The sequence below is a fragment of the Arachis ipaensis genome, chromosome B3, assembly GCF_059453495.1.
Source record: "Arachis ipaensis isolate K30076 ecotype BB chromosome B3, ASM5945349v1, whole genome shotgun sequence".
Lineage (NCBI taxonomy): Eukaryota > Viridiplantae > Streptophyta > Magnoliopsida > Fabales > Fabaceae > Arachis > Arachis ipaensis.
In genome coordinates, this window is record NC_142438.1 from 139,221,991 (window position 1) to 139,343,886 (window position 121,896).

The 121,896-nt window shown below is 34.4% G+C and overlaps 13 protein-coding genes across 13 annotated transcripts; 8 read left to right on the forward strand and 5 right to left on the reverse strand.

Moving 5' to 3' along the window:
* Positions 1 to 20,983: 20,983 nt before the first annotated feature.
* Positions 20,984 to 21,666, reverse strand: LOC148572601 (uncharacterized). Its single transcript, XM_088508372.1, has 3 exons — positions 21,475 to 21,666; positions 21,272 to 21,373; positions 20,984 to 21,139 (listed from the first exon to the last, which is right to left on the reverse strand). Exons 1-3 carry the CDS (start codon positions 21,664 to 21,666, stop codon positions 20,984 to 20,986), a joined length of 450 nt encoding a protein of 149 aa, XP_088364498.1.
* Positions 21,667 to 21,759: 93 nt separating this feature from the next.
* On the reverse strand, positions 21,760 to 23,812 carry LOC110269835 (replication protein A 70 kDa DNA-binding subunit A-like). The gene is made up of 8 exons (XM_088507641.1): positions 23,578 to 23,812; positions 23,351 to 23,447; positions 23,116 to 23,237; positions 22,931 to 23,015; positions 22,708 to 22,840; positions 22,311 to 22,465; positions 22,074 to 22,203; positions 21,760 to 21,954 (listed from the first exon to the last, which is right to left on the reverse strand). Exons 1-8 carry the CDS (start codon positions 23,810 to 23,812, stop codon positions 21,760 to 21,762), a joined length of 1,152 nt encoding a protein of 383 aa, XP_088363767.1.
* A 3,100-nt stretch (positions 23,813 to 26,912) lies between these two features.
* AMY3 (alpha-amylase-like 3) lies at positions 26,913 to 34,991 on the forward strand. The gene is made up of 13 exons (XM_016335488.3): positions 26,913 to 27,342; positions 27,836 to 27,966; positions 28,112 to 28,166; positions 28,291 to 28,413; positions 28,546 to 28,666; positions 29,232 to 29,587; positions 30,013 to 30,698; positions 31,001 to 31,190; positions 32,409 to 32,515; positions 32,762 to 33,011; positions 33,378 to 33,500; positions 33,850 to 34,017; positions 34,418 to 34,991. The coding sequence occupies exons 1-13, from the start codon at positions 27,049 to 27,051 to the stop codon at positions 34,574 to 34,576; spliced, it is 2,763 nt and encodes a 920-aa protein (XP_016190974.2). The 5' UTR covers positions 26,913 to 27,048; the 3' UTR covers positions 34,577 to 34,991.
* Positions 34,992 to 35,332: 341 nt separating this feature from the next.
* LOC107631903 (thiol-disulfide oxidoreductase LTO1-like) lies at positions 35,333 to 37,067 on the forward strand. The gene is made up of 2 exons (XM_016335487.3): positions 35,333 to 36,090; positions 36,326 to 37,067. Exons 1-2 carry the CDS (start codon positions 35,469 to 35,471, stop codon positions 36,577 to 36,579), a joined length of 876 nt encoding a protein of 291 aa, XP_016190973.1. The 5' UTR covers positions 35,333 to 35,468; the 3' UTR covers positions 36,580 to 37,067.
* Positions 37,068 to 37,755: 688 nt separating this feature from the next.
* Positions 37,756 to 39,488, forward strand: LOC107633970 (pectate lyase-like). The gene is made up of 2 exons (XM_021120101.2): positions 37,756 to 38,079; positions 38,220 to 39,488. Exons 1-2 carry the CDS (start codon positions 37,853 to 37,855, stop codon positions 39,343 to 39,345), a joined length of 1,353 nt encoding a protein of 450 aa, XP_020975760.2. The 5' UTR covers positions 37,756 to 37,852; the 3' UTR covers positions 39,346 to 39,488.
* A 12,781-nt stretch (positions 39,489 to 52,269) lies between these two features.
* Positions 52,270 to 54,132, forward strand: LOC107633969 (pectate lyase-like). Its single transcript, XM_021119703.2, has 3 exons — positions 52,270 to 52,645; positions 52,743 to 53,646; positions 53,715 to 54,132. Exons 1-3 carry the CDS (start codon positions 52,425 to 52,427, stop codon positions 53,937 to 53,939), a joined length of 1,350 nt encoding a protein of 449 aa, XP_020975362.2. The 5' UTR covers positions 52,270 to 52,424; the 3' UTR covers positions 53,940 to 54,132.
* A 1,618-nt stretch (positions 54,133 to 55,750) lies between these two features.
* On the forward strand, positions 55,751 to 58,148 carry LOC107631901 (uncharacterized). Its single transcript, XM_016335485.3, has 8 exons — positions 55,751 to 56,111; positions 56,408 to 56,490; positions 56,642 to 56,650; positions 56,753 to 56,841; positions 56,936 to 57,009; positions 57,105 to 57,155; positions 57,247 to 57,323; positions 57,503 to 58,148. The coding sequence occupies exons 1-8, from the start codon at positions 55,858 to 55,860 to the stop codon at positions 58,123 to 58,125; spliced, it is 1,260 nt and encodes a 419-aa protein (XP_016190971.1). The 5' UTR covers positions 55,751 to 55,857; the 3' UTR covers positions 58,126 to 58,148.
* Positions 58,149 to 58,726: 578 nt separating this feature from the next.
* Positions 58,727 to 62,379, reverse strand: LOC107631900 (zinc knuckle (CCHC-type) family protein). Its single transcript, XM_016335483.3, has 8 exons — positions 62,026 to 62,379; positions 61,888 to 61,943; positions 61,322 to 61,484; positions 60,938 to 61,026; positions 60,543 to 60,675; positions 59,922 to 60,014; positions 59,533 to 59,635; positions 58,727 to 59,443 (listed from the first exon to the last, which is right to left on the reverse strand). Exons 1-8 carry the CDS (start codon positions 62,230 to 62,232, stop codon positions 59,079 to 59,081), a joined length of 1,209 nt encoding a protein of 402 aa, XP_016190969.1. The 5' UTR covers positions 62,233 to 62,379; the 3' UTR covers positions 58,727 to 59,078.
* Positions 62,380 to 67,935: 5,556 nt separating this feature from the next.
* Positions 67,936 to 69,233, forward strand: LOC107634791 (SPX domain-containing protein 1-like). The gene is made up of 3 exons (XM_016338212.3): positions 67,936 to 68,206; positions 68,289 to 68,421; positions 68,656 to 69,233. The coding sequence occupies exons 1-3, from the start codon at positions 67,970 to 67,972 to the stop codon at positions 69,039 to 69,041; spliced, it is 756 nt and encodes a 251-aa protein (XP_016193698.1). The 5' UTR covers positions 67,936 to 67,969; the 3' UTR covers positions 69,042 to 69,233.
* Positions 69,234 to 69,878: 645 nt separating this feature from the next.
* LOC107631899 (single-stranded DNA-binding protein WHY1, chloroplastic) lies at positions 69,879 to 72,424 on the forward strand. Its single transcript, XM_016335482.3, has 7 exons — positions 69,879 to 70,213; positions 70,329 to 70,429; positions 70,516 to 70,608; positions 70,758 to 70,852; positions 71,025 to 71,098; positions 71,367 to 71,455; positions 72,033 to 72,424. The coding sequence occupies exons 1-7, from the start codon at positions 69,994 to 69,996 to the stop codon at positions 72,153 to 72,155; spliced, it is 795 nt and encodes a 264-aa protein (XP_016190968.1). The 5' UTR covers positions 69,879 to 69,993; the 3' UTR covers positions 72,156 to 72,424.
* Positions 72,425 to 84,455: 12,031 nt separating this feature from the next.
* On the forward strand, positions 84,456 to 92,607 carry LOC107633968 (uncharacterized). Its single transcript, XM_016337555.3, has 5 exons — positions 84,456 to 84,471; positions 89,686 to 89,736; positions 90,719 to 90,957; positions 91,260 to 91,373; positions 91,915 to 92,607. Exons 1-5 carry the CDS (start codon positions 84,456 to 84,458, stop codon positions 92,605 to 92,607), a joined length of 1,113 nt encoding a protein of 370 aa, XP_016193041.2.
* Positions 92,608 to 99,243: 6,636 nt separating this feature from the next.
* LOC148572602 (uncharacterized) lies at positions 99,244 to 100,761 on the reverse strand. The gene has a single exon (XM_088507642.1). The coding sequence runs from the start codon at positions 100,759 to 100,761 to the stop codon at positions 99,244 to 99,246; it is 1,518 nt and encodes a 505-aa protein (XP_088363768.1).
* A 19,174-nt stretch (positions 100,762 to 119,935) lies between these two features.
* LOC148572603 (uncharacterized) lies at positions 119,936 to 121,540 on the reverse strand. The gene is made up of 3 exons (XM_088507643.1): positions 120,791 to 121,540; positions 120,087 to 120,232; positions 119,936 to 119,990 (listed from the first exon to the last, which is right to left on the reverse strand). Exons 1-3 carry the CDS (start codon positions 121,538 to 121,540, stop codon positions 119,936 to 119,938), a joined length of 951 nt encoding a protein of 316 aa, XP_088363769.1.
* Positions 121,541 to 121,896: the final 356 nt, after the last annotated feature.

Consider the following 121,896-nt stretch of genomic DNA (forward strand, 5'->3'; position numbering starts at 1 on the left):
TGGTGTTGCAGAGCGAAGGAACCGAACTCTTAAGGACATGGTGAGAAGTATGATTAGTCATTCTTCCTTGCCTAAGTTACTCTGGGGAGAACCCTTAAAGACCGCAGTGTACATCCTTAATAGGGTGCCAAACAATGAAGTTAACAAAATCCCATATAAAATTTGGACTGGAAAAAGGCTCAATATAAAGCATTTGCATATTTGGGGATGTCTAGTTGAGGCGCGACCTTATAGGCCGCATGAAAAAAAATTGGATTCAAGGACAATTAGTTGCTACTTTGTTGGTTACGCTGAGCATTCACGGGGGTACAGGTTTTACAATCCTGCATCAAGGTCTATTTTTGAAATGGGAAATGTGAGATTTCTTGAGGATGTTGAGTTTGGGGGGAAGGAAATATTAGGAATGTAGCTTTTGATGAGGATTCTATAACTGACAATGATCAGGTCTTTGTTCCTATTATTGTTCAAGATACAATTATAGTACAAGAGTACAATGAGAATCCTACTGTAGATCCAGTTGCAGTACAAGAGAACAATGATAATATTGTTGTTGCTCAAGATGCTACTACAGTACAGGAAAATAATGAGAATCCTCCTCAATCGAACCCATACAGCAAGCTCAACAACCTCAAGAAGTGTCATTAAGGAGATCCAACAGAGAAAGGAGAAAATCCATCTATGGTCTCAAACAAGCTTCCCGTCAATGGTATCACAAGTTTAATCAAGTCATTATCTCATATAGTTTTGAGGTAAATATTATAGATGAGTGTGTATACCGCAAGTTCAGTGGGAGTAAATACATCTTTTTGGTCTTATATGTTGATGACATTCTACTTGCCAGTAACGATATACGCTTGTCGCATGAAACTAAGAAATTTCTATCGAACAAATTCGAAATGAAAGATCTTGGTGATGCCTCCTTTGTATTAGGAATCGAGATACTAAGAGTTCGTTCTCAAGGTATTCTTGGATGATCACAAAAGAACTATATCGAAAAGATTTTAAGTAGATATGACATGGAAAGATGTAGACCAATGGACACACTCGTAACTAAAAGAGACAAGTTCAGTCTCAAGCAATGCCCTAAAAATGATCTTGAGAGGACAACAATGCATGATAAACCTTATGCATCAGCACTAGGGAGCTTGATGTATGCTCAAGTCTACACACGTCCCGATATATCATTTATAGTGGGAGTGTTGGGTAGATACTTGAGCAATCCAAGCATGAATCATTGGATAGCTGTTAAACGCGTAATGCATTATTTAAAGAGAACAAAGGATTACATGCTTACTTATCGGAGATCAGAAAATTTGGAGATCATTAGGTACTCTGATTCCGATTTCATGGCATATTGTTGCGAACTTTGTCACTGAGCTTCATATAATAGATGATATTGAAAGGTTATTAAAGATATTTTGTGACAATAAGTCAGCAATACTATACTCCAATAACAATAAGAGCTTGACAAAGTCAAAGCATATAGACATCAAGCTCTTAGTTGTCAAGGAGAAAATTCAAGAAAAACATATTTCCATAGAACATATAGGAACAGAGTATATGCTAGCAGACCCATTAACCAAGGGATTGATTCCTAAAGTCTTTCATGAGTACACTGCTTGGATGGGTGTCAATATTTGTGATGCCTTTGTTTAGTGGGAGGTTATTCTATATGTCCTATGACAGATATTGAGTTATTTTTTCTGCAGAATTAAGTTGATGGTTTATTTCATGTTATATGAAATGTTTATTTTTACAATATTTGTATTGTGTTTGATCTCAATAAAGTTTTAAAGTTGGATCAGCTGGAAATAGACATGCATGAGATCACTTGGCATGTAATTTCTATATTACTCATCCAAATTTAATCTATGTCGTTAAGTATATTAGGATGGTGATTGTCATGGTTTAGTCACGATATTTAATGTGATAAAAGCTGCGGTAGTTCCATATCTAATGTATGAGACGGACCAGATTGTTAAAGTAATGAGAGAAATAACATTCAGATGCGCGCATAAAGTTTATAAGATGTGATTATGTCAAGAAAGAATATATGTATAGCCCAAGTGGGAGATTGTTAGAAAATTATTTTAATTTCCTAATTTATTTGTGGGCAATACATATATTAATTATATTCACAAATTATGCTATTTCAAATTAAATGACTTATATAATGATGATCTCATTTATTGTTATAAATGCTAAATTGAATAAGTCATTATTACTTTTGATTTGGAATTAAATGAGAATAAAACCAGATATTATCTTTTGTTCCTTAGATAATTATCTTTTGGATTTTAGATATATTATATTTTGGACTTTAGATACTATTTTATCTGAGTTTTAGGGTTTAATGAGTGTCATGCTCAAATATAAATAGGCCTTCAAGGTTTCGGTCCCCAATATACCAAAGCTGTCTTTGTTGCTATTTTCCCATCAAAAGAGTTGCAGTTCAGCCGCCTAGGAATACAGAAGGCTTTGGTTGAGGAAGATAAAAAAAAACCACAAGATTCAAATTCTTCCATTAATTTCTAATTCTTATGAGTAAAGATACATTTCCGCTTTATGTTATATTTTTGGTGATTGGATGATTTGGGTTAATAAAATTATTTATTCCAACGTGTAAAAAAAATCACAAACAATTATATATTATAACTTCAACAAAAATATCTGATTTTTAAATTTGTTTTTCTTTTACAGAAAATTTGATTTAAGAACTCAATTAAATAAAAAAAATATTTACTCAAATTGATCTCCAAATAATTTTTAAACCAATATTAATTTCCAACAAATTTTAATAATTTTGTGAATTTCCAACAACTATTAATGTCTGTTAAATTGGTCCTCTTATCAACTCGGACTCGTCAAATTATAAGAATGATGAACTATATGGTACATAAACTAGTTGAGTAAAACGTTAATTGACATATGGAATTGATCGGGGACAAATTAATTTCTGTTTTACAAAACACAAAAATATAATATTTTTAAGAATAAATTTGATTGATAATATAATTCATTACAAACCAATATGTCTAATTATATTTATTTTCTGTTTTATTCTACATAATTGATGAGTATAATTGTGTCTTGTTCTTGGATATAGTATGAATTATTGTTTGAAACTCATTAACTATTTTTTGTACTCATTCTTCTTACTCCTAATTTTGTATTCCTAATTTTGTACTCATAGAAATATTTACAGCCACTGCAATCTTAGTAAAATTCTGTTAATCCGATTGCAAGATCGCTGAGCGGAAGTCCACCAGTTGCATATCTTTTTGTATTCAATTCTTATTAAAACTCTGTGTGACAGTATCCTTTCTCCCCTCCACTTGTACAATCTCGTTAAGTCTTCCATGGAGACTAATGTAACCCTGCAATGTAACTCAATTCCTTCCGCACAGCAAATTTCTCTTCTCTTATATGAACCCCATACACCAAAGAAAGCATAATTGAAATTATTTTTAATAATACCCCTTCAACACACAACCAAAAGCTCCCCTTGATGACAGTCAGTGGCGGAGCTTAGTTCAGACAAGGGGTGGCCATGGCCCCCCAAACTTTTTATAAAAAATTTAGTAGTACTTTTTTAAAAGATAAAAAATAGTTCAATTGACGTAAATATTTTACTGTGACTTAAAGTATCTAATAAGTTCAATAAACAACACTCTCTCTATCATTAAGTTCAAATATAAAAAATTAGATATTTTTTATTTATTTAATTTAACATTATTTTATATTTTACTATTTATTTAATTTAATTTTTTATATGATAAAAAATAATAGAATATTCAATAAGTATTAATATTATTGTATTTGTATAAATTGATAAAAAAATTCAATAAATATTATAAATTTTAATATTTGTCCTTCTAACTTCTTCTTTACATATTTTACAGAATATATATTCAAATATTTATATAAAATAATAATAAAAAATCAAAGAATTGATACATTTTTTAAGAGGATGGCTAATATTTAAGAAGGAGAACATATAACTTTTACAATATCAACACCTGTAGATAGTTCTTCTACTTTAATGAATTACGAAGAAAGTGAGATATAACCTTCAAAAATTCAAAAAGTTACATATGACTTTAACCTTAACTTTTTGGAAGGAGATCTTGAAATATTTGTTTAAAATTTGACAATATCACCCAAACCAGAGAGATGAGATTAGAGGAGCTTATCTTAAATAGGGTCCATATCAAAAATATTTTGACAATTATTTTCTATTTGCCCCCCCCCCAAAATTTTGTTTCAAGTTCCGCCACTGATGACAGTGACTCATTTTAAACATTATTTCATCCCAAATTAACAGTAAATCACTTGAAGCACCCTCCGACTCAACATATTCTCATCTCGCAGCATCATTCTCCCAAATTCTTATTACATCAAACTTCGTTACTACCTGCCACTTAGTCTCAAACAAGCCTAACATATTCAATTTAAATTTTTTCTTGAGGTTTTTGACCATGCTCAATTTTTCATCACCCCTCAATCCCCTAACATTTCAAGAACAAAATTATTTTAATAAATTATTACACATCTTTTTTTTGGGGCCTGCAGCGTCTTACTTTTTCTTTCTGTTTTATCTATCTTCTTTTTTGAGCAATTTTTTTCATTTTGTACTTGGAGAATAGCCATAATATCATCTTCTTCATTGTATAAAATTGCACCTAATTCCAACGCAAGGTCCCAAATTTTTCTATTTTCAAGCATTGCTCCTCCAAAATACTATCTCTGCTCCCTTACTTCCTTCATTCTTATCCGAACCCTCTTCCTAGCTACTTCTTCATTGTGTTCCGATAGCTCCCCTTGTCCCTTTGTCAATGTTGTTCCTTTTGTGCCAGAATCCATGCCACTATCATTCATAATGTCATCCCTGTCATCCGTTCTTTCAATCTTTCATCAACATCTTTCGCACCATCATCATCAACATACACACCCAACTCAACCCACCAGTCCCTCTATTCAATGTCACCGTTGGGAGAGTAGCGGCTTGGTTCTCTGTCACCAACTCTCCCTCGATCTCACGACCCAACATAGGTGGCTTCAGGGTTGCGCATCTCCCTTGCCGCGTTGAGCCTCCTCTACCGTGGCCTGCCTTTAGCTTCCCTCCTTCAACACCGATTCGGTCTCCCTCAGTCATCTCCACGCCGGTCTCCAGTGCAAGTTTCACAGATGCAGCTTCCTGCACACTTGCCGTAAACTCTTCCCTAGCGTTCCCATCCCTATCGTGGAAACCGTGCTCCACTTCCATCAAGCCTAACCCGGATTCTAGACCCAACCCAACATCATTGAACCAGTTGATTGAGGAAACCAGACCCAAGGATCCTTTCCTATCTTTTTTGAACATCCTTAACTTGTTGGACTTAGCACCAAGCCTACAAAAAACCTTATTTTTCTTATTTCTTTTGTCCCTCCTTTCCAGCCCATTAAAATTACCTTCATAAACCCATGTAACTTTTTTCAAAATCAGCTTCATAATTAATATAATCACATCCCATACAATCCGCTCTCCCTTCAATTATTTCATAAATTGGTTGATACGTTGCCGTTTTTACCTCATTGTGTTTTGAATGATCATTAATCCACTCATTCAAAATAATTTCAGGAATTACCAACATGCCCTTATCTTTTCCATCTTCCCTCAACTCTCCCATCACCACATCGGCTGTGTAACACCCTAATTACCCTAAACCTTACCTTTAGTCGTAAAGCAAAGGTTAATCAAAGGTTACGGTAATTCTAAGGCTTATACATATTTATGTAGAAGGAAATAATATATTCTAGAAGCCCGATGAGGGATTAAGCTCAAAAACAGAATTACAAAGCGCGAAACGTTCACACGAAGCTAACGCACAAGACTGCAAGGTATAGCTGCAAGAGAATAGAACATATATAGATATAAGAATATAATAATCATAAGAAACTAGCCGCAGCCTGCGGAGTTTAAGCCGACTAGTTACAAATAGAAAAATACAGAGTTTTGGAGTTAAAACAGCTTATACAACTTATCTCTCAAGTAAGCCTCTAAGGCCATGTAATCTAAAACAAAAAGGGTGAGAGAAAGTACTGCAACAAAATAAAAGAAAAATAAAATAGGAAGAAACCATACTCTGTTCTGCCACCATGTCCGCAATTTCACCGAGGTGAATTACGACCTGCATCTGAAAAACAACAACAAAGTATGGAATGAGAACCGAAGGTTCTCAGTATGGTAACAGTGCCCAATAATGTAAGATGTAAGGTTCCGGGATGCCGAAGGCAATCCTAGAACTTCCCACCAAATAGATATTCAAGCCTTAACAAAATAAATAACTTAAACCATAAACCATAAACAGGGTTATCTGAACTTAGGGAATTTCTAACTAAACTAATCACCGCTGTCCCACAGCCTTCACCAACCTACCCTCCGTGCGATCCCCTCGCCACCGCCTACCTAACCTCCTCAGCACCAGATAATCACAAATAATGCAAGTAAAACACAGGTAGTATTCATATATAACAAGTAATTCAATAAGCAAGTAGACATATTATACAATTAGGCAAACTCAAGTAATCAAAGCAAACAAACACATAAGAGATGCATATGATGAATGCCTATCCTATTGGCTCGTGATATCACTTGTCGGTCTATAAATGCCAATCCGATACATCCTTTCAGATGTAGCTTTTCTGCCACGCCCACGGATATAGTGCCGGACATACTCGCATGCGCAACCCAAGGATATAGTGCCTGGCATACTCTTGCAGCAGAAAAGGTTATTAATCATAATTCATTCCCAGGGATATAGTACATTGCACATTATCATGCTTAACCCAAGGATATAGTGTCTGACACACTCTCAACATTCAACAAGATCATCATTCCTCTCTGAGTTCTCATCGTACTTAACCCAATGATATAGTGCCTGGCACACTCTCAACATTCAACAAGATCATCATTCCTCTCTTAGTTATCACTACACTTAACTCAAGGATATAGTGCCTGACACACTCTCAACATTCATCTGGATCATCATTCCTTTTTGAGTCTTCAACTCATCACAACCATTATCAATTCATAATTTCATTCCAAACTCATTAGTTCATCAGTTTCTCAATTCGTTGTCAGTAATCACCAAGTCCACTACTCTTCCTTCTCTCTCAACCAAACTCATCCTCAATACACCAAAAACCTAAACCTCCATTCTCTAACTTTTCAAGATAATACCCGGATAATTCCACCCAAGACCTTCTCTATATTTAACCTCCAAAACAAGCCAAAACGTCTTAAATAGGTGTCACAGAAGTTTACAAGCTTGTTGGGAAGGTGAAACATTTAAAAACAAGATTTTTGTTGGAAAACAGGGCATGTGTGTACGCACAATGGTGTGCGTGCGCACGCCCAGGAGGATTTTCAAATTGTGTGCATACGCACAGGTAGTAAAATTTCAACTCTATTCATCCACATAAGGCGTGCGAACGCCCTCAATAGAGTGCACATTCCAACGTGTGCGTGCACACAGGTTGCAAAACTTCATTGGTTGTGTGTGTGCACAGGTCGTGCTAACGCTCTCAATAGCAAGAATTCCCCTATGTGTGCGTGTACACAAGGCTGTGCATACGCACAGCTTCAAAAACTCACAGGGGTGTGCGTGCGCACACAAACCAGAAATCACAAATTCTGCAGCATGCACAGGATTCAGATTTCAACACCAAACTTTGAATGATCATAACTTTCGTTACAAAAATCCATTCTCTACAAACTTTATATCAATTTAAAGCTCTCAAAGCCATATTTAAGTTAAAATAAGTTTCATGCAATTTTAAGCTTTGAGACTCAAGTTATGATCCGTCAAAATTTTCATCAAAAATTCATTTTTACCAAAAATCTCAAAACCTCAATTTTAACCAACTTTCAATTCAAAACCAAAATAAAACCTGCTCAATCATCATAAAACACTACTACATCCAAAATCTTACCATTTCATATCATTCTCCTCAATTTCACACCTAAATTACTCAACCATTACCCATATATCACTACCAATCCATAATTTCTAATTCAATCATAAATCCACACTCATAATCATCATCAACCAACAACAACTTCAACAACCAAAACAAATCCTCATCAATTCCAATAATCTTTACCAAACAATATCTAACATTAACCAAATCCATCATAAAACTCATCAACAACAATAACCAACAATCAAAATCATCATCAACATCCATCTTCAAATCTCAACACCCACCAACACAACTCATCAATCCAAACAGCAATTTATCATCATCCTAACTTCATAATCCACGTTATTTATCAACAATCTCAACACTCACCTTCAAATTACCAACAACATCAATATTCATCATCAATCATCAACCATATCAACAAGCCCTCATCAACAACAATAAATAACACATTCATCATCAACCTCATAATCATTAAATACCAACAATCATCATCAAATTCATATATTCCTCATACCAAAACTCCATATCATCATCACCATCATACAAGTTATCCCCAAACATCAAAATCACATACAATTAAACATACACCCAAAATATTCAATCATATCTTAAGGTCAACTAGCCTAAGTGTCCAGAAACATTATATATTACATAAAGAAAACCGAAACCATACCTTGGCCGATTTCCAATATGCGCAAACACCAAAAGCATGGATCCAAAAAAGTTTTCATCAAGTTCCAAACCACCAAAGCCGAACCAAAAGCCACAACCAACTCCAAAAAGCACTAAAGCTCAAACTAATAACATATATATCACCAAAATAAAAACCGAGAAACCACAACATACAATACTACAAGGGTTTATGAGGAACTTTACCTTGTCCAAAGAGGATTGGGATAAATCCCAACAATTACCCGCTACTAGAGATCACCTAAACAAGCAAAATCACAAAATCTACTAAAAAACTCTAACCCAAAAAATGTAGAAATCTAAGGCTAGAAATTCGAGCTTAAACTTCAATTTCTTACAATATTTTCTTAAATAGAAATGAAGATCTCGACGAGAGCTTCGTGTGGCCGCAAACGACTCGTCAATCGGAGTTTCGTAGCTCAAGTTATGGCTCCCGGAAGGTGAGGATGAATAGTGACATTCCCCTCTTCTCCTCTCATCTCAAATTTGCACCCTTCTCCCTCAAGTTAGGTAAAAAATGAGTTGAATGCTCATTAATTGGCGTTATATATGTTGGGCCTTGGGTCCGATTTGGGTTCGATCCAACCCATTAGCGCTTTAGGTTCGTTTGGCCCACTTTGAGACAAAACCTTTAAGATTAGTGTCCGATTTTTAATTATAAATTATTTTTTGTCCTTTCAAAACAATAAATCAATTTTCAAAATCTTATTTTCCAAAATACGCGGTACTGGACGGACTAGAGCTGGTACTGCCAGCTTAAGCGCCAGTACGCATTTTTACAAAAACTTTTCGAAAAAGATACATTTTCCAACTCAGAAAAATTCATTGAAATCAAATTTCACCTTTATATTTTCAAATTAAAACTTATAAATTTTGAATCTATTTCGGGCACTAAAATTATTTTATTAAAACAATTTTACGTGAAAAACTCTGGTTCTTTCAGGCTGTCTGGTTGTTGAAAATCGCCAGTTTTGTAGCCCGTGCACTCCTTAAGCTCGTACCTGCACACTGCCTTTCCGCAGCTATTCTTCGTTGTTCATAGCTATAGTCACTTTTTCCATTAGCTTCTTCATAACAATTCAATCCAAAAGCCTCCCGTCCCACTTCTTTTACTAGCACATCGAATCCACTAATACCTATTGTGATATGGACCCATTCATTAATCATATCCATGATACAAGTATCAATTTGCACTCGTCCAACACTAAAAGACATGCACGATTCTGTCACTTTGTCACAACTGACTACTTCCCCCCATTGACCTCCTAACATACTAAAGGTATCTGCTGACCACACATGTAACGGAACTCCGTAGTATTTTAACCACACTTTTCGAGTTTCACGTCGCTCCGTCTCATCCCATCTCCATATACTGTAGAAGAATTGCAAGAGACTATGCATTTTAAATGTATATACTTCTTCCGCATTCAATACAGAATCAAAAATAAAAAAAATTTTATATGCTCCCAGTTCCCGTACTTGGACAACTTGAGGCAGGTTTTTTCCAATCATCTTTTTCAAGGATCTAAAATCAATTGCCTTCATCGTACCGCCGACCAGACTTCTCTATAGCCAGTCCAGATTCTCTTTCATCACCAATACTTTCACTTTAATTTCTTCGTCCACCCAATTCCATGCGGATCTGGTTCTTTTTGGTGCCTTATTAGTTTCTCTACCTACCTTTGGTTATCTCCTCCCCTGAGGCTGAGAATTCGTCTTGTTCCGACTATCACCTCCTTCCTAAGCTATCTTTCGAACTTTTGTCTCAGTTGTTCGTCTATACTTCGTTTCTCCCACTTACACAATTTTCCATCTCAATCTCATACGATTCATTTCTGCTATAACTTTCAGAGCCCCACCTTTCGTTGTGTATCGGATGAACGCAGAAATATACATATTACCACATGTTTGTTTTCGTGATACATAGTTATCGTTAATGCATCCATCCAATTAAACAGATGGAATAATTCATTCTTCGAAATATCTTCAGAAAAATTATCAACAAAGATGAAAAAAGACTCATTTTTCAACCGTTAATTGATACTCTTCTTGATTCAAAATCTTAGGATCTTTTGCATGTTTCCTAATTCTAACTCACCCTATGTTTTCCATCCTCTGTCTCATTGTTTTTGATACTTAGTCTCTGAACTGGACTTTGCTAATAACATTTTCTGTGTTGGTGTTTTTCATTTTGTCACTCTAGAAATTTGTTACTGTTATATATATATATATATATATATATATATATATATATATATATATATATATATAAAGTTTATGTTGTGTATAATCATTGTTTATGATGTGATACCAAACACTTATTTATGATGACATATATCTACTATAGTTTTAATACAAAACACATATTAATTTTAATATGGAAGTTGTGATTTATTCTTAATTTATTTTAATGCTGTCTTACTTTGATATTGTTCTTAATTTTTTTCATATGTTGAACACTCATAGTGACATTTAAGAAGTTCAATATATATTTTGCATATTAATATTTACAACATTCATTCTTATAACATAACATCATGTCAGTGCACCACCTAAATACTCAAAAATCACATAAATCTCTTATTAAGCAACTTATATCCTAGAGATAGCAACACAAATCACATGAATCACATGATAATGATGATCGTGATAATGATAACAAAGGTAGTAGTAAAGGGAAAAAAAAAAAAGGAACGTGAATGAAAATGCAAATATGTGTTTATAAATTTGATTTTATTAAACTTGATTGGAAACACAATTTGGTTATCTAGCATTTCAAAAACATATGGACAAAAACAACTGCATTTCGATCTCGAATCATTTGTTTCTTCCTCCAATTTTCAAATTCTACATCCAATACAAAAAGGGAAGCAAAAAGGAAGTTTTTAAAGTATTTGTTACGGTTTCTCGTAAAAATAGGCTAGTAAGAATCTTTAATATGAAGGCATGAAGACATTTATCTTGAATATTATTGATTTATTAATATGTGCATGTCAAGTGATCTTGCCCACTTTAAATTTTGATACAATACAATAACAAACCCCAAAAAAGGTCTATTTTGACTAAGAGACAAACAAAGAGAAGTACAAAATGAGTTAATACACTAAGAAACAACTGCATCTAGACGAGGTTGGTTCTCTTATCGCATTTAATACATTTTTATCACGTTTTAAAATAAAAAAAAATATCATTTATATTTATAAATTATTTTATTAATAATATAAATTTTTAGATATTATTTTAATAATTTATCCTTATTTTTGTTAAGACTCTTTCTTATTGGGTAAGTGGTTGGTGCGTTAAAATTTTCATTCTCACCAATTGACGAGGTTGAATGAGATCAAAATGTGAACAAGAGATGCAGAAAGTAGATATTCTCAAACTTTTTTTAATTCATGTTATAAAATATAAATTTGTAATATATATTGTTTAAACAAGATCAAGAAAATATATTATATAATAAAAATTATATTTTATAATATTAATTGACAGAGAAAGTAGATGAATTTTTTTCACAACCAACGTTTTGATTACGCACAGCTGAACATGTGTTTTCGATAAATTTATTGTGATAAGCTCGATATAAGAATATAGGATTTAGCTTTCAATATTATAATAATAGAAAAATGTTTTGAATTTTTATATATTTAATATGTCAAAAACATATAAAAAATATTTTTTTAATTATTACTTTTTTATAATAATACAATTAAACCTTTTCACAAACATTGAATAATAAATATATATGATATTGATTTTTAGTATTGATATAATATAATTGGTAAAATATAGAACAACAGTCATATATGTTTCAACTTTCAACAGAAATATGAGTTGAATATTGAAGAAACTCTGGTTGCTTTTGATTGATTTGGAAATTTTGTCAATTCCTTGGTGGATTTAGATGACGGTGTGTTTGCTATATTTGGCCGGAAAAAATAAAAAATAATTTTTATTTTACAGAAAGGGCAAGTATCACATGTTACATCTCTATATCATTAATTAAATTAAATTAACATATTTTCCTTATTTCCGTACTGTATACTATACTTTAGTTGTCAATGAGTAATAGTTTAAATGGCATAATTTCTCCATACTCAATGGATTTGAGTTTTTTATTTTTGGTAAAAAAAAAATACTATATTTTAGTTACTATAAATATACAATTCTGTTGTAAGTGCACAGAAAAATGTTAAGGAGGGGGTGTGCATGGCTGGCCTGGCCCGCTCTGAAGATCCGACCCGATCATGAATACTTTAGGGGTTAATTTGGTGTGATTTTACTGGGTTTAGGGTCGGGTAAGGGTTTTAAAAATAGATTCGGTCATTCTTTTGGGTCGGGTCCGGACCATGACTCGGTCACCCGAACTCGACTCGGTGGCCGGGTCATCATACACAATTAATATTTTGTGTTACTAGAGATGGATGATAGTTATTCTTATGTGGAATTTAAGTATTGTAAACCTTAATATTTTGTGTTATTAGTTATTATAAGACTATAAGTTAATGTTTTATATTTAAAATGCATAATATTGTGTTATTTGTATTGATTTAAATATTTGGTGTTATTAGACAATATTAGTATTGATTATGGGTATGCTTTAATTTTAGAGAAGAGTTGGTTCTTGTTATATTTTTCTAAGTGAATTTTATCATGTTAAATAATGGTTGGAGTCTTAGAAATTTGGATATTTTCACATGCTAGCTTATAAGAAGGTATCAAGGTAATGTAATGTTAATGACCCAATTTTCACCCGATTTTTACCCGGTATATAATTATGGTCCAAAAGTTTATAGGTTTCATCGGATTTAGGATCGGGTTCGGGTCTAATAACTAGGCCCGGTATATATTTCAGACCGAATTTAGGTCACATCAAACCCAATTCATTCGATCAATGCACACCCCTAATGTTAAGTACGATAATATTATAAAAATTTAAAGAAATTTAAAAAAATCATATCTATAAAAATGAAAATATTTATAATGACCACATTCATAATAATGGATACATTTCCTTGCTAAAGTAATCCGTTTTCTTTTTTTTTTTTAAAAAAAACTAAAAACAAAAAATGGTGGAAAACACAGGTGAAGTTGACTTTACGTGAAGTTAATATCTAAGAGCCTAAGAGCCGTTAGATGAAAATTTAGTCAAATCAATCAAATCATCTAACGACTTTCAAGTATCAACTTCACGTGAAGTCGATTGCATCTTAGTTTTCACCACAAAAAATATCATAAAACTTTTAAAAGGATTAAAAATAAAATATTTATGCCTGTAAAATATGAATTGTGAGATTATGGTTTCCATCAATCAATAGGTTACTTTACTAATCATGGTTGATTAGTAAATTAGTTAAATTTTTTTTGAAAAAAAAAACATCACCTTGATAGACTAAGTTTTGAATTCCAAAATATTATTTTAAATATATTAAACTTAGTTTATTCAATATTATTTTAAATATATTAAATTTAGCTACTTTATTTATAATAATAGTATTTTGTGTAAAGAAATTAAAAATAACTTTACAGTGAATTTCAATTCTAAATTAACAAAGGCTATAATTTTACTTTAGTTATTTCAATCTAAAATTTCTAGTATTATACTATCAGATAAATATTAAATTATTCAAATATTAATATTGTTGACATCTAAATGTATGTAATTTGTGAATTTATTCTTGTGCTATATTTGAATTTAGCCATTACTTTTTATCTGTATTTTTTAGCATGCCTATTGCTTAGAAAGACCCCTATTTTTTTAAGTTTTTATCTTTTTATTTTTTCTTCATCATACTTTGCTTCGTAGAGATATTGACAAACAAAAATGATTTTAAGTAATTAAAAATAAATACCCATAAACAAAATAGTTGATATTTAACCCAACTCAACAAAAAACAATTCTTAACAATTTCATTATTTTAGTAGTTTTTATATAACTTTTTTGGTAGTTGTTTTGAATAAATTATTCAAAATCAAATAAAAGATATATTAGCATGAGATTCACGAAATAACTATACTCATTAATAAGTTATTATGTACCAAAAAATTTCCTACTTTTTTAATCTCATTAATTATAATTATTGTTTCCGTAACTATTTTTTATATGTCATATTTTATCAAACTTAGCTTGGGTTGAAGTAATTTATGTCATTGGCTAACTATAGATTTTTCAGTTCAGATTTTCTTACCATTTTATTCATTTATCATAGGAACTGAAATTTAAAAAAAAAATAAATAAATAAGTAAATATAATGAGCAAATTTTAAAAAATTAATAAAAGAATACTCATAATTCACAATATCAGATAACTACAAAAAAAAAAAAGAGACTACACAAAGATAATAACAAAAAAAAAATCTTTAATCCTATATAAAAGAGACCGTTTTTTAAAAATAATATTTATTTAATTTATTTTGTGCACTGTAATAAACTAAACTATGTAAAAGAGACAATTCTTTAATTTACATATAGAGTCAATATGAAAAAATAAAATAACACAAAAAAGAAGAAAGAAAAATAAATGATATCCTAATTAAATATTTGAGAAAGAATTTGAATGATATGACAAGAATTAGAAATTGAAGGAGTGACGGTGAATAGTTGGAAATTCACGCGGAATAGGTTATATTAGGTTATAGGTTATAAGGGTTTAAAATTAAATTTTAAATAATCCTGTGTTGATCATGCGAATTTAAAATTAAATTTTAAATAAACTAAACTATGTAATAAACTATTGGGCCTAAGAAAATAAAAAAATAACATATGTAAATTAAAAAATACCTTTTGGCCTATTTAAACTAAACGCACATGATAAATTAATGGGAATGAATTTTTTTTGAGAGTCCAGGAGAATGAAAGAGTGTTGCTCTTTTCTCTTTACTCTTTAGTGGGCAAGGCAAACTAAACATTAGAAAGCAAAGAGTTTCAACAGAAGTATAAAAGAAGAATCTACACCAGATCTTCTATTCAAGATCCTTCGGAAAAACAAAGCAAGGTTTGCATCATCCATATGAAATGTTTCTATCTCTCTAATTTCTAACTGTCTCTCTTAACACAAAAAGAAACCCAAAAAAATTTTTTTTTTTAATTAATTTTCTATACTCACAATATTTTGTACTAAGAGAAAAAATCGTTGGTCTATTCTTCAGTGCTGAGAACGCAGTTAGCAACATCATAAAATTCAATGGCGACGTATGCAGACAGGAATGATGCCAACAGGTAAAAATCTGAATCCTTATCAGAGAATGGTCAAATTAGGTGAATGAACCTTGGATGGTACATATATCGTAATCAAATTTTGTGTTGCAAGATCATAACTTGGGGAGTTTAGCATCTTTAATTTGATTCTTGTTGGGTCGCTGTCTAATGTTTAGGATTATTATTGGCGTATATTATCTTTTTATTTGTTCTTTGCTCCCATAATTAATGTATATAGTGGTTGTTGTTATAGTATTAAAAAAAAAGAAAAACTATTAAGTGTCTTTGTAGTATTTTGCCTCTTAAGTTTTGCCGTATTGATTTTTTTTTTACTTTTTGAGAAATTTTAATTAGAACGGAAAGATCAATAATATAAGGCATCTAGATCTTATTAAAATGATTTTAAGTAATTAAAAATATATACCAATCAAAAGAATAGTTGATTTTAAAATGACTATTTACTTAAGTCAGCACAAGTCCATTTCTTACGCTACAAATAATCGAAGTATGACTAACTTATGATGGTGTTTTTATATGCTCTCAGGAGGTTTTTGGCAACCCAACAACACTGGATCCAAGGAAAAGAAGCAACTCTAAGGTTTCGACTATATCACGGGCAGGTAAGTAAATATATATAATATTATGTCATGTATCGTAAATAGCATGTGAGTTGCAGCATTTAATTTGAACTGTAACATGTAATATAGGGAGACAAAGCTCTACCACCATGTTTTGAAGCAATTTATGAGCATGAATTAGGGTCGTCATGCTACGCAATTGATGAGTGGGATAATTGCTTAGTGTTGGATATAGAAAGTAAAAATAAACAGAAGGTTATAACTAAGGGTTCATTCGAGCTGATTAGGAATTTTTATTTTGTCGGGAAAGGGAATACTATACAGTTTACCTATGCGGGTTTGGGGATATTTTTCATTTCACTTTTCGATGAAATGAACCAACCAATTAAAATTTTTCTTGAAAAAAACTTTTATGTGGGGGACCGATTGGACCAAAACACATTGAACAATATCAAAAGAGCATTTCATCTAGATTACAGCAGCAATAATGACTCTTCCTCACCTGATGTTATGATACTGTCCGGGTCTAAACCATCCGAGCTTCAAGACTCATCAGATGAGGATGAAGATTCAACAATGGAGGATAATAACCCTAACAATCCAATAATTATGTCTGATGAAACCAATTCAATCATTAAGTTGAGCGAAGACAGTTCCAAAAGAGAAGAAATAGCTGATCATAGGTAATGTGACACTTAATTTATGTATTTATCCATAAATTTTATTTCTAGATAACATTGAGATAAATTTTAGGATGGAGACTAACAATTTAAACTATCATCAAGCAGGTACAGTCCAGAGGTTTCCTATAGAAAGAGATTGACAAGTACGGACGTCACCGGAAGTAGATTGGTAAGTTCATTATAAATAATTCATATCAATTTTATGCAAACACATCAAATTTTGATTATCCATTTACAATACATAACCTTAATAATTTCTCCCAAAACACTAACAATGCTTCATTTTTTGCAGTACCTAGGTGCTAGTTTTGCTGCACATTTCACTCCATTTGGACATGGTTCCATTTGGCAGATCGCTGGTCCATCATTTAGCGGAGACAATAATGTCTTTTTTTTTCTATTTACTCAAAAGTCAAGGAAGAAATACAGAGTGGAGATTCGGGGTGGATTGGGCCAAATGTTGTCAAACTTATAACTTGAAGAAAAATGACACCATTATCCTGAAGATGGACTCCTTGCAAAACCGCCGAATAGATCTGACAATTCAAAGATCTTAAAGCTTGTGGGTGATTGGGATCCTAAAATTTACATTCACCATATTTTGAAGTCATGAAGTGTATTGTTAATATTATACTGTTTTCAATGTCTATGTTATTATGAAGTGACAAAGTTTGTATGTATAAGCTTCATCCAAAATTTGCTGGTCTTTCTGAGTATCGAGAACTTCATGGATTGAATGGTATAGCCAAGGTTGCGAGAACCGGACCGATCAATGAACCGGTGAGGCGACTGGTTCACTGGTTCAGTGGTTCGACCGGGGTTCAACTGGGATTCAACCGGTTTAATTAAATATTAAATAAAATTATTAAAAATTTAATATATAATTTTATATATTTAAATTCATTAAAATTCATGAATTTTTAAGTAAAAAAATTTTAATAGAATTTAAGATATAAAAAAAATTGAAGATGAAAAGTTCATTGATAATATTCAGATTGAGTTAAATTTATTGATAACTTTAAAATAACTAACTGAGGCAGAATTTCCACTCAAGCTGCAAAAAATTAAAGATCTTGCAGGCAACATTGTCAAGCCAAGGCTAATTATTCAACATCAATTCTCTTATACAATTCAATTATCCCTTTTTGGGCTGCCAATATACAATTCAATTGAATAACACATTGATGAAATTTCTTATTGTGCAACAAGCCTCTTATAACTAACTAAACCCTAACTAGATTCAACAAATTCAATGCTTTTCAACAACAAAAACTCAGAATACAGAGTTACAGACAACTCAACCTCCAAATCCAGAAACAGAAAAACTAAGTGAAACAATTCAAATTAAATTCAGACTCACATTAAGGAACAACCCAACTCAAAACACAATCCCAATTCAGAATCTAGTACAAAAAATCAACTCAGAAGCCAGAATCTTAGAAATCAAAACTAAAGAAGCAGCGGCTTACTGGAGATACGGCGAGGGAGGAATGATGGTGGTGACAGTGAGCTCAGAAGAGGATCATCAGTTTCTTTTTTTTATTTTAATTAAAGTTTCAAAACCAGATCAATTTCAGTACTGCACCATTCAAACAAAACAAATCAAATTCAAAACAACACAATTTACACAAAAATGTATACATATATATACAAAATTGAATCAGAGGAAACAGATCTAGAGAGAAAAATAGAGAAACCAAATGAAGCCATTATGGACGAGGAAGTTGAAGGTGTGGTTGTCGCAGTTGTAGGTGAACTTGTTGTTGGAGGAAAAAATATTCATCATGATCATGATACTGTTTGTATATGCATGAATATATTGATGACACAGAAGATTATGTCAACATACAGGTATATATGAGCTTCATTTGGTCATGTATATGAAAGATAAATTTTGCTGCCTAGATAATTGACACTGTTCATAATATATGTAATTTGTTCATGCAGCTTGACAGTCACAGAAATCAACTGATTCAGGTAAAATAAAAATTTCAAACTATTTCCATTCAGAAGCAACAAAAATATTCATGAAGCAGCAAACCGAAGCAGCAAACAGAACAGGCAGCATAGAAAATCAAAAACAAAAATCAAGATCAGAACATATTCAGAAGCAACAAACAGATTGAAAGGGTAATAAAAGTGTTCGAGACTCAACACGACTTGAAAAACAGATTGAACCTGAAGCATATTTAACTGGATTCATATGTTTTTTTTTTAACTCAGATGCCCTGTTATTTTTTTTTCAAACAGAACGGGCGAGGTCAGAATTCAGAAGGAAGCAAGTTCAAAATCAAGAAGACAAGAACAGAGTCTTACCGGCGAATGAGGAGGCGGGCTCGGCGAGTTCGGCGACGTTCGGCGACGAGGAGGCGGGCTCAACACGGTGGTGGTCGCGGCTGCTGTGGATTGGTTTGGGTGGCGAATGAGGAACGCTGTTGCTGTGGATGGTTATGGGTGGCGAATGAGGAGCGCTGCTGCTGTGGATGGCTGTGGGTGGCTTGGTGGTTTCTGGAATCTGGAGCTTGGTGGGCGGTGGCAATGGTGGCCTTGGTGGGTGAAGGGGGAAGAAAGGGGAGATTGTCTGATTGGGGTAATGGGGTCAGTGGCATAGTGGATTAGGGTTAGGTTAGGTTACGCGTACGCCTTTCTATTTTTTTTTTTTAAAAAGCCAAAACGACGTCGTTTGGCATCTGAATTTCCAAACCACTAAACCGCCAAAAAACCGGGACAGTTCTTCTGGTTCGCCGGTTAACCGTCGGTTCGACCGGTTTTTCTACCGGTTCTTTGCCATTCGGTTTTTGAGGTTACCCGGACCGGCTAGGTAACTGGTTTCCGGTTATTCCGGTTGAACTGGCCGGTCCGGTCCGATTTTCAGAACCATGGGTATAGCGCATGCTACTGCTGCTGATCTTTACATTATAACATGACGCAAAATTTGTTTACCTATTTACAATTTACATATTCACCATATATTGAAAAAAATGGATTCAGCAATAATTGGATAAAATATAGTGAATACACCATTCATTATATTCAAAAAAATAGTGTTTTCGTATACAGTCACAATGAAAACAGAATTATTATTATAAAATATATAGTTAAACTTACTCTACAGTAAATTAACTAATCAAAATTTTGCCACTAACGTCAAAATTGTGTATTCAGAGAAGTGGGTATTTGAGTCTCAAATTGACATGAGAGAGAGCCAATAAAATCCAAATATTTTTGAAATTACTTTATCTAATAAAAAAAATCAGTCAAATAAAAAATCATGAGTGACTTTGTGGTGTACATATATCCTTGTCATCATTTTAACGAAGAATGAACTTTTTTAATACCTAAGCTATATTAGCCATTATAGGCAAAATGCACCTAAGAAATCTATCAAAACAAAAGAAATGGCCAAAAGATCACTTCCAACCTGTTCAATACAGATATATCAAGGAAGTACAAATCAATTCAACAACACATGAATATTCAGTCATCTAAATACCATAAAGCATTCACTTGGCAAAACCACATAAGTTAAGGAATAAACTAAATTGTGGAAGGAGAGATTTTTATATCATAAAAGAGCTACTGCATTTTATTGAATTTCAAAAAAATAAGTTCAAACATAAAGAGCTAAATAGCTAATTTGCCTAGTGGCTAAGGATATTGTGTCCACACCCTAGCACTTAATCTATTACATAAGAAAGATGCCCAAAAAATAATCCAAACAACTTATACAAAATATGACAACACACACATATTCTCATCCACTAGAATCCAATGCATCAAATGCTATTACATGGACACAACCAACATACCTAATGCCCTAGATTAGTCCTAATCAGTAGCTCTAGTTAACTGCCATGGGCAGCCACCTCAATTAACCCCATGTTCAGAGGAGCCATCATTCCCCGAGCCACGAGACTCCTCAGCTTCATCAAATTGCAGCCTCAAGGATCTTCTCAACCTCTTCAACAAAGGCTTCACATCTTTCTCAGGATCAAGAGAGCCTCGATTAAGGCCAACCACATACTCCTAGTGTAAACAATTGCATGAAAATATAAACCTAATTAGAGGGATAATTAATAAGTTCTAGTCAAAGGAACTTGATCAGAAAATTAAGCGCATTGTCAAAAAAATAAATAAATTGGCAACACCACTCACCTCTTCACTTTCATCAACCTCATCACATGAATTTTCAGAACTATCCACTTCATTTAACTTATCCACCACAGCATCAGCAGACTTTCTTTTGAGGAGAGGATACTATTAAATGACACAACATATTAGGTTCAATTTAAACACGACTAAAAAAAGGGTGAAAAGTAATACAGAAAAAATAATAGAAGAAACTGCAAGTATGAAACCTTAGCATCTTCATCAACTCCCAAGTCAACAACACTTGATTTTGGTTCGGTACATTTAGGCGAACCAGCAAAGAGCTCAGAGCAGCTGGAAGGAGTCAATCCCAATTTCGGTGATTCAGTAACCTTAGAGGGTTCCCCAAATGATCTCTCTCCTTTTGGTACAAACTCAGCCTTGGATAATACAAAGCACATCCGATATAAGACATGAATAAAGGTGGAACAACCAAAGAATGAAAAATTTAAGAAAGAATTTATTAAAATAAAACAATAGGTGCGAATTCCGTTTTATACCTTTTCAGGACTCAAATCTGAACCAGAGAGCTCAAACATTCCAAGTATTGCAGCATCATCACAAACACGCCTCACTGGATAAGTCCATTTGAATTTCTCCATCCCAACAGGCCCACTAAGAACCTTGAACAGTATAGTTTTTCCAACAATTTCTTGGAATATAGGAGAAAATTGTGTGCCAAACACAACCTACGAACAATATAAAACAGAGACAACAGAAAAAATGAATCGGTAGAAACCGAAGGATAAGAAAACTCTTTAACAATAAAATCAGCGCATAATAAGAACATAGCATTCGAGTGACTTACGTCAACATTCTTAAGATGTTGTTTAAACACCTGGGCACAAGTCTTATTCAGTAGGTAACTTGCCTCACGATCAAAGAGGACAAAAATAGAAACACCAGTGAAATCCTCAACCAACACCTTCACTCTAAACCTGGATTTTTTTAAGATGCACATAAATACTAGCCTGAGGTTAACAACTACGCAGAAATAATTCACTATTTAACGAAGCACAGAGGAAGCATTGTAAAATATTTATACTTAGGAGTCACATTTGTAACATGGATGTTGCAAAACTGACAAAAGTAAATCCCAGATTCTGCCTGAACACCTCTGCCACACACACAAGCAGAGTACCACCAAGGACCATTCTCAACTATTTCAGCTATCTTCGCTAGTACAACAAAAGTTTCAGCCTAAAAATATAAGACCAGGTCTATAAATGTTAAGACATTATAACCAAAGATAGTTGTAATACAAACTAAAACTGAAAAACTAAAATAAATACTAACAGCGTAGTATTTTCAAGTACAAAGGAGGAAAAAAGCATTAACATGGTTACAAAAACAAAGCAGTTTTTACTAATGAATAGCAAAAGAAAATTTAACACAAATTATCAAGAGTAAACATGATTAAAAAAAATTAAACTGGTTCCAACCCGGTTGTTATCATCAAGCAACTTCACAGTACACCTAGGTGTGAGCTTCATAAAATCTTCTTCTATTCCGATATTTTTTCCAGATCCAACAAAGGCAATGGGTTGGGATGCACTAACTCCATGTGGAATAGAACTGTTAACAAATACAGCACCAACTTAAATAAGTAAACAATGACAGCAACAACAACAAAAAACACAACAGAAACTACATGTAAAAAAATACTTTTTCCTAAAAGCTGCCACCTCTGGGATGTCAAGATTAAATCCAAGCTTTGATGCAAACATAACATTCTGAAGTCCAACTTTACCTAAAAATATATATATACATTGGTTACAGGAATATAGTGGTAAAACCAAGTGAACTTGGATAACTGACACACCTGAAATGAAAATTTACATGATACGAACTTCTAAAAACCTTAACTTTGGCAAGCTGTAAAACCACAACTGGCTGTTCAGCATACCCAGAAGACAGAAATCGATTAAGTTCGTCAACATATTCACCAAATAAGGCACACCGAATCCTGTGACTGAAAACGACCAACAAAATCACCTACACTATTAGAAACTTGACTATACAAACACACCGAAAACAAAAAAGAATCTCAATAAGAGGAAGAGGTAGAAATTAAAGAACGCTAACTCATTTTCAGCAAGTTCCATCACAGCCATCTTCATCTTCTTTCTATCTTTATCATATTCTTTCTCTTCCGACACGGAGACCATCAGACCCACCACATTTCAAATAAATATTAAAAAAAAAAACTATTAGGAAATAATGACAACAAAGCAACATTCTACAAATCACAAAGAAACAAGACTGCAATCATTCCAGCAAAAAAAAAAGTATGAGCAAATAGCACAACATACCAACTAAGAAATCGGAATTCTCTTTGGTTTCCAAAAGTTGAGTGAATGGATAGATTGTAAGAGCAGATTTTGGAATAAAATCGCAGATAGCATCCCTAACAGTGGTTCTGAACTGGAAAATCAACTTAAACTGATGCCTAGTGGCCCTATAAGATCCTTGGTTTGGCACAACAGAGAAGAGCTTCATTACATATACTCGACCCTCGGAGAGAAGTTGTTTGAACCTGTAAATCATAGTCTTTCGAACAGTTGCTTGTATCTTGCACCCCTACCAATCAACATAAATTATACTAAAAATCTGATAAATGACAAATCAAATACAGAGAAAAACAAATTTAAATGAAACAAAATTTCAGATCTCGATATAAAAAAAAGCAAGGAGAAACACATCTAAATACAAAACAAAAAAACAATAAATTTTTTTTAATAGATTTAGACCACTATAACTCACAGATTCATCAACCAAAATCATCTCCATGGAATTTGGGAGAAGCTAACCAGTAAAAGTTGGAACAGTTCAAAGCCTAATCACCCTAACTTTGAGGTTCCATGCTTCCTTCTCAGGATTAATCTTATTAACCATATCTAAGGCAGTTGTCATATTAAAATGCAATTAGAGGGATGAAAGAGGGAACATATTTCAGTAAATCAAACAGCAACTAAGAAACACATACAACAGCAACATGAATGTGAGAAAAATCTGCCATGATCAATGGGTTCTGCCTTTATTTATAAACACAAATCAATTGAGTAATTCGAATTTCGAAATCGATAGAACCCTTATTTTGGGAGGGAAAAAAAGAAGCAACATAGACATTTGAAATATATTAGTGTTGATTGACTTTGGATATCAATCGAAAGATATTTGCGGGCCCCACTAAATAATCCTATATATAGGACCTAAAAGCAAACAACAATTGATACACAAATAAGGTGTATAAATGGTAAGTTATATTAACCCTAAGTTAATAGGAGAAGAGGGGATGAGATGAGAAGAGAATGAGAGAGAAAAGACAGATAACAAAGACAACATGAGGTAACACCTAGAGAAAAGCAAAAACTAAAAATAAAAAGAAAACCTATGCATAAATTTAGGAGGGGTAGACCTAGATGATGACAGCTTTTAGTATAGATATCATTATTTGATTAGGCTTCCTATATAATTATATTTCCAATGACAGATATATCATATTCCCAATAAAGTTACACACAAGATAACTATCTATCTATGTAATGAAATACCAAAAATAAAGTGGCCATCAATAAATTTAAACTTTCGATATATCCATCGTTTATATTAATTTTCATTATCTATGTGTACTTTTCTATAATTATTTGGGTCATTCTACTATACAGATTGAGGTGGTATAGAAATAGAAAATAATTTTTTTTATAATTATTTTTAATTATTTTATTATTATTCAAAGTGTAAGACCTACTTTTTTAATTTCTCTTTCATCCCATATAAAGAAAGATCTTTAAACTTATATCTTTACCATATAATTCACCTAATTATATAGTTGGTTAGTTACTGAAATTTTGTCATCAAGATTAATATATATCAAGTACCTCTTTGAAATTTTTAATGATCTCACATATGAACCTGTTCTCAACGGTTGGAGAGAATCCACACCTGTAGATTGATGGTAATCTCCTTTCGTCATATCTTGAGCCAAGTTAAAAACTAAAAAGACAACTTTAAAGATATTCCGATAATTAAATTATTTTTCTTCATTTCAACTTAACTTTTTATCTAAACGTTATTAATTAAAGTAAGTGAAAAATAAGCTCCTACGTAGTAGAGAGAACCACAAATTATATTGATATTTCTTGACAGACGATATTTTTTCCCGTGATCACTTTCCAATAATTGAATTGATATATTAACATTTGTACGAAAAATAAAACATTAAAATCAATCTACAATTAAAAATAAAGTAAAATATGTACAAAACAACATAAACATGTGCAAAACAACAAAAATCGTGGATCATATCCTTAAACCTTGCATGATCTGAGTTAAAATATATGATTAATGCTACGTTGCTTGAATTCTCGATTTGCTCAAACAAGTTGGGCAATTTTAAATAAATATATCTCTGTTTGAGATTAAGGTATGCTTTTGATGATTTCATCCATACAACAGATTAAAGATAATCCCAATTCATGATCGCTCGGAAAATTGATCAATAAGCTATCCTAAATAACAATAACTTATAAAATAATAAAAGACGACACTTTTTGACTTATAATTAGAGTATTTATTGTCGTACATGATAATTAATATTCACTAATTAGTTTGGAGTTTTAAATTTTCGTATATATTAGACAAAGATCAAATCTTAACACTTGGTTGACATTTGTATAGAAATAGAATAATAAATAACAAAAATAGAGATAGTTATATAATAGATATAAAAAATTAGGTACAATTTTTATTAATAATAATATATTATACTTAATTAAGAACAAAATATGAAAAATAAAAAGATATTTATATAGTATCATTAATACATTATTCCAATATTAATGTCAAGATCAATTTCAATCACAAAATAGTAGACCTTGCTTTAATACTAACTATTTAATCATTTCAATTTTAATAATAGTTTGGGAAAAAACAAATGAGGAAGATGCAAATAAATGGTTTAATTATTTCAAAATTTAATCCTAAAAATTTATTTAGATCTAATGATTGAATCTATATTATTTTGTTTTTTATATAAATATAACTTCTTTAGATAATTATAACAATATTTTAATATTTTGTTAATATTAAGTGCACATAATTTCTTTTAATAATGTTTTTATATTTTATAATTATATAAAATATTTTATATATTTTGTTGCGTTAATAATCAGTAATATATTATTTTTAAATTTTTTTAAAAATTATAAATCAAGAATAAAATTAGAATATATAATTATACTAGAATGTGTTTAAATATATTCACAAAGGAAAAGTATAGAGTACTAACATATTATCTGCCAACTTCTGCCAACTCTTATTTATAATTGTGTTTCATAGAAGTGTGTTCGTGGATGTGTCTAATAATTAATATATTTTAAATACATATATAAAGAGACACATCCAGAAAATATATTTATAAAGACACTTTTATTAAACATAGATATAAAAAGACATTTTTATTAGACACATCTACGAACACACTTCCATAAAACATAATTATAAATAAAAGTTGGCAGAAGTTGGCAGATATGCTGTTGGTAACGTAGCGAACCGATTCACAAAATGTATGTCGAAGAAATGTTGGATAAATATAATTGTATCTTTTATGCAATACTTAATGATGTTTTTGTGTTTTTTCAAATTTGTAGAAAAAAAAAATTTGGGTTTTCTAACTAAAAAAAATCTGTTGTCCACACTTTCAAGTTGCTGCAAACTGAGAAAACTTCCTTTTGCATCTTCTTCTCCTTCTTCTCATTAACATTCATCATTGAGCTTTCAGCATGAGCATGTCCACAACCCTCACTTTGGAACCACTCTTCGGCTTCAACACACGCAGAGGCATCCCCATTTCCATTATTCACCGCTCTTCCAAGCCCAAGACATTGTTGTTCCCTCCACCTTCTTCTCTCTCTTCTTCCACCATCATCAAGAGTTCCTCTTGGTCTTGGTCGGTATCCCACAGGCTCCACGCTCCAAAGTTTGAAGCTTTTGCCGCGAACACTGATACCCTCGAGCCCCTTCAATCATCTGATGTATTATTCAGCAAGATTTTCCCCATCAACAGAACTGAATTGGTCTCTCTCCTCTCTATTTTCCTCTTTTTTTATTTATTTTTTAATTCTCTTATATTGCTTGCTTTATGGAGCAAGTTATGGAATACCTAGAAAAAAAATTGTTTTTTATGTGGAAACTGAGAAGAAGTAAAGGGTATCGTTAGAATTTAGAGTTGTTCTGTGATTTTTTTTTTCCCCTCAAAAAAGTTGAAGGGGGGGGGGGTGAATCTTTGGATCAGCTCAATCAGCTTTTATTGCTGTTGGTTATTATTTGCTTTTCGTTTTCTTTTGGTTTCGTTTGATTTTCTGACCAATCAAACAGATTGGTAATAGTGTAGTAGTATATAATAAGTTGTATGTTGCACTTTTTCAAAAAGTAGTAAACCTAATATGAAAGACAGTATTTTTTTATTTTCCCATCTTTAATTTGTTTAATTCTTATTGTGTTGTTATACAATAAAATTTGGTCTTTGGCATTGATGAATTGTTGTCTTACTTGAAATGGAATCTACAGTTGGAGGGACAAATCTTTGTTAGATTGGATCAGGGCAAAGACTTAAGAAATTGGGAGCTAACTGTGGGTTGCAATCTACCTGGGAAATGGGTTCTTCACTGGGGAGTTTCCCGCTTAGATGATGTTGGAAGGTAACATCAATGCTAAACTAAGTGTTATTGGTTTTTCTTCAACTCTTGTTTTGTTTGAAATTCTTGATGATTGTACTTTCTTTAAGTTCTGTTGTTATTGATCCAATTAAGATAGACGATTGGATCTAAAAGATTGATTATGCAGTGAATGGGATCAGCCTCCTCGTGATATGATACCCCCAGGATCTGTTCCTATAAAGGTATACAAAGTTTTCTTGTTTTTCTCATGATTTTACAAAGTTTTCTTGTTTTTCTCATGATTTCACACATGGCACTTGATCATTATTGGGATGCAAAGTTTGACTGTAAAGTAAAAAATTTCAGGACTATGCAATTGAGACACCTTTGAAGAAATCAACGTCATCTTCTGAAGGAGATAATTTTCATGAGGTCAAGATTGATCTTACATCCAACAGTGAAATCTCCGCAATTAATTTTGTTCTCAAGGTTTGTTTTGTAGCAAGTTGTTGTTTGGGATTTAATTTATTCATGTTGGATTTGTGATTGATCTATGGGACTTGACTAAACTTTTCTTTTTGCCTCATTTTATTATGTTTTTGTGTGGTCCTGTCGACCCAGGATGAGGAAACTGGTGCTTGGTTTCAACACAAAGGAAGAGATTTCAAGGTTCCTCTAGTCAGCTACCTGAAGGAGGATGCTAATATAATTGGACCTAAAAAGGGCTTTAGTTTTTGGCCAGGTACATCAAAATTATTAAGCATTATATTTTTTTTTTCAAATTTTTATTTTATTTTATTGCTGCTTCAATATATGTATATGCTGTTTCATCTATTGCTCTGTGTTCCTTTAGTGAGTGTCAACTGTCACATAAATGATAGTACAATGATACTTTGTAGGTCATGGTTCTAATAGGTCATCTCTTGTGTATTTAAGTATTTTAAATCAAACACTTTCTCATAAGATGCTTAGATAATGATCAATAGAGTGAACAGCCATTGAATTATTGGTGCAACTAAAATACAAAGAAGAAATGTATTTTCAGTTTATATGTAAATGAGTTCTGGAGTATATCCATTTTAGTCTAGGGAAAGAATAGCAATATGGTTGATCTCTACTTTGTCAAAAGAAAGAAAACTCATTGGATCGTAATATCTCTTGGAAGTTCGAAAAGATCCTTAGTTGGGTTTTATATGTATTATTGTGGGTGCTCTTTGTTTTGTGGTTTTGACCTTTTAGCTGTTTCCACACACCATTTTTTGGTAACCTTGATCTAAAAATATGTATCATTCTTTTCTTCCTCCTAGGGGCCTTGGGGCAGATATCTAACATTCTTCTCAAGTCAGAGGCAGTGCATAGCAACGATCAAGATAACGGCAAGCAATCCAGTGAGCCAAGAAAAGGAAATAGTCAACTAGAAGGCTTCTATGTAGAGCTGCCAATTACCAAAGAAGTTACTGTCGGCAACTCTATCAGTGTCTCCGTTAAGAAATGTGCTGAGACAGCTAACAATCTTTTATATTTAGAAACAGATATACCTGGAGAGGTTCTCCTTCATTGGGGAGTTTGCAAAGATGATTTGAGAAGGTGGGAAGTTCCACCTGCTCCTCATCCAGCAGAAACAGTAGCATTTAAGAACAGAGCTTTGAGAACTAAATTACAGGTGAATGCCTTGCTGCTTGTGTATCTTTTCCTTTTTATACGTTAGCACTTGGATCTAGGTTATAAATAAGTTATACCATTAGTGGAGTTCTTGCCTTGAATTATTAGTGAAGATGTTCTGATACTAAAATACTTTTATAAGGATTTCGAACTTGATCTTCACCCCAAATCATGTTTTAATTTATATTGCACCTGAGAGTTAAGACTGCAGAATTGTTTGAATATCTTATCCAATGATTCACCTCTATACTGTCTTTTTCTCCTCTCTTCAGCTATATGTGGCTTTGTCTTTTTCTGAACTAATCTTGTTTCAATTTTATTTACTGAATAGTAAGTGCTGCCTAAATAGTAAGCGCAATGCAGTAATGTTGTTATTTGCCCTTTCTTTGTGTCGTGTTATATTTACTGGAGTATTCACTTCTGCAGTCAAGGGACAGCGGGAAGGGGAATTCAGTAGAAATTCCTGTGGGAGAAGAATTTTCAGGATTTCTTTTTGTTGTTAAGCTAGACGACAATACTTGGTTGAATGACAAGGGAAATGACTTTCATATCCCTCTGTCAAGTTCTAGTAACTCACTTACTAGCAAAAAAAAGGATCAATCAGAAGCTGTCCAGAGGGAAGTGACAAGAGTGGAAAGTCAGGAGGAACCTACCTCTACATTTACCGATGGAATAATCAGTGAAATAAGGCATTTAGTGACAGACATTTCCTCTGAGAAGACTCGAAAAACAAAATCCAAAGAAGCACAAGAAAGCATTCTTCAAGAAATTGAAAGACTTGCTGCTGAAGCTTATAGTATTTTTAGGACCAATGTTCCAACTTTCTCAGAGGAAACCATTGCGGAACCTGAGGCGGTGGCTTCTGTAGAATCAGAGACATTGGTGTCACCTGAGGCACCAAAAATATCCTCAGGGACAGGCACTGGTTATGAAATATTATGCCAAGGGTTTAACTGGGAATCTCATAAATCTGGAAGATGGTACATGGAGCTGAAAGAGAAAGCTGCAGAACTATCATCATTTGGTTTTACTGTAGTTTGGTTACCACCACCTACGGAGTCTGTGTCCCCTGAAGGATACATGCCAAAGGATTTATATAATTTAAATTCTAGGTAATTGATTAAAATCATTCTATTTGCCTAATTATTTTCATAGGTACTGATGTGGTTGTAATGTTGTATTTAAACTTTTATGATTTCTCGATAGATGACCCCTTGTTAGGAAATTGCTTATCATCGAAAGTGTGTCTTATATTCTGCACTTCAAAAGTATTATTTTATTGATTCAGTTTATTATCTGGGAATCTGGCATTATTCTTTCAATGTGCTGGAAAAAGGTTTTATAGACATGAAGCACCATTTGCACATTTTCATGGGAAGGAAATTTTGATACAAATTGTTTTTTTATTTAATAGATATGGAAACATTGATGAACTGAAGGATGTGGTGAAAAGCTTTCACAGAGCTGGAATCAAAGTACTTGGAGATGTCGTTTTGAATCATCGATGTGCCCACTTTAAGAACCAGAATGGTATTTGGAACATATTTGGAGGTCGCCTCAACTGGGACGATCGAGCAATTGTTGCTGATGATCCACATTTTCAGGTTTGTTTCTGAGAATTTAAGGCAAAAAAATTGGTCTGTTTTAATATTATTAGTAATCATCTTAAATCAAGTTGGATAGATCTTTGCCCTTGTTTATACCCAGAAGCAGCATGACTGGTTTTGTTTATGAGGTTGAAGATCAATGCCTTTCAGTTAACCCTCTCTCTCTCTCTTCCCGCAACAAAAACCTACCCAAGAAGTCAAGTTTTCTATCCTTAAGACTGAGGAAATTGATATCTGATGCCATAACATGTAACATAGTTTCATGAACAATGTATTAGGTGTTACACTTTCTGTTTCCTATGAAAGTGGTGTTCATTTGGAAACTATAGGTTGAAGAAATTTGTGTGTGTGTGCATGTCTATCAAGATAAACAGACATTTCGTTCTGTGGTAGTGTGCTTAACGTTTTTCACTGCTTTGTGTTTGAAATTGTATTTTGTTTTATGGTATCAGAGTAACTTTGTTCCAATAGCCTGAATGACAATAGTGGATAGCCATAACTATTTCAGGGTAGACAATCTTCCTAAAGAATGGTCAATACAAGTGAACTGGTTGCAGTAGAACTTAGAACTGTTTGATAGATGCAAATTTCCAGAAACTTTGTTTAAATTTTATACGTCATATTCGAGTTGTTAGCATTTTGTTGAGTGAACAGCCCAAAATGGAACACATAAGTTGTGTTGAAGTTGTTACTGACCTACTTGTTTGGTGGCCTGTTCTCAAACCAATAACATATTTCTATTTAGAATAATATCTTAATATTGGTGCTTTCGGTTTATTGAATTTTCGTACTTTATACAAGGTCATGAAATGGATTATGATGATGTAGGCAATCCAAATATTTTGAAGTGATTACTTCTGTTGACTGTTCCCTTCACCAATTACTATGTAATTGAATTCTACCCTGAATAGGAGCAAATAACATATTTGTTTATACCTATCACAATTGAACATGCTCATATGCACAATGTGAAGATGTACATCTTCGTGTACACAAAGTTTTGTGGTGTAAACAATCTAATGTGTTGATTGACTTCATGATAAACGAGACAACTTTGATTGAAACATTTGGAAGTGCCTTATAATTGGTAAAGTAGATATGATATGTGTGATTTGTTCTTTTGAAGTTCTGTCTTTCAAATACTATGATACAAAGTGCTTTATATTTCTGGGAAAATCTAAAAATACATATTGGATATCTTTTCTTGCCAAACAGGGTAGAGGCAACAAAAGTAGTGGAGATAATTTCCATGCTGCTCCGAACATTGATCATTCACAGGAATTTGTGAGAAAGGATATTAAAGAATGGTTACTTTGGTTGAGGTTAATATTACTGATCTTAATTTTCAATAGCTTATTACTAGTGCTTAGGACATAATATTGTATCAGATGATGGTATATCCAATAAGTTTGTCAGTAGTGAATAGGTTATAATAATATAATATAATAAGATCAGTGGATTTGGAAGCTTAAAATTGCATCTCTAATCTATGGTTTTCATGATTAAATACATTATTATTGTCGCCATTCCTTCTGTTGCATTGAAGAAGTACAAGAATTGTCTTTCAGGAAAGAAATTGGCTATGATGGGTGGAGGCTTGACTTTGTGAGAGGATTTTGGGGTGGTTATGTAAAGGATTACCTCGAAGCAAGTGAACCTTACTTTGCTGTTGGAGAGTACTGGGATTCCCTCAGTTATACATATGGCGAGATGGATCATAATCAAGACGCGCATAGGCAGCGGATCATTGACTGGATCAATGCTACCAATGGTACTGCGGGGGCATTCGATGTTACGACCAAAGGGATCCTTCACTCTGTAAGCACTCAATTCGATGGTTTTAAGAACGTTCAAATTCCTCGGGGGATATGCTTTGATAAGTGTTTGTTGGAAATTTTTGCAATGGATTAGTGCAAAGACAGCGTGGTAGTGTTTCTTTTTCATAATTTTTTCCATGATATTGATAATGTTTCTAGCAAAAAAATCTCAATACTCATCCTGAATAAGCTTGCTGCTCCAATGCCTGAGATTTTAACTGGTTTCATGTGGGAGAGAATAGTATCATCATTTAATTATGTTTTTTCAGGCAGCAAATATAAATCTTCAAAAAAATTTCTCTACTATTGACATAAACAGACTTACCTTAACATTTGCCGATAGTTGACTGGTTTTTGGTCCATATAGGCATTGGATAAATGTGAATATTGGCGATTGTCAGATCAGAAGGGAAAACCCCCTGGAGTTCTTGGATGGTGGCCGTCTCGTGCTGTTACTTTTATAGAAAATCATGATACTGGCTCTACCCAGGTTCGGACTTCCCTATACAAAATTATCTTGCTGCTTGAATCTGAATATCTGATTGAGCATAGTTCATTTTCCTCTGCTGTGCTTCGTCCGTTGATATGAACATTTCTGCAACTAACTAAGATTGGAGTTTATTAAATCAGGCATTTTCCTTTCAATTTCTTTGGATTCTTTATATTTATTTATATATCCACATTTAGATCTGTATACTGTAGCAGTGTGCAATTATTGACATTTGTAAGTGTTCATTGCACAAACATTTATTATGATAAAGCAAACTTTAGAGGTAACATTTATAACTGAGATTGCTAAAACTATCAAATATTGCAACACTTCATATTTTCTCTTGAAGGGTCATTGGAGATTTCCAAGCGGAAAAGAGATGCAAGGATATGCATACATCCTTACTCACCCAGGAACTCCATCGGTGTTCTTTGATCACATATTCTCTCATTACAAGACTGAAATATCCATTCTTTTGTCTGTCCGGCAACGGAACAAGCTACACTGCCGGAGTATAGTAAGTATCATACTAGTAGAGTTTAATTTCTATACACTGGTGGCGTAAAACTCTTTTACACCAGCATACAATCAAGTGTTATTACATAAAGAAAAATGAAGGTCATTACTATTATGAGTTTAATTTCGATGTGTTAATGTAAAACTCTTTTTACATTGACATCTACTCAGATGTTGTCAATTTGTCATGTAGATAAATGTAATTAAAATCACATTTTATGTACGTGGTAGGTTGACGACACCGGATTGCAATGTAAAAGAGTATTATATCATTTTGTGTTTTGACATAGAAACCAAACGCATTATTTATATTTTCATGCACAAATTAAAGGGTAATCTATGTAATATAAAAATTATGGTGTTCTTGGAGCACTCACCATTCTTTTTATTTGATGTTTAAGGTAAAAATATGCAAGGCAGAAAGGGATGTTTATGCTGCAATCATAGATGATAAAGTTGCTATGAAGATTGGACCTGGTCATTTTGAGCCACCAAGTGGATCCCAAAAATGGTCCTCAGCTCTGGAAGGAAGAGATTATAAGATTTGGGAGGCATCATAATATAGTTTGTGTCCATATCTTATTAATTAAAATTAAAACCAAATATATATTCCATTGGAAAATTCTTCCAATTGATTATGCCATCTGCCTCAATTAGGAGGCATCATTGTACCACTGTATAGATTCTTCATATATAGAACCAGCATCTTAGAGAATTTCATTTAAGTCAAATGCAGGCTTATCCAAAACAAGAAAGAAAGCCTTCAAATCAGGAGAATTTGTATCAATAATGCATTATAAATAATATATATATGGAAATAATATAAATGTAAGGGCACAAATGCATGGCATTGATAGTATTAAGTAGCTCTTGATCAGGTTCAAATGTGGCAATGTATTCAGTTAATGTGAACAAAAATGGAATATTTACATGTATGCACCCTACTTTGAAGTTGTAATTTACTCAGCATTATTACTTTTTTTTTTTTTTAACCGAATATATGGAGACTCGAACCCACAACTTCTTAATTGAGTACGGAGAGATTATGCCATTTGAGCTATTGCTTCTTGGCTACTCAGCATTATTACTTAATATTTCAGATGTTTAAACTTTAACCACGTGCCATGCTTTCTATTTTATGATGACTTTAAATAAATTTTAGAGTAAAGGACATTTTCGTTCTTGACCTTTTTTTTCGCGGACATTGTCGTCCTCAAGAATTAGAAAATACATTCATGTCCCTGACTTTTCCAAAACGCGGATAAAGTGGCCCTCCGTTAAAGTGACTCTGTTAGACTCAACGGAAAACGCTGACGTGGCTCCGTGGCGCTGACCTGGCTGTTACGAGAGAACACGTGGCATGTAGCTTTTCAAAACAGGACATATTAGTCCTTCCAACACAAAACGACGTCGTTTCACCCAAACCCCCAATCTTTCACATCTTTCACATTTATGAGCCCTAATCCTTCCATAGATCAGCCACCTCCAACCCCCACCACCTCCTGTGCCCCTGATTCCCTCTTCCACCACCACCTAAGCTGCCCCTCCTCTCCTTGCCCCATCCCCCTCCCTCTCCACCTTTGTCCTTTTCTTCTTCCTTCTTCCTTCGTCCTTTTTCCCTTCCATTCTTCCTCGGCGCCTGCCTCCATCACCGCCGCACAGCCGTGCCTCCGTCAGCCACCATCAACGCCGGCGAAGCTACTAGAAGCTTCCACCACCATGGCCACTTTCACCTTCTCCATGTCCCTATCGTCTTTTCGTTCCTTTGTGCCCATTTGGCACCACCGTGCTCCCAACCACTGGAGCTTGGGCCTCTTTGACGTCACGGAGCGTATGAGGTTGCCGCCGCCTCTCAAATGCTCCGCCGCAGAACCCGACCAGGAAACCAAGGTTCCCGCCACTTCCTCCGGCTCCGGCGAATGGACTCATAAGCTGACCGCGTGGATCGCCGGGATCGGCTTCCTTGAAACCTCGTACCTTACCTACCTGAAGCTCATCGGTTCCGAAGCATTTTGCCCTATCGGTGGTTCTCCCTGCGGCGACATACTCAACAGTGATTACGCGCTTATTTTCGGTATTTTTTTCTTTGCCTTCTTTTGAATGTGTTGCAACTATTCGATGGTGCTTGCAATTGAACTGTTCTATGATTTGATTCTGTTAGGGTTTTGGCTGATGTGTGTGTTTGCCATATTGTTGTTCTATGTGTGATTCTTTTTGGTCTCTGAATTTTGTGGTGTGAAGGGTATTATTTGCAGGCAATGTGTTTGAAAGAATGTGTGAGTGACATTTTTCTGTTTTGTGTTTGATAGGTGTTCCTCTTCCTTTGGTTGGGATGGTGGCGTATGGCTTGGTTGCGGCGCTTGGTCTGCAATTGGCCACAAAGAAGATGTTGCCTTTTGGGATTGGCAGGTCCAGCTCCCAGCTCATGGTGTTGGGAACCACTACCTCCATGGCAGCTGCTAGTGCCTATTTCTTGTTCATTCTCAGCACAAATTTTTCTGGGTCGACTTGCTCATACTGTTTGCTTTCGGCATTCTTGTCTTTCAGCGTTGACGGTAGCTGACGGAGGCGCCGTTGTGCGGCGGTGATGGAGGCAGGGGCCGAGGAAGAAGAATGGAAGGGAAATAGGACGAAGAAATAAGAAAAGGCAGAGAAATTCGAAACAGGATTGGGGGAGGTCACAAAAACGGCGTCGTTTTTGTCTCCAGGGACTTATATGTCCTGTTACGAGATGCTCCATGCCACCTGTCCTCCATTACAGCCACCTCAGCGCCACCTCTGTCAGCTCATCTTTTTCCATTCAGTGCAGACGGCTGAATTCAACGGAAGGACATAAATGTCCACGTTTTTCAAGGGTCTAGGAGTTAAATGTATTTTCTATTCCTTGAGGACGAAAATGTCCGCGAAAAAAAAGGTCAAGAACGAAAATGTCCTTTACTCTAAATTTTAAGATGGAACGTAAGCCAAAACTTATCAAAGAAAAAAAGTAAAAAAAAAAAAGGCATATATTATTAGATTTGTAAAAAAATTAACCGTTTTTTTTCTTCAAAACATATATTCCTTCCCACAATATTACACTTAATATTTCTCTAGGTTTAATACTAAGAAGATTAAGAAATATGAATGCATGTTATCTTGGACACAGAAAAAAAGAAAGAAAAATTTCATTAAAGCTCAAAGGTTACGATTGTCATTGGCCTTTGTTTGTTTCTATTTGTTAAGATATTTGTGATACGCATGATTATTTGTCTATAACAGATAAAATTGAAGTTATGATAATTTGTTTTTCACTTATCACTACCCCTTTCAAACATGTATGTAAATACTTGCCACCAATGTTTCAATTTAACTGCAGCCTTGGGGTTAGAAGGAATATTCTCATGAAACTAAATAACAAAACCGTGATAACTCAACTATAATCACTTGTATCAAATTTTGCACACGACCACATCTTTCCTCATAAATTTGTTCATTAAAAATAAGAAAAGAAGCAACTATTTTTAGATCAAACATCTTGTGCAATGCCTTTGACCATGACCATGACCATGAAGATACAAGCGTTTGCCAAAATTGCACGTGTTGTAAAAGAGGTATCACGTTCTTTTAGACCTCTCCTGTGTTTTCTCGGATCTAAACCTATATTTAGATTCAACCACACCCATTTTGTTTTCCTTGACATGAAGGCCATGATCATATAAATACCATGTCTCTCTTTCGAAACATACTTGGGATTCTCAATTTTGTTAACAATCCCCAGTCAAGGGTGATTTTTTGGCCGGGGTTTTTGCTTCTTTTGGTGGCAAAAGGAGCAAACCTTGGCCAACATAATAAGAATCATGGCACCTAAAATTAAAAATTTGTTTTATTTTCTTTGTTTGGCAATTACCTTTATTCCCAGCCTCTATGCTAATGTCTTGGACACTGAAGCGTTTTGGCAGGACCAACTAAGAATGTTTGATTCTTACTGGAGGGAAAGAGCCGAGGTTGCTAGGGAGGAAAACGAGAAAGCCTATTTCCCTGATCCCTTTGCCATCTCCGGCAACTTCACCTCCGCCATTAGCTGGTAAAGGAACTGGACTAAAAGAATTGAATAATTGATGGATGGTCAAAAATAATAAATCTTGATGGCGCCCTAGCATTTCTCTTACAGCTTATTCTATATCATGTTTGTTTTTTTAAGTTTGGTTTGATGTTTGTGGACAGGGACATTCTTGGAAAGAATGGAGGAAGAAGGATGTTGAAAGGAAAGAACAAAGGAGCTCCATGTGTGGCGAGCAACCCCATTGACAGGTGCTGGAGGTGTGACCCACACTGGGCTGATAACCGCCAAAAGCTTGCGAATTGTGTTATGGGATTCGGCAGAAACACGTACGGAGGAAAAGGAGGAAAATACTACGTGGTCACCGACCCTTCCGATGATGACTTGCTGGCTCCCAAGCCCGGCACTCTTCGCCATGCAGTGACAAGAACTGAACCCTTGTGGATCATCTTCTCCCGCAGCATGGTGATCACCCTCCAGCAAGAGCTCATCATGGCTGGCAACAAGACCATTGATGGAAGAGGCTTTGATGTCCACATTGCACACGGTGCTGGCATCACCATCCAGTTCATCAAGAATGTCATCATCCATGGAATCAAGGTCTACAACATCGTCGTCAAGGACGGTGGCATGATCAGGGACTCCGAGAAACATTACGGCTTCAGGACAAAGAGTGACGGTGATGGTATCTCCATCTTTGGCTCTAGCAACATCTGGATCGACCATGTTTCCATGAGAAACTGCTCCGATGGATTGATTGATGCCATTATGGGCTCCACCGCCATTACCATCTCCAACGGCCACTACACTGACCACAACGAGGTGATGCTGTTTGGAGCCAGTGACAGCTACACCGGCGACAAGATCATGCAAATCACCTTGGCATTCAACCACTACGGCAAGAGGTGTGTTCAGAGAATGCCAAGAGCCAGATATGGTTTCGTCCACATTGTGAACAATGATTATACTCATTGGGAGATGTATGCCATTGGTGGCAGCAAGAACCCTACCCTCATCAGCGAGGGTAACAGGTTCATCGCCCCCCCGAACCGGTTTGCCAAGGAGATCACCAAGAGAGAATACACAGAAGAAAAAATATGGAAGGACTGGCAATGGAGATCAATCAATGATGAGTACTTGAATGGAGCATTCTTCATTCAATCAGGACCTGAACTGAAGAACAGGCCATTCTCAACAAAGGACATGATCACAGCCAAGCCAGGAACATATGTTGGACAGCTAACACGCTATGCGGGTGTTCTTCCATGCAGAATTGGACATCCCTGCTAGTTAGTTACTTCCTTCTTCCTTATTGATTAGTTATTGAAGATTCTTCAATAATAATTCAATTCATTCTTTTGCTCTCTCACTCGTGGATGCTGCAAACTGTGGCTTTGGTTTTGGCAATGTGATATTGATTCATAGTTCTATACTTAGTTTCTTGTACTGAATTTTGAGATTTTCAATGTGAAATTCTTTCTTTTTGAGTAGAAAAACATGAGTTATCTACTGCCCCTGCTTGGCAACCAACTTGTAACGGAATTCATTAAAATAATTGCAATTACAAATTGGTGAAAACTTAGGTGTAGTCAACTTCATGTTGAAGTTGATAATTGAGAACCGTTAAATGATTTGACTAAATTTTTATTTAATGATTCTCGGTTATCAATTTCACAAAAAATTGACTGCACCTGAGTTTTCATTTCACAAATTTATCAATTTAATTATTAAGTATTTCTCTCGTCTTCTAATTTTTTTTTTAAGAAACAATCTTTTTTATAACACTCAAAATCTACTCTAGATTAAAAAAAAAACTTTTCTTTTTCCTCACTTTTGAATATAAAGGAAATTCATCATCAATCTATACTGGCATAAATTGTTGTCGTATTAATTTTCTAAGCATGAAAGAAAAAAATTATTTTCATAAGAGGATAGAAAGAGAAATAATTTATTTTCATTACGAGAAATTTTTAATTAAGTATTCTGCCACATCAGCATAATGGACCTTTATAATATTTCAAATAAATAATAAATAAAACTTTTAAAATAGTTTGGAATATGGATAAATAAAGAATAATATATAGAGTAAAAATTTAATATCTTATATAATATTAGGACAAACATTGTATAAGTGCATAGTGTAAGTTGTAAGGTATCAGAATCTTTGATGAGAAATAAAGTAATTTGAAATTAAAGAGTTAGAAAAAGAGTTGAGTGAAATTAAGGATCTCTTATTAGATGAATTACAAAAGTGGGTCTATACAGTTTGTTATAGTAGTTTATATATGGGCTCAGTGAGTGGGAGAGCTGTGGTTACAAGTTGGTTGTAATTACAAAGTTAGTTAGGGGTTAGTATGGAATCTAACTGAATTGTGTTGAGATGGCATAACTAACTTAGCAGTAGATGCTGAATGTGGAATGTTATGGAAGGTTTTGCATCATGTACACTATCATGCCCCCTCAAGCCAAGGGCCTCCTAGGGATCTGCTTCAGATATTCTGAGCAAGTTCCTGAACTTGTGAAATGATGTTGTTGAGAGGGGTTTGGTGAGTGTGCCTGCAAGTTGGTCTTGTGCTGGGATGTACTGAATGAAGAGTTCCTTTCTAGAGACAAAATCTCTTACGAAGGACTGATTGAGAGCAAAATATTTTGATTTATTGTGTAGAACTGGGTTGGCAGACAGGAGAACAACACTTTGGTTATCATAGTATACCACTGGCTTGGCAGAGCATGATATTCTGACCTCAGTTAGGAGATTTTGCAACCATACTATCTTAGTTACTGTATCTGCAATGTCTCTGAATTCCGCTTTTGTGCTGCTTCTTGAGACTGCAGATTGTTTCCTACTTGCCCAAGATATCAAGTTGGGACCTAGGTAGATTTCATACCCATTGGTAGACTTTCTGTCATCAATGTCGTTGGCCCAATTTGAGTCACAGAAACCATAGACTCTGAAATTTGTGAATTTTTTGAACTTTAGACCATACTAAGTTGTGCCAGAGATATCGAAGAATTCTTTTTACTGCCCTCCAGTGCGAGTCAAGAGGGTTGTGAAGGAATTGAGCAACTTTGTTGACCGAAAATGAGATTTCTGACCTTGTGATTGTTGCATATTGCAAGCCTCCAACTATCGATCTGTAAAGTGTAGGATTGCAGAAGTTACTATCACAAAAGGCTGAGAGTTTGAGAGAGGATGTCATTGGAGTGGGCACAGATTTGGCAGTGCTCATTTCAACTCTTTTGAGGAGATCTTGAATGTACTTTGTCTGTTTTAAGGTTATTGTCCCGTTGCTGCTGTGTTTGACTTCAATTCCGAGAAAATAGTTCATTTCTCCTAGGGCTTTGAGAGAGAAGGTGCTGTGGAGCTGAGTTATGATGGAGTTGATCTCTGATTTTGAGTTTCCGGTTACCAAGATATCATCTACATATACTAAGATGTAGATTGCTGAAGAGGGGGTGAATCTGGTGAAGAGAAAGACATTTGATCTAGTGCTTGTGAACCCAAACTTGAGGAAGGCAGAGTTGAGCTTTGTGAACCTGGCCCTTGGAGCCTGTTTGAGACCATAAAGGGAACGTTGCAGCTTGCATATTTGATGTGGGTTTGAGGAGGTAAAACCCGCTAGTTGTTGCATGTGTACATCTTCACTGAGGTCACCATTGAGGAATGCATTGTTGAAGTCGAATTGGTGTACTTTCCAGCCCTTTGCAAGTGCAATGCTGAGCATGACCAGAACAGTTGCATGCCTGACCACAGGACTGAAGATTTGGTCATAATCAACTCCTTGTTTTTGGTAAAAACCCTTTGCTACAAGCCTCGCCTTGTATTTTTGGATTGTGCCGTCAAGGTTTCTTTTAACTTGAAATACCCATTTGTAGCCTATGGGTGTCGAGTGTTGGGGTGGATTGACGAGTCTCCAAGTGTTGTTTTTCATTAGCGCTGAGTATTCTTCTTCCATGACTTCTCTCCAATGTAGGGTGGCAAGGGCCTGAGTGATGGATTTCGGAAGGTTATCTGCTGATTCTGGGCTGGAGGTTAGGGTGGCAGTGAACACTTTTGCCTTGATGATGCCGCTTTTGCTCCTGGTTTGCATGGGGTGAGTGTTTTGCCCAATCGTGACGGATTGAGTGTTTAGTTGAGGGACTTGTGATGTGGTGGCAGCTACAGATTGCATGCAAGGGCCAATTTCCACCTGTAAAGGAATAGTTTCAAGGAAATTTGCACTTCCAACATGGTTAGTTTCAGTGACATGAATTAGTGTAGGTTGTAATGAATTAGATACAATATTGATACTATTGGGGGGTGCATGATGAATGTTTATGCCGGGTGGGTTAAAAACGTAGTTACTAGGTGGTATGGTTTTAGGTGTTGTTGGTTTGGTTGAGGATTGTTGTGAGTTGAACAGCGATGGGAAGAGGAATTCAAGTTCATTGAAGATGACATTCCTTGCCATATAGATTCGGCCTAATGGGGATAAACATTTGTAACCTTTGTGGTCAGGGCTGTAGCCTACATTTGATGAACCTATGATCTAGTTTGTGTCTATTGTATGGTTTTAGCCAGGGGTAGTAAGCACAGCCAAAGGCTTTAAGGCATTGGTAGTCTGGTGTAATGTTGAATAGGGTCTTTAGGGGTGATTTGAGGTTTAAGGTGGGAGTTGGTAACCTATTGATGAGGTAGGTTGAGGTGAGGACAGCTTCATCCCACATGAGAGAGTGAGAGATGCCTGTGATAAGAGGGTGAGAGCTGTTTTTGTCAAGTGTCTGTGTTTTCTTTTCACACAGCCATTTTGTTGATGTGTGTGAGGACAGATAAGTCTATGTTGTATGCTTTGATCTCTGAGAAATTGGTTAAAGGTGTTTGACATGTATTCTCCTCTATTGTCAGTTTGGAGTGTCTTGATTTTATGGCCAGTTTTGTTTTCAATGAGGTTTTTGTATTGGCAAAAGGCTGGGAATGTTTGAACTTTGGTTTGTAAAAGAAATGTGCAAGTATATCTGCTATAGACATCAATAAAGCATGTATAGTATTTGAACCCTAACTTGCTTGGTTGGGCTGATGGTCCCCAAAGGTCCGAGAAGACTAGCTCAAGAGGCTTTGTGTGTTGGGAGTGAGATTGTGGAAAGGGGAGTTGATGAATTTTGTTGATGGTGCAGGACTCACAAAAGGCAGGGGAACTGCTGGAGAGAGAGAATGGAATGTTGTTGTTGGTTAATATGGTTTTGGTTATTCTTTTGGAGGAATGGCCAAGTCTCATGTGCCATAGGTCAAAGGAGTTGAAGGTGTTGGGTGGGGTTTTTGGCTTGATGACCTGGGAATTGGCTGTGGGAGAAGAGTGAGGCAGTGTAGAAGGAGGGTCATTTGTGACTTTATTGGCAGTGGGGTTTGTGATGAGTGCAGTGGGTCTATTTTTGGACGTGTAGTTAGGAGGAGGAGGTTTGTTAATGGCAGGGTTGCTGACATAACTTTTGGCTTCAACAGCAGCAGTGTATTTGTTTAGGGTAGTGCAGGTAGACTGAACCTAGTTATCACAATTGGAAAGAGCTGGGCTATGACTTTCAACAACAGCAGCAGATTTATTAGAAATAGAATGAACATAGCAATTACAGTTAGGATGAGAAAGTCTGTGACAGTCAATAACAGTAGCAAATTTATTTGAATCAAGAGGTACTACATCAAGTGGACCAGGTACATCAAGTAGGCAAGGAATATTAGAGTTTACTACTTTATTACACAGACTTTCAGCATTAGCATATGTATCAGTATTGCTAATTGTGTTACATAAGTTACTTATATTAGTAGTTTAGTGTGTGCTGTTGTAGTTGTTTCTTATTGCACTACTACTACTATTACAATTTTTCTTTTCTCTTGAGTTTTGATTCTCAGGAGTGGTATTTGACTCATCAATTTCTTTTCCTATTTCTCTTTCTTTTTCATTTTGTTTTGTCTCAGTGTTGTTGCTTGCTGCTCTGCCAAATTCACTTTGTACTTTCCTATCCACAGTGCTAGTGTTTGCACATATTTTCTTTTCCTGTTCAGCATCAAAAGCTTGTGAAGCTTGTGCTTTATTCGACTTCCAGGTTTGTCTTGGTATTTGAATATTAGTGAATCTATATAGGCCATTTTTAAGGTTGCCTTGGAGCAGGATTCTCTTGGATTCCTAGCATTTAACAGCACACACATAAGGCCAAAACTCAAAGAACACACCATTATCTAGGGCAAATTTTGTGACACTGACTAGATTCTTTGAGATGGTAGATACATGAGGCAAATTCTGGAGTTTGAAAATTTTATTTGACATAGATGCATGCATGATGGACCTCCCAATATTAGCAATACTCATACCTTTTCTATTACCTCCAAATACTTGTTCAGGTCCTTGGTATTTTGAGCTGCTGAGCGAGTTCAGCTGATCGAATGTGAGATGGTGAGAAGCTCCAGAGTCAGGATACTAGCCATTGTCAAGGCTGTTTGCGGCGAACAGTGCATGAGGAGGATTTTGATTGCTTGTGGTTGTCTGCTAATTTTGTTGATAGGGTGGCTGCAGCTGGGTATATAGAGTTTGCTGGCGGAACACACTGTTTGGTGGTGGAGGGCCGCCATTGGGATTGTGGAGTTGGAAATTTTGGTAGTGTTGATTGAAACGGTGGAAGCATTGCCAAACCGTGTGGCCAACTCTTTCACACAGTTGACACTAGGGTTCGCTGCCTGACCACCAAGATCTTCCTTCTCTGAAATTTCTTCCTCTGCCTCGCCTTCCAGATTGTCCTCTCACATAGTAGCCTTCATAGGTCTCTTCTGCTGGGAATTCACTACTTGCCTTGTTTGATCCTGATTCTTTTTGAGCCAGATTTGCATGAACCATAGTTAGGTATGGTTTACGAAACCTTTCGTTTACCTCTTCTTGTGCAAGAAGCTGTGACTCAAGCTCACTAACAGTCATCGAGTCTATTCTTGAATTTACCATAGTAAGGACGCGCTGAATTCTTCATCTAATCCTCCTAGCACAAAATCAAAATATTCTTCTTTCGAGAGTGGAGTACCAAGCGCAGATAGAGAGTTGGCTACCTTGTTAATCTTGGCTATGTACTCGATTACTGTTGCACCTTGTTTATTTATCATCTTTAGTTGTACCTTCAACATTCTTATCTTTGATTTTTGCCTAGCTGTGAAGTATTCTTCCAGCGATGCCCAAAATTTCGTGGGCATAGTCATATTCAACCACTCTGTTCACGAAGACTTCATTCATAGCAGAGAGCATCCATGCAACCAAGCACTCATCACGTTGCTCCCACGCTTCGAATTCTGGTGAGACTTTTCCTTCAATTCTATCATGTTCTGAGTTAAATCTTGTTGGAATTGACAGCGTAGTGATGTGATTTTGCAATTTGTTGGCTTTGACACATGCAAAGGCTTGACGCTTTCATGCTTTGAAGTTGTCCTCATCGAGTTTGATTGTGGCTGAAAAGTTTGCGATTGCCGCCATTAATGGTGTTGTGTTGCTGGAGCTGAGGTTGGGGAAGGGGTGTGGTGATCCATGGATCAGAATTGAAGCTCTGATACCATGTAAAGTATCAGAATCTTTGATGAGAAACAGAGTAATTTGAAATGAAAGAGCTAGAAGAAGAGTTGAGTGAAATTAGAGATCTATTATTAGATGAATTACAAAAATGAGTCTATACAATTATGGGCTCAGTAAGTAAAAGAACTGTGATTACAAGTTGATTGTGATTACAAAGTTGATTAGGAATTAGTGTAAAATTTAATTGAATTGTGCTAAACTGACATAACTAACTTAACAGCAGATGCTGAGTGTGAAAGGTTATAGAAGATTATACATCATGTACACTATTACATAGTGCTAGTTATAATTTAATAATCATGTATCATATTATCCATTAAGCCTACCAAACGGACCATAACCTTGGAACCCCTTCTTTCAGCTTATCTTTTGTTTTTAGTCACTTATTTAATAATAATATTGCCTATTTTAAAGATTAAATTTTAAATATGCTATTATTGAATAAAACTAAAATCTTTATTATTACATAATAGTAACAAATTTATTGGTTGTAGATCTAGTCTGTATGTTAAACCAAATTAGATTGATCATCAATTTTTCAGTTGGATCGAATAAACGATTTTGATAACTATGCCGAAAGAAAGAGGCAGGTGTTCAAAAAAATAATTATACTTACTGTATATTAAAATTAATCATTTAAATTAATTATTAATATAAAATATATATTAAAAATAAATTAAATTATATATTTATACATAAATATATAATAATTAATTTTAATATATATACAATATTTTTATCAAAAAAATAAAACTAAACCAAATTGAGACCGTACTAAATCAATATAATAACATAAAAGTTATACATGCCAAAGTAATACAAAAAAGAGAATAGAAAAAAAAAAGCAAAGAAATAAGAAGAAGAAGAAAAAGGAAGAAAAGAAGAATCTATGTGCCACAAAAAAAAGGAGGATGGAATAAGAATATGTCAAGAGAAGAGAAGGAAAAAAAAAAAAAGAAGTAGGAATTATGGAAGATGTGTCCTATTGTTTTTTTATTTTTTTTTTTAAGTTGTTTTTCGGCCATTTAGTTAGAATTTTATTGAAAAAAATATTTGTTCATTTAGTATTATTATATATAAAAAACCAATTTGCTGAAGTAAAGAATAAAATTATAACCCAATCTTTTTTATGAAATCAGTTCATTTAAAACCACAAATTAGTTTTAAGTGTGATGCAGAAAAATTAATTTATCCTTTAGTTATCTATTTATCTATTTACAAAAGTTGATACAAATTTTTTATATAATGAGCTTTAACTATTTTACTTTTTTAAATGATACTACATTAACATTTTTAAATATATAATAATATATGAAAGATTTTTTTTTTAAATTCTTCTTGATTTCAAATAATAAAGAATCTCTCGAAGACTGTAAATTTTAGAATGGAATAGAGTGAGTTTAAAATTTTTAATGGAAGAGAAAATTCTGTCAATAAAAAATAGAAAGTTTGAATTAACTGCTTGATATCTTGTAAGCTATAAGATTGATAGCAGCGGTATAAAATAGAATGGTGTGAAAATTTGATAAAGAAGACATTTATACTATTAACTTATTTGTGCAGGTATTGCAGAAAGAGATCTTGACGAATGATATTTTTAGATACAAATTCAAAAGTGGAATATGAAAAAGACTAGCTTTCCCTCGAGTTGAGTTGTTTACTTGGTTTGTGCTAGTAGACCGAGTTAATACAAAGGATTGATTGAGTAGATTGGGTATCATTGAACAGCGTGATAATGTGTGTTATCTGTAATAAAGAAGTTGAATCTGTGCAACATTTATTTATTACGTTTGAGTATACTTGGCAAGTATGGTGCGCATGGATTACTGATGTGGGACGTGTTCGGAGCATCCCAGATACAATAAAAGAATATTTTGAGAATCGGAGGACGTTGCCTTTAAGAAAAGACTTGCGCAAAAAATGGTTATTAGTTAGCTTCTTTTCAGTTATATAAAATATCTGGATACGTAGAAATAAAGTCATCTTTTAGAATAAGGCAACGAATATGGTAAATTGTGTTGCTAAGTCATTTTATTGCTTTAAAAACTGGTGTGATAGCTAACTCATATTGTTGATGGCTATGTCAAAGACATAGGAGTTACTTTGATTTATTTTTCTGACATTTGTACGCTTTACTTTGTGTGTTGAGCTTGTTCTTTCTTTTTTAAAAAAAAATATACAATAAACATATACAAATAAAATATTATAATAATGATAATTATAAAAAATTTTAGTTACAAATATTCGAATTCCACATTATTTGACTTAGTTATGTATGCTGTATAAGACTATTACTATTATATTATTTGGTTTATATACAAATTAGGTTGTATATAACTCTTACTATTATTACTTTATTTTTTAATCTTTCATAAAAATTGTTAAAAATTTTTTTAAATAAATTAAAATTTGGCACAACATCTCTTTAATAGATACATTTAAATATATCATGATTACAAAGTTAATTTATATATTTTTATATTTTCATTCGATTTTTTTATTTTTTAATTATTTGTAAACAATGAAAATAATAAATTTAGTATAAAAAATCTGTCTTTTTTAAAAAATAAATTAAAATAAATTAAAATTCCTAAAATATAATAATTTATAATTCAATTTGTATTATATTTAGTTAAATAATTATATAAAATTTTATATAAATTATCAAATAAATAGTTTATAAAATATTTTTAATATTAGTACGCCTATTATCTAATCAATTTATAAACAATTCAAAAAGATTTTAAAGAATTCTGTACTAATCTAAATGAAACAGGAATATACTGAATGATCTGTGTAATTGGAATAACGTGCCAACGGTTACCTGATATATCCTCCTTTGTTGTTAATAGTAATACTCACAAAAACAAGAAATTGTTATTCTACGGAGTCTATAGTATAAAAATTCATCACGATGATACTAGAAGGGGGTACTATTCACTTATTTACATAATATTCATTATTCAATTCGAATTTTACTCATTTAATTAAGCATCGAAATATCTTTATTCTTTGGATTAGATATCATTATCAACACCCACTTGTGTACTAGACAAGCTGAAGTCCCGACTTTCTATACTTGTAAGCTGTAAGTTCACAAGCATCCTAACAATTATTCATACACTAAATATTAGTTTTGACATCAGTATAAAAATACAGTTGTTATTAATTAATTATGCATTTAAATTATTTTTTAATTAATAAAATAAAAATATATGTTTAATTATTAAAAAATATTAATATTAAAATAATATTTATCATAAAAGAGTAGACTTAGTAGGATTGATATCATCTTTAATAATATTTAAATTAAAAAATAATATTTTAATTTTAATAACATATTATAATTTATATTTTTATACAAATATTTATTATAAATATAAATAATTTATTTATAATTTTAAATTTTAGACTTAAAATAAAATGTGTAATAGAGAGCAAAATATCATATGCCAATTACTTTTCTAATAAGATTAGTAAAATATTAAATTATTGATAAATTTTTATTAACTTTTTGATATAAAATTTAGTGTAAAATTGACATACTATTAATATAGTTATATATGTTCTTATTTTTCAAATTCTATTTTTATAGTTCAAAAATATTATTATAAATTTTAATATTTTATTTGTATTTTACTTTAAATAAAGATAAAATAATATATTATATAATGAGAATGACAATGTTATACTAAACTCAAAAAATGTAAGGTTATAAAATAGAGTATTTATCCATTTTGTTTCTCAAAGAATTTCAGATTAGACACTTTAATCTCCAACTAAAATTAATTATTCGATTGGTCCCTAACAATTAACTATCAATCACTTAGATCTTTTACTCCGTCAACTCTAACAAAGGATAAAATAGTCACTGACAACTTTAACAGGGGACAAAATAGTCCCTGACCTCCTCTATTCGGAAACAACACTGTTCTCTCCTAATTTTTATTATATCTCGCATAACACTAACCGTCTAACACCATAACTTCAAGCTACACAATGCACATTCTGTAACTTCAATGTTCACAAGAAGAAAAATTCTCAACTTTATTCTCAACCAATTCATACTTAGGAAATTTGTCGCCTTCGATATGGATCCCATGCATGAATCTAGACAACAAGTTTGATTTGTTAAGACCCGTCGTCGTCGTTGCCATTTCCCTCCTCCTCTACCCTATCCAGTGACGGACCCAAAAAATTTTAGAAGTAGGGACAAAAATATATACACAAAAATAAAATTTAATTTGTTGAACATTATTAATTATATAGAGATATAAAAATTAAAAAAAGTTAGTGAACACTTTTATTTTTAAAATATTATTTATTATATATAATTTATAAAAACTATTTTTTATTTTTAAAACTTGAACTTAAAATATTTTAATTAAATTATAAAAAATTTGTTATCCTGACTAATTTTTTATACATATTTAATAATAAAAGACTGAATCAATTAGCATATTAGTGGCTAATGATACACTAGTATTTATAATTTGAAACTAGAATTATTAATAAATACTACAAAAATTAAATTTGTATATAAAGAATATGTTTATATAAAATAATAGAAATATAATTTATAATTTTTTCTTTCTTTTAAAAATAATTAAATTTGTTATATATTTTTAATTAATTTAATTTTAATATAATGTTAGACGAAAGATTTTATACATCTGTTTAATTAAATTTTTTTTTTTTACCAAAGATATAAGACTCGAACCCGCAACCTCTTAATTGAGTATGAGGAGACTATGCCATTTGAGCTATTACTCATTGGCATACATCTGTTTAATTATGTGTTGTAATTTAAATATTTTTATTACTATTTCTAAAAATAAAAAATATATTCTAAATTAGTAAATTAATCAATTCATTTTAAAATTTTATATGCAACATAGATACATATAATAGAACAAAAGATATAAAATAAGTAATAAGAATGAATAAATTGAGAATAAAATAAAATATATAAAGTCATGAAGAAAATAAAACATTAGATTAATATCTAAATTATAATTGTTTGAATTAAAATTTGCAATTGAAAATTTTAAAAAGCGAAACAATAAAATTGAAAGATGCATAGAGTCGTAAAGAGCTATATAAAAAAACATAAAGAATTTAAAATTTACTTTTTGATAAAGAGAAGATAACCATTAGACAAAGAATGAAAAAAAAAAAAAGTTTGAAAATATAAAATAAGAAGAGGGTTTAAAGAAATAAAAGAGCGATGATCTAAAAACTAAATTTAATTAGGTTAAATAATAGTTAAAATAATAAAAAAATAGAAAAATAAATTTGAGATTTTGACAAATTGAATTTAATTTATTTGTAATGGAGTCATTTAAAATTTAAAATAAAACATATTATATATAACGATTTTTTAAAAAAAAATGAAAATGCAGTGGGGCCAAGTGCCCCCTCATGCTACAAGCTGGGTCCGTGCTTGACCCTATCTAACCACATTGTCCACCACTCTGATTGCTTCCTTCAACTTCTTCTCCAAACCAATGTTCAGTAATCGCTCGCTTCAGTTTTCATATGAGCGGCAATAGCGATATTGCTCGTTGTACTGATAGCTTGGATGTTAGGTCGAAGCGGTCTACCAACTTGAACTCCAAAAAAGAAAGAATGAAGTATTTGGGGTCCATTTCAAACGAGAAATTGCATATGATTTCGAAGGAGAATCTTCTCATAATTTCCTAATGTCCAACAATCTATATTACTTGACGGAGAATGGAGAAAAACGTGTCTCTGGGGTAGTTGTAGAACTTGGTTATAAGAATGTGGTGGACGTTGTCGGAGTTGGAGGTGATATTATCGAGGACGTGGAGGTGGATACTTCTGGTGAGTGAAGTGCGGAGGAGGTGGGTGTATCAGTCACAGAAATTTAGGAAGTGTGTGGTCCATGACATGTTGAGATAAGTGCGACACGCGTGACAGTTGTACCATGACTTGATCTTGCAACTGAAGAGGAGGAAGGAAAAGAAGGCTGTGAAGGTGAAGAAAGAGAGTATGAATGTTAGGATTATGCGAAATATGATGAAAATTGGAGAAGAACAGTGTCGTTTTTTAACAAAAGGATCAGGAATCATTTTGTCCCCTTGTTAGAGTTGTCAGGGACCATTTTATCTTCCGTTAGAGTTGACGAAGCCAAAGACTGAAGGACCTAAGTGACTGATAAAATTAATTGCTAAGAATCAATCGAATAATTAATTTTTGTTGAAAACTAAAGTGTTTGGTCCGAAATTTTTCGAGAACCAAAATGGATAAATACTCTATAAAATATTAGTTTCCATTTACAGTATCAAATTAAACACGAAGTTACGAACGACGCACAGTTCACTCTTCCCTTCTTGTTTTCCTCTCTTTAATTTAGGTGCCTCCCAAATTGTGAAGTTTGAACCTTGTTTCATCACGTCTCAGAATCCACCACCACCACTAATAAGGAACCTTAAAACACAAAAGATAACCCATTTATGTAGGTGTTTTTTGGCCTCTGCTAACTTTACTCGAATCCGTGCCTAAATTTGGGATCCACAATAATATACATCCGTTTTTAATTGAGTGCATTGCAACTTATAAATACCAAGATTCCAATTCACAACATAGTCGGGACCTATAATAATATAACTTGTTGTTAACGAGCCCCTCAAAGAAAGGGATATTTTTATTTCACCCCTTCTTCTTCTTGGTTGGGGTTTTTGCTTCGTCATTATAGTAATTCCTCAAGAAGCTTAAACCTTGGCCTGCATTACTAAAAAAAAAAAAGGAAGGTGTTTAGTAGCAGCCATGGCATCAAAAAATGAAATTTTGTTGTTGTATTTTGTGTGTTTGGGATTAACATGCATTGAAGCTAACATCCTTGAGAACGATAAGTACTGGACGAACCATGAACAAGAGTTCGATGGTTACTGGAAGCAAAGAGCCGAGATTGCTAAAACTGATAACCTAAAAGCCTATTTCCCTGATCCCTATGCCGTCTCTGGAAACTTCACCTCTGCCATTAGTGAGTACGTAATTCTTCTCATCATCAATTTTAGCTTTAAAGGTAGAATAATGATATTTAGGGTTTTTCTTTTTTCTTTTTTGTTGTTGGACAAATTAAAGCGACATTATTGGAAAGAGTAGTGGAGGAAGAAGGAAGTTGAAAGGAAAGAATAGAGGAGCTGCATGCATGGCGACCAACCCCATTGACAGGTGCTGGAGGTGTGACCCAAACTGGGCTAATAACCGCCAAAAACTTGCAGATTGTGTTCAGGGATTCGGAAGAAACACCATTGGAGGAAAAGGAGGAAAATTCTACGTCGTCAATGACTCTTCAGATGGTGACTTGCTGTCTCCGAAACCAGGCACTATCCGCCATGCAGTGACAAGAACTGAACCCTTGTGGATCATCTTCTCCCGAAGCATGGTGATCACGCTCCAGCAAGAGCTCATCATGGCCAGCAACAAGACCATTGATGGCAGGGGATTCGATGTCCAAATTGCAAACGGTGCTGGCATCACCGTCCAGTTCATCAAGAACGTCATTATCCATGGCATCAAGGTCTACAACACGGTGGTCAAGACAGGTGGCATGATTAGGGACTCCGAAACTCATTACGGATTTCGGACACAGAGTGATGGTGATGGTATCTCCATCTTTGGCGCAAGCAACATCTGGATCGACCATGTTTCCATGAGAAATTGCTCCGATGGATTGATTGATGCCATTATGGGCTCCACCGCCATTACCATCTCCAACGGCCATTACACTGACCACAATGAGGTGATGCTGTTTGGAGCCAGTGACAGCTACACCGGCGACAAGATCATGCAAATCACCTTGGCATTCAACCACTACGGCAAGAGGTGTGTTCAGAGAATGCCAAGGGCCAGACATGGTTTTGTCCATGTTGTCAACAATGACTACACTCATTGGGAGATGTATGCCATTGGTGGCAGCAAGAACCCTACCATCATCAGTGAGGGTAACAGGTTCATTGCCCCTGAAAACCGCTTTGCCAAAGAGGTAATGTTTATTTAAGTCTTTTTATTTATATTTGCAACCACAAATAATGATAAATTATGTTGATTCAGATAACCAAGAGAGAATACGCAGAAGAAAGCATATGGAAGAACTGGCAATGGAGATCAATCAATGATGAATACTTGAATGGAGCATTCTTCGTTCAATCCGGGGCTGAATTGAAGAACAGACCATTCTCAAGGGAGGACATGATCACAGCCAAGCCAGGAACATATGTTGGAAGGCTTACACGCTTTGCGGGTGTTCTTCCATGCAAAATTGGCCACCCATGCTAGCTTAATTAGTTATTCGCCAATATTAAAGATTGTAAATAATTCAATTCATTATTCTTTTGCTATCTTGGTAGTCAACACCCATTGCTGGATGCTGCAAATGTAAATACCTATTAGTTTTGCAGTTTTTGCACACATTCTCATTGTTGTGTGCTTTTCATTAGTTTTCTTTTTCTTTTTGATAGGAAAGGATTAATTAAGAACACCGTAACGGTGGAAAGGAATGCCACCACCGTAGTTCATGAATGAAGGGTGATATGTACTAATTTTTGCTGTTACTTTGAGATTCTTTTATTCTTTTAATAGAAAAACATGGTTACATATAATGAGAATTTAAAAAGTATTAGCAGCGTTAGCCCCCACTTACATTAAAAATAAGAATTTAACTCAAAAGTATTTTAAGAATATTTTTTAGAAAATAATAATATTTTTAAATAAAAATGATTGATATATTCCTTGTATTAAAAGTATAAAAAATATTTTCAATTAAAATTTTCATTTTATATATCTTAACAAATCGTCTAAACCCATAATATATAATATAAATATAATACATTAATACATATTATGTTTCCATGATATAATTTGAACTCACTGATAAAAGAAAATGAAACTTAGGAATTAGTTAACGATATTCTGAGAAAATGGATTATTAAGAATTAATTGTTTATCATACATATTTATTAATTATATTGTAATAACAACTATAGGTACGTGTTTCCATAGGAATTACAGTTCATAAAGTTCCGAAGAGGGAATATTTCTGCTGTACAATCTGGTATGAGAAGGCCAAGCTTTGTTGGAACTTTAGCACAAACTGATGGAGCAAATAAAAACTCTATGGACGACATTTACTAGGCCTTTTTCTTATCAACTTTCTTTACTGACAAAATAAGTACTCTTCGTAGTGCATATAACCCTAGTGCACAAGACAAATGACTTACCCATGCTTATTCTAAAATCCAAAAAATATAACGTAGATACTTTGGACTTATTATTCACAACACACCAAAATCACTTGTCTTACTTCCTAAATGAAGTTCCAATATATATATATAAAGTTACACTTTACAATAGTGGATTAATAGCCTATTAATCCATTGTTATAATATTTATATTATAAGTAGTAATAACAAAAAAATTCCAATAAAAAAATAGATAACAAAAGTTTAGGTATGTTTGACATCGATTTTTCTACTAAAGTTAAGACATATTTGCAAATTCATTTACTTACAAAATATTTATAAATCACCCAATAAATAATATTTATATTGATAACAAAATTCGAACTAATTAGTCCTTGTGAGATTTCATTTCGGTTTATATTAATTGTCCGGAACATCTTCCGCCAAATATTGAAATAAATAATCATGAGCAACGAGCAAATTACAATTTTGAGATAAATTTCCTATATTAATACAATAACTTCGCAAAGTATATTCAGTTCAGTAATTCTTTCTTAAGTTTTTTATATCTAAAAATTCTCTGTAATGCATGGAAGTGCACAAATGACTAAAGTGATATACCTTGATTTTATCAAAGCATTGTTTTTGGATGCTTCTCAACATTGAGCCAGACAATTTTTTATTATACCGCTAATAAGTAATGAGTATGCTCTTAGCTGCGGGCTCTTAGCTCTGCCGGGTGTTTACAAACGACAGAAAATTTTCTTTGATGTTTCTTGGTATTTTGGGTGTTGACAAAATCAAAATTTGTCTTTTATTAAAGTTATCATCGTCATTTTTTGTTGTATATAGAAGCAGTTAAAAACAACAAAAGGGCAACAAAAGCATGAAACAAATTCTGGTAATGTATATATATAAGTCACAGTTTGAACTTGATAACTCATTCCAATTTTGGTCTGTTGTTGGCAACTTGACATTTGATTGCTAAGAAGTTAGAAGTTAGGAGTCAGTGTGAAATGGAGCTTGCATCTGTGAAGAGTGAATTCAACCCAAGATGTAATAGGTTACACGTTATGGTGGATGGCAGCGAGGCTAATGCTTCTAAGGGCATCAAAAGGCGACGAAGAGATTCGTCTTTGCCTCTGCCTCTAACGGTGTTAGGGGGCAATGAACAACAAGGTGAACAGCCGGAAGCCCAACAGACACCACAGAGTGGCCAATCGACCCCCAGCACCGTGAAGAGAAGCTCAAGGTTCAGAGGAGTTAGCAGGCATGTGAATATTCAAAATCAATAAAATAAACATTTTTTTCTTGGTTTAAGGACAAAATGATCTCTAAGAAATTGTTAATTATCCTATGGTATTTGAAAATTTGGCTTTTCAGCCATCTAATATTTTGATTTTTGTGGGGTAAAACAGTCATTTACTTAAGACTAAAATCAAAATTATAATGTTTTGTTTTCAAGTACCACATGTAACTCTGACTAAAGACCAATTTGATAGTAAATTAACCTTTATTCCTTTCTGAATTCTGATTTGAGGCTGATCATATTTTCTTATGAAGCAGACACAGATGGACTGGAAGGTATGAAGCACATCTATGGGATAAAGGGACATGGAATCCAACTCAGAAAAAGAAAGGAAAGCAAGGTAGATGTTGAAAACTTGGACTCAGCTACTTTTCACTTTCATTGGGTATTTGTTTGTTTTTGTTCTTTTTTCTGATTGTTAACACCCTTGTTCATTTCCATCGTGGTTCTGTTTCTGAACTTGGATGTGTTGCTTTGCTGATGTGGAACAGTGTATTTGGGTGAGTACTTCAACTCTTTTACTCCTTCATATGTTCTTTGGATATAACTGCACAGAGTAGAAAAATTAACCCTTTTGGATTAAATGCTCATGGTTAAATCAGGAGCTTATAATGATGAAGAAGCTGCTGCTAGAGCTTATGATTTGGCTGCACTTAAGTATTGGGGAACATCAACGTTCACCAATTTTCCAGTATGTCAATAGCATATACACTTCAATAATGTTTTATTCATTATGGTTATCTTATTGATATCCATGCCTAACTAACATGTGATAATTTTTTCAGGTATCAGATTATGAGAAAGAAATTGAGATAATGAAAACTGTAACCAAAGAAGAATACCTTGCTTCATTGAGAAGGTAAACCTCATTTCCCCAAGAAATACTGCCATTAAGAATTTTCTGATATATTCCAAGTTCTATAATCTATATCCTTTTCTGTGTGTGTATTGCAGAAGAAGCAGTGGATTTTCTAGAGGTGTATCAAAGTATAGAGGAGTAGCAAGGTGAGAAGCATTTTCTAACTCATGCAATCAAACTTTACCTTTCGTTGCCTACAAACATATATTTGATGCTAAGGATAAAAATTGATTACAGGCACCATCACAATGGAAGATGGGAAGCAAGGATTGGAAGAGTGTTCGGCAACAAGTACCTTTACCTTGGAACTTACAGTGAGTTCTCGCAATCTTAATTCCTTGTTACCTTTTATGCCATTTCTCTCCATTCCCTTTTATCTGTCAATGTGCCCAAAGACATGAATGACAGAAAGAAGAGAAAGAAACAAATAATGACTAGTCTTGTCAAGATAAAGGGCTGATATCTTACACGTGCTCAATGTCTTGTCCAAAAGGTACACAAGAAGAGGCAGCTCGCGCATATGATATTGCTGCAATTGAATACAGAGGCATAAATGCTGTGACAAACTTTGACTTGAGCACTTACATCAGATGGCTAAGACCAGGAGGAGTACACTCTACCACCTCTCAAGATCAAAAGCCGAGCACAGACCCTCAGATATTTACAACCTCTAACCCCATCCTAGCCACAGGAGCCACCGAGCTATCAAACTTCAACTTCCATCCAGTCCCTGCAAGCGAATTGGACATCACCAAGAAGAAAGAGTTTTCCAAGTTTGCGGCACCTTTAAGTCCATGCTATAAGTCACCTTCATCTTCCCCAACAGCATTAGGACTTCTCCTAAAATCCTCAATGTTTAGAGAACTGATGCAGAGAAACCTGAATTCTGCAGATGAAGAAGCTGAAGAAGTTGAATTGAAATATCCACAAGAGGGCAGTGATGGGATTGGAGGGATTCTTAATAAAAATGACACTAACAGTATATCTTACTTTGGTTCTTCTTCCAATATCAACAGATTACCTAACTTAGTGTCTAGAGAAAGCAGCAAAATGCCAATGTATCACAGAACTGTTATGCCATCGCTGTGGAATGGTGCTTTCAACATTTCTGACTGATTATTTTTGTTATCTTTTTTATTAGCAGCTAAGAAACAGTTAAGAAAAAAATATACTTTCTCAACATAACTGTAGATGTCAAATAAATTGCTAAGATGTGCACAGTGACATTGTGACCTAGTCTTAGTCTGCTTATAAATCAACATTGTCAAACAAAAGATACTTTAATGTTTATGAGTTGCATTTCTGATTTCTTATTTAGCACAGCAAGTTTCAATTCATGGTAAATTAAAGATAAATGAGAAAAATCCAAATCAGCCCCTAACAATTACCTCGAAAGACAACGAGGCCCCTGACAAAAAAAAAACCCCAACCCGGCCCCTGACAAAAAAAATAAACCTAACCCGGCCCCTGACAATTACTTCGAAAGGACAACGAGGCCCCTGTGCCAAAAAAAATTTATGAGGGGCCGGATTCGGTGTTTTTTTTTCTTGAGGGCCTCGTTGCCCTTTCGAGATAATTGTCAGAGGCCGGATGGGGTATTCGCTCAAGATAAATCAATGTTCTGCTTTTGTCTGAATATCGATGCAAAACTATGTAAATTTAAGCAGCATTTATTACTGTCCCAAAACTGAAAAGACAGAGATTGGGGACAAAAAACATGTTTAGAGCGGAGACGATAATTTAAGGACATGGGTAAGATAATTTATCATGTTGAGGAACAAGTTTTAAGTCAATTTCTATACCTTCCGAAGGAACGGCTAAAGTTTCTACTTTCTACTATCTCACTGTGTAAGTTCTTTCTATCCCCAATATAGGAACCAACTGCTACATTGCATTTCGGGTAGTGCTCTATTGTCAGAATTTTGATTCATTTTTTCTCTCTAGCATACAATATTACTGCAAGGATCCCTTTTGGGAACACACAAGGATGAGCAAAACACAGCTTTTTCAGTTCTGATTTCTGTCGTGAATAAAATATCACTAGAGAAGCTTGTGTCTTTTTCTCAAGACTACTGATCTTGAGGATTTTCAGTAACAACTCTGCTAGGACATGTCCTAATATTGTGTCCCTCTTTGTGGCACAACCTACACTTGTATGCTTTATTCAAGAGAGTGTCCCTTCTTTTGCTGGGAACAACTTGAGGGCATGTCCTCTGGTTATGGCCATATTGGCGACATATTTTACACCTATTGTGTTTTATAACTCTACCATTGCCGTGGCTTGTCTTTAACTTGTTGCATGTTCTTCTGTTGTGGCCCTTTTCCCCACATAGTTTGCATGTGAATCGCCGGTCAACCAAAGAATCCTTGAGTTCCGGACAGTAGTGTCTCCTATGCCCTTCGCGTCCACAATTTTGACAGTAGAATTTCACTCCTGCATTATAGGTAGACACGATAGATTAATAATTATGACATCCAAAGAACACAAATCAGCAATATTGAGTGCAAGGATACAAGACAGACCCTTCATGGCCATGCTCCTTTTCTGACGGTTTATAGGATCACTAAAGAAAGCTTTCATAGTCTTGGAAGTATGCTTTCTTGCTGCAATAGTTCCCTTGGCTCTCTGCATCCATTATTAAAGAAAATATTATTTATAACGAATCTTCAGTGTGCCAAAACTCTTGTGCATCAAGTACTTGGACAATTTTCTCCTAGCATGAAATGAAGTCTTGTGCCAATACTCAAGTGTTAAGTAACACATGCGCTTGATGCATACTTTTATTTCTATCTCTGCGCACATTTTGGAATATAACATCAAGCAGGCAATCATTCATTAATATTTAATATTGAGAGAAGGTATATTTTGAGACACCAAATTTTAATGAAATACAAATCCTTGTATTGCTAACCTTAATAGCAGCCACTCTTTGCGCCTGAAGCTTGGGATCCTGGTGGATAATCTTCATTCGGTTGCTAAATAGACCAGTTTTCGCATTAAGACTCTGCAATCATTCAACTAAACATGGACATTTAAATTGGCAATCTCAACATCTATAAATCCTCCTTTTTAGATTCCCATATGAAGACAGGCATAATGTAGATAGAGAGTGCAGGAAATTTAAATTGTTAGAAACTCATAACTGCGTTAAGAAAAGTCTCTTAGAAATAAATTAATTAATTAATTAATTAAACAAACTGATGCTAAACCCTACATGATAAGAAGAATTCTTATTACTTATGAATTTAGCTTTTAATATTTCTAAACAGTTGTGTTCTTCTCTCGGTCTCTGCATCTGTATATGGGTTCTGAGTGTGCAGGTCCATTTTTGCCATATATCCCTCTAGTCCACAATATGTCGCTCTCAAAATTTGTTTCGAAGCGACAGTTATTGTACACTGAAAGGAGTATATATCAATCTATCAAGGGAACTAGATAATGGGCTCAATTCTTTGTTTTGTGTAAAAAACATGCATGGTAAGAAATTATATCAAATATAAGTGTGTTACATAAGGGTAAGCAGCTAACTTACTTTCAATGAACGACTAATCTTTAATCCCACTTCAGGAGATGGTGACTGGTAAACACGCTTGGATTTTTTCTTCACATCTAACTTTATGTCTAACTTGTCTACTTCATCATCTTCCTTCACTTTAAGTGGTGAACTGGAAAGAAAAAATTAAACAAATAATCCATAAAGAAACATCCTATAGGACTTGGAAAATAAATTCATTTTTCAGGATTCAAAGGTTTGTATAAACAACAATCCAGATCTGTGTGTAAATCAAGTATGCTTTTCAAGTGTTTGTGCCTTAGACTACAAAAGTTTGAAAGTGTTAAGAGATGTGCATCATAACTCATGTATGCAGCCACGAAAAGAATTCTTAAAAACATTGGAAAAGATGAAGTTTGCTTCTCAGAAGTTACATTGAACGGGCTCTCTCCCACGGTTTCTCATCAATGGATTCTTCCCATATAACACATTCTCCAGAGCACTGGTGGCAAGTCACTATACCCTGTTTACATGAAGACCAAAGGAAGAACGTGAGAAAACTAGCAGATATGGTTGCACTAATATGATGTTAATATCCTAGTTTTTCGCAACTACTACAACTATTAACGAAATACCAACTGAGAATCAGTGAAAAGCCTTGTATATAACCACATAAGATACAAAAGAAGGAATGGCTGATTCAACTACTAAATTTTGCGTATCAAAATTATCCAAGTCATTGAATCCTGGTAAGACCAAATTGAAATTTGCCTTTATTCTGAGAACAATATAACAGTATAACACCCAAAAATGTATACCTTTCCGTTACATTTTGGACAATCTGATCTTGATCTTTCTATTCCACATTCTGTACACGGAGTATAACCCCTTCCCCGGCAACTCGGACAAGGAAGCTCTTTGATATACTGTCCATTTGGACCAAACCAAGACCTTGGCTCTTGTGTCTGAGAGTTAGTTTTGCTGCAATGAAATTTTTAAATTAATCTCAAGTCACTTATATGGTGTATCTTAACAACATTCAGTTGTCCATATGAATTTTGGTCTAATTGAAACAATGTGAGCATTATTATAAGAAGATAGTCAACACAGTTTCAGTTTGCACTTAATTGCAGTACCACACCACATCAACTAAAAGGACATGATGATTTTGTCTAATAAACTGAAGTGAAAGCATCAACTTCCAAGCTGAAACTCCAGGCCAGAAGGGGCCAGACGCCTAAAGCAAGAAACTTTCTTTGTGGTGCTGAATGAAGTGAACATGAATCATGTTTGATTTTCATAAACAAAAATGAAGTACACCACAAGCCAAAATTCAGACTCATAATGATCGATGGCATGGGAATGTAGTAACATAAAGCAATACCTTGGGTTGAGTTCAACGTCGAGGCCAAAGAGCTCCTCTGGAGGAGTGTAACCCAACTAAGCATCATCAAAATAAACATAAATATAAAAAAGAAAAGAAAAGAATATAATAACAGTAACTGAATGTGTTGTGGCTTGCCTTGGTTGTTGGTTTAGGGTTAGAAAATGAGTCATCATTGAGTGAGGATGAAGAACAAAGGATGGTGGAATTGATGTTGGTGTTGGGATGAATTGGAAGGAAAAGATGCAGCAGGGTTCGGGTTCTTGTTCTTAGTGGTGGTGCCTTGCATTTGCATGGATATGTGACAGCACCAGATGCCGCAGTGCGTAGTAATAGTACTAACATCTCGACGAACTTGCTTTTGATCGGAAACTGAAAAACACTTTGATTTTCCGTTGACGATGATGGAGCGTGTGGCTACCAACAAGACACCGATGCGCTCACATTTACGATAACCCCCCCCCCCCCTCCCCCTCCTTCTCTCTCTCTCTCTCTCATCGAATACTCAACTTTTGGGCCTATTATTATTTTTTGCCCACTGCTTTGTTGGGCTCTATCTATTTGGGTTTTCACTTTATCGGGCTTTATTCTTGTTTTCACTTTCTGTTTTTTGTAATTTTATTTAGAAACCGTAAAAGTAATATTGTTGGTTGTTGTTTGATTTTTTTCGGGCCTCAGCCCCGTCTACTCACCCAAAAAAATATTTTTAATTTTTTCAGTTTTTCTTTTACAACACTTTAAAAAATTAATAATATTATAATTAAACAAAATGTGAACAAAAACCAATCCAATCCTTTTTTTTTCTTTTTTGATATTAGTTATTTTTTATATTTTAAATTTTTAATACGTTGATTTCACAAAATATACATGCACGAGATTTCAACTATATTCAACCTGCAATATAATTAATGGTAATTGTTCGTGACTTCGGGTCTCAGACGTAACGGAGATGCTTTGAGTGTGTGATGGTGGAAACAGCTTGGATCTGGATCACTGGCGCGTGGATGGATTTCCCGGATAGGTACTGGCACGTGTGGATTGAGGCTTCATGACCTCCCGAGCTGATGATTTGATGAGGGGGAGCCACCTGCAAAAAGGACTCCGACGTTCAAGTCAGAAGCCGTACCAGGTGGCAGTAAAAATGAGAAAATTGTGACGTACCTTGGGGGAGGGGTAGGCCCTGCCCTTATATACTCTGTACCTAGGGCAGGTCCCACAGGAGCAAAGCCGCCTTCCAGGAAGCTTCCTTTCCCCCTAGCTGTCATGTGCCTGGCTGGAGGGGGGAAGGTGTCGGGTCGGCCGCTCAGGTCGGGGCAAAACACCTGCTAGGCTGGGGCGAAACAGTGCCCCCAACGTGCTAGCTATGGTCGTGGGCGTCGTTGTTGGCACGTTTTGGTCTCCTTTAGTCGTACCGTAGTGTGCCTCCTACACGCGAGTGGGTTTCATCGTTTCGAGGGAATGTCATTCGTTGCCTCGTTCTCCACGCTGGGCATTTAATGCTCTTAATTGCTTAAACCCTGAGTGAAATGTCCATTTTGCCCCTATCTTTCGCGCTTCTAGGCGTCAGTTACTGTTCAGTTTTCATTTCTTTTGCGTTTCAGTTTCCCACTCCCAAATTGCTATCACACACTCTTCCTTTCCTTTCCACATTCTCTGAAATTCTTCATTCCTAATCGCCCTCCAAATCTCTGCGATACTCCCAGTCTCTTTTGATCATCATCATCATTCTGGTAAGCCCTTTCTTTCTTTCATGCCTCTTAGCTTTGTTGTGTGCTTATATGCTGTTTACATGCTTTTCCCTGCTCCTGCCTGTTTGGATTAAGTGTTGGATTTGCATGTTTGACTTGTAACAACGTTAGGTAGATGCTAGGGGGTTGCCATTTAGGTTCCTGATTTTTTCTCTTCATTTAGCTATAGATTTAGCCTTGGCTTAACTGTAGATAGGCTCACTGTAGCATTTAGCGTTAGTTCCTGTTTGGTCATCCGGTCCGAACGATATCGTTGGGATTCTCCTGGGGGAGGGTCCTTAGTTAGCTGACGACATAGCCAAGACCTGAACGTCTTTCTTTGTTGCCGACTTAGACCTTGGTGCAACGTCCCTCCCAACTACGACATTCACGATGGTGAGGCCACGGTCATCATCTTCGGGCTCTTGCCTTGGTTTCACGGTGTGGCTCCTGTCGTCGCCAGATTGGTCGCGCTCTTGCCTCCTGGGTTATCTTATGAGGTGAGAGAACTCCACTAGCTTACCTTCCCGGATCGCCTGCTCCAGGGCGTCCTTTAGGTCAAAACAATCTTGGGTTTTGTTGCCGAAGCCCTTGTGGTAGTCGCAGTAGAGATTCTTGTTCCCTCCAGTTCTGTCATTGAGCTGGCGAGGCTTCAACAAGATGCATTTGTCGGCTATCTGCTGGTATAGCTTAACGATCGGGGCCGTCAGGGGGTGTAGTTAGTGAACTTTCCTACCCAGGAGAATGGCTTGAAGCTTTTAGCTGGCCCTCCGTCCTTGGAGTGCTCCTTAGGCCTTTCCCCGTTACCGGGCTGGCGAGCAGGGTGATAGGCGGGTTGCCGCTTGTTAGCTGCCACAACTTGGCTGAACTCCTCGTCGTTGATGTACTCTCTAGCCACATTTTGGATTTCTTGCATTATCTACACAGGTTTAGTGGTGAGGTATTTCCTGAAGTCTTCATTCAACAGCCCGTTTGTCAAACACAAGCTGGCCATCGAGCCGGTCAGGCCGTCAATCTCTAGGCATTCATCATTGAACCCGTCAAAATACTTCCTAGTCGGTTCCCCGCTTCTTTGCGTCACCCCCAGCAAGTTAATTGGGTGCTTTGCTTTGGCAATGCGCGTGGTGAACTGAGCCAGAAAAGCGCGGGTTATATCTGCAAAAGTCGTCACAGAGCCTTGAGGGATGGCGTAAACCAGCGGATTTCCGGTCCCGCCAAGGTCACGGGGAAGGTGCGACATCGCACCTTATCACCCACACCTTTCAGGTTCATCCTGGCCTCAAAGGTCGTTAGGTGCTCCTAGGGGTCCTGGGTCCCGTCGTACCTCATGTTTGTTGGCTTGTCGAAATGTTTCGGTAGTCGGACCTCGAGGATGGAGTGGTGGAAAGGGGTTGCCCCCATGATTACGGGTTGTCGCCGCCTCCTTAGTCTCTCCTTGCTATCTTCTCGGTTTTCCTCCTCTGTATGTCTCACTAGAGGTCGAGTGTAGATTCTGGGGTCTTGCCGTCTCCTCGGCACTTCCCTGCTTTCTCCCTGGCCTTCTGACTGGGATCGGGAGGTCGGCGTGCGTCTAGAGCGGTCTCTCCGGGGGCTTCTTCCCCTGGTTTTCCCCTCCTTTGAGGAGATCGGGAACGAGATTGACTCGAAGTGGGCTGGAAGCGCTCTTTGTTTGCTAGCTCCCGCTCCAGGTTTTGCACCCTGTGGCACAACTCCTGCATTATTCTTGCACTGTCGCTCCCCGTTCCTCCAAAGGGACGCCTTTCCTGGGAACGGGAGGGGAGATCATCTCGCCGGGGAGGGGATCTTGTGCGCTCGCTGGAGGAAGCCAAGAAGGCTACCCTATTGGTTCGGTGAACCAAGTCCTCCACACGTGGCTCACCTCCATCCTCTCTTTCCACTGGTCCCAACGAAAAATCCATTCAGGCCAGTCCCCACAAACGGCGCCAATGTTCGTGACTTTGGGTCTCGGACGGGTCGGAGATGTTTTGAGTGTGTGATGGTGAGAACCAGCTTGGATCTGGGTCACTGGCGCGTGGATGGTCTTCCTGGATAGGTACTGGCACGTGTGGACTGAGACTTCGTGACCTCCCGAGCTGATGATTTGATGAGGGGGAGCCACCTGGAAAAAGGACTCCGACGCTCAAGTCAAAAGTCGTACCAGGTGGCAGTAAAAGTGAGGAAATCGTGACGTATCTTGGGGGAGTGGTTGAGCCCTCCCCTTATATACTCTGTACCTAGGGCGGGTCCCACAGGAGCAGACCCGCCTTTCAGGAAGCTTCCTTTCCCCCCAGCTGTCATGTGCTTGGCTGGAGGGGGAAAGGTATCGGTCTTCCTCCCGATTCGGGCTCGACATGCCCATCGAGTCGGCCGCTCGGACTGGGGGAAAACGCCTGATGGGCTGGGCCGGAACAGTAATATAATTTAAATTTGATATTTATTTATTAGAGTATATAATAATTAATAAGAATAACATGGTTAATTTGTTACTTTGTTAGAGTCATACTGCATTTTCCTAGTTTTTCATCTCGCTATTTTTCTGTTTTATATTTTTCTCTAATTAGTACTACTCCTATTTTCTTTTTTTTCCTTCTCTCCTTCTTCTTATTTTTATAATTTTTTTGTTTTACACTCTCATCATTTTTATTGTTTCACTCTCTAAAAAGATAAAAAAATTAAAAAAACTCAAACAAAAAAAATAAAAAAAATATGTAACTTTTTATTTTATTTTTTGATTTATCTTTTCTAATAAGAAGCACAAAAATTTTAAAAAGAAAAACACATAACTTTATAAATTAAAATATAAAAATTATGCACGAAGAAAGAAGAAAAATAAAAAAAAATAAAAAAACTGCAGCATTATATTTTATGTGTCGTAATTAAGAAGTTTCGAGATCAAAATTAAAAAATTTTTATGTCGTGGTAAAAAAATTTCTATGCTATTCTTTTGTTTTATATTTTCTTTAAATAATTTTTCCTTCTCTTTCTTTCTGTTTTTATAGTTTTTTTGTTTCATATTCACATAATTTTTAATATTTTATTCTCTAAGAAAAATATAAAAAAAACGTGCAACTTTTTATTTTATTTTTTGGTCAATTCTTTTTGATAATAAATACAGAAATTTTACACAAAAAAAAGAAAAATAATCGAAAAAAACAAAAGAAAAAAAAGGAAGGTGCAATATTAAGTCTAAAATCTTAAAAATTTTTTATGTTAAAATAAATTTTTTTTTTGTGTCAATGTTAAAAAATTTGTGTATGACAATTAAAAATTTTGGTACTATTTTTTCGGAAAAAAAAAAGGGATGGTGTGATTTCATGTACATATCTGTGAACAATTTTTATTAAATTTAGACAAACTTAATTAAAATGAGTTGATAAAAATTACTTAAATTTAAATGTATAGCAAAATTCTTATATTATATATTCAAAATCAGATGTGCGCAAGGGATATCTTCACTTATTGAAGAAGATTCCATTACCGTAACCATCATACAATTCCTGTAAAAAAAATCATACAATCGACTAAGGTTATTTTTAAATAGGGTTTCATATATGAGATTGAGTTGAGTTGTGAATGACCTACTAAAAATAACCTACTACGTACGGCTACGGCCATTAATCATTATAGTTGATGCGTTGATGGATATTTAGTGCTATACATCGGATGTATCGTATATTCGTATTATATAATATACGTTAAGGTTAAGATTTATATCCAGTTATTTTTATATAAAGTTAATAGTTGATAATTGTTAGATAATTTAATAAATTTAATTAAATTATCATCTAATAATATTAAACACGAAAATAATTATTCCTAAATTTTTATCATATGTTAATTTATAGTCAATACAAGATTTTTTAATGGGATATTCTTAACGACCATTTCCTCTACGCATCGGACACTACTCCTAGGTTGGATACTTCCCCAACCTCTATCCAAAGAGACAGATAAAATTTGTTGGAATATACAAGTCCATGATCGAGTATCCCAATGGAGAAATAACCAAAACCATAAAAAAGAGTCAACAATTAAAATTTATTTTAACTATAAAAAATCTTGTAATTTATAACTAATTTTTAGATGAATAATGATCTAATTTGTGATATAAAAAAAAAAAAAATTAACTTTGTCCTTTGAGAACCTAGCTTACATACAGGGGTGTATTCAAAGTTGAATATTCTATCGATACCTACAACAAGAATATTCGGAGGGTATACACGACGCGGAAACCCAGAAAACCAAGACATATAGTTGTGTATATATTTATTAGTTACAAGGTGAAGCAAATATGTATCTTTACTAGTTGACGAAATTAAATTAGAGTGAACTCTATCATATAAACAACAATAAGGATGCACTTCATGAAGAAACTGAGAAAGCTGGTGGAGCAAACCCAGCCTGAGTGGCGTGACAAGTTCTTGTGTTATAAGGAATTGAAGAAGCTCTTGAAGATTATTTGTCCCAGAGACCAATTGCTGTTTTTGGATCCCAGATATGTCAACCACTTCCTTCAACTCTTGCTGGCAGAAATTGACAAGTTCAACGCTTTCTTTGTTGAAAAGGAGGAAGAGTACATCATCAAATGGAAGGTATATTAATGTATTATATATTATTATTACTCTTTCTATTATTGTATTATTACTCATTCTATTAATGGTGTTTGTATTACAGGAATTGCAAGACAGAGTTGATAGGGCCATTGATTTGGATTCAGATGCAGAACTGATGGCATTAGGGAGGGACATGGTGGATCTACATGGAGAGATGGTTTTGTTAGAGAACTATAGCTTGCTCAATTACACAGGTATTATTAATATATGCATGTTCCTATATGCATGATCCTATATATATGCATTAATTATTGTCTCCTAAATATTTGTTTTGTTATTACTATTTACTGAAGTGATCTTTGGTTAGTTAAGATTATATTTTAAAATTGTCCTTTTAATGATTAGTATTATTGAATAAAAAAATGATTTAATTTTGTATATTGAATGGATACATTAAATACAGATAAGAGATTTGTTTGTATGTGCAGGATTAGTGAAGATAATAAAAAAATATGATAAGCGAACAGGAGCACTACACAGATTGCCTTTCATTCAACAAGTGTTGAACCAACCATTCTTTAAGATTGATGTGGTGAATAAGCTTGTAAAGGAGTGCGAGATAATACTGAGCATTCTTTTTCCCTTATATGAAGGGCCATCAACAAATGATGAGAACTATGATCATGAAAATAATAATAATAATAGGAACAATGAAACAAGTGGAGAGATCCCAAAGATGCAGCAGGTTTCCGAAGAAGTTCCTGATAAGATTGAAAACATGGAGAATGAGTTCATCAAATTAACTTTGATGGCACTTCAAACCCTCAGAGAGATTAGGAGCAGTGGAAGCTCTTCTTCAACTCCAAGCATTTAGAGGATGAATAAACTCAAAACAAATAACTGCACTACATCATAAAATGGCAGCAAAGTGATCCATCAGAATCCGTTGACTCTCACTATGTTTGCGAGTGTTTATTTTGGAAATAATAATAATAATAATTGAAGGATTTAAAAGAAAATGAATTCCTCAATTTTCTTTTTAGAAATTGAGAGAGTAAAATGTGATTTCTTGTCGTTAATATATTAAAATATTAGAAATTATATTTTATTCTTTCAATTTTTTTTAACAGTTGAGAAGATTCATTTTCTATTTAAAGTATAAGCCTTACTCGATGTTGCATTTTAAATCCTTCTCATTATTATTATTATTATTATTATTATTATTAGAAAAAGTCTAGGGGACCAGCAACTTTATCAAATTCTAGCCAGCATGTAATCAACAAAGAAAAGTAAATCATGGATGAAATTTCACATCAATCTCATAGCATTAAAATCATTATTGATGGCTATTTAATGGCTACAAATCACAAAAGTTGCTCGCTCTAGCACTCCTCGTAATAATAATAATATTATTAGTCTAAAACTTAAAACTCGACATGGCCTAAACCTTGTTGCACATTTTTTACTGCCTTCATCCCTATTTTTATGTGCGTTGTAATATTTGTATTAACGCTCTTTTGAGTCATTTCCACATAATATAGCATCTACTTTATTATAACAACTAAAAGATATCCACAATAATAATACAAATATTAGATATTATATTTAGGACAATAAAAAGGTTCATGTAGCTGGGTAGGTAAGTTAACGTGGATAATGTTATGTTTCTGTAATTTAATATAGGTTGAAAATAATATTAAAATAAAATAATAAATTTATTAAAGAAGATATTGTGTTGAAATTATTTGATTAGAGAATGAAGATGATAAGGAGATTGAAATAGCCGCGAAAGAAGAAGACAGGGAGCTAAGGTGAAGAAGTGAAGGATGTTGCAGTTGAAGCTACACTCAATCCCTTCATCACTTTCTTCTTCTTCTTCTTCTTCTTCCAATCCTCTCTGCCTTCAGAACCATTCCTTTCTCTCTCCAAAGTTCCTTCCTTTTTCTTCTGTTACTCCAAAGCCCTTCTCCATCACATGCCGCCACTCCGACCTCTTCGACCAGAAAACCTTCTCCTCCTCCGCACCTTCTTCTTCTTCTTCTTCAGGTACCTCTTTCTATCCCTTTCTTCAATTAAACAGTTTTTGTTTGCTGAGAGAGAAAACAAAGCCTAAACCCTAACCCCTAATTCTGGTTTGATGTTTGTATGTGTGTGTGTTCAGGTGGAGCTTTGCCACCTAGGGTTTATGTTGGTCACTCCATTTACAAAGGGAAGGCTGCACTTTCCATCACTCCTAGGCCTCCGGAATTTGCACCGCTCGATGTATGTTGCTTCATTTTGGCTTTGGTGGTCGTTATATCATTGGATCTGTTCTAATCTTTGTGGACTATAATGGTGAAATTTTGCAGTCAGGGGCATTCAAAATATCTAGGGAAGGTTATGTTCTGCTTCAGTTTGCACCCGCAATTGCTTCGCGCCAGTATGATTGGACTAGAAAGCAGGTGAATTTGAGGATAATGACATGCTGAGTCTGTTTCACGATATCTGTCACTTCGGAATTTGATCTTCAGAAACTAAAATAGATTATTCTGTTGACTTTGTGAGTTACTCTTGTAGTTTACAATGTCTGGTCCTGTTTGCTTGATTGCAGGTGTTCTCTTTATCAGTGGGTGAAATGGGAACTGTGATCAGCCTTGGCGCAAGGGAGTCTTGTGAATTCTTCCATGATCCTATGAAGGGCAAAAGGTACTTCTATGCTGTACTTTTCTGAATTCTAATTATTATAAAATGTGAATTTTTAATTGGATTAACATATTATAATGTCACTAATTACTGTTTGATTTGTCTTGTGATAAAAATTGCATGCTGTATTTATAGGTTTGGCAATAAAAAAGGACTGAAATTTTATATTGTGCAGTGATGAAGGTAAAGTTAGAAAAGTTTTGAAGGTGGATCCTCTTCCGGATGGTTCTGGTCACATGTTTAACCTCAGTAATCCTCTTTCCTTTTGTGAACCTTTGTTGTTTAATTTAATTTTCTTGCCATTTTGATTCGGTCCATTACATATGTTGCGATTTGCAAAGAGCTGATAATATCACAGATCAATGGAATATTTTGACGGTGATCAGTCTTTAGTGTAGTTATCTAAAGAGTATCATATATTACCATTTTTATGTTGATGCACACAATATAAAATTATAATGAAGTGATATGCAGTTATGTTTGCTCCGATTCTGACTTTGTTATGTTATTTTTGAAGGTGTTCAAAACAGGATTGTGAATGTCGATGAAAACATCTACATCCCTGTTTCAAGAGCAGAGTTAACAGTTTTGAGCTCAATTTTCAATGTATCTCTCTCTCTCTCACAAGTCAAAATTTGCATTGCTAAATTCTATTATAATCCAGTCGGAAACCTATGGCAGCTGAAATGACTGATTACCATATAAGAATATTAGCACTCAATATCTGACTTATATATGAAACTGCTTTGCATCGATAGTAATAGCAGCTCTACCTTTTTACGGCATGTTCTTGGGTGTACATATGGAGCCCATCCATGAAATTTCATCCCCATCTTTTGTTTTTTACTCCCAAACCAAACACGTCCTTGGTCTGGAATATTTCTATGTTCCTTTTGTCTGGCCAAACAAGGAGTACGTGTTATGCTTTAAGAAGGCACCAAATCTTAAAAAGATTTTTGCTGCTTGTCACTCAAAGAGAATCCAAATATTTGAATAGCTTAAGAGTTCATTGGCGAGATGACCTCAATATGTTATTCATTATGATAATATACTTTCTTAAGCCTTAAAAACAAGGACTTGTCTACAACACAACATGGTTCCTGCTTGCTTAAATGTAATTTGTCTTCTTTGTATACAACCTTGCTATTATTTCATTCACTCTTGTTTTTGGTTATCACTACAGTTTATTATGCCATACCTTCTTGGTTGGCACACCTTTGCGAACTCAATAAAGCCAGAGGATTCGAGAGGAGCGAATAATGCAAACCCTACATATGGAGGAGACTATGAATGGAATAGATTGTGATCATCAGCTTTCTGCCATTGCATAGCACCACCTATTTGAGCCTTCTCTCAACTTTGAAATGGGTTAAATTCACTTTCGTTTTGCCCTGTTAGCTGATAATGGTTTTAGGAATTTTGAGATGGTAGTGTTGGGATCACTTGCTTTCCTTTGTAGTATACTTGTATGTCTTATGAGTTATGACTAGTGTGTTCAATGAAGAGATTGCTCAAACGTGTTTATAAATTGCTCTAATCACTTGAATCAAATACTAGTGCAATTGGGCTTGAAAAGGAATTTCCAAAAGAGATAGCGAATTTGAAAGATTTTATTTTTATTGTAATTCTTCTTATTCATTTTTTAATGATTTTTTTTTTTCTCGCATTACACAATTCTTTAGAAACTTAGTTGTTTTATTACTCAAAAAAACCTATTTAAGAAATTCATAGAAGTTTATAACTTAGAAGTATCAATTGGAAAGATTTAAGAGAATAATAATATATGAATATATAACTATGGTTTTGTTTTTGTTTTGTTTTTTTTTTTTTTTCAAAAACACAATGGAAAGAAGAATGAGGATATAAAAAAGTAAAAAGGGGAGGGGGGGGGTGAGGATATAGTTTATTACTTTTTGCAATTTTATAGATTCAAACTCTAATTAAAGAAAAACAGATCTCTCAAGTCTCAAGCAAGTTTAAAAAAAGAAAGACTTAAAAAGTGTTTGGAAAAAATAGCAAAATAAAGTTCTAAGTTGGATTGAAAGATTTCAGTCAAGCAAGAGATGATAGAGGGAAAGGAGCAAAATAGCAAAACATTAATCCTTAAAACACTAATAACCTCAAAATCATGCATTTGACAAAAAGATAACCCTTTCTTTTAGGCACTTTCTTAGGCCTCTACCAAATTTGCACCAATCTCAACCTAAATAATTGGACATCCACAACACTCGTTTATGGTGCTTTCTACTGCCCATTACCATATAAATATCAAATCTTTCATTCTAACATGGGGAGCTTTGTTTTTAACTTCTTGTTAATTAACAAGGAGTCCCTAGGCAAGGCGTCTTTTTACAATAATTTTTTTTTTCTTCTCAATAAAATAAAATAAAAGCTCTAGCCATGGCATCAAAAATTCAAGTTTTGTTGCCAATTCTTTTGTTGGCACTAACCTGCATTCCCACTATGTATGCCAACATCCTAGAAACCGATGCGTATATCAAGGATATAACCAGAGACTTTGATCCTTATTGGTGGCAAAGAGCTGAGGTTGCTAAAATAGAAAACCAAAAAGCTTATTTTCCTGATCCCTATGCCGTCTCCAGCGACTTCACCTCTGCTATTACCGAGTAAGCCTTAATTTTCAATTGACCATTCATGATTTTAAGTTAGATGAATAATCGTTTGAAAATATTTTCATGTGATGATAATCATCGAAAAGCTGTTACATAATTTGACATGTCCGATCAAACTGTTTAACATAATACATATTAACATCTTAGTTATCAACTTATCATAACTAATTTGGGATGATTTCGTGATTAGCTTATTAATATCGAATATTTGAATCCCGCCTTACAACCACAAACTCTTAAATGAAGTTTCGACTTGCGATAGATTAACCCTTGTCCGTGGACATAAAAAAATATCCTAACTATCATTTTAAGATGAAAATGTCTTCATTTGAGTGGCTACCTTAAATTAAGACTATGTTACATTTATTTTCCTATATTTTTTATTTTGCAACCACATTTATTTTCCTATATTCGCCTTACAACCACATTTATTTTGCAATTAGGACTATGTTACATTTATTTTCCTATATTTTTTATTGTCAAAAGTGTTAATTTATTTATTTTTTCATTGATAAATTTACAGTGAAATTGCTAGAGTAACTTCTGGACAGATTGGAGCAAGTTCTGGAAAGATTGGAGCAGCTTTTGCTTTTGGACCGATTGGAGCAAGGAGGTTTTTGAGGGAAAAATCCACACCCACCAGCCACTGATTCTTTTGACAAGCAGTTTCTGCTTCTGCCTTGCGTCAATCACATCCCTACTCTCATAACTAGAACTCAAATGTTTTTGATATAAGAAGAAAAAAAACTAATAACAAAGTCTCAAATTTTGGTCAGCACTAGTGTCATATCACTTCAATTCATTGTGCATTGGTGTAGAATGATATTTAGTCCCAAATTTTTCTTCTTTATGTTTAATCGGATGGAAATAACTTTTGAATTAGCATGATCTCTATTTTTATTTCTATCATGATATCAGAGTTTTTTTTTCCTTGTAAAATCTCATACAATTTATATAATGAATGTGATTCGTCCTGAACACTGGGTAGGCCGAGCTTAAGCACTTCCGAGTGGGTCGTCAACAGAGAGGAAGAGCTTTACGTCGGCCGATGGACAAACACCGCGGCGGGAATACCTGCAAAAGATACTCCGACGCTCAAGTTAGTAATAGTCTCAGAAAAGAGAGAGAGTAATTAAGTGAGAGTGAATAAGTAAATGTGAAAACTGATAGTGGAACCTGAGACCTAGCCAAGCATGTTAGCTAGGTTTTATAGAAGTTGTCTTCTGCCCGTTAGTGGATAAGTTCTAGTTTATAGGTTAGTTGAGATATTCTGTTTTGGTGCTATAAACTAGTTTAGCACGTTTCCTATTTTCAGTTGCGTGATGCTGTTTCGGTCCTGATCACGTGCCGAGATTTTCGGACGGCTGATACGGGACCGAGCTTTATGATGCACGTGTCTTTTATTTGAATGGGTGAGGCCGAGCTTATCTGCTTTTGTTCCGAGCTTGTTTAACGTGACATCAGCCTCGGATATTTGTGTGCCGAGTATTCCGGGTGACCGAGGATACAGGTACCGTATCATAGCCCCCAAGCTTGCCTTGGTGTGGACAGGACTAAGGCGAGCTTTTGGACCAAGAGTATTGGATCCTCGGTTGCCGAATTTGTTTGTCGCATATGGTCGCTGTAGCCCCCAAGCTCGGCTTGGTCTTGTTTGGACTACGAAACGGTTTTCTATGTGTTTAATACTTGCTTCGTTCTTCGCGCCTCTTGACATGATTGACGTGAAACGTGCCCCGCATCCCTAGGTACCCCTGTCCGTCGGATTTGGAGGTCATTAAATTCCCCTCTTTTTTGACGACGAGGATTTAATGTGGGATTTTTGTGTAACCGTTTAGGTTACTGGGCTTATTCCTTTATTACCTTTGCTTTTTGTAAATGCTATTTGCTGCTGTTTTCTGGAGAAAAGGAGTTTTGGTTTGGTTTGTCTGAGAATGTCTAGCAAAGGTCAGTGTTGAATTCACGTTTTTTTCTTCCTTCTTGTGCTTTATTTTTTCCTTTCTTTGTCTGCAATGGAGAACTGTGATGTGGTTGATCCGTGTGGGTGGGTTGATGCCAGGGTGAGGGAATATGCATCTCAGTTTGATAATGAGGAGTCAGTAAAGTTACTGGGGTCAGACTTGTGGGTTAGAAAGGGTAGTAACATTAGGATAGAGTTGTTGCCGTGTGGTAAAGAGGACCGAGTCTGTGACCAGTTGAGGGATTGGTCTTTCTTTTATATGTATAGCTGTTTGTTTACCGAATTGGGGGTCAAACTGCCTTTTACCGAATTTGAATGTGGGGTCTTATACTGGTTGAACTGCGCCCCTACCCAGCTGCACCCGAATTCTTGGGGTTTTGTACGGGCTTTCGAGGTATTGATGGGGTTATTAGATTACCCCCCTTCTCTGAGGCTTTTCTTCTCGTTGTTTCAAGCTAAGGGGGTGGGACGTGGGTTATGGGTAAATCTTAGTAGTTATCCGCGTCGGGCTATCTTTGGTCTGTATAAATCTTCTTTTAAGGATTTTAAGTCGATGTTTGTTAAGGTGAGGAGTGTGCCCGAGGAGTTTCCCTTCTATTTGAATGAGCACTTGGTCGAAAAGTTCCCCTTGTCTTGGTGTCCCGAACCTTATCAGGTATTAGACGTAGATGATAGGCATCCAGATGATGATATTATGATGAGCTTTTTATTTAAATCATTGGGTCCGAAGGGGTTGTTATCGATTGCCGAGATGTTGAAATGGGATACTAATAGACAGGCTGTTTATGATCACATAGGTAACGTAATTTGCCATGCTTCTGTCTTTCCTTTATAAGGTGCTCCTTCTGGTTTTTATTTGCTTGTTTTTGTTTTGCAGCCGAGAGGGCTCCTGCCATTACAACCGCGGGCCTGAAATCTTTCTTCAATCAGCGCAAGAAAGGTGAAAAGGAGGTGTCTTCGAATGCTGGAAAAGGTGTAGCTGCCTTGATTCATCCTGGGCCGAAACATAAGAGGAAGAGGGGACAAGCCCAGGGCAGCCTTGCCGAGGTTTTGGAGGGTAAGGGGGAGTCTTCTATGATTTTGGAGAAGGTTGAGTCTGCATACGAGTCGCAGAAAAGGCTTCACGGTTATGACGAGAATGAGCACGCTAGGTCTCTGTGGGCAAAGTTGTATCCTTTCAGTACTATGGCTGACGAACTGTGTTGTTTTCCGGACGATATGAAAATGATTGAGGAAGTCGGCCGAGCTGGTGTTAGTCGGTTTCTGCAGGTATAGTTTATTTTGTTTATGGTTGTGGCTTTTTGATGTCTCTTATTATATTGTTTTATTGTCGTAGGTGATTGGTGCTCGGATTGTTGCCATTGGCCGAGCACAGGAGCTTGCCCTGGATCGGGAGCAGATGGAAGCTTCCCGTGTAGAAGAGCTGTCTGGGATCATTCAGGAAAAAGATCAGAAAATCGCTGAGCTTGTTGCTTCTATGGAGAAAAAGGAGTTGGAGTTGGCCGATGAGAAAAAACTTCAAAAGTCTTTGTCTGAAAAATTGAAGGTTGTGGAATCTGAGAACGATCAGCTCTCTGCTAGGGTCAAAGAGTTGGAAGGAGGAGTTTATGAGGCTTTTGCCCAAGGGTTTGACCGTGCTGTTTCCCAAGTCAAGGTGGTGTGTCCGGAAGCTGATCCTTCAAAACTTGATGTCATGAAAGTGGTTGTTAACGGTGAACTTGTTGAAGATGAAGGTGCTGGTGAGAGTGAGGGATCTAGCATAGGTGACAAGGCAGACTAGGCTTTTAGTATTTGATCTTGTTTATTTTGTATATTTGTAGCATGCTTGAAACTTGTGGTTGTTTTATCTTGAACTATGTTTTCGAATATTTGGCGATAACATTTTGGGTACCGAGTATGTAATTCGGTTGCGATACTTTTGTTTTCCGAGCATATAGCTCGGCTTGATGATGACATTTTCTGATGTCTTGGGTATGATTATCTTTTTGAAAACAATCGAGTGTAAGTGTAAGTCATTTCTTTTGAACAAAGTTGTTAAGAAATAAGAGCGGGTGCTCTAGTGTTGTAATTTTGTGGTTTTGACTTTATGAAATATGATGCTCTTGCAATGATGAAAAGCATATGTTGTGTTGTGGTTGCAATTATGTTCGCGTTTGATGATTGTTGGTAAAGAGAGCAGTAGCTCAAACATAAGGTGTCTGGTAGAGTGATCCTTTAGGATTTGCTTTAAAATATTTTGTTTATCTTGTGCTTCTCCGGGGATCATGCTCGGAACGCGTGTGTCTCTCTTCGAGTGTGGAGCTCGAATTAATTTCAAACGTTCCTTTGATGGAATGTTTGGTAGAGATAAAATGTTAAAAAATGCTAGTTTTTACTTGTCCGAGTATTGTGCTCGGTATGTGCATGTGGAATTCCGAGTATGAAGCTCGGATCAGTTTAATTAGATAAACTTTGACTTATTCTTATGCTGGTAATTTTCCGAGGAGTATGCTCGGCTCGTGATGGTAAGGTTCCGAGGATTATGCTCGGATAATTTGAAGTGTTTACTAACTGAAACGTATGCTAACTGTCAAAATGAGAACACATTAAGTTGTATGGGTACAATGATTTGTTGCGTCTGGCCTCGTTAAAACCCTTTCCGAGTAAAACCCTTGTGTTTTGGGAAAAAACCGTCGGAGGGAAAAAGAGTACCATCATTCGCTATTATACAGGCTATGTCATGACTGATATTTTCTTAAAGAGGAGACATTCCATGTTCCTGGGAGTTGTTCTCCTCTAAGGGTTTCTAGTTTGTAAGCCCCCTTTCCGAGGTTTTGGAGAACTCGGAAGGGACCTTCCCAATTTGCCGCTAATTTGCCATGTGCTGGTGGTTTCCGTGCATCCTCTGTTCGTCTGAGTACAAGGTCTCCATTGTTGAAAGACCTGTGGACTACTCTTTTGTGGTGTCTTTGCTCTAGGTATTGTTTTCTGGCTCGCTGCTTTATGGCGGAGATGTCTCTGTCTTCTTCTACGAGGTCCAGTTCGACTGACCGAGCTTGTTGATTGTTTGGTTGATTATAGAGCTCGGTCCTTAGTGTTGGGATGCTGACTTCTACTGGAATGAGCGCTTCTGCGCCATATACCAATTTGAAGGGAGTTTCCCCTGTGGCAGATTGTATGCTGGTGTTGTAACTCCATAGAATTTCTGGAATGAGGTCGGCCCACTCCCCTTTAGCTTCGCCGAGCTTTTTCTTTAATCCCTGCAAGATAATTCTATTAGCTGATTCAACTTGTCCGTTAGTTTGCGGGTGCTCTACTGAGCTGAAGTGATGTTTGATGTTAAAGTTTGTCAGAAAGGCGGCGAGCTTATGGTCTGTAAATTGTCTTCCGTTATCTGAGATTATTTCTCTTGGGATACCGAATCTGCATATGATATTTTTCCATAGAAAAGATCGCACTTTTTCTGATGTTATGTGTGCTAGTGGTTGTGCTTCTATCCACTTAGAGAAATAATCGATTGACACTAAGAGGAATTTTACCTGGCCTGGCGCTTTCGGAAAGGGTCCGAGGATATCCAATCCCCACCTATCGAAAGGCCAGCTTACCTCTATGGTATGGAGCTCTTCGGCTGGGGTCTCTGAGAGGGTGGCATGCTTTTGACAATTATCACATGCTTTGACTTTTGTGATGCAGTCCCGTTTTATCGTCGGCCAATAGTATCCTGTTCGCAAGATCTTTGCTGCTAATGCTCGGCCGCCGATATGGTTGCCACAGACTCCTTCATGCGTTTCAGCCATAACCTCCTCGGCTTCCTCTTTGCTGATGCACTTGAGCAGTGGTTGTGAATGTCCTCGCCTATATAAGGTGTTTCCGAGCATTGTATAGAAGCTTTCTCTTCTTCTGAAGAGCGGCAAGTTTGGCTCACCTTTTGGAATGGTGCCTGTATTGATGTAATCGAGAAAAGGTGTTCGCCAGTCTGAGACCTGTGTAATACTTAGAATCGTATCCTGTTCAAAACTTGGTCTGTTAAGTGTTAGCTGGGACAGTGCCGATGTGTTTTCGGCTTGCCGAGTTGTGGCTAGCTTAGATAACACATCGGCCCTGGTGTTTTGTTCTCGATTTACATGGATAATATCAAATTCTTTAAATTTTGAAATTAGATCCTTTGTTACGAGCCAATATTTCTCTAACAAAGGATCTTTTACCTGAAACTCGCCCTTTATTTGATGTACCACTAAGGAAGAATCACAGTAGGCTGTTATTCGAGGTATTTGTAGTTGTAGGGCGAGCTTTAGTCCAGCAAGTAGGGCCTCATATTCTGCCTGATTGTTGCTTGCGTTGAAGCGGAACTGTAGTGACTGCTCGGCCACCACCTTGTCTCCCTCTTTTAGTAGTATTCCTGCCCCACTGCCTTCTTTGTTTGACGCTCCATCTACATGTATGCTCCAACTGACTTCTGTATTATGTGTATCATTAGTCATTTCCGATATAAAGTCGGCTAGCACCTGTGACTTCAGTGTTTTCCTTGGTTCGTACTGGATGTCGAACTCGGAGAGCTCAACCGACCATTTTATCAATCTGCCGGCGAGCTCGGGTCTGGTTAATATCTGCCTTAGCGGTTGGTTCGTTCGTACTATGATTGTGTGGCTTTGAAAATAGTGCCGCAGTCTTCTTGCTGTGGTGATTAGTGCTAGCGCCAGTTGTTCTATCTTCAGGTACCTTGTTTCTGTTGGTTGTAGCACCCTACTGATGAAGTATACTGGGTTTTGCTTTCTTCCTGTTTCTGTTACTAAAACCGAGCTTATAGCATGGTTAGATACTGATAGGTATAAATACAGTGGGTTACCTGTCTCTGGTCTTTGGAGGATTGGTGGTGATGTTAAGTGTTGTTTAAGTTCGGTGAAAGCATTTTCGCATTCGTCTGTCCAGTTGAACTTCCTGCCTTTAGAGAATGTCTGGAAAAAGTGATAAGATCGGTTTGCCACTGCAGGTAGGAAACGTGACAGGGCAGCTATTCGTCCTGCAAGTTGCTGGACTTCCTTTACCGTTTTTGGGCTTGCCATGTTCAGCACGGCCCTGCACTTTTCTGGGTTGGCCTCGATGCCTCGAGATGTTAACATGAATCCCAGGAACTTCCCTCCTTGTACTCCAAACGCGCATTTATCTGGATTGAGTCTCATGTTATATGCTCGGAGTTGTCTGAAGATTTCTACTAGGTCGTCACAGTGTGACCCCTGCGAAGGTGTTTTTGCTACCATGTCATCTACGTAGACCTCCATATTGCGGCCTATCTGTTGTTGGAACACTTTGTCCATTAGCCTTTGATATGTCGCACCTGCATTCTTTAGGCCAAAGGGCATTACCTTGTAACAAAAATTCCCGTGTTCTGTTATAAAAGCTGTTTTGCTTTGGTCTTCTGGGTGCATTAGAATCTGGTTATATCCAGAGTATGCATCCATAAAACTCAAAGCTTTATAACCAGAGGCATTATCAACTAATTTATCAATGCAAGGCAGTGGATATGCATCTTTTGGGCAAGCTTTATTTAAGTTTGTGAAGTCGACGCACATGCGCCATTTACCTGAGTTCTTTCTTACCATTACCACGTTGGACAACCATGTGGTGAAGCGAATTTCTCTGATGAAGCCTGCGTTGAGGAGCTTCTGGGTTTCTTCGAGTGCTGCTTGTTTTTTCTCTTCTCCGAGGTTCCTTTTCTTTTGTGCAACTGGTTGGACTGTTTTGTCAATTGCTAGCTTATGGCAGATGACCTCTGGATTTATTCCAGGCATGTCGTCTGGCGTCCATGCGAAAAGGTCGGCGTTCTGACGTAGTATGCGAATGAGCTTTGCTCGGTCTGCCCCTTCTAAGGCTTCTCCAACATATGTGCATTGGTTGTCGTCTGCTGTTAGTGTTACTTGTTGAAGATTGTCCGTCGGCCGAGGTCTTTCGCCGAGGTCTTCCCTTGGGTCAAGATCGGTTAGTGTTGCTGTGTTGGCAGACGTTTGGATGGCTTGGACCTGGGGCCGAGCTTCCTGTTTTGTTTGGTCTGGTTTTAGACCAGCGTTATAGCATTGCCGAGCTTCTTGATGGTCAGCATGCACCGTAGCGATCTTGTTTTCCTGCACTGGAAACTTGACACACAGATGTAATGTGGACACCACTGCCCTGAATATGTTCAGTGCGGGTCTCCCCAGTATAATATTATAAGGGCTGTAACATTTTACTATTAGATATTGAATATCAATTGATTTTGACATAGGGATCTCTCCCATTGTGGTCTTTAGCCATATATGCCCCATGATGGGGACTCTTTCTCCGGAGAACCCAATTAGCTCTCCAGAGGAGGGTTGTATCAATTTCTCTGATAATTTCATTTTTGTGAAAGTAGAGTAGAATAAAACGTCAGCACTACTACCTGGATCTAATAATGTCTTTCTTACCAACAGTTCTCCGACCTGGATGGAAATTACCACGGGGTCGTCGAGGTTAGGGCTTGCTGATTTGAAGTCTGTTTGGTTGAAGGATATTGTGACGTCTGGTTCTTTGCCCTTCTTCGGCTGTATGGTTCCTTCGATTGCCATCATCGCTCTATAGCTCCGCTTCCTGGCCGAGCTTGTTTCTCCTCCGCCTGCGAATCCTCCTGATATGTGGTTGATGACTCCTCTTGGCGGGTCAGGAGTCGTCCTCTCTTTTTTGTCGTCAGCCGTTGCTTGCTTATGCTCTGCCCTGTCCGAGTTTCCTCCTCTGCCCTTCCTGGTTTCAATGTATTTGTCCAGGAGACCTTGGCGTGCTAGTCTTTCCAGGAGGTCCTTCGCGACGATGCAGTCATCTGTGGTATGACCGAACTTTCGGTGGAAGGCACAATGTTTTGTTTTGTCCACGAATCGTTGATCCTGGTAATTCCCTGCTCGGGCCGGTGGTTTTATGATTCTGGCGTTGAGAATCTCTCTGATGATGTTCTCTCTTCGGGTGTTAAATCTGGTGTATGTGTTGTACTTTGACGCGGGCTTAGGAGGTTTCTTTGTGTCCCTGTTGCCTGGCGATCTGAAAGTCCTTTCCTCATCTCTCCGATGTGGCTGTTTGTCTGATTTCTGGGCTTCTCGGAGTTCTTCGATCTCCATTTGCCCAGCCGCCCTTTCTCGGAATTCCTCTAGCGTCTTTGGCTTTGTTATGGCAATGGTCTCCCGAAACTTGCCAGGTCTGAGGCCGGCCTTGAGAGCATGCAAGTGAACGGCTGGGTCCAAGTCTTGGATCTCCATAGTGGCGTCAGCGAATCTGGTCATGTAGTCTTTCAGACTCTCGTGCTGACCTTGTTTGATGGTGCCGAGAAAGTCCGAGCCATGTACATATATTCTTGATGCAGCGAAGTAATCAATAAATGATCTGGCGAGGTCTTCAAAGGAGGAGATCGAACCTGCAGAAAGTTTAGAAAACCAGAGTAACGCTGCACCATCTAGGTAAGTGGGAAATGCTCGACAGAGGACGGGCTCATTGTTCGGGCCGTTGAAGAACATCATCGATTGGAACTTCTTCACATGGGCTCGGGGGTCGCCGAATCCCTTGTACGGCTCCAGCGCGGTGGGTAGCGCAAAGTTTTTTGGCATCTGGTAATTCGTGATCTCCTCGGAGAAGGGGTTGTCGAGGGTGAGCTTTTCCTTTGGCGGGACGATGTTTAAAGGGTCCGCCGTACTTTGAGCTGAGCCCTTGGAGTTCTCTCCATTACTTTGTGTTGAGAGCTCGGCTATCCTTCGTACCTCCGCCTGAAGCTCAGCGATCTGAGCTAGGAGGTCATCCTGTGAAAGTTGTGGATTTTCCTTGTCAGCCATGTCCGAGGATCGGGGATCCTGCAAAATAAGGTGAAAGACTAAACAAAGGAAACAGTGGGGTTAGATGTACTCCGGCCCCACGGTGGGCGCCAAGTGATTCGTCCTGAACACTGGGTAGGCCGAGCTTAAGCACTTCCGAGTGGGTCGTCAACAGAGAGGAAGAGCTTTACGTCGGCCGATGGACAAACACCGCGGCGGGAATACCTGCAAAAGATACTCCGACGCTCAAGTTAGTAATAGTCTCAGAAAAGAGAGAGAGTAATTAAGTGAGAGTGAATAAGTAAATGTGAAAACTGATAGTGGAACCTGAGACCTAGCCAAGCATGTTAGCTAGGTTTTATAGAAGTTGTCTTCTGCCCGTTAGTGGATAAGTTCTAGTTTATAGGTTAGTTGAGATATTCTGTTTTGGTGCTATAAACTAGTTTAGCACGTTTCCTATTTTCAGTTGCGTGATGCTGTTTCGGTCCTGATCACGTGCCGAGATTTTCGGACGGCTGATACGGGACCGAGCTTTATGATGCACGTGTCTTTTATTTGAATGGGTGAGGCCGAGCTTATCTGCTTTTGTTCCGAGCTTGTTTAACGTGACATCAGCCTCGGATATTTGTGTGCCGAGTATTCCGGGTGACCGAGGATACAGGTACCGTATCAGAATGAAATACTTCATTTAAATAATTAAGTGTGTGAAATTTATAATTTAAAGAAGTTATTTAATGATATATGTGACAATATTTGTACTGAAATTTTCACTAAAATAAAATAAAAAAAATTATTATTTCTCTAAACACGATTTTTGAATTTTAATTTTTTAAATAAGATTTTTTTTTTTTATATTTGGGCAAGTTCGCCGCACCCCGGCGAACTCTATAAAAATTAACAATGGTAACCATTATATCAGATTGAGTTTGAAACGTCAACAATGGTAACCATTATTATCGTCTCCAGAGTATATAAAGAGTACACAATAGTACACAGAAATAAATCGTATTTTATTTTTGGGAAATAGTTATTTTTTTAATTTATAATTAAAAAAATCCTTGTTAAATAGGGCTTATTCCAGTGTTTGGAGACGATGATAATGCTTGTTATTGTTAAATATGACTTGTTTTTTTAAATAAAAATCTTTGAAGAAGTCATGCTTGTTGTCTGTGTATTTTTGTGTACTCGTATATATTGTTTGGAGATCTATATAATATTTTGGAGACGATGATATGGATAAAAACGCAGGTTTTAAAAAAAATTTGTGAAGTTCGCCGGAGTAAGGCGAACTTGCTCTAAACAAAAAAAATTGTATTTGGAGAATTAAAGTTTAAAAATTGTTTTTGGATAAATAATAATTTTTTTATTTTATTTCAGAAAAAAAAAAATCTATTTGTACCTAATATTATATTATATTTCCACTTACTTAAAATATAACATTTAGGTCCACTCAGACGTTAAAGCTGTGCTGGTTTCTTTAAAAATTAAGAATCTTAAATAATATATAAATGCTTCAAATTAGAGATTAAAGATTTTAGTGGTTTTATGATTATGAATTAGCAGTCTGATGAGTTGGTTAATTATATTCCTTCTGACTTGTCAACAGCACCATGATTTTTAATTAATAAAACCACACGAATAATGGTAATTAATAATTGATTATGCTTTCTCCAACTTTGCTGATCGCACATCATTCTCGCTTACTCTAATTATGAACTACAAATTTTAAAATGATTATGATGAGTATTAACATAATAGTGTGAGATGCCGGCCCCTAAAGTTAATTAACAAAGAAGTTATTGAAAGCTTAGCTTGGATTATAATTTAACTACCGTAGCTATAAAAGCATGCAATAGCAAATTATAGCTGCAGCCTGCAGAGAAATGACTCTTCAGAGATAGTAATGATATAATGACCTTCATAAAGGAACTTAATTAGTTATGCTTGTAACTAACTATGACCTAGGTATAGTTGAAATTAGGTAATTAATGTTTGTAATGATGCCACGTGGAGATGGATATATATCTTAACTTCTACATACTCTCAACTATTATAGTCATCGTTTTTCTCCAAAATCAAGAGTCAATAAATATAATCATTATTATTATTATTGTTAAAATGTAAGAACTTGTTTTACATTTGTCTGAATTTTATTATTATATTTTGAATTATTTTATTATTAATGCTATGTTGAACTTTTTTTAAGAATCAACAAAGATCAAACTCTAAATGACTAAATTTTTAGGTTATAGAATTTTAATATTATATTATGAAATTTTAAAAAAAAATTAAAATAAATATAAAAACACAGGTGAATGATTATATTTTTAACACACTATTCTATAATTTTTTTTTGTTCTTTAAATGTGCAAATTTTTTTATTGGTTAATTTTTGTTATTCTCCTAATAAGACGGATCATGCATGTCCATAACAACTTAAATTATACGATGAAATATTGAAAACTAAAATTTGATAATCAAATCAAAGACAACCAAATGTGAAGATAGATTAAAGGATGCGTTTTGGTCTTTAGTCTTTAATTAGTGTTTACCTACGTCCTTTGTCAAAGATATGTATGGTGTATAGGGGAATATATATACTTTTACTTTGAAAAAAAAAAATATGAAATAAATCTGCAACCCATCACTTAAAAATTAAACCCTAACCTCTTATACGCCCAGTCTTAATTAAACACGTACTTAATTGAGAAATCAAACATTCGCAACGAAGATATAGGATTTAATATGAATTTAATGAATGAATGAATGAATAATATATATTGAACATACATCTTATGAAATTCAAGATTCAAGACTTAGCAACTCATATTACCGCGAGTGGTTTACTTAGAAGTCTAGGCATCAAGATTCAATATAAAGATTTAGTATTAAATCGTGATCGGAACATGCCAACAATCATGCATGTAACTTAAATCGACTTTACAAAAAATTTAAAAATAATTCAGATACGGACATCTTAATTAATTGCATCGTGTAGCTTATTCTTAGATTAGTGTTATTTTATCCGGCCCATATATATGTAAGACACAATTGAGGGGGAGAAAACATATTTATTTAGGAAAAGAGATAGGAAGTTAAATTTTTAGTTAATTCAAAGAGGTATGTCCTGAAAATAATTTTTTGAATTATTATTATTATGAAATGAAGGATATGGAAAAGGTGTTGTCTATATATGCTTTTTATTGTATATATATATATATTGACTGTGATACGTATATACCAAAATTAACTATCAAAGTCAACTATCAGTATGAAATACATGTTAAAATATAAATACGTATTAAAAATAAATTAAATCACATATGTATTTATATATATACAAATATATTAATAACTGATTTTAGTGTACGAATACTATCAAATAGTATTTTTGTATATATATAAGCTAGTAAAAGGAATTAAGCAAGGTTTAAATGTATATATAAATCAAAATTGACGGAGACTCACATTATACAAAAGCACCATAGTCAAGGATTGATATGAATACCCTATCACATTAAAAAAAAAAAAAGGATTATGAATACATCAGGTGAACTTGGACTGGGATCGGCATTTATGTGACATTTTACTAAAAGGGATATTCTTCAATTCAATTCTAATTTAATAAGGGTATATTTTATAAAAATGCTTTATTTTCTTCGGGTAATAAGAATTTATCGTTATATAGGTGGACGGTGACCATTGATTTTAATGGGTCCAACTTGGAGAGACTCACATATACTTAGTAGGAATTTATTCCCTCATTCAACAACCAGTATCCAACTATGGGAATTTTAAATTTCCCTAAAATTAAATAATTAGATAACTATTCTCCATTGCATCTGATAACTATTAATGTTGAAACCCTAAGTTATAATAATATTTCTATTTTGGTTTATTTATATACATGAAATCACGCAGAAAATTAAACTGAAATTTCCTGTGCCTTGTTGATATTAATTTAATTATTAATGTGACAGTCACTATCTGAATTTCAGCTTATGATATTATATTGAAGTCATGTCCTAAGCTTTCAGTATATAAAGAAAACGAGGCTCCTGGAAATGATAAAGAGAAAATTTGACGCTAAAAAGTTTTCCATTTGACACCAAAAAAAAAAAAAAAAAACTTATGGAGGATCATCATTTTAACATATTGGAGTCTAATGGGGATAATAATGAAGAAATCGGTGGCAATAAGGTTAGTTATTTAGCTCATGATGCTTTGATTATATAGCTACCCTTTTTCATAAATGATCCTAACCCTTGGATATAGCTAGATTATATTTTATGAGTTATTGATTTTCTATAATAATTAACACTTAACAGTTTCATAGGGTTTTTGCACAAAAAAAAAAAAAGAAGTGTAACTTTATTTAAACACAATAAATGCATTGTATATTGTATGATGCATGAATGTCACTCTCAAAAATCAAAAGAGGAAATGATATAGCTGGAAAAATATGCTTTAATTAATTTCCTCATCTATATTGCTTTTCCCTGTTGATGAGTATGAATATTCTTTTAATTAACAGTAATATTAAAAGACAAAAAAAATAATTCAAATGTATTTTATTTAGTATTTATTAATTATTATAAAATAAAATAAATTTAAATTTTTTGGCTGATTTTTTATTTACCAAATATTATTGATTAGAATGCTTCCCCTCACAAAGTTCCAGCTTTTTATGTTTATAGTATAGCTGGCAATTTTGGAGGAAGAGAATTGGTTTTTCGATTCTTTCTATTGTTTTTAAAAATAACTTTCTAATAACATGTATGTTCAAATTAAACTAGTGAGATTCACTCATTATTTTTGAATCTTATTTTCGTTGTAAAGTATTTTATTTCCCTAAAGTAATTAAGAGTGGCTGTAATTAATTATACAGGGTTTAAGGTTTTTTATTTTTTCCCCATAGCGCTTTTGTTATTTGCTCTAATTCTATGCAAAAGACAAATTATATGCTCTAAAGTCTAAATTACCCTTAAGCACGCTAAGCTGTGCAACTGCATATATATGGCCAAACAAACAAGAATACATATTAGGAGAAAAATCATTGTTTGTTTTTCAGGAGAACATTTTTTTTTCCTTTTTTTTTTCGTGAACAAAATTGTATTTGCTGCAAAATTAAAAAATATTTTGTATAAAAGTAAATAATCTGATATTTGTATCAAATAGTAAATATAATTTTTTTTATTTATTAAAAGAAAAACCCTTTATATGCAATTGATATATCGAAAGAATTTTTTTTTAATAGTTCGAAGCGTAAATTTAGTAGTATAGACGTATTTTTATCTAGAAGGAATTTTAATTAATATTTTTTTCTTATATTTGCGTCAATTCAAATCAATTTTTTTTCCCACTAAAAAGTGTTAACATTCAGGCGACAGTGCGACACCCATCCATCAAATGAACAAAAACCGTGCTGTGTCGGGCATTATATTAATATTTCTGGCGACAGAAAACTAAATTGCATGGTTGATTTCTTATTCGTTGTCCAACCTTCCAGCTTAGAGCTAGGTCGTATTCATTGTATAGTGTATATCTCCAACAAAATTTCGGTGCTCATAAAAATAACTTCTCAAAGATTGCTTATATATATATATATATATTCTTAAAAAGATTCTGATATTAGAATTTAATGTGAATTTTTTAAAATATAATTATAAAAATAAAATATTTTTATCTTTAAAATTAAACAATTTTATGTTTATTGAATTTTTCTATTTTTATAAATGGCTAAAAGGTTTTTTAAAATAAGAAAAAAAAGAGGTTTAGAAGTCAAATTTTACTCTAATTTTTTTTTAAATGTTCACATAGAAATTTATATAAAATGCATAAGTTAATCATTTGTAATGTAAAAGATATTTTTTATTTATTAAAAATTGTATTTTTTTTTTTACCATATTTTTAAATTCTTGAAAGTGTTTTTATCATTTTAATTTTTTAGAAATATTTTTATTGAGGCTTGTATTAGTACCGTAACTTGGCCTTTTCAAGTATTAAGGACTAACCATTATCATTAACTATTTAATTGATATTAAGGGACAAAAAATAAATAGACCTTTAACCTTTTATTTTGTAAACATTTAACTCTTTAAAAAATAAAAAATATATTAAAGTCTCTGATTTTTTTAAACGTTGAACATGTAGATTTTTTCGTCCATCCTAATATGTAAAATTCAATAGATGTCGTTCTGCGTACGTGGCCATTATAGACTCACATACACTTACGCAGATAGAATAAAAAAATTACCAAACAAAAAAATTTTCACTAATTTAAGTGACGTAATTTGAGACAGAACTTTCCAAGTTCGTCCCTAAATTTTTTGTAATTCCTATAAAACCCATAACATATCAACACAATAATAGAAATAGAGTGTATGTGAGAAATAGAGTGTATATGTAAAATTTGATAGTTTGTTAAGATTTTCTAAAAATTGTCTTAATGTGGTTTTATAGAAATTACAGACAAGCTAAGAGACGAACTTGGAGAGCTTAGTGTCAAACGACGTCATTTGAGTTTAGGAGTAATTTTTGTTTCACAACCTTAACTTTTTCTTTCCCTCCACGTGTGATTCTATAATGGCCACGTATGCAGAATGACATTCACGTCACTAAATTCTGTTGAGTTTTACGGACCATAATGGACAGAAAAATTTAGATATCCAATGTTAAGAATGTCAGATATTTTAATGTTTTATTTTTTAAGGGAGTGAAATATTTGCGGGACAGAGTCTATTTATTTTTTTATCTACGTTAACCCACAAAAAAAATCAAAATATTAATGTTTTTGGATTTTATTATCAACAAAAATATTTTTAAATAATTTAAAAACGTGTCAAAAAATGTTTAAACATAATCAAAGATTTGCTTGATTAACGAAAATACATAACGTAACTCACTTGTCAATGTTAGTCTCATTTATCACATAAAAAATTCTATTATTACATTATTCTAATATTCTCCAATAATATAAAACATCTCAGTTTATAGGTGTGTATTTTTATTATATTTTTAAATAATTGAGAATATTTTTGTGAACAGCAAAATTTGAAAACATTTTTGGTAAGTTACCCTTTTATTTACTATTAATAAGTGTGAGATTAACGAAGATAATAAATACCTTACATTTTTAGTTAAGGATTCTTGAATTTGAGCTTTAAATATAACAAAAAGTATATATTTTAAAGATATTATTGGACCAAAATTGCATACCAAATCTTCCAATCCACCTTATATACCTTAAATTATATATATATATGGAAATTTGCCAATTATAATATTTACTATATAGTCAATGATAGTTATCAAACTTGGATGTATATGCATCAGGATCCAAAGATTGAATCCACTACTGAGGGGGGAATGGGAAAATTGGAAGTATTATTGAGAAATGGTGCAAATGATGAAGATTCATCATCATTAGTGCAAAAGGAGTACTTGTTTGACATTATCCTTCAACAACAAAAGCAAGAAGCTACCACCAAAGAAGGCATCAATAATAATAATGAAGATAGTGATGAAGAACTTGTGTCACTCTCTCTAGGAGTCTCATCATCAGCTTCCAATAATAGAGAGGAAAAACTACTCACCGAGATGTGGCCACCGAGTAAAGTTCTGAAGACAACAAAAAATAATGGCGAAGGAAATGAAGCATCTCATCATCATCACCATAATACTCGCCTCAAGAAGACTAGGGTTTCTATAAGAGCCAGATGTGATACACAAACGGTACATGCAAATAATATATATAATTCAATTTTTTTATTAAATTATATAATTTTCTGATTTCAATTAATTAAAATTTCAATTATTTTTGCTACCTTGATTTTAATTTTTTACCTCTATTATCATCTATGTATGGATCACTCTTAGCTTATGTACATTGAAAGTGGTATGTTTTTTTTAGAATATATTTTTTTTAATATTAAATTTTTTAGTAGTCTTAGTAGAAGGTATACTAGTCTTGACTGATACATAATATAACTCTTTCTGTGCTATCAAAACTGAAATTGTAATAATATTTTTCACAGATGAATGATGGATGCCAATGGAGAAAATATGGACAGAAGATAGCAAAAGGAAATCCATGTCCTCGTTCATACTACCGATGCACTGTCTCTTCATCTTGTCCCGTAAGAAAACAGGTATATATATATATGAGTTACTCATATATCATACATGCTAATATTAATTAATTCTACAATTAACAAATACCAATTTTACAAACGAAAATATTTAATAACAAATAAATTAATTAAAAAAATAATCTTATGTAATATTTATTAATTATTATAATAATTAATAAATATTAAATAAAATAAATTTTTTTTTATTTCTGTGACATTATCGAAATAACTATTTAACTAAAGATATTTTTATTTTAAAATTACAAAAAAACATAAAAATATGTTATATCAAATAATTTAGTTAAATATATATTAAATCTTTGTGTAAATATATAATCATTTTATTATGGTAGAGATAATAATAAATCTGTTCAAATAGTCTAAATTTATTTTATTTAATATTATTTATTAATTTTATAAATAATAAATAAGATAAATTTAAACTGATTTTTATTATCTCCAAACATGATTGTAAATTAATAAACCATAACAATGCTAACAATTAATCAAAGCTTAATTATTGTATGATTGCTTCTGAAGTATATTTTGATGAGGTCAGGTTCAAAGATGTGCTCAAGACATGTCAATCCTGATTACAACCTATGAAGGAACTCACAACCATCCACTTCCTTCTTCAGCCACTCCAATGGCGTCTGCAACTTCAGCCGCCGCTTCCGTTCTTCAATCTTCCTCCTTGTCCTCCTCCTCGTCACAACAAGGCCTTGTACCCAATTCAGAAACAACAACCATTATCAACCCTAATAATAATACTACCCTAATAAGACCACAACAATTCTACTTGTTCAACTCTTCCATGATCTCAAATAATAACTTTCACCCCACAATAACTCTTGACCTCATTACTAAACCTCCAACTTCATCATCATCTTCCATACCAAAGTATTCACCAACAAATCTTGATTTTTCCTCAACTACTACCACTTTCTCTCCATTGCAGTATAGCACTCAAGACTCATCATCGTCTCGTTATTATTGGAACCTTAATAATAATAAGAATGGAAAGCAACCACTGATTCAATATCATCAAGGGAATTATTATCCCTACCAACAAAATTGCATGCCCATTATTTTTCAACAACCTTTACATGCAGATTGTTATGCATCCTCTGCTCTTAATAATAACCAACAAGGAAACATCACATTCTCATTGTTAACCTCACAACCGTCTAAAGGTTCATATGCTTCGCCGCCCTCTAAGAAAAGTTACCAGTTCTTGGAGAAAAGGAAGTGAAATCATTTTCATTACATGTTCCCTATTATTAATGATGAGAGCATATCAAAGCTAGTGTGCACAAATTAAAGTTTCGTCTTTCCGGTTTCTATGAGAGCAATAAACAGTGCTGTATTTTTAAAGGAGTGTTTTTGTAATCGATTTGTAATTAATAAGTCTTCACAAATTTTTTTATTTTTTAAAGGATTTTGTTAGGTAGACTTTTGTAAATAATGTGAATAAAGGATTTTAGAATTGATCCAATAAAGTAAAAAATACTCTATCTCTAAATTACTTTATAAATCTTATTAAGATAATTATCTGCACATCTAGTGAATTGAACATCTAGCTATTATTATCTGTGCATGAGTATATCAAATCAAAAGAATAACCATCCAATTAAAAATAATGAACATAATCATCTGAATACCTATTGAATTGAACTTTGACGTATTCATTGTTCATATTGTTTAGTATTTTCATCGTCTATCTATACTTTTTCTTTTTTAAAATAAAAAATATCTATAAAATTAATACAAAAAATTATTATAACCAATAAACCAAGACATAAAAATTTGTGTAAAAATATGAATTTTTGAAAAAAAAAAAATACAATTTCTTTTAAAAATAAAATAAACTAATCTGTCGTAAATTTAAACTCTATCTAAGAATGTACGAGACGGTATTCGAACTTCCAACACTTATTTAAGTGGATGAGTGAATTAACTATTCGACCAACCAAAATTGATTTAATTTTTAATTATTCAACTCACATAAAATTAACTACATTTAAATTTTCACCGAATAAAATAAAATACAAAATATATTAGTAGATAAAAGAAAACAAGAGAAGAAAAAAAACATAGCACCATAAAATTTTCACTTCATTTCAATTTTTTTGTTAAGATAAAAGAGTTGTATATATGGTTCTGTTGAATTCATGTTTAAAATGACTTGATTTACTTCTATATCCCCACTCCTTTCTCCTCACCTCACCAAGGTAGCGTGTAATTTTTTATTTGTGTTGGAAACGATAGAGATAATATAATGATATAAACATATTTGATATTTCGCAGCTGCTACACCTTTTTTTTTTAAAGAAAAAATTGGAGTGCAAGTCGTTTTCAAGACAGCGTGTTGTAGCCAGGTTCTGAAAATCAGACCGGATCGACTGGTTCAACCAGTTTAATTGCGAACCGACAATGTATGCGGTCCGGTCTTCCTGTATTAACCGGCAGAAAAAAATTGCTGAACCGGTTAAAACCGGCCAGTTGGACCAAATCGGTGACCGGTCGGTTCTTCTAAAAAACTTAAACGGCGCCGTTTTTAATGGTATTTTTAAAAATAAAAAACTGAAACCCAACCCGCCCGACTCGCCTGACCTGTTGCCATTCGGAACCCCCCTTGGCCCCTTCTTCCCCATTCCCAAATCGCAGTCTCACTCTCACTGTCTCTTGCTCAGTTACTCTCACACCCTACCCTAACCCTCTGAAGCATTCGAAAACCCCAGCCCAGATGCCACCGTCGCGTGATCTCTTCTTCTGTTCATTCATCTCAGTCTTACTCCAGATTATAGGCGTGAACGGTGAACCCTAGCCCCTTCTGAAGCATTCGAAAACCCCAGCCCAGTCGCCACCGCCGTCGCCGGGGTTTGCTGGTCGTGACTACCACCACCGTCGCGTGGTCTCTTCCCCAGTTCGCCCGTTCATTCATCTCAGCCTAGCCCCTTCTGAAGCATTCCCAGGCTCCCAGCGTCCCCGTGTTCCTCAGGCTGCCACCGTCGTCGCCTGCTCCTCAGCACCGCCGCTTCGTCTTCGCTGGCCTCTTCCTTCGTCGTTGCTGGTCTTCGCTTCGTCAGCACCCAGGTGAGTGAATCCTCTGTTTCATTTTATCTGTTTCATACTTTCATCTTCTATGTTAGAATGTATGGTTCTGATTCCAGAACGCCTAATGTTGATGTTGTATTGTTTTGGTGTTTTGCTGCTTTAGAACGCCTAATGTGTCTTGCTGTTTTGGTGTTTTCCAGCCAATTGATGTTTTTGTGTTGTGTTGAATGGCTGAATGCTATAGGCACTAGGCAGAATTGTGTTGTGTTGAATGGCTGCCAATGCAATGAAAATTTGGGATCAACAGCCAATTCTGGGAACTTTGATTTCTGTTCAATTTCTTCGGTCTTCAATTTAGTGTTTTGCACTTTTGCTGCTCTGTAACTGTTAATTTGTTACCTTGTTTAATTTGTTACTTTGTAATTGTTAATTTGTTACTCTGTTTTGTTAATGCTGATGTGGATATTGAAGCAGCACAGGATGAGGTGATTGTTAGGGTGAGTTGCCCTCTTGATTCTCATCCGGTTTCAAGAGTGATCCAAACATTCCAAGAGGCACAAATCAATGTTATTGATTCAAAACTCGCAGCTGCAAATGACACCATATTTCACACCTTTGTAATTAAATCCCAACAAGGATGTGAACAGCTCACAAAGATAATTTTGTTATACTGTTGGGGGATCTAAAAAGAGAAGCATTTGGAACTAGGGTAGTAGAATAATAGTTCCTATTAATTGTGTAGGACAACCAATTTATTAATGTTTGTTTATAGTATACACAGTTTATCATAAGTATTATTCCTGCAATTGTCAAATTATTTTTGGTTTTTAGTTGTTTAGTTTAATGATCATAGGGTTTATTTGTTCTGTCTTCTTTTTTCTTATATCCCATATGCCTTCTCAAATCTCAAGTTCCTATTCTTTCTTTCTTGTATTCTATCAACTTCTGTGCATATGGCATAAGAGGAAAGTAGTGATTAGTTATGTTTTTGTCACCTATAGAGAGAATCCTGTCTATATAAATTTTTATATTGTAATTAAAAGTTGTAGCATTATTATTATTACCTTGGTTTTAATGTTTAGGCCTTATGAAACATTGCAGTATATATAGTTCTTAGCCAAGCATCTGCTTCTTCTGGTTTTAATATTTAGATATGCTTTTATTACTATTTAACTTTTGAGTTTTGATTTTGATAAGATCATATGTATTTGGTTGATGATATTTTATGTAGTGTTTTAAATTTTGAAGATATTTTAAGATTTATATTAGACTATAATTATATTTTAGGATGTGTATTTATAATTTATTTATTATTCTATTCTAAAATGGTTTTTCCAGTTGAACCACCAGTTAGACCAGTAAACTAGTAAATCAGTGACTAGAGCGATTTGATGACCGGTCCAGTTTTCTTAACCTTGGTTGTACCTATTCTAGAAGTACAAATTACAGAAGTCTCTTAAAAAATGATGGAGATTGTGAAAATAATTTAAAATTTTTGCTTTTAATTATTTCTTTAAATTATACTAAACTTTTAAATATGTCTTTTTTTTTTTGGGTATCACCAAAAATTCAAACACCACTTGATATACCAAAATAATAATAATAATAATAATAATAATAATAATAATAATAATAATAATAATAATAATAATTTTTATGTACGTAAGTATTTTACTAGCAAGTTAGGGTTAAAGATAAACATTTGTTAAAGAACAAATATTTTTAAAACATTTATAATTCAATATATTTATTATAAATTGTATTCAAGATCAGTATTGAGTTAATTATGAATATATCAAAATTATAATTTGTTACGAAAAGTTTCACTTAAAAAGGGTAGTCTCTACTATTTATCCAACCTTTTTAAAGAGGTCGAACACAGCCACAAATACTAACGTTATTCAAATAAATAACTGTCTTTTCGAATTTCTCCTACTATCTCTATTTCTCCTAAAAGATAGATCCCAACAAATTCTCAAAGATAAAGAAAACAGTTATCCATCACACTACAAGATTTCTATTTATTTATGGAATTTTTTATGGAGATTTTTTAAAACCTCCCCAATCTATTTTATTTGTGGCATCATCTAAAACTCCCATTAATTACTGTTAGTTAAAATTTAAAAATCTCAAGTCCAAAATCGTCCAAAATCCAAATCAATGTTTATGTGAGATTTGAAACCCTAGATCTATTGCCACCACATTCATCTCTTCTCCATTATCACCGTCGAGCTCGCTTTAGTGTTCGAGATCAGAGAGAGAGTAAGCTCGCCACTGTCGCCATTCATGTCCTCGTCATTGTCGCCATCAAGCTTCTATGTCAATGTGTTGTTTCCTTCATCTACACGCCATAGCTTTTGAGATTAGAGAGAATGAGTTCGTAGCCACCGCCGGCACCTCCATCAAGGTTATCTGTCGAGGCGTTTGATTTTCTCCTCAATCACCTAAGTTCAATTTTGGTTTGTTCATTTTTTTTCTTTTTCATTGTGAAGGTTGTGGTAGGCTTAGAGAATGGGGGGTTGAATCTATGCCTTCCTTTTAGTTGCTGTTGTTACCCTTTTAAAACAGATTTGCAATTCTGATCCTGTTATAACTTAGCAGCGGAAATTTATGAGACAATTTATTTTTGTCTCATGAAAATCAGAAAACAGAACACAGCAGAGAAGAGAAAAGCTAACACCAGCATGTATCCTGGTTCGGTTGCCTTGTGCTATGCAACCTACATCCAGTCTCATCCACAACAATGGAAGAATTTCACTATAGTTAACAGTATTACATACACCAATAACACAGGATTGACTCAATCCTTTCACACTCAAGTTCTAACCTAACTTGACATTGGCTATGCTAATACCTAACTATTCACTCTTAGTGCTAACCCAACTAAGAAAGGGATACCTCACAGATACAAGATACAAGACATAAACACACCTAAAGAAATTTGAAAATAACTCTAGGCTTTTCTCTCAAGTGTATCACTCAGCCTTTTTCCACTCATGGCTTTTACTTGAGCTTTCTCACAATGCCTTTTCTCACAAGAAATTACAGAAAGATAAACTTAGAAAAGTACATTACAATCAGTAAAACATGAAGGAGATTGACTTCATCAACAGCCTCTGTGCTATGCGAAAAACCAGATTAGCAAGCCTCTGATTCAGTTCTTCATACTGGCGGAATGCACCTTTGATTAGGTTACACTGTCCAGTTAGTTGAACTTCTTCAAAGAGCTCTCTCAGAACAATAACCCCTATTCACTGGTTTTCTCTCCTTGTTCTCTGAGTGAACAACAAGCTTCTACTTATCTCCTTGCATGTTGCTTGGTTCTTCTTCCAAGGTCAACACCTTGAGCCTGGAGCTTCACCAAGCCACATATTTACTTTTTCACCTTAATCCTCAGAGAAGAAACTTTCCCTCTGACTTCCTCATTTTGACCGAAAGCCACAAAACAGTAACCATGGAAATCTTCTCATGGTCAACCAAATCTGAACCATAGAAATGCAACTTGGTCCCCAAGAATCTCTTGTGACCGTGGATTTGTAGCAGTGAAGAACAGATATCAACTTTCCCTTGAATGCCATTTTCGGATAGTGCAAAGAGTTGGGAAGAGGGGATGAAGATCTGATGCATGCAAGATGAGATGGATTACCTTTATCCTAAGCTTGATTTGGATTAGATTTTCTGCTTTAGCTTCTGTGCTTCAAGCTTAGTTTTTCTCTTTCTTGCTTCTTTGGTTACTGGCTTATGTAGGAAGCTTTTCTTCTCTTTCTTACTTTTTGTGAAGTTGATTTGACTTGGTCAGAGAGTAGAAGAACGTTGCACTTCAAGAGGGAGAAGACTTCAATCTTACAAAAGAAGCCTTGTGAGATGGATACGGGTTTGGATTGAATTTCCATAAAGCAACCCGGTTGGCCCATCAGATCCTTTGGCTTTGTTTCTTTTGGGCTGAGCTTGATTATTTTTCCATCAGCCTTGTTATATTTTTATTATACCATTTGGGCTGCTTAAAAATGAATTTGGCCTGCAACACAAAATAAATAATTAGCAACATATACTTATTAATTTGAACAACTCTAATTATTTATTTTGCCAAAAATAATGTTTGTCATCACTAATTAATTTAGTTAATTTCTTAACTCAACAATCTCCCCCTTGATGACAAACATGATTTAAGCAAATAATCAAAAAGGAAGTAAATGAGTTTGAGTAAGGTTTAGAAACTCCCTTTGATTTTTGTCATTTGCTTTTATGTTGCTCCCCCTTTCCTTTTCAAAAATTGCTCCCCCTGGATTTATGCTTTCCTCTTTGTTCCTGTTTCACATTGTTCTTAAAGAGAGCATAATGAAGAGCTATGCACAATTTATCTTGTACAGGGAATATCAAATGAGCAACATCACATAATCAGCCCAATATCAAGCTAATATTATCAGCATCAGTATTCAGCATGTAGAATTAAATTTTAGTGCAGCAATTTGACAAAAATTTCAAAAGAAAAACTGATGGCTGCATCAATACCAAAGTATGCTTATCCCCAAAATATGCTTATCCTACTATCATCAATGCCAAAGTATGCTTATCCCCAAAATATGCTTATCCTACTATTACTCCCCCTTTTGTCATCAAGGGTGGACGACTGGCAAGATCAACAAAAACATCACTATAAACCCTGCAAGAAAGGTTAGTGCCCAGTCCAAAATACTAACTAAACTACCAAAGGTGCAGTAATATCCAGAGTTATTACAGTCATCCAAAAAGAAACAGTTCAAAAGTACTAAAAGAGCAGAATTCATGAGACAAAAAGAAAGCAGCAACAACAGTTTTTATGAGACAAATCCTAGGCATCAGAACCATTCCCCTCCGAAGCAGCTTCCTCTTCAGCATCCGTGGCAATGTCTTCATCATTTTGAAGGTTGTCAATGAAAGTCATAAGTACAGCCACCCTATCCCTTGATTTCTTCAGAAAGTTCTCATGCTTGCTAGCCAGCTTCCTTTTCTCTTTGCTCAATTCAATCAAGTGATTCGATTGGGAGACAAACTCTTGAGCAACATCCCTGACCACATTCAGCAGAGTGGATTTCTTCCCAGTGGAGATGGAAGTACCCTCAGTGGAAGGAGCAGTAGAATCATCTGAAATGAACTCTTCATCATCATCATCTAGAACCACTCTCTCAGATCGAGTTAGTCCTTTTTGCTGTTTCACTGAACCACCCCCTTTTAGGTATGAATGTCTGTTTTCATAATCCTCATTTGACAGGTCAACACCAAAATTCTCAAATATGCAAGTTAAAAACATGCCATAAGGTAGTGCTTTATCTTTTATACTTCTAACAGAATCAAACATGTATCTAACCATCAAGTAGGCAAAAGAGATTTCTGTTTTAGTGATTAGGGCATACAAAACAAGTGTGTCAGTGTAAGAGACCCTTTGATATGAACCATTTTGAGGATTCAAGATGTGATTAACAATTCGGTGCAACTGAGCACGTTCATATCCCAGGGCTTTGTGAGTGGGTGTGATGCCATCAATTAGGAAAACATGTTCACAAATGTGAGCCAAAGCATCATGGTAAGAAATACCAACACCTTCATCCCATTTCACAGAGGTATAAGCACACGGCCCAACATCAGTGTACTTCAAGGAGTCACTGATAGTTTCATTATTCAAGATAATGTCTCTGCCCTTAACATACGAATGCACACTTCCTTCATGGTAAGTCATGTTTGCATAAAATTCTTTGACCAACTGAGGATATACAGGTTTTTTTATTTTAAAAAGGTGATTCCAGTCTAAAAATTCCAAATTTTCAACAAAAGAAAAACCTTTCTTTTTCAAATCAGGTAAATCAGTCAGAAAAGATGGACATAGAGTACGATACCGAACGACTCCCTCATAAAAATCATGGTTCATGGCAGATTTGAAATGATGGGGGTTAAAGTCTGAGTGAGATGTCATGTAGTGTGATTTGTGAGCAAAAGGATCAATGTCTGGTTCTCTAACAGATGTGAGAGGGCGATGAGGGTTACCTCTTTGTGATCGAACAGGGACAGACCTTGACTTAGGTTTTGCTATCTCAGGAACAGGTTCTGCAACAGCAGAACGCTTCCCTTTAGATGAGCCAGGTTTCGAAGAGCTCGGTTTGGAGGGTGTCGTCTTAGGTGGTGGCGTCGGCTTGGCAGGAGCAGGGTACCTTGGTGTAGTCTTGGTTCGCACCATGGGTGCAGTGCGAGGAGGAGAGGTAGGAGGAGATGGTGAAGGTGTGAAGGTGCGGTCTTGGGAGCGAGTGGAGGGTTTGGATGGAAGTTTATACACCTTTTCTCGAGGAGGCTTGTGTGCTATGGTTTTCTTCCTCATTTGGTTAGTTTCAGTCTTTTGAGGGAAGAGAAGCAGTAAAGTGAGTAGGAAGAAACCGAAGAGTGTGTGGAGAAGTTATGGAGGGAAGAGAGGGAGTGTTGGTAACCGTACCCAAAAAGTGGATTTCCAAAACCATGCAACTGCATTACCATTTGAAAAGACTTGAAAAGACATGACCTCATTTAAGAAAGATTTTATTTGATTTTAAAAAATAAAAGGGAAGTTAATTTTAAAATTTGAGAAAAACAACAAAATTAACCTGAAACACTTTTTTGGGCCAAAATTAAATCCTCTTGAAAACCTTTTGGGCCACAAAACATTTATTGAAAACCTTTTATGAAACACACAAGTCATCAAAAATAACAAACAAGATTGTAACATTCATGTTAGGGCCTTGAAGTGATATGAGATTAATGAAACCCATTTGGACCACTCTTGATCTGAATATTGAGGTTGGCCCAGATTGAGGTTCATTTGAAATAAGCCCAGAACACGCTGACTTGATGGAAAAGTTCATCACCTGCCCAGAATTGTCTCATGCCTGTTTATGAGACAAAAAGCTCCAGCAAATATATCAGCATTTTTTAAACAAAGAATCATAACTCAAGATTCCTAGACAAGTCCTAAGCATGCAGAATCTATCCTCAGCTAATGGTTTTGTAAAAATATCTGCTAATTGCTCCTCTGATTTAACAAATTGAATACTAATATCCCCCTTTTGGACATGTTCTCTTATTGAGTGAAATTTCACTTCAATATGTTTAGTCCTAGAGTGCAAAACTGGATTTTTAAAAATATTAATGGCACTCATATTATCACACAGCAGGGGAATATTTTCAGCATTTAATTTGTAATCAGCAAGCTGCGTTTTCAACCATAAAAGCTGAGAACAACAAGAAGAAGCAGCTATATACTCAGCCTCTGCAGTGGAAAGGGCCACTATTGGTTGCTTTTTACTTGACCATACATTTAAGGACTTCCCAAGGAAGCAACATAAACCCGAGGTGCTCCTCCTATCAACTCTATCACCAGCAAAATCTGCATCACAATAACCAACTGCAGAAAAATCATCAATCTTAGGATACCAAAGACCAAAATTGGATGTGCCATGAACATATCTAATGATCCTTTTAACTGCAGAAAGATGTGACTCTTTTGGTTTGGATTGGAACCTAGAACACAATCCAACACTTTGCACAATATCGGGTCTAGAGGAAGTTAAGTACATAAGAGAGCCAATCATTCCTCTATACCTAGTCTCATCAACATCTTTCTCAATTTCTCCCTTATCTAATTTAGAATTAGGATGCATGGGAGTTCCCATGGGTTTGGCATTTTCCATACCAAATTTCTTAACTAATTCCTTGGCATACTTCTTTTGATGAATGAAAATACCTTTTTCAGTTTGTTTAATTTGCAGCCCAAGAAAGAAATTAAGTTCACCCATCATACTCATGTCAAATTCACTTGTCATGAGTTTTCCAAATTCAGAACAAAGGGATTCATTTGCTGATCCAAAAATAATGTCATCAACATATATTTGGACTAGAATAAAAGAATCATTAGAGTTCTTGATGAATAGAGTTGTGTCAGTGGTGCCTCTTTGAAAACCATTTTTCAAAAGAAAAGATCTAAGTCTCTCATACCAAGCTCTAGGAGCTTGTCTTAAACCATAGAGAGCTTTAGATAGTTTGAAAACATGATCAAAATGCTCTTTATTTTCAAAACTAGGAGGCTGCTCCACATACACTTCTCTATCTATCACTCCATTCAAAAATGCACATTTCACATCCATTTGGTATAATTTAAAACCACAAAATGCAGCATAAGCTAAGAGAAGTCTTATGGCCTCCATTCGGGCAACAGGAGCAAAGGATTCATCAAAGTCTATTCCTTCTTCTTGGTCATATCCTTGAGCCACTAGCCTTGCCTTGTTTCTTGCAATGCTACCATCTTCTCCCAACTTGTTCCGAAAAATCCACTTGGTGCCGGTCACTTTCTTTCCACTTGGCCTTGGAACCAAAGTCCATACTTGGTTCTTTTCAAACTCAAGAAGCTCATCCTCCATAGCTTTAACCCAAGAAGGGTCACTAAGTGCTTCCTTGACGTTTTGAGGCTCTATTTGTGAGAGAAGGGCAATGTTTGATCCTTCATTTGCCTTTCTAGTGGAAGACCTTGTTTGCACTCCATGAGAGACGTCCCCATTGACAAATTCCTCAGGATAATTCTTCAAGAATCTCCATTCACGAGGTCTGGTGGACTTGGAGGCAGATTCATTCACCAAGGGATTCTGGGTGCTGCTGGCTGCAGAATTTCCTTCAGATTCATGAGACAAAATAGAATTGTCTCTTGAATTTTCAGCATTAGCAGTTTCTGGTTCAGCTTGTCCAGAATTTCCTTTTTCATGATTTTGAGCAGCTTCATCTTCCTTTTGAGCTTGATTTCCTGCATCACAATCTTCCAAAATGCTTTGTACCAAGTTAGTATCACAAAATGTAACATGTATGGACTCCTCAATAATCCTAGCATCTTGATGATACACCCTATATGCTTTACTAGTTGTGGAATATCCTATGAATAAACACTCATAAGCCTTTGGATCAAATTTACCCAAATTTTCTTTGTTATTTAAGACAAAGCATTTGCATCCAAAGATGTGTAAGTAATCTAAGTTTTGTGGGTAGCCTTTCCAAAGTTCATAAGGGGTTTTCTTCAAAAATTTCCTTATGATTGTTCTATTTAAAATGTGGCAAGCTGTGTTAACCGCTTCAGCCCAAAGAAATTTTGGAACATTACTCTCACAAAGCATAGCTCTTGTCATCTCTTGTATGCTTCTATTTCTTCTTTCCACAACACCATTTTGTTGTGGTGTTCTTGGACAAGAGAAGTTGTGAGATATTCCAAATTCCTCACAAAAGGATTCAAACAAATTATTTTCAAATTCAGTTCCATGATCGCTTCGTATAGAAGAGATTTTCAAATCCTTTTCATTTTGAATTTTCTTGCAAAAAGGTTCAAAGGCCGAAAAGGCTTCATTTTTGTGTGCAAGAAATAAAACCCAACCAAATCTAATATAGTCATCCACAATTACTAAACCATAATGTTTACCACCTAGGCTTTGAGTTCTTGTTGGACCAAATAAATCAATGTGTAGCAACTCAAGTGGTCTTTTAGTAGAGATGTCTTCCTTTGGTTTAAAAGAACTTTTTGTTTGTTTTTCCATTTGGCAAGCATCACAAGTGATGTCTTTGTCAAACTTTATCAAAGGAAGACCTCTTACTAATTCTTTCTTTACAAGTTTGTTTATTTGAAACATACTTGCATGGCCCAATCTCTTGTGCCATAACCACTTTTCAGATTCTTTAGAGTAAAGACAAGCTATATTTTGATTCTTTAGTTCATCAAGAGTAAGTCCATACATATTATTGAAACGCTTGGCAACAAACATCACTTCATTTGTTTTTTCATTAACAACACAGCATTCAAGCTTTTTGAAAACAACTAAATATCCTAAATCGCACAGCTGACTTATACTCAAAAGATTGTGCTTTAAACCACAAACCAAAAGCACATCATCAATGAAAGTAGATTGCTCATTACCTACTTTTCCAACAGCAATGATTTTACCTTTACCATCATCTCCAAAGGTCACAAAACCTCCATCATACTTATTTAGTTTGATGAAGTAGGTTGACCTTCCAGTCATGTGCCTTGAACATCCACTATCCATGTACCACATGTCCTTTTTGTTCTTGGATGCTAGGCAAATCTGCATGATGAGTTTCAAGTAGCCTTAGGTATCCAAATTAATTTGGATCCTTTGAAGTTAATCCATCTTGGTTGCCCAAGTGCATTGAAATCACAAACAACATTGTAGACTTTGTTTCCTACAACTCTCTTTTCAATGAAGCATTGTGCATATGAGTGACCAAATTTCTTGCAATTAACACAATGATTTTCTCGTGTGTGTTGCTGAAACTGATGTGAGTTATATTGCTTGAAATGATTAAAGTTTTGAAATTTTCTAGTTTTTGGAGGAGATACATTTCTTTTAACAAACTGATTTTTATTAAAGTTATTCCTCTTTGCAAAAGTATTTTCACCAGAATTTTTTTGAACATTTTTACCTTTCGAATATGAGGTTTTGTTGTAAAATGGTGGTTTCTTAAAAACAGCCTCATTTTTCGAAATATAACCCAAACCTGGCCGGTTTGAACTCGGTTCAGTTCTTGGTGAAGGCTCAGTTTCACTTGTGTATACTTCATCAAATTTTTCTTCAAGTGTTGGAGCATTTTCAATACCAGATTTGTTTGGTATGGTTTTGGCATTTGATGAAGAAGCCACAAACTTTATAGAGGAAATATTAGAGAATGCATCTTCCTTGGCTATGTAGCCTAAACCAGATTTTTCAAACAATGGTCTTTGACTTGCAAGTAATTTGTCCAAGTTACTAGAACCTTGAGCAAATTTTGCTAAGTCACCATTCAGCCTTTTAATCATATCATTTAATCTTTTATTTTCAGCAATTAACTCATGTGAAGGATCCACAATGTGCTTTCCTTTTAATTTTTCAAGTTTATATTTTAGAAATCTGTTTTCTTCAATGATGTCCAAAGCACATTCAGTTTCCTTCACTTTTTCTTTTAAAAATTCATTTTCAACTCTTAATACATCTCTTTCAGATCTGCATTTATTGTATTTATCAAGCAGTTTTGATGTGTTTAAAGTGAGATCATCAATAATAACATGCAAATCCTCAATGGTCAAATCATAATAGTTTACCTCATCAAGATTGTTGTTTCCAGCCATGAAGCAATCTTTGTCATCTCCTTCAGATTCTTCTTCTTCATTTGAGTCATTCTCAAGATCCTCCCAAGCTGCCATGAGTACTCTCTTCCTTTCCCTCTTGCTTTTGTCCTCCTTTTTGAGCTTTGGACAGTTTGACTTGAAGTGTCCAGCCTCCTTGCAATGATGGCATGTCACCTTGCTCAAGTCCATCTTTTGCTCCTTTGAACTTGAACCATTGTATTTGCCCTTGCTTTTCATCATCCTTCTAAATCTCCTAGCAAAAAACAAAAGTTCGTCATCTAAAATACCATCACTAGACTCACTCTCTTTTGGTTCTATTTGTGACTTGAGGGCTATTCCCTTTTTCTTTGAGTCTGTGTTTGTGTGTGTGGCTTCATAGGCAAGGAGTTTTCCTCTCAGCTCATCATAGGTTATGGGACTTATGTTGTTACTCTCGGTTAGGACAGTGGCAGTGTTTTCCCACTCTTTTGTGAGGCTTCTAAGGAGTTTTCTCACCAAGGTTTGTTATGCATAGTTTGTACCCATAGCATTAAGGTTGTTGATTATGATTGAGAATCTCTCAAATGCTTCATCAATGCTTTCTCCATCCTTCATGCTAAACATCTCATACTCTTTTCGCAGCATATCAATCCTCGTTTCTTTGACTTGTTTAGTGCCTTCGTGTGTAACCTGGAGTTTTTCCCAGATTTCTTTGGCTGTCTTGCATCTAGACACCTTCCGGTACTCTTCAAAGCTGATAGCACAGTGAAGAAGGTTGATTGCTTTAGCGTTCAGCTCTATCTTCTTCTTGTCATCTTCATTCCATTCAGCTTCTTCTTTCGGAGTCACCACTCCAACAGCACTTGTTTTTGTTGGGATCTTGGGACCACTCACAATGATCTTCCATAAGTTGTAGTCAATGGATTGGATAAAGATCCTTATCCTTTCTTTTCAGTAGGAATAGTTCTTTCCGTTAAAGAAAGGTGGCCAGTTGTTTGACTGGCCTTCAGTGAGGGTGTAGGCAATTGTGGTTGTGCCCAGATTGTTCGCCATTGGATCTTTTCTCCAAGCGGTTAAGCTTGATTCTTGAGACCTTAGCTCTGATACCAATTGAAGGTTGTGGTAGGCTTAGAGAAGGGGGGTTGAATCTATGCCTTCCTTTTAGTTGCTGTTGTTACCCTTTTAAAACAGATTTGCAATTCTGATCCTGTTATAACTTAGCAGCAAAAATTTATGAGACAATTTATTTTTGTCTCATGAAAATCAAAAAATAGAACACAGCAGAGAAGAGAAAAGCTAACACCAGCATGTATCCTGGTTCGGTTGCCTTGTGCTATGCAACCTACATCCAGTCTCCTCCACAACAATGGAAGAATTTCACTATAGTTAACAGTATTACATACACCAATAACACAGGATTGACTCAATCCTTTCACACTCAAGTTCTAACCTAACTTGACATTGGCTATGCTAATACCTAACTATTCACTCTTAGTGCTAACCCAACTAAGAAAGGGATACCTCACAGGTACAAGATACAAGACATAAACACACCTAAAGAAATCTGAAAATAACTCTAGGCTTTTCTCTCAAGTGTATCACTCAGCCTTTTTCCACTCATGGCTTTTACTTGAGCTTTCTCACAATGCCTTTTCTCACAAGAAATTACAGAAAGATAAACTTAGAAAAGTACATTACAATCAGTAAAACATGAAGGAGATTGACTTCATCAACAGCCTCTGTGCTATGCAAAAAACCAGATTAGCAAGCCTCTGATTCAGTTCTTCATACTGGCGGAATGCACCTTTGATTAGGTTACACTGTCCAGTTAGTTGAACTTCTTCAAAGAGCTCTCTCAGAACAATAACCTCTATTCACTGGTTTTCTCTCCTTGTTCTCTGAGTGAACAACAAGCTTCTACTTATCTCCTTGCATGTTGCTTGGTTCTTCTTCCAAGGTCAACACCTTGAGCCTGGAGCTTCACCAAGCCACAGATTTACTTTTTCACCTTAATCCTCAGAGAAGAAACTTTCCCTCTGACTTCCTCATTTTGACCGAAAGCCACAAAACAGTAACCATGAAAATCTTCTCATGGTCAACCAAATCTGAACCATAGAAATGCAACTTGGTCTCCAAGAATCTCTTGTGACCGTGGATTTGTAGCAGTGAAGAACAGATATCAACTTTCCCTTGAATGCCATTTTCGGATAGTGCAGAAAGTTGGGAAGAGGGGATGAAGATCTGATGCATGCAAGATGAGATGGATTACCTTTATCCTAAGCTTGATTTGGATTAGATTTTCTGCTTTAGCTTCTCTGCTTCAAGCTTAGTTTTTCTCTTTCTTGCTTCTTTGGTTACTGACTTATGGAGGAAGCTTTTCTTCTCTTTCTTACTTTTTGTGAAGTTGATTTGACTTGGTCAGAGAGTAGAAGAACGTTGCACTTCAAGAGGGAGAAGACTTCAATCTTACAAAAGAAGTCTTGTGAGATGGATACGGGTTTGGATTGAATTTCCATAAAGCAACCCGGTTGGCCCATCAGATCCTTTGGCTTTGTTTCTTTTGGGCTGAGCTTGATTATTTTTCCATCAGCCTTGTTATATTTTTATTATACCATTTGGGCTGCTTAAAAATGAATTTGGCCTGCAACACAAAATAAATAATTAGCAACATATACTTATTAATTTGAACAACTCTAATTATTTATTTTGCCAAAAATAATGTTTGTCATCACTAATTAATTTAGTTAATTTTTTAACTCAACACATTGTTATTTATTTAACTCAGTTTGGATATTCTTTTTTTTTTTTTACTTTTTCTCTACATTTTTCATGCATATATAGCGTGGTTGGAATTTGTTATGAAGAAAGATCGCAGCGGTGGTAGTGCGACGGCGGTGATAGTGCGACGGCAATGGCAGTGGTGGAGCAAAGGATGGTTCTTCATAGAGCGCAACAGGTGAAGAAGAATAGACATGGACCAAGGTCGCGAAGCTCAGAGTATCGCGGCGTCACCATCTATCGAAGGATCGGACGATGTGAATCGCATATTTGGTTAGCAATCAATAATATAAACTTCCTTTTCTTTTTGTTTCAGGAGAACTCTTTCTTACGGCCACTTGGCTATCTTGAACAAGAGCATAGAAATAATTATAATTAACTATTAGTAATTGACATTAATGAAAAAAGCTAGTGTGTATATATGTTAATAATTGGTTAATTACCTCTCTTGCTTTTGTGATATCCCGCTAAGGTATTTCTTCCTTCTTCTTGTTCTTACTTCTGTTTTTGGCTGATGCTACTACTTTTGGTGGTGTTGCTTCTCTGTCTTTGACTGATCCTCCTTCATATGATTTTTTTTATGTGGTTTCGGTAGGTTTTGCAATAGTGAATTGCCTAGTAATATTAGTGTTTCCATTAAGGGCGTTACTTTCCATCTTCATAAGGTATACTATAAATAGCTTCCTTTAATAATTGTTATTCTTTCTATTACTTTGTGCTTTAAGCTCCAGTATAAGGTGTTCAATCTGCTACTTCTATGCAATTAATTGCTTAGATGCTATTGGTTTAGAATTTTATTTTGATAAATGAGAGTTTAGCAACCTTCTATAATTAAAAGTATAATAAGACTCATTGATACTTGCTATTCATCATGCTGTACAAACTCCAACATATGCTTACCTTTTTTTTGTGTATACTTCCGTTCAGGGTGCGGTTTCACTATGGCCATCCAGATGTATTTGACAGATCACTTTTTATGTAATTAGATGATATTAAAATATTGAAATTGTTGTTTTATTTTATTTAAAAAAAATAGTAATAATTATGTAGAACAATACTATATGTAATTATGTTTGGAACTATTGACATTGAAAATTTTTTTATATATAGAGTTATGTCTTATATTGAGGAATTGTATTATAAAATATTTAGTTTTTAAATTTTGATATTAAAAAATAAATTTCTAATTTGAAAATATGTAAATGAGATGAGATTAATGAATGATTTGAAATTAAAAATAAATAAATAATTACAGGATTTGTGGAGATTTAAAAATCTCACAAAATAGTTAATTTTTGTTAAATTAAAAAATTAATTTGTGGAGGTTTTAAACTACCACAAAAGTGATTTAAAACTGCCACAAAAGTCTAATATAAAATTCCCACTAAATATATACAAAACCTCCACTGAATAGATTGTGGAGTTTTTTAAAAACTCCCACAAAAGACTTCGTGGTACCTCAAATTTTGGAGGTTTTAAAAACCTCCACAAACCATTTGGTGGGGGTTATAAACCTCCACAAATAAGAAAAAAAACTGCCACAAATAAACAAAAATTTTGTAGTGTCAATTAAATGTGAAACTACTCCAAAAAAAAAGGTGGTCATCAAACTCTACTATAAATACACTGACACTCGCTCAGGTATACACGTTCTATTATAATAAAACCCTGCTTAAAATCCTTGCTAACTTAAGCATCGAAATTTTTTGCAGATACCACCTCTCACCTTCTCACGAGAAACTTGGACGGCGACACTTCAGGACAAGAACAAGTCGAATGCTGCTTCACATAAGGAGTCTAAACCTTACATTCAAAGTCAAATCAACGTTTCAACTTTCAAGTAACCCCATAACAAGTATAATAATATAAAATTGTAACTTACAAGTTTCAAATTTTTAAAAATATAATGATTAAAAAAATTATGTGTATGTAAGGCATTTTTTACTTAATTTCTAAAAGATTTTGTTAATTTCACTGTTTTAATTTTTATTCACATATTTTAAAAATTATTAAAAAAATTATTGTATATTATTAAAACTAAATTCTTTTAATAAATAGCATAATATATGTGGTATGTTCTTCAAGTTTGTTTCTTAATTTATTTTATTTGATTATTTTAAGTGTATTAATTAATAAATTATTTATTGATTTGATTGAAATAAATATTAAATTATTTAATATTTTGTTTTATCACATTAAATATAATTAATTAATTATATTAATTATTTAATTTAACTAAAATAAATAAATTAATTTTGTTTTAATTGTCCTATGTATTTTAATGATTTTTAAAAGTATTATAACTATTATTTATTTAATTTAATTAAAATAAATATCAAATTATTTAATATTTTGTTTGACCATATTAACTATAACTAATTAATTATATTAATTATATTAATTATTTAATTTATATAAAATAAATAAATAAATTTTATTTTAATTTAGGTTAATTTTTTTGTTTTATATATTTTGATTAATAATGTTAAAAGTATTATAATTTTTATATTAATATATTTATAAGATATTTTTTATTTATTTAACTTATTTTATTGAGTCAAATAATTATAATTAATTTATCATATTAATTATTTAATTTAATTAATTTAAATATATGTTATTTAATTTAATTTATTGTCTTTGACTCTTTGAGTCATTGTTTATCAAAAGCTTATCTTTATTTCTTTCCTAGATTTTAAATTTCATATTTTTATTTATTATTTATATTTTTATTTTAATATCAAATCTAATATTTTCTTGTATTTATTGTCAAATAGTTATGTGTCTACCATCAATTATATAGTCGGTAATATTTCTTTAATTTATTAAAAAGATATAATTTTATAATTTTTATTTTGTTCTTATTTTACCTATTTGTATATTTCATAATTTTTTTTTGTCAAAAATCATATATGCTAAAAGAGAATTTTACTTTTTTTTTTCACCAATTATTCTTTCATTCAATAATATTTTTTTTTCTCTTATAATATATTATTTCTACTTTTTCATTTTTTATATAAATTATAAGATATTACTAATATTCATTATTGTACTCTATCTATTTTATTTTTATTTTGTTCTTATTTATTAATTTTTTTTATTATTTTTTATTATAAATTTTATCATTTTTATCTTATACAAGTTAATTTATCATAATTCTTTACATGTTGGTCTTCTTAATATTTAAATTATATTCCTTATATGCTTAATTTCACTTCTTATTTCGAGAGATTGAGCGATTAAATAATATCAACGAAGGTTATTGTTTATCTATTCTTCATCTTTTTTATTTACCCTCTTTTGTAAGGATCATGAGTAATTGTATGCCATGGTTCTTATACATAAAAAAATAAGTATAAATTGTATCCTATCTTTTCTTAATAAAATTTTTATTATTTATCTTAAAACAAAAAATATTATAAATTATTTTGGATCAATAAGTCAATTATTGTTGTGGATAACTTTAAAATTTTTTAAAAATATAATTATTCGATAGTTACTTTATTTAGTATAATATATAGTTCTTTTAGTTAAATATTATCTTAAATTTGTGTTAGACTTGAACATTTTAACAAAAGACATTTAAAATTATACAATCCTTCTTAATTAAATAATAGATAAATTTATATGCTTATACAATAGATAACGTCATGGACTAAGATAAAGAAATAGATTAAATAATTAGGTAAAAAAATTAATATTTTGGAAGAATTTGAAAATGATGCAATTGAATATTGGATAAATTTTTATTGTATTTGTTTTTATTATTTTATATTTCACTATTTTTTGTTTGAGATTTTTTAATATTGTTCCTTTGCATCTTGATATTTAAAAAAAATATTTTTTGGTCTAATATATTTATTTTTTTTTGGTCTAATAATAATTTTTTACAAAAATGATACTAAATTAAACATAAGTTATTCCCAAATTAAATAGTTATATTATATCAATATTATCGTATTTAATTTAATTTATTTACATATTAATATAATTAACTGAAAATGAATGATAAATAAAACTAAAAAAAAAATTAGAAAAATAGAATGTTCGTAATTATTTAAAAATAGATATGAAGTAAGTTATATGTTATTACTTGATATGAATTGTTAATAATTCAAATGACATTATATTTTTACTTCTTTACAATAGAAAAATTAGATACATTTAAAGTTTAAAATATTATCAAATATAATTGAGAATTCTATATTCAAGATCTAACTCGATTATCATCAAGTAATATTATTAGTGAAAATCAAACTCGTAATTTGAGAAAAAAAATTAGTTAATAAATATTGTTACGAAGCACTTGATAAATGTTTGAGTGATGATACTATTTTAATTTTTTCTAACACATAACTGATATTTGCCTTTTGTGAGAAAAAATAATTGCACGGGATGGACAAATCAACTTCGATTTTTGAATAATCAATATCATTTATGTTTTTATTGCAACAAAAGATTTTTTTTAGAAAAGATATATATCAATAATTATTATTTTATGTATGGCCAATCCAAAATTTTAGACACAAATTCTTTCTATCATTCTACAAAAGTTAAGACAAGATATTGTATATTCAATTGTGTATTTATCTTATCTTTAGCAATTTTGGTAGGTGTTTAAACTTTAAACTAACAAAAAATATGAAGCTACTTCTAGGTACAAATACAGTTATTTCATCTTAAAAATAGACAAAATATATTAATAAATTTTAACAGATAACAACATTAATCGTATTACTTTGATTCCAAAAATGAATATGAAACTAGAATATAAAATAGTTTTAGGTAGATTTTAACAAAATTTATTTTTTTTCATAATATTTTTTTCTATAATAATAAAAAAGGTAATTCAAGATCAAATTTTATATCATGTTAAATTATACTTTCTCAAATCGATTTTAACATAAAAGTAGGAGAGTTTAAAAGTTTTGCTCACTAATTAAGAGAAAATGCCTATAAATTTAACCACTAATATTATTTTTAAAAATATAGAATTCTAATATAAATATTTTAATTTAATTACAAACTATATATTATTAATGAGTAATTGTTATACTTTAAAAATAAATAAATTTATTATTCATTAATTTTATTATTTTTAATATTAAAATAGTTAAATTTTAAATTTAATTAATTTTATAAAATTTTTATAACAAAATTATTATACGTATTTTTATTTAAAAATTTTAAAATAAAATATTTTTGTTGTGATAAGATTGCCTGAAGCGGATGCCCATTTTTTCACAAGACTCAGGTTATCAAAAGTGATTTTATTTAATAAAGTTTGAAAAGAGTGTCCTTGATATGTGTATAAATAGTAGTAGAATTTGAAGCATATGACACACAACAATATGAAATCACTCTTCTCTTTTTTTTACATGCTACCATAATATATAAACACTCTTCTCTCTCTTTTATATATATATATATATATATGAATAATCTCTATTGTATTGAGATATTGATTGTGGTGAACATTAATAATCTCTTTATTTTATATTTTTTTATTTATTTATTTTACAACACATTATCAGCACGAGACTCTAATAAAATTTTAGGAAGACTCAGGTAATAAATTTTCATTATATCGAAACTCTCTCATCTTGAATTTAATGCTCTTGATATATTTGAAAACAACTTTTTATCATGGATACTAGATGCTGAAATTCGATCCATCTTAATTCAATGGATATTGGAGATACCATTAAAGTTGAAAATAATGCATCCCAAAAGGATAAATCCAAACACATGATCTTCCTTCGTCGTCATCTTGATTAAGGTTTGAAAAATGAATATCTCACACTAAAAGATCCTGCAGATCTGTGAAAAAATCTTGAAGAAAGGTATATTCATCAAAAGATAGTGATACTTCCTCAAGCTCGATATGAGTAGACGCATTTATGTCTACAAGATTTCAAATTCATAAATGAATACAATTCAATAATGTTTTGAATTACCTCACGAATGAAATTATGTGGGGAGAAGATAACTGATAATGACATGTTAGAGAAAACTTTCTTGACCTTCCATGTCTCGAATGTGCTCCTGCAGCAGCAGTATCGAGAAAAAAAATTTAAAAAATATTCTAAGCTAATTTCTTGCATTCTTGTTGCTGAACGTAACAATGAATTGCTTTTAAGAAATCATGAAGCGCGTCCAGCTGGCGCCGCCCCATTTTCTGAAGCAAATGCGACAAATCATAACCCCAGAATAGGTAAATGGCAAGGTTTTGGTAACAAGAAAAAGTTATAGAAGGAAAAAAATTATGTTCACAAGAAAAGATTCATCAGAAGTGGGATAAAGAAAGAAATCATGGGCAAAATAAATCAATAGAGGATAAATATTTCTGTTGTGGTGAAAAGGGTCATTGGTCGCGTACCTATCATATCCCGAGGCACCTAGTTGATCTTTATCAAGCATTCTTGTAAAAGGATGATAAAAGAAAGGAGACAAATTTTGTTTCAAAGGATAGTTGCTGAAAATTACACTACTCATTATGAAGTATCCGATTTCTTTGAGAATCCTAAAGAAAATATTGGCCATTTGATCAATGATAGAAAAGTTTAATATGTGGGTTTGTTAAGTACTCATGTAAATAAATAATGTAAGAAATTTCTTGTTAAGTTTAATAAAATATTTATGTTTATAAATTTTTAAATTACTGAATGTGCCAAGTTCTAAAATAATAATAATAATAATAAAATTTTTAGTATATGATACTATGTAAAGATATTTGTCTTTTTGAAAAAAATTGCAAGGACATATAGTAAAGATATTTGCCTTGCAGATAGTGCAAGTTCGCATACCATTTTCAAAAGTAATATATATTTTACTTATCTTGTACCAAAGAAAAAATATGTTAATACTATTATTAGCTCAAGTAATGTAATAGAAGGCTCTGAAAGAGCTATAATTTTGTTTCTCGGAGGAACAAAATTTATAATAAATAATGCACTATTGTCTATTAAGTCTCTAAGAAACTTGTTGAGTTTTAAGGATATTCGCCAAAATGGATATCGTATTGAAACAATGAACGAGAAAAATCACGAGTACTTATGTATCACAACTCATTATTCAAATAAAAAAGGTTATATTAGAAAACTTACCTTTACGTTCATCTCGGTTATATTATACTAAAATTAGTGCAATTAAATCACATGCCATTGTAAACCCAAAGTTTACCAACCCAAATGAATTTATAATTTGGCATGATCGATTGAGTCATTTGGGAACAACCATGATGTGGAGAATTATTGAAAATTCCCATAGACATTCACTAATAAACCAGAATATTCTTAAATCTAGTGAATTTTATTGTGCCGCGTGTTCTCAAAGAAAACTAATTTTAAGGCCATCACCAGTAAAAATTAGATTTGAGGTCCCTAAATTCCTAGAAATGATTCAAGGTGATATATGTGGACTTATTCATCCACCATGTGGATCTTTTAGATATTTTATGGTACTAATAGACGCATCTTCGAGATGCTCACATGTGTGCTTATTGTCTTCTCGCAACCTGGCGTTTGCGAGATTACTTGCTCAAATTATTCGATTGAAAGCACAGTTTTCAGAAAATCCAGTTAAAGCAATTTGTCTTGATAATGCTGGTAAATTTACTTTCCAAGCCTTTGATGCTTATTGTATGGTTAACGGAATAAGCATTGAATATCCAGTAGCTCATGTTCATACACAAAATGAGTTAGAAGAATCACTTACTAAATGCCTCCAATTAATTGTTAGACCCTTACTTATGAGAACAAATATCTCAATCTCGGCTTGAGGGCATGCTATTTTACATGCCGCAACACTTATTCGATTGAGGCCAACAAGTTATCATCAATTCTCTCCTCTGCAATTAGCTTTTGGCCAGCAGCCAAATATTTCTCATTTAAGGATATTTGGGTGTGCGATATATGTTCCATTGCACCACCTTCTCGCACCAAAATAGGACCCCAAAGAAAATTGGGGATATATGTTGGATATGATTCTCCCTCTATAGTGAGGTATCTTAAGATACAAACTAGAGATGTATTTAAAGCTCGATTTGCAGATTGTCATTTTAATGAATCAAAATTTTTAACATTAGAGAGAGAGAATAAGCTTCTTGAAAAGGAACTTAATTGGAATGCATCATCCTTAATGCATTTAGATCCTTGATCAGGGCAATGTGAACTAGAAGTTCAAAAGATTATACATTTGCAAAGAATAACAAATGAATTGCCTAATGCATTTTCTGATACGAAAATGATAACTAAATCCTTTATACCAGCTGAAAATGCTCCAATTCGAATTGATGTCTCAGTCGGGCAAATGGCCACCGAAACAAATTCACCTAAGAAGCGTGGTAGGCCAGTCGGTTTAAAAAACAAAAATTCTCGAAAAACAAAAAAGGTAAATACTAATTCTGTTGAAAAAGATAAAGACATAGTAAAGATACCTGCAGTTGTCCAAAATTCTGATATAATTTTGATGCCCAAAGACGTTCATCAGGTACCTGAAAATTCTGAAAATAACGAGATCTCGATAAATTATGTCTTTACAGGAGAAAAATGTGACCAAAATAAGACAATTGTCAATGAAGAATTTGGATCCTCTAAAGTTTGAATTTCACTTTAGAGAGTAAAGTGTGATCTTCTACCCTTGAATAGTTTCTCTTTCATATTTGTTCTTGGTCCCACCTATGAAATCAATAGTGAGAGATCACACTTTACTCTCTAAAGTGAAATTCAAACTTTAAAGGATCCAAATCCGTCAATGAAATATTTGCATATAATGTGACATTAAATATCATGCATGAAAGTAAGGATCTTGAGCCAAAAATAGTTGAAGAATGTCGACAAATGAATGATTGGCTAAAATGGAAAGAAGTTATGAAGGTTGAGTTAGACTCACTTGCAAAACGTGAAGTTTTTGGACCTGTAGTCCGTACACCAGAAGATATAAAACCTGTTGGATACAGATGGGTATTTATGAGAAAATGAAATAAGAAAAATGAAGTACGTTACAAAGCTCGACTTGTGGCACAAAGTTTTTCACAAAGGCCCGGTATAGATTATAAAGAAACATATTATCCTGTAGTGGATGCAATAATATTGCGTTATTTTGTTAGTTTATTCGCATATCATAAACTACATATGCATTTAATGGATGTGGTGATAACCTACTTATACAGATCCTTAGATCGTGATATCTATATGAAAGTCCTTGAAGGATTAGGATATCAAAACCATCCAATGAATATTCACAGAGGTTATACTTAGTCAAATTACAAAGATCTTTATATGGCCTAAAGCAATCTGGACGAATGTAGTATAATCGTCTTACTGAGTATCTGGCCAAAAACGGATTCAAGAATGATGATATCTGCTCACATATAAAAAAATCTGCATCTGAATTCATTATAATTGCTGTGTACGTTGATGATTTAAATATCATTGGAATCCCTGAAGAAATTCCAACAACTATAAAAACTCTAAAAGAAGAGTTTGACATGAAAGATCTTGAAAAGACTAAATTTTGTCTCGGCCTGCAGATCGAGCATACAAAAATGGGATCTTCATTCATCAAACAACATACACAAAAAAGATATTGAAGGGATTTTATATGGATAAGTCACATCAATTGAGTACTCCAATGATAATAAGGTTTTTGGATGCGAAAAAATATCAATTCCGTTCTAAAAAAGAAAATGAAGATATCCTTGGTCTTGAAGTACCATATCTTAGCACCATTAGAGCGTTAATGTATCTTGCTAATAATACACGACCTGACATATCATTTGCGGTGAATTTACTAGAAAGGTATAGTTCCTCTCCAACCAGAAGATATTCGAATGGAATCAAACAAATCTTTCGATATCTTCATGGAACGGTTGATACGGGTTTGTTTTATCCATATGCATCTAAGTCATAATTAGTTGGCTATACAGATGTTGTATACTTGTCTGATCCATACAAAGGAATATCTCAAACAGGATACTTGTTCACATATGGTGGTACAACTATATCATGGAGGTCTACAAAACAGACGATTGCAGCAACATCCTCTAATCATGCTGAAATACTAGCGATACATGAAGTTAGTCGCGAGTGTTTTTGACTCAAGAGTTTGATCCAACATATTCTGTTATCATGTAGACTGATTGATCATAAGATAACTCCAACTATTCTGTTTGAAGATAATACAGCATGCATTGCTCAACTTAAAAGTGGATACATCAAAGGTGATAGAACAAAGCATATTTGTCCAAAATTCTTCTTCACTCATGACCTTCAAAATCAAGGAATAATTGATGTTCAACAGATCCGCTCAAGTGATAATTTGGCAGATTTATTTACAAAGTCATTTCTAAAATCCTCATTTGAAAGATTGGTACATCAGATTGGGATGTACCGATTTCGAGATATTAAATAATAGTAACAAGAGGAGGAGGCTGTACTCTTTTTTTCTTGGTTAGTTTTTTTTTCATTGAGTTTTTCTTGGCAAGGTTTTTAATGAAGCAGTCCCCATCACAAAGAATATTGTACTGCTTTTCTTTCACTAAAATTTTTTTTCATTGGATTTTTTTAGTAACTTTTAATGAGGCATAATCCTAAATGATCATCTAACGGGAGTGTTGTGATAAGATTGCCTGAGGTGGATGCCTATTTTCCATAAGATTCAAGTTATCAAGAGTGACTGTGTTTAATAAAGTTTGAAAAAAGTGTCCTTCATACGTGTATAAATAGTAGTAAAATGACTAGAATCTGAAGCATATGACACACAACAATACCAAAGCACTCTTCTCATTCTTTATATGCTACGATAATATATAAACACTTTTCTCTCCCTTTTATATATACGTTACTATATATATTAGTAATATATATTATTTATTTCTATTATATAGAAATATTGATTGTGGTGAATATTAATACTAAATTTATTTATTTATATTTTTTATTTTATATTTTATAAGAATTTTATATATTTTTATATATTATTTCATAAAAGACAAGGATCTATCATCCATATACTAATAAAATTAAAAAAAATCAAATGATCTATTTTATTATTTACCCTTTTCACCAAATTTTAAAAAGTTAAAAAACAGAAATTGTGAAATGAATTGGAATTTTTTATTTAAATAAATAAAATAAAAGTGTTAATTACCAAAATAAATAAATTTAAAAATATTTACCAATTTGTGTTTTTCAGTCATATCTCGTTTACACTGTAAACAAGATGGCATTGCATGTATATTGTTTACAGTGTAAATGAGATATGACACATCAACTGCGCCATGTCTATCTCGTTTACACTATAAACGAGATAAGACCGAACGACGCCTATAAGTAGAATGGTTGACGCGTAGGTCACAAATGGTACCAGAAAAATAGCTCTGCAGTGCCTGAAGCAACTTGGGAACCTTGTTGTACGACTCTTTCCAATTCCCATAAATTTGTGCAATTGCCTTCTACTTGGTCATCCACACCTTTCTGTAGGACGGTTTGAAGTGATAGCTTGCTTGGACCGCTGCTTGCAAAACCGGAATGCTGACAAAAGGGTTGGACTGAATCAACGCCAAGATGACCCGACAGATCAGACTGCTGTCTAGTTGACGATGGTCTTAAGACATGGTGGGTGCAAGACAACTATGCACTCCACCCACCCTCCGAACCTCCCTGAACACAACAACACAATATTGCTTCAGCCATGTCGTATGCCTACTTAGTATATCGTATAGAAGTAATGAAAGGCACAGATAAACTTAAGCTTACCAATATCCGAGGTTCTGACGAAGGGCCACACGGAGGCTCCATTGACACCCATTATCAGCTTGACGGCACTGCACATGATACTTTAACTGGTCCAATTCGAACACTCGGTACTCCACACTCCTCCGAATACTGTAGTTCTTGACACCCTGAAGTTAGGGGTGGAAACAGGCCAGGCTTTACTCTTAACAGACCAGGCCTGTAATAGAGTATATTGGCCTTAGCCTGGGCTGTAGCCTGGTATAGGCTTTTTAATGAGTACTGAGCCTGGCCTGCTGTTAAATCTGGCCTGGCCTGAAGCCTGTCAATAGGCTTGTTTTTTTTAATAATAATTAAATTTAAGATATAATTTAATTTTTAAAATTATAAAATATAAAATAATAAATTTATGAATAATATTGATAAAAAATACACATATATAATCAAAGAGACAAATGGATGAGTGGATAAAGGTATTTTCATAAGATAGAAGACCCAAGTTCAAATCCTTCTAATAGTATTTTTACTAGTATAATAAAACTCTCTATATATATTTGCAGGCTCAAGCTGGCCTGACAGGCCCAACAGGCTATTTCAAAAGCCTAGGCCTGGCCTTTTAAAGAATATAAGCTTTTTTAATAGCCTGAGCCTGGGCCTATTTCCTATCAGGCTAGGCCAGGCCAGGCTGCAGGCCCCTGGCAGGCTGCCTGGCCTATTTCCACCCCTACCTGAAACACTGCCTCTTGACTTCTAAACTTATGGCCGACCTGAAACTCTACACCGCCGTCTAGGTTGTAATCCTGTTCACCCGTGTCAAGAAACGGAGTCCTCTCATGCATGGCGTCCAAATCCAGATTGTGATAGTGAGTCGGAACTGGCGAAAGCGCCGGTATTGGAAGAGGTGGAGGCAGGACGTGGCGGGCCGCAGTCGAAACGGGTGTCTCCGGAACATACTCATTCTCATCCGCACTATCAGACAAGTCGCTATCACCACTGTCCGCCACGTAATCTTCGTCCGACTCCTCCTCGCACTCCTCGGCCTGATCCAATGGAATAGCGACATGAATGGGTGGTGGTGCGAGGGGTCGGTCGTCCTGCACATAGGTCGAGTGTACGGAAAGACCACCGCCACTGTGTCCCACCTCTACAGACAGCTCCATCACTTGCTCCACCATGATCCTCTCATGGATGTCAAACATCACTCGCACATGCTCGTCGCCTAGTAGTCGGAATAGTCGAAATCGGAAGACTCCGTTACCCATGGGAGCCAACAACCTATACGCCACCCTTCCGATCTTCCTCGCTTCTGTACCACCGAGCCTACTCAATATCAAACTCTTCAAATCCGATAACGTATTCACACGTTCAGTGCGAAACAATATTGGATCCTCGCACTCAAATGTCACCCCATTGTCGCCGTTTCTCATACGGGAATTGGGATACACAAACACAACTATGTACGGACTACTACTAGCCATTAATGCCCCGTATTTGTGAGAAAATATGATACGAAAAGTTTGTAAGAAATACCAAGAGTTACACATCCTTTTATAGCCGGTTGGACACAACTCCAAGTATCTCGTTTACATTGTAAACGCGATGACATCTCGTTTACACTGTAAACGAGATAAGGGTAGTGTAAACGAGATAAGGTCTATCTCGTTTAGACATAGCACAGCTGATGTGTCATATCTCGTTTACACTGTAAACGAGATACATGCAATGCCATCTCGTTTACATTGTAAACGAGATATGATTGTAGAACATAAATCGGTAAATATTTTTAAATTTATTTATTTCGGTAATTAATATTTTTATTTTATTTATTTAAATA

What these genes read in the sequence shown, in the direction of transcription:
- LOC110269835 (XM_088507641.1), bottom strand. Translation starts at nt 23,812, where the DNA reads ATGATTTACAGGTTCAAACAACTTCTCTCCGAGGGTCGAGTATATGTA. An exon ending in CAAAGTTAAGGTTTTTAGAA is followed by an intron (nt 23,016 to 23,115) that starts GTTCGTATCATG and finishes ATATATTTTTAG; the next exon opens with GTAAAGTTGGACTTCAGAAT. An exon ending in TGCTTGATGATAACAACCGG is followed by an intron (nt 22,466 to 22,707) that starts GTTGGAACCAGT and finishes TTATATTTTTAG; the next exon opens with GCTGAAACTTTTGTTGTACT.
- LOC107633968 (XM_016337555.3), top strand. An exon ending in CCAGATGTGATACACAAACG is followed by an intron (nt 90,958 to 91,259) that starts GTACATGCAAAT and finishes TATTTTTCACAG; the next exon opens with ATGAATGATGGATGCCAATG. An exon ending in CTTGTCCCGTAAGAAAACAG is followed by an intron (nt 91,374 to 91,914) that starts GTATATATATAT and finishes TGATGAGGTCAG; the next exon opens with GTTCAAAGATGTGCTCAAGA.
- LOC148572603 (XM_088507643.1), bottom strand. Translation starts at nt 121,540, where the DNA reads ATGGCTAGTAGTAGTCCGTACATAGTTGTGTTTGTGTATCCCAATTCC. An exon ending in GTCAAGAGGCAGTGTTTCAG is followed by an intron (nt 120,233 to 120,790) that starts GTAGGGGTGGAA and finishes CCCTAACTTCAG; the next exon opens with GGTGTCAAGAACTACAGTAT. An exon ending in CGTCAGAACCTCGGATATTG is followed by an intron (nt 119,991 to 120,086) that starts GTAAGCTTAAGT and finishes TGTTGTGTTCAG; the next exon opens with GGAGGTTCGGAGGGTGGGTG.
- LOC107634791 (XM_016338212.3), top strand. Translation starts at nt 67,970, where the DNA reads ATGCACTTCATGAAGAAACTGAGAAAGCTGGTGGAGCAAACCCAGCCT. An exon ending in AGTACATCATCAAATGGAAG is followed by an intron (nt 68,207 to 68,288) that starts GTATATTAATGT and finishes TTTGTATTACAG; the next exon opens with GAATTGCAAGACAGAGTTGA. An exon ending in TAGCTTGCTCAATTACACAG is followed by an intron (nt 68,422 to 68,655) that starts GTATTATTAATA and finishes TTGTATGTGCAG; the next exon opens with GATTAGTGAAGATAATAAAA.
- LOC107633970 (XM_021120101.2), top strand. Translation starts at nt 37,853, where the DNA reads ATGGCACCTAAAATTAAAAATTTGTTTTATTTTCTTTGTTTGGCAATT. An exon ending in TTCACCTCCGCCATTAGCTG is followed by an intron (nt 38,080 to 38,219) that starts GTAAAGGAACTG and finishes GTTTGTGGACAG; the next exon opens with GGACATTCTTGGAAAGAATG.
- AMY3 (XM_016335488.3), top strand. Translation starts at nt 27,049, where the DNA reads ATGAGCATGTCCACAACCCTCACTTTGGAACCACTCTTCGGCTTCAAC. An exon ending in CAGGATCTGTTCCTATAAAG is followed by an intron (nt 28,167 to 28,290) that starts GTATACAAAGTT and finishes AAAAAATTTCAG; the next exon opens with GACTATGCAATTGAGACACC. An exon ending in CTGATGATCCACATTTTCAG is followed by an intron (nt 31,191 to 32,408) that starts GTTTGTTTCTGA and finishes CTTGCCAAACAG; the next exon opens with GGTAGAGGCAACAAAAGTAG.
- LOC148572602 (XM_088507642.1), bottom strand. Translation starts at nt 100,761, where the DNA reads ATGAGGAAGAAAACCATAGCACACAAGCCTCCTCGAGAAAAGGTGTAT.
- LOC148572601 (XM_088508372.1), bottom strand. Translation starts at nt 21,666, where the DNA reads ATGTGCTTTGTATTATCCAAGGCTGAGTTTGTACCAAAAGGAGAGAGA. An exon ending in GAGTTGATGAAGATGCTAAG is followed by an intron (nt 21,374 to 21,474) that starts GTTTCATACTTG and finishes GTCATTTAATAG; the next exon opens with TATCCTCTCCTCAAAAGAAA. An exon ending in AGGTTGATGAAAGTGAAGAG is followed by an intron (nt 21,140 to 21,271) that starts GTGAGTGGTGTT and finishes TTACACTAGGAG; the next exon opens with TATGTGGTTGGCCTTAATCG.
- LOC107631900 (XM_016335483.3), bottom strand. Translation starts at nt 62,232, where the DNA reads ATGTTAGTACTATTACTACGCACTGCGGCATCTGGTGCTGTCACATAT. An exon ending in ACCCTAAACCAACAACCAAG is followed by an intron (nt 61,944 to 62,025) that starts GCAAGCCACAAC and finishes GATGATGCTTAG; the next exon opens with TTGGGTTACACTCCTCCAGA. An exon ending in GTCCAAAATGTAACGGAAAG is followed by an intron (nt 61,027 to 61,321) that starts GTATACATTTTT and finishes TCATGTAAACAG; the next exon opens with GGTATAGTGACTTGCCACCA.
- LOC107631903 (XM_016335487.3), top strand. Translation starts at nt 35,469, where the DNA reads ATGAGCCCTAATCCTTCCATAGATCAGCCACCTCCAACCCCCACCACC. An exon ending in TGATTACGCGCTTATTTTCG is followed by an intron (nt 36,091 to 36,325) that starts GTATTTTTTTCT and finishes TGTGTTTGATAG; the next exon opens with GTGTTCCTCTTCCTTTGGTT.
- LOC107633969 (XM_021119703.2), top strand. Translation starts at nt 52,425, where the DNA reads ATGGCATCAAAAAATGAAATTTTGTTGTTGTATTTTGTGTGTTTGGGA. An exon ending in TTCACCTCTGCCATTAGTGA is followed by an intron (nt 52,646 to 52,742) that starts GTACGTAATTCT and finishes GACAAATTAAAG; the next exon opens with CGACATTATTGGAAAGAGTA. An exon ending in AAAACCGCTTTGCCAAAGAG is followed by an intron (nt 53,647 to 53,714) that starts GTAATGTTTATT and finishes ATGTTGATTCAG; the next exon opens with ATAACCAAGAGAGAATACGC.
- LOC107631899 (XM_016335482.3), top strand. Translation starts at nt 69,994, where the DNA reads ATGTTGCAGTTGAAGCTACACTCAATCCCTTCATCACTTTCTTCTTCT. An exon ending in TTCTTCTTCTTCTTCTTCAG is followed by an intron (nt 70,214 to 70,328) that starts GTACCTCTTTCT and finishes GTGTGTGTTCAG; the next exon opens with GTGGAGCTTTGCCACCTAGG. An exon ending in ATGATTGGACTAGAAAGCAG is followed by an intron (nt 70,609 to 70,757) that starts GTGAATTTGAGG and finishes GCTTGATTGCAG; the next exon opens with GTGTTCTCTTTATCAGTGGG.
- LOC107631901 (XM_016335485.3), top strand. Translation starts at nt 55,858, where the DNA reads ATGGAGCTTGCATCTGTGAAGAGTGAATTCAACCCAAGATGTAATAGG. An exon ending in CAACGTTCACCAATTTTCCA is followed by an intron (nt 56,842 to 56,935) that starts GTATGTCAATAG and finishes TAATTTTTTCAG; the next exon opens with GTATCAGATTATGAGAAAGA. An exon ending in CCTTTACCTTGGAACTTACA is followed by an intron (nt 57,324 to 57,502) that starts GTGAGTTCTCGC and finishes CTTGTCCAAAAG; the next exon opens with GTACACAAGAAGAGGCAGCT.